Raw genomic sequence first — 144,179 nt, forward strand, 5'->3', positions numbered from 1 at the left:
CACGGATTGTTTCGTCCACCCGCGATTAGCGAACCGACTCAAATATTTCAGAGCCATGGAATATTAGCCTAGACTAACATATTCAACTAAGCAACCCCTCTGCCCCTGCACTCTCTCTGCTACTAGGGGATAGAGAGGGGGCATGGCAGGTTAACAAGTGCAATGAAAAATTACCTCCCTGCAGTGTGCTCATAAAGAATCTACATCATTATGTGTACAACGGGGAAAAAATAGTGTGTAGTTCCTCTTTATCTACTTTAGCTTTGTTTTTTGGCCCATGGCCGAAATTTTCACCAAATTTCATTGAAATTTGTAGACACACTATCCCGATGAACCAACATACAGCACATTAAACATAAAATGAATTCCAATGGTGTTATCATCACTGACATTCTAAGTGGGTTCATAATTACATGAGTATGAAACTTTGAAGATGGAGAAAAACGGTTCAATATCTTTGGATATGTTTAATGGCACAATATTTTGTTTGTTTTAAATTCAAGTCGTCCCAGAGAGATGTGAATAGGACCAGATGACAAAAGACTACACACTACTAATTTGACAAAATGATTTATAGTGATGATATAATGGATCCTCTTCGTTACAGCAGCCCTGCAGCCCTGCCCATCAACAGTGTCATGGGGAAATGTAGCAAGACACAACATTGTTGTTATTATTATGTCCACCAAGCAGATTGAGCAACTGATGCAGCATTTCTACTTGATTTGTTTTGTATGGTGACGATCACAAGCACCCAGAGGATTTCACACACACCAACATCCTGTGGGTCACTCTCAATGTATGAGGAGAGTGGGGAGGGTGAAGAGGTCAGTGGTCAGAGGCCCGATGTATAAACAATGTGTACGCACAAAACCATGCATATGCTGTTTCCCAGACATTGGGATGAAAAGAATGTGTATGTGTATTTCTGTCTTTGTGCGTACACAGAGTTGTAGTCATGAATCTATGAGTTTTATGCATCTGGCCCCTGGTTTAGGGGGAGCAGTAAGAAGCAGGCCATTATGCACTATAGGATGTACAAGCAGGCTTCGCTGTATTTCTCTCTGGAGGTGTTCTGGATGTTTGATATCTCCGTTGTGAGCTTATTCTCTTCTTCTTTTGAATTCATAGTGATTACCACAGCCAATATCTGTCAAGCAGAAACTCAAAGCTACAGTACGTGCAGACAGGTCATGAGGTGGAAAAATGAGACAGCTCACCCCATAACCAGAGGGCCATTAGTAAGCAGACCTACTCATTTGCCTGCTACTTGACTCACTACAGTTGATAGGCTTTACAACAGCCAAGCCCTGATTTTTGTGGCATTTCAAAAAGAATAAGCCCCGTAAAACACGATGTGGTTACGTGATGACTCTATGAACTGATTAAGACTTCCCGATGTACCACCAAACAAGTGACCAGCAAGAGATGGATTTTGGAATACTTAGGACCACAATTTTGTAGAAAAGGTTTCAGTCGTAGTCATCTGGACACTGTTTTCACTGTCCGAAAACAGTGTCCAGATGACTACGACTGAAACCTTTTCTACGATAGAACACTCCTGGACGAATGAGGGACGACACCGTCTAGGACCACAATGGTTGGTTGGTTAGTTGGTTATCTCCTCTGCATTCAGGCTAAAGCAAGTCACATTTCTCTGAATCTCTGGAATGGGACTGCCTTGTCAACCCACAATGACCTCTTCAGTCTTCAAATACAGACTTAGAAGGAGGCAACTCTGTGTCTGAAACACCATCTAAAGTGAATGTGAAAGCTACAACTCTACCATACTGGTTTTAAACAGTAGGTCCACACTAGATTTTTATAGAGGAAAAACATTGCTCTGTGGGCTGAAAGATAAAGGACTGCAAGATGCTACTGTCACAGACACGCCAGGCTCCACCTCATCTCAGCCACACCGCTCCTCCTCACCTGAATACTAATCACCTGCACCTGTGACTCAGCACACACCTGGTTGCAATTAGCCACTCCTCTCCACTATAAATCTCCACTCTTCACCTCAGTCAGTGTCCGGTCTCGTTCGCTAGAAGGACAGAGCTAGGCCTCCTACCTTCAGTTAACCTCGGACTCTCCTACGACGCTACTTCTTGATCACAGCCATCCAGCGCTACGAACCTCTAACTCGACTCCAGTTTTCTATGGGTAGCAGTTCTCACCCGGCTCCGGAGTGTCTTCTGTCTCCAGTGTGTGTGGCTCCCGTTCCCGTCGCCTCGTGCTCAGCTATCCAGCTCCTGCACTCCACCACCGTCAGTGATACAAGGGACGGTATCTTCTCTACTCCTATAGACTCTCTATTTATCTCTGTAATCAATAAACTCTCGAAATCTCCTTACCAGTGTCTCCGGGTTGGTCTGTCCGTAACAGAAGACCGGACCTCACAACAGGATTGCAGCATGAGTGCCACGGATCCATTCCAGGAGCTGGTGGAGATCCTACGCCGTGGCCTCAACGCTCCACCATCATCCACGTCCACCTCCACCACTTCCGCTTCCGCTCCGGTCACTCCAGCAGCATTGTTCCAGTCCCATGGCCAAACCAGCGCCCTTCTCTGGCTCGGCGGAGGACTGCAATGGATTCATTTTACAGTGTACCCTGGTCCTGGAAATGCAATCGCCCTTGTATCCCACTGAACGCTCCAAAATAGCCTTCGTTATCTCCCAGCTGCAAGGGAGAGCGTTACAGTGGGCCGAGTCCATCTGGTCACAAAGCGGACCCGTCACCCAGTCTCTGACGAGTTTCCTAGATCACTTCCGCGAGGTATTCGGACGACCCGCCGGTGACTCCTCAGCTGGTGAGAAATTATATCAGCTTAAGCAAGGTCAGCGGTCTATCCAGGACTACGCCCTGGAATTCCGAACCCTCGCGGCAGCCAGCGGTTGGAACGAGCAATCCCTCATCACCACCTTCCGTCAGGGATTGGAACCCCGCGTACGATTGCATCTTGCTGCATTCGAAGATACCATCGGCCTCGAAAGGTTTATCCAGTTAGCCATTAGGGTGGCTACTCGTATGCGGACGTGTTTGGTGGAACACCAGGACCAACCATCACACACTCACCATCCCCGTCAGCCAGAGAAACATCGCTCTCCAGAACCTGAACCCGAACCCATGCAGTTAGACTCCAACCATTTAACCCAGGCGGAGCGGCAGAGACGGCTGACCCACAGGTTGTGTTTGTACTGTGGAGCCTCAGGACATAACAGGGCCACCTGTCCCGTGAGACCACCTAAACCTATGGTGAGTGCAATAATTCATAGTCTCCCATGTAGTAAGCCCTTGTCTACAAGAATCATCCTGGTTACACCTACTCTATCCCTTCCAGTACAAGCCCTCATCGACTCCGGGTCAGCCGGCAATTTCATCTCGGGCTCCCTCTGCCGGCAACTAAATATCAAGACTTCCTTCACGTCTACCAGTTACCGAATTACTGCCATAACCGAGAAATCAATCAGCCGCCGTGGGGTTCAGAAGGCTACTGATCCCATCACCCTCCGGGTAGGTCTACTGCATGAAGAACAGTTGCATTTAATGGTTCTGGAGGGTTCGACTGCGGAGGTAATCTTGGGGCGGCCTTGGTTGGAGCAACATGACCCCATCATTTCCTGGGCTACAGGGGAAGTGCTGAAATGGGGCAAGTCCTGTTATCCCGGCTGTTTCCCGCGGCGACCACGACCGTCCTCGTATCACTTCCAGAGTCTTCCCGTGTGTGCCACGTCCATCGAGAGTCCTAAGGAGAAACAGTCAGTGGACATCCCGTCTTGCTATGCCGCCTATCAAGATGTTTTCTCCCCAAAGAGAGCCTCCCAGTTACCCCCGCATCAGCCATGGGACTGTGCAATAGACCTCCTACCGGGTGAACCAGTGCCCAATGGAAGAATCTATCCATTGTCCCTACCAGAACAGAAAGCCATGGGGGAGTATATTGAGGAGGCCCTAGCCCAGGGGTATATCAGACCATCCACTTCTCCAGCAGCCTCAAGCTTCTTTTTTGTGGCCAAGAAGGACGGAGGCTTGCGGCCCTGTATAGACTATAGAGCACTCAATCGGATTACAGTCAAGTTCCGTTACCCACTTCCTCTCGTCCCTGCTGCACTGGAACAACTTCGTGGTGCCACAGTCTACACCAAGTTGGACCTCCGCAGCGCATAAAACCTGATCCGGATACGGGAGGGAGACGAATGGAAAACAGCCTTCGTAACACCCACCGGCCACTATAAGTACCTAGTCATGCCCTACGGTCTGGCTAACGCCCCTTCCGTCTTCCAGGACTTCATCCATGAGGTGCTCCGGGAGTTCCTTCACAAATTCGTCATAGTTTACATCGATGACATCCTGATCTACTCCCGGAACGAGGAAGACCATCGCCAACACGTTGCGGAGGTCCTCGAACGCCTGCGAAGCCATCAGCTCTTCCTCAAGGCTGAGAAGTGCGAGTTCCATCGATCCTCCGTGCAGTTCCTTGGTTATGTCATCAGGAGCAGTGGCATCCAGATGGACGAGGGGAAAGTGGAGGCCATTAGGAATTGGCCCACTCCAACTACGATAAAGGAACTGCAACGATTCCTGGGGTTTGCTAACTTCTACCGCCGCTTCATTCAGGACTACAGCAGCATAGTCCACCCTTTGACCAGTCTCCTTCACAACAAGCCCAAGTCTCTGTCCTGGCCACAAGCGGCACAGGAAGCTTTCGACCTCCTCAAGAGAGCATTCACCAGTGCACCGCTCCTCACCCATCCAGACCCCGAGAAACCATTCACAGTCGAGGTGGCCCCCTTTACTACGGGGGTAGGAGCGGTGCTATCACAACTACAGGGAGACCCAGCCAAACTCCACCCATGTGCTTTCTTCTCTCGGAAACTCAGCCCGGCGGAGAGAAACTACGACATCGGTGACTGTGAACTGCTGGCTGTGAAGTTGGCACTAGAGGAATGGAGACATTGGTTGGAGGGTGCCCAACACCCATTCACCGTGTTAACAGATCATAAGAACCTAGAGTATCTCAAGAGAGCCAAACGTCTCAACCCACGCCAGGCACGCTGGGCCTTGTTCTTTACTAGATTCCATTTCAACATCTCATATCGCCCTGGATCCAAGAACCTGAAAGCCGATGCACTTTCCCGTCTACACGCTCCAGAAAGCACCACGGAAGACCCAGAACCCATTCTACCCCGGCAAGTATTCGTTAATCCCATACAATGGTCAGAGGATTCTGTTCCCTCCTCCAATGTCTCCACTAACACTCCACCTGGCTGTCCCCCCAATCTTCAGTATGTTCCGAGAATCCAGAGAACTCAACTCAACTCATCCATACTTCTCACACGTCACTAGGCACTGGTCACCCAGGGGCCAATGAAACCCTCTCGCTGCTACGAGAACGCTTCTGGTGGCCAAGCATGGCAAGGGACGTGAGAAGGTACGTGCAGGATTGTACAGAATGTGCCATGTCTAAATCTCCGCGTCATCTTCCTGCAGGCAAACTATGTCCCCTACCGACGCCCAATAGACCCTGGTCACACCTAGGAGTGGACTTCATCACCGACCTCCCTCCATCAAACAACAACACCTGTGTCCTGGTAATCGTGGACCGTTTTTCGAAGTCCTGCCGTCTCATCCCTCTTCGAGGACTACCTACGGCCATGGAGATGGCAGAATGTCTCTTCAACCATGTCTTTAGATACTATGGGATACCTGAAGACATAGTTTCAGATAGAGGTCCACAATTCATCTCCCGGATTTGGAAAGCCTTCTTCTCGCTCCTGGGTGTGACCATCAGCCTCTCCTCTGGTTACCATCCCCAAAGCAACGGCCAGACGGAGAGGAAGATTCAGGATATTGGGCGTTTTCTACGTACCTTCTGCCATGGCCATCAGAACTCTTGGAACCAGTTCCTGGGCTGGGCCGAGTACGCACAAAACTCGCTACGTCAACCATCTACTGGACTCACTCCCTTCCAGTGCGTGCTCGGTTACCAGCCTCCTCTCTTCCCATGGTCTGGGGAGCCTTTGGAGGTTCCTTCCGTGGACTACTGGTTCCGAGAGAGCGAGAGGGTCTGGGACGCAGCTCATCGGCAACTCAGAAGAGCACTCTGCAGGCGCAGGCTGACGGCCGACCGTAGGAGATCCACCACTCCGATGTACCAACCTGGCCAGAAGGTCTGGCTATCCACCCGTGATATCAGGATGCGCCTGCCCTGCAAGAAGCTAAGTCCCAGATTCATTGGTCCCTTTACCATAACAGAACAAATCAATCCTGTTACATATAAGCTTCAGTTACCACCACAATACAAGATTCATCCTACCTTCCACGTATCACTGCTTAAACCTTTCTATCCCTCTGTCTCCGTCTCTACAGAGCCTGGCGATTCGGCAGATCCCCCCTTACCGCTAATCGTAGACGATGGAGCCGCTTACCAGGTCAGTGAGATCTTGGACTCCCGACGCGGTGGTGGTCTTCTGGAGTATCTGGTGGACTGGGAGGGTTACGGTCCGGAAGAAAGGTCATGGGTTCCCCGACATGACATCCTCGATCCCTCCTTGTTGACTGAATTCCACGCTAACCATCCGGACCGACCTGCCCCCCGAGGAAGGGGAAGACCGCCGCGACGTCGGGGTCCTCGGTCCTCAGGAGCGGACAGTGAAGGGGGGGGTACTGTCACAGACACGCCAGGCTCCACCTCATCTCAGCCACACCGCTCCTCCTCACCTGAATACTAATCACCTGCACCTGTGACTCAGCACACACCTGGTTGCAATTAGCCACTCCTCTCCACTATAAATCTCCACTCTTCACCTCAGTCAGTGTCCGGTCTCGTTCGCTAGAAGGACAGAGCTAGGCCTCCTACCTTCAGTTAACCTCGGACTCTCCTACGACGCTACTTCTTGATCACAGCCATCCAGCGCTACGAACCTCTAACTCGACTCCAGTTTTCTATGGGTAGCAGTTCTCACCCGGCTCCGGAGTGTCTTCTGTCTCCAGTGTGTGTGGCTCCCGTTCCCGTCGCCTCGTGTTCAGCTATCCAGCTCCTGCACTCCACCACCGTCAGTGATACAAGGGACGGTATCTTCTCTACTCCTATAGACTCTCTATTTATCTCTGTAATCAATAAACTCTCGAAATCTCCTTACCAGTGTCTCCGGGTTGGTCTGTCCGTAACAGCTACAAGCATGTGAAGGTTTTTCAGAGCACACTGGGGCACATCTGATTAACAAAGCCATCCTGTCACTAATGCAAATTAAAGTACGTGGCTCAGATGCTTTGTTGGTTTTATTTAATTTTTACATTAATAACAAAATTAACAAGGCTATTAAATCAACTTATCTAGAAATATGTCAGCATAAAATTCAACATTATGAATGGTTTCTGTATGGTAAAATGTTTAGGTAAGGAATGTATTACTCAAATGTATTAATATAAGAATTTGAATAAAACAATATCAATGTCAATATCACTAAGAACAGAATTAAATAACCATCTGTGGATGTTCCATGTGTAAGGCTTGGACATGTCTAATAATATTCAGGCTGAATCCAACATGTCATAAACTGCAACCTCTTCATGTATGTTGATTATTGTCTGTGGTAAAACCAGCTTGTAGGTGCATTATCGCCAACAACAGGACTGGTTTTGCGGTAGACCATGATTAATTGTGGGACAAATTGAACTCTTAGGATAAGTGTCATCAAGTGTTAAGTTGGCATTTTTTAGACATTTGCCTATCAGGTGTACCCAAGACCACACGTGTGCATACCGGAGCCATTTTGATGACACCCATGATCAAAGGTGGGTGTTTTCAGAATAGCTTTGATCAGTGCGTGTTATTGTGAAAATATATGGGATAAGTGTCTCAGCCATGGTTGAACCTGGACACGTTAGTTTCTTGAAGGACATGATTCAGTTGTAAAGGAAACACAATTATGTCCAGTGTCTATAAGCCAACATGGTCCTACCGTTTGGATGTTGGTGCAATAGTTATCAGACATGGAAATGTGTGGATGCTGAATAGTTAGTTGTTTGCTTGTAATGCACTTTCGAAGACGTATGTAGGCAATTAGGAGATGTTCTTTATAGATAGTGTTTGGAGTCTGCCTCAAAACAGAAGACTGTAGATTAGCACTCAGACCTGGCCTTATAACTGACCCAAAAGCAGACCATGTTAAAATATATGATCATGCCTTCAAATATTCCAGGAAAACTGACAATAATATACTTTAAAGGTCCAGTGTGGAGGATTTAGTGGCATCTGGCGGTGAAATTGCAATTTACAACCATTTGAATACTGCTCGCCTCAGCCTCCCCTTCCAAGCGTGTAGGAGAAACTATGGTGGCTGTGAAATTCGCAAAAAAGGCGAAATGCCCTATCTAGAGCCAGTGATTGGTTTGTCCATTCTGGGCTACAGTAGAAACATGGCGGTGCAACATGGCGGCCTCCGTTGAAGGTGCAGAGCCAACTGAGACAAATAGCTTCATGCAACCACTGTTGTGGCCACATCTGACTTTTTTTTAGGAAACAGTTGCCTATTTACACATTCAGCAGACACAGAGCAACATTATCATTGATTTTGAATCGTCTTTGTGTCACTTGATGACTGTAAGTCCAATATTCTCTCTCCTTTTAGCTCTGTGTTTGGTCTCCACCGGCTCCTGAGGGAAATATCTGGCTCTTTAGCTGCTAAATGCTTCACTGTGTTCACCAGCTAGTCTCTAACTGTGTCAGCCTGCTGTTTGCTGCTGAGCAGGTCGTGTGCAGTGGATTTATCAGAGCTTTTGGACTGACGACGGCTGCCTGCTGCTGAAAATGAGGATGATGAGAGCAGAATTTGTGGGCCAGAAAACCAAAACAGTGAGCTAAAGTAGGCTAAACAGCTCTGTAGACCTTTGTTCAACTGCAGAGTTGGTGATAATTCTCTCTGCACCTTTCCATTCATCTATTTTTAACATAAACATATTGATTAGTGTAACTTAACTGTGTGACTGAAACTAAAATTCTCATCTAGACCAATAAAAATTAATTGACCCTGAGTGACCAGCTTCTGGTATGTTTTCTGTGATATATGGCTTATGTAATAAACGGTAAATGGACTGTACTTGTATAGCACCTTTCTAGTCTTTCTGACTACTCAAAGCTCTTCAGCTACATATCTCATTCACCCCATTCACACAGCGATGACAGAACTGCTCATTAAAGTAACTAAGCATTCACACCGAAGGCACAGCTCTTGGGAGCAATTTGGGGTTCAGTGTCTTGTCCAAGGACACCTCGACATTGGGGCTGGGGGAAGCCGGGATCGAACCGCCGACCTTCCGCTCTACCGATAAGCCACAGTCGCCCCAATAAGCTGTTGATATCACAAAGTTCGCTTATGCTGTGTGTTACTGAGGCAGCCTTTCCAGAGTACTCCAGACTATGTACAAGGTGATATAGTCATGTAGACAATTTGTGGTTTTCTGGGAATTCCATGCAGTTATGCTGAATCACAGTTACTGGATATTTCCATTAAAATTGAAAGACTATACCCAGAGGTGGAAGAAGTTTTCAGATCCTTTACTTAAGTCACACTGTGAAAATACTCCACTACAAGTAAAGGTCCTGCATTCAAAATCTTACTTAAGTAAAAGTATGTAAGTATTATCAGCTAAATGCACTTAAAGTGTGACAGTAATAGTCGTCCCTGTGCAGTAAAACGCTCCTGTCAGTGTTTATTATATCTGATGTTTCTGGATTCATATTCCTGCTGCATTAATGTGTGTGTTGCATTTTACTGCTGCAGATGTTTCAGGTTGAGTTAATTTTAACTGCTTTATATACTGTTGGGTAGTTTCATCTACAGCAATGCATCATGGTCTATAAGATCATCACGTGTTTGTAGCGCAGCTGTCCTGTGAGAACCACGTATCTCTAAAAAGTCTTCCTGAGCTCAGAGAAACAGCCTGTTTTCAGCTCTGTGACGACGCGTTTTCCAGCTGATCCGAGGGGGGGTTAAAGAGTTTATTCAGCTTCAGGAGGAGGAGAGTTTTCTCAGCACATGAAGGAAACGCTTCATCCTTCAGTTTATCTTGAAAATTCAAAATCACCACATTTGGAGATACATGGTTTTGTACTGGACAGGAATGGGGTGAAAAATTGTAATCTGAAAAGTAACTAAAGCTGTCAGATAAGTGTAGTGAAGAAAAAAGTACAATATTTCCCTCTGAGATGTAGCAGAGTACAAGTAGAAAGTACTTAAGTACGGTACTTAGTAACGTTCCACCGCTGACTATACCCAACCTTCACTATAAGACAACAAGTTTCCTTGCACCCAAGCCTCAACCTGCTTAGGTTCTGCGCTGTGTGTATGTGCTGCGGAGGGGTTTTTAGTTGTAAGTAAACACCCACAGAGTTGCTGCTTTTCACAGGATCTGTTCCCAGATTAGCAGTTTGACAGAGGGACCGTTTCCTCTGTGCACACTTGTTTCCTGTGGGGAACAACTCCGTCAGCATACATCCAGTATTCTGAAATAGAGAAAGCTTTTGCATTCCATGCATTTCTAAATGGTGCTAATAAATGTTTGGGCTACAGGTGTTGCCATGACGTGCTTTTCAACACGCCTGAGCTGTGGTGAAGAGCATTCACATAGTTACACTAACTTAGACAATGTAATGATAAATGCACACAATAGTAAATCTGAGTAAAAAATCTTCTCTTGGTTTGTTTCTTTTTCAAAAGCTTTCACAAGCAACACAGTAAAATGAGTTTCTTGGGAGTAATTTGATTCCACAAAGTGTTCTTCATTGTCTGGCGCTAATATAAAAAGAAATACACTTTATTTACAATGCCACACACACCTGCTGGGAAGACGTCAGGACAGCTCTGGAGATGAGATTAATTTCCATGGTGAAAAAAGGTGATAAAATATTTTTGCTTGTAAGCCTAAAAATTAGATGAATGATGAATTTTGCACCAATAGGGACCAATTTCCTACTCTGAGATACTAAATACAGGCCCAAATCAGTGAGTGAACACACACTCTTTATAAAATGTCAAAGAAAAAAAACACACAGTAAAATGTTTTGGTGTGTGGCTCCAAGTTCAAAATGCTAGTCTAGTCTTCACTAGAGCTAATCGGCCTTTGCACATTTTGCTGACTTGTCTTCAAAAAAGGAACAATCCACGTTCCAAACCTGCCCCTCTGGCTGTTAATGCTGTTACAGAGTAAACTATAAACATAAATAAAATCTCAAGCCATCCCAATTATTACTAAGCATTTTCCAACCAACTAAGCACACGCACACACACACACACACACACACGCACACAAACAAGGGGTTACAAATATCTGACCTTGAGAAAAGCCAAACCATGAGTAGGTGTCAGCCAGCAGAACTATGGGACTGTTGGTAGCTAATGTGCCATGTTGTCAAGCTTTTGACGTCAGCTGAAATGAATAAACTGAGTCTAGACTCCATTGATCTGGTATTATTTCCCTGTGGCAGAATGGAATTTTCCAAACCAAATAGTGGGTGAATGAAGCCAACAGCTTTCAGTCACGATGGCCAGAGGCCGCTTTACTGAAAGGGAGAATTACTGTTCAACCATAACTTAAGGTTGCATAAATGCTTTTTATTAAAGCGGAGTGCAGCCAGGTATTTTCCAATGTGGAGGAAAGTTTGATGGTGGAGTTATTGGTGTTAAAAAGGCCCGACATTAAATTTGGTGCATACTTTTTACACGTCATTTAGATCATAGTAAAAACATTTCCTCTGTACTGCAGCTGACACATCATGGCACCATCAGTACTAGTCCTGCTTATCTTCCGTGACTTTAAGACCTATTATCTGATGGGATTTGGAATAAGATGTAATACAGCAATTATAGCTAAAGGTTCTACAACAGGAAATATTATTTTGTTTGTCTTGGATGAATTCAAAATGTTTTCCCTTTTTTCCATGTCTGCTGACTGTAGGTTGTGGCAGTGAGACAGAGGAATGTTGGAGCAGCTCTGCAACATTTCCTGGTCACCAGAACCACTGATGGTCTGCTGTGTCATTTAACACGCAGCTGCCCACACCAGAGCTACTAATAGAAAGAGTCAAACAAAGATTGTATAGACTCTGGGTGATCCAAGAGCTGAGTGCCATTGTTTAACTTCACTAGATAGTACAAAAGTAAAGGTCTTGACTGTCCCCAAAGTCTGTACTGAACTGGGAAAAAGGGCGTTTAAGTATGCTGCTCCCTCGGCTTGGAATCAGTTGCAAAATCACTTGAATCTTCGGGAGCTGGTCTCATTAGACACGCTTAAAGCGATTCCAAATGCCTGGGAAGCAGATACATCTGGCTGTAGATGTTTTGAATCTTTAAGATTGTATATCTTATAATTCAGTAATTTGTTCTTTGTTTTCATTGTAAAGTGTTTTATGTTGGTGCTGCTGCCTGTCTTGGCCAGGACACTCTTGAAAAAGAGATTTTTAATCTCAATTAATCTTTTCTTCCTGGTTAAATATAGGTTAAATCTACACATTGTTGGTTTCAAAACAAATCCCTTTGTTCAAATCCATTTTGTTTTAATGACCTCATGACTGGGTGGGATTTGTTTTTGGTACAGCATGGTATCAAGGCGCACACTAAGTTGCAATTCAAAGTATTTCTGGGTGAATCTTTACTAATATGGCAGTTTCTATATGGAGTACTAACGTCACTGAGATAAAACTGCTTTTATTTAAATTCACTTAAATATCACAATCATTTGTAACCAGATAAACAAACGCAAATAACACACAACACATTACACAGACCAATGACCAATGACTTATTTGTATTATTACAGTATAATTGTTCCTATATTAACAAAAGAAACAATAAAAATGAACAAACTACTGTGTGCTATGGGGGTCAAATAAGACTTGGCAAATGGCACAACACTATGCCAAGGTCCACACCCCCAAAAACTATAGCCATATCTGGAAGCCAGAGCCAAACCCATTGGGTCGTCCAGTTACTCTCAATAGTCCAGGGAACACACTGTCAACATTTCATAAGGACTATGTCTTCAGTAAAGAGTAGTTCCTGCACATTCTTCAGAGTTTAGGTTGAGGAGCACAATTGGGATCTTTTTATATTCACTTGTGTGGAATCAAAAAAATATGGGTGCTTAAATTTCGCCTTTTGATTGGTCTTCCAATCAGTTCTGTCCTCCACTGCCTAATCCTTCACCAACCCATGAGCTCAGAGCACTTCTGTTTGCAGTTTCTATGTTAACAAAAAAAAAAACTCAGACAATTACTCAAAACACTGATCACTCCAGAGGAGCACAACCCTCACAAACACACATTCACTTACTGAGAGTGGACTCTCAAGTCATTTCAGTATGCCCTCTGTTCAAGTCACCTGCCTCTTGTCATAACATGTGACTACAAAGGCCCTTGCCTGACAGCCAATTAGGACAATCAAAAAGGGACATTAGTGTGCTGTGATATTAATGACTCTGACTCACTGATGGTATTGGGTGTGTGCTTTGGTTTTTGTTTGAAGTTGTACTTTGAAGACATTGTCTCACACATGCTGGCACTCCCTCTGCAGTGATGTCGACAACACAGTCCATCCAAAACTAACAGTCCACAGTGAAACTCACAGCACTGACTCCATCGCAGCCAGGCACTGATGACACGCTGTAAATGCCACTGTGGGCTCTACCAAACTGCTTCTGGCTTCTCGGCTGTCATCATGCTGGACAGCAGGGCAGCCACAGCTCAAGTAAAAGCTCTTTACAAATCAGCCACCCCTGGTCAACCTCCCAGCTCCCAAGTAGGTGTTTTATTTTACATATCATTACACTTCCCACCCTTAATAAGTATACTAATGACAGAAAAAACCTTAAATAACTGACCACACGAAACCAGGGAAATTTGAAAATGATGTTTACGTGTAAACATTTCCCTAGCATTTTCAGATCCTCTTCGAAAAGATTTCCACCAACACTAAAATGCCCGAACATTAGGAAAATGGAAAAATCTCTTCCTCCTCCTCCTCTTTCTGTCAGCAAAAAACAAAACCATGCATGTCTGCCAACATCTGGTGAGGACTGGGACAGACACGGCTCAGTTACTCTGCCAAGTCTCAGCTGGTTAAACCTCTGTTCTGTCCCCTCCTGCTCTCCATCACCTATACGGTGCTTTGATATAGCCAAACTCAAAATTGATTTTGTTCTCTTTTACATATTTTTCTGTTTCTGTTGTCAGACACTAGAACCTGCAATAGTGATCACGGCTCAGAAATACTACCAGTTAATCAGCACAGAAACCTGAGTGAGAGTAGGTCAACTCCCTATTTAAAGTCATCTGATAAAAAATAATCATAAATACAGGTGACTAACAACAGCTCTACCGTGGATCGGCTATACTGGCATTTAAAATGATTGATCACAGAGAAAGTGAGCTGTGGAATCATGCAGTATGAACAGAATTCCCAGGATACTGGGCTAATTTAACTTAAAATACTGAAAATTGCAATAGCACCAAAAAGAGCCTTCAACTCTAAATATTACCAATATTCACACTGCAGCAGGGTGTCCTTTTAGGTTCAGTTTCAGTTCATGCTGAGAATCGGGAGAACTACCAACACTACTACTGTATGTCAGCAGTGAGGTAATCCGCCTCAGATAGTCAAAGTGTCGGCAGTTGCTCCTGTCACAGGCCCGTCACCTGCACCTGTAGGTTTGTGTCCTGTAGCTCACCCTGTGTTGTCTCATGGGTGCACAGTCACACCCAGATAGAATGTTTAAATCTGCCCATCGTTGTTACATCTCCTTCGTGACCAATCTGGCTGGTTATAGTATGTAAACATGCATATACTGTTAAGATGGTTGGCTGTCCGAAAGGTGATTCACAGTTCCAGTGTAAAAGCAGGTGAAAAGAAGCAAATACTTCCTGTAGTTCTGTCATCCACTGATGTCAGAATACATCAATGAAATTTACTGTCCTGCTTCAACCAGCTAAACTGAGCAGAAAGCACTGACCACTGTTGTAGATAGTTTAGACATGAGTATCACTACACTGTAAAAAAAATCAGTGTTTCTGTTACTTTCAGAGCTGCTGTGGATGGTCATTAAGGTGCTAAAAACAAAAGGCTCTGGAACACATCACATCCTGGGATGTACTGTTTATGGCCTTATATGCACATACCTTTTTTTGCTGCAGTGGAAAGATCACGTTTGGTAGGCCTGCAAACTCCTGTAGGATGCATAAGTAGTTAAAGACTAACCACACACAATTTTTTTCACTGTACAAATGACAAAGGTTCTTGTTGGAATATGATATGTTATGTTAAGTAATACAGGTGACTTTTCCAACAAAATTCATATTGTGTGTAGAAAAACTGCTTTTTCTGCTCAAAATTATTATATTTTTATGTGTCTGCTTGGATTTGAAAGTTTTGTTCAGAATTTTCTGGCCCTTCTCTAACTGTGATGAAATTGGCAAGGAGGTCTGTTAAAATGTTGATCTGCAGTGGCAGTAAACACAAGACATGGGCCCACCGATAACTGTGCTATATACAGAGCTTAGCAAGATATTTAGCGCCTACGAACAGTAATGTTGAGTCGGTGTGCACATATGCAAAGACAGTGTCGGACTCTGTAGTTTTCTCTGGGCCAGTGCCAAACCTGACCAGTGATGACATGTTTAGCTGTATGTCTGAATGTATGTATGAAGACTTGGTCTGATTAGGAGAGACAGCATTCATCCCACTTTGGATGGAGCGGCTCTCATATCTAGGAATCTGGCCGAGTTTATTAGTAGACCTAAACCATGACAACTCAGAGTTGAGAGTCCTACACGCTTCTCTGTGCTTCCAGAGCAGTTACCCACCCAAAACTCCTTAGTGACGGTGTCTGCCCCCTGACCTCTTAAATTAATAAAACCAAAAGTTACAGAAGAGGAGTTATACATACAAACCTAAACAAAAACGCTGAAATAGCACAACAAAATAGGAGAATTAAATGTGGACTCTTAAACATCAGATCTCTGTCATCTAAAGCTGTACTGGTGAACGATTTAATATCAGATTATCATATTGACTTATTTTGTCTTACTGAAATGTGGCTGGGTCATGAAGGTCAACCTTTGCCCTTCTGGAATTCATCCTGTTCTTCACAGAGTTTGCTGCCAATGACTCTTCTAATTCTGTCCAGGATAATCTACCAAAGACTTTGCTGGGGATGGAAAGAATCGTGATCCCATGCCAGGTGTCAATTGATTTCAGTTATGTAAAAAGAAAAGTTTAAATTTTCATAACCACAGTGGACTGTGCAAATGTGGTCAGTGTTGACACAAAAACAGCAATGCATTACTGAATGGAAAACACTACTTCATATTATTTATATATATTATATATATAGTGTATTTGCTAACCTGTAGTGATTTCACAGTTCATTAAACATCAAGTTCAACAGCTTTATTGCCAAGTAGGTTAACACATACAAGGACTTTGCTTTGATGCAAAACAATAAACATAGTAGAAATATAAAGAAAGTACTGCAGGTCAAGAATCATAAATAGAAAATAGAAAATTAACAATAAGATATTAAAGAATCTGAAATATATTATAAAAAAATAAAGAAGATGTACAATATGACTTATTTAAATGACAGTTTGTGCAATGTGCTAAAAATATTTACATGGTAATGTGCAAAAGTTTACAGTAGGAGTATACTGTACTATGGAGGAGGGGGTATGAGAGTCATTGTCAGTGGGGGTCTCGGGCCTTGTTGATGAGGCTGGCTGCAGACGTAAAGAAACTGTTTTTGTGGCGTGAGGTTTTGGTCCTGATGGACCGCAGCCTCCTGGGGAGTTTCTGAAACAATGTTTCACATTTGTGTCCAGGTTGGAAGGGGTCAGCCAGATAAAGCCATATTAAATTCACATTTCTTTTCCCCATTACAACCCTCCTTGTGACTTGTGTAAATACCCTCTGTGCTATTGTTACGCTTGCATATGCAATAAGGAGAGAAAGACACACCTTGCAAACACTCGCTGAAATGACACATGGACTGCGACTCCAGCCTGGTGTCATGAAGAATATGCCTAAATGAATCCACTCCACCCAGTCATATTAATACTCACATTCCTTGAGGCACTGGCCGAGGAGGTGGAGTTGCAGTCATCCTCAACTTAAGCCTATTAATCAACCCTAATCTTAAACTAAATTATAACTCATTTGAAAGCCTTGTTCTTAATCTTTCACTCCCAACCTTGAAAACACGACAGCCAATTCTACTTGTTATAGTGTACCGTGCTCCTGGTCCTTATTCTAACGTTTTTATCTGAATTCTCAGAGTTTTTATCAAGTTTAGTCCTTAAAACAGATAAAGTGGTTATTGTAGGTGTTTTCAATATTCATGTGGACGTTGAAAATGATAGCCTTAGTACTGCGTTTATCTCATTATTAGATTCGATTGGCTTTTGTCAGAGTGTACATGAAGCCACTCACTGGTTTAACCACACCCTCGACCTTGTTCTGATATATGGCATTGAAATTGAACATTTAATAGTCTTTCCACCGAATCCTTCTTTATTGGACCATTATTTAATAACTATTACTGGACTACACGCCATTAGGCAAAAACTCTTACTCTAGATGTCTATCTGATAGTGCTGTGGCTAGATTCAAGGAAGCGATCCCATCTGCATTTAATTCAGTGTTATGTCGCAATATAACAGAGGACTCCTATATTCAGCCCCTCCCAAATTGACCATCCTGTTGATAGTGCTGCAGGCTCACTGCGAACGACACTCGATTCTATCGCCCCTCTAAAAAGAACATAATAAAACAAAGAAGGTTAGCTCCATGGTATAACCCCCAAACTCGCAAATTAAAGCAACCATCACGAAAACTTTACAGGAAATGGCGTTCTAACAACCTGGAAGAATCTCGTTTAGTCTGGCAAGATAGTCTTAAAACATACAGGAAGGCCCTCCGTAATGCCAGAGACGCTTACTACTCATCATTAATGGAAGAAAATAAAAACAACCCTGGGTTTCTTTTCAGCACTGGAGCCAGGCTGACAGAGAATCACAGCTCTATTGAACCATGTATTCCTATAGCTCTCAGTAGCAACGACTTCATGAGCTTCTTTAATGATAAAATTTTAACTATTAGAGAAAAAATTCATCCAGTCCTGCCCTGCCTACCGGTGCCGACTTGACTTAAAACACAGGAACCTTAGAAACAACTGTAAAACCTGATATATATTTTGAATGCTTTTCTCCTTTCAACCTTCTTCAGCTGACTTCGACAGATAATTAACCTAAGCCATCAACCTGTCTCTTAGACCCCATTGCAACTAGGCTGCTTAAAGACATTTTACCCTTAATTAGCACTTCTTTACTTGATATGATCAATCTGTCTTTATTAACAGGCTATGTACCACAATCTTTTAAAGTAGCTGTAATTAAACCGCTTCTTAAAAAGCCCACTCTTGATCCTGGGGTTTTAGCCAACTATAGACCTATATCTAACCTTCCCTTTCTTTCTAAGATACTTGAGAAAGCAGTCGCCAATCAGTTGTGTGACTTTCTAAATAACAATAGTTTATTTGAGGATTTTCAGTCAGGATTTAGTGCCTCATAGCACAGAGACAGCACTGGTGAAAAATACATATGACCTTTTAATTGCATCAGACAATGGACTTGTCTCTGTACTTGTCTTGTTAGATCTTAGTGCTGCAATCGATACCATTGACCACCACATCCTATTGCAGAGACTGGAACATGTAATTGGCATTAAAGGAACCGCACTAAGCTGGTTTAAATCCTATCTATCAGATTGATCTCAGTTTGTACATGTTAACAGTGAGTCCTCTATGCACACCAAAGTTAGTCATGGAGTTCCACAAGGTTCTGTGCTTGGACTGATTCTGTTCACTATATATATATGCTATGTAATATTGCAAAAATCAGGCACATCCTGTCTCAAAATGATGCCGAAAAATTAGTGCATGCATTTATTACTTCCAGGCTGGACTACTGCAATTCCTTATTATCAGGCTGCCTGAATAAGTCCCTTAAGACTCTCCAGTTGATCCAGAATGCTGTACTACAAAAACTAGGAAAAGAGATCATATCTCTCCAATATTAGCTTCTCTGCACTGGCTCCCTGTAAAATTTAGAATAGAATTTAAAATCCTTCTCCTCACCTACAAAGCTCTTAATGGTCTGGCACCATTGTATCTTAAAGATCTCATAATACCATATTATCCAACTAGAACACTGTGCTCCCAGGATGCAGGGTTACTTGTGGTTCCTAGAGTCTCCAAAAGTAGAATGGGAGCCAGAGCCTTCAGTTATCAAGCTCCTCTCCTGTGGAACCAGGTCCCAGTTTGGGTTCGGGAGGCAGACACCATCTCCACATTTAAGAGTAGGCTTAAGACTTTCCTCTTTGATAAAGCTTATAGTTAGGGCTGGCTTGAGTGAGTCCCTTAGCTATGCCGTTATAGGCCTAGACTGCCGGTAGACTTCCCATGATGCACCTCTGTCCTCTCTCCTCCTCTCCCTCTCCATCTTTATGCATTTTTATCCCATTACTGCATGTTACTAACTCTTCATCTTCTCTCTCCCGTAGTTTATCGTTTCTCTCCTTCTGTCGCTTTCAGCAGGTATTTCTGCCTCCAGAGCTGCAGAGACTGGATCTATGGTTGTGGGCCACCTGCTGCCCCTGTGTTCCTGCTTGACAACTGCTACTACAGTTGTTGTTATTGGCTCTGTTACTGATGCTGACATTATTCTTCCTATAGCTGTCAATCCTATTATTACTAATTGAATAATATTAACACTACAATTACTATTCTACTATATAAAAAAAAAATCACGTGGTCTTTTGCATTGTGCTTCCCTCTCCCCAAATGAATTGAATTGAATTAATGTGAATCTTAATAAACAGCAGGTACACACAGGTACCCACAGTCACTCTCAAAGGGCCATAATTGTGCTTCTAGTGATGGTCAAAGCTCCAGCAGGCTTCCTGTCTTTCCAGCTGAGAAACTGAGAGTCTGAAAACAGCTTCTCGTGGCTGGCTAGCTCTGACTGCCAGCTCTTTGCCGCTGTCTGTGCTACTGAGCGGTGGTCAGTGTCCTCTGTGTCTCCTGACCCTCCGTATCCAGCCCGTTCTCACTCCCAACGTGTCAAATACGGCAGCTTGGTCAGTGGCCGTACGCTACAAACTATGACGCTCTAAGTACCCCTCTACAGTCATTTCTGATGTGCCGTCAAAGTCAGCAAGAAAAGTAAGTATAGGGAGGAGGTATGGGGTGGCTGAATGGGTCATACACAGGGCTTTCACCCAGGAGACCAGTGTTCATTTCCCATGTGAAAGCAATAGTCAAAGTTGACTTCTTAACTAATGTACTTGTAAAACGTACTTATCTTAATACAAACCATGATCTTTTCCTAAACCTAACCAAGTTTTGGTGCTTAAACCTAAACAAACTGCGACGGTTTCACAAGGTTTAACCACATGTTTATTATTATTACAAGCTTTACGTTGCATATTTATTATTGCTAACTTGACCGCAGAGCACTGCACATGCACATTGTGCATTTATCTTAATCCATAAAACTGTTTTCCCAGAAAAGACAAAATACATTAGGAGAGCACTGTATGTAATATAAATTTAAAACTGGAAATTACAAATTAGTAAAACATATAGGTCTAATAGCTGGTCATTTATCTAATCATACCAGAAAACACCTTTTACCCATAAAACAAAAAAGTGTGTGTTTTCTGTACGGGCTGCTGGTTTAGAGTACTTGCACCCGTTTTTATTCCAGTTCCAATGTGCCAAAATGTAATTAAGTGTACAGTGTATCATAAGGCTGTGGTGTGGTTATTCAAACTCTCCATTTTTTATGATTTCTCAAAGGAAATTCCTACATACTGACTAACACTTTGATTAGTATGACACTGTTAGAACCATGAGTATTGGAGTGTGTGACTCTGACACATGCTACTTTATAGCAGTGAAAAACAAAAACAACAGACCTCAGAGGAAACTGAGTTCAGAAGTTGTTTTGGAAGGACGGACTTGTCAGGCACGTTGGCAGTCAACTCCTATGTATTCAGTCTTTTCATATAAAATAGCATCCTGGCAAATCCAGCCTTTATTCATTCCTGCATCCATACCACAGGGCCAGACTTTATATGTACATGGTGGGGCAGAGAACACACAAAGTCTCTATATTTCATTTGCTACACTGGGTATAAAGAACGGGTTTACAGTGGAGCTAACAATGCTATTTTCAAGCTATTACAGCATACACTCATAGTTGTGTGTGTGGTACGTGTGTTGAGTGAGGGAGAAGGTTTGATAGTGTGTGTGTGCGTGTGTGTATATCTGTGTCTATATGAGGCAGTTGAAAAGGCAGGAAGCAGGGGAACAGGGCTGTTTTCAATTAGCATGCCAGTCTGAAAGTCGTTTTCGGGTGGGAGGACTTTACAAGCGGCCACACTGCATACTAGATGAATGAGAGGAGAGGGCGAGAGACATATACTACCTCTACGTGGGAGAGACAGCAGCACTTACTTGTTTGTACACTTTCTTCTGCTACTATGTAACATATTGTAATGTTTTTCCTGTGTGAGTGTGTATAAGCGAGAGACAGAACTTGTAGGATGTGATAAATGTCAGTTCACTCTCTGAGTCTGAGAAGCTGGGTGTGTCTACAGTCAGCTGAAGGTAACGTGTGTGTGCGTGTGAGCGTGTGTTCGGTCTGTGTGAAATCTTTTCATTTATTCCAAAGGGCATGTGAGGACACACACCACCGAGCTGTCAGCAGATCTAATCTATTTTATAAGACGGTGTAGTCCCTCATTCGTCCAAGAGTGTTCTATCGTAGAAAAGGTTTCAGTCGTAGTCATCTGGACACTGTTTTCAGAATCAAGACATTTCGGCTCCCATCCGGAAGTCATGGACCGGGAACTCAGAAATTTAAGCTACTCTGTGTTACTTAAGCCCTGCCCTCAGGAAGAAGTCTTCCTGAGTATCTGCTGATTACTCTGCCAGTTTAACTACAAAGGATCTTTAGACAGCACGATGTTCCTGTTTTCTTTAAACCAGGCAACACTTTAAGACAGAAACTCGTTCACCCTAAGGACAAGATGCCCACACAGAAACAGAGAAATGTAGTCTACTCCATTCAGTGCAGTGAGGAAAACTGCAAAGAACGGTACATAGGTGAGACCAAACAGCCACTTCACAAAAGACTTTATCAGCACAGACGACACGCTAACTCGGGATTGCAGAGCGCCGTGCATTTGCATCTAAAAGCTACAAACCACACATTTGAAGACAGTGAGGTGAAGATTCTAAGTAGAGAGAAGAGTTGGTTTGAAAGAAGAGTCAAAGAAGCCATTTTTGTGAAAAAAGAAAACCCCTGTTTGACCAGAAATGGTGGTCTGAGATTCAATCTGCCCAACGTTTACCACAGTGTATTAGCACCTTGGTCACGCCAATCATATGCTAATCAGGTACTTAACAGTGATGAGGGAGGTGCAGCCAGAAAACAATAGGCCTGATTACTGATTACTGGGCCATCATGGAAACAATTAGGTCAGTTTCAGGTGAAACTAGGCAGAGTAATCAGCAGATACTCAGGGAGACTCCTTCCTGAGGGCAGGGCTTAAGCAACACAGAGTAGCTTAAATTTCTGAGTTCTCAGACCATTTTCACAATTGAGAATGACTTCCGGATGGGAGCTGAAACGTCTTGATTCTGAAATAAATTCCTCTTGTGCTTTATTGGCCTCCTATGTGCAAAACAAAAATAATAATAAATCAGCTCATTTGAACCTGTGTTCTGGTTGACTGGATAAGATAGAACACAAACACATACAATCCAGGTGTAGATACAACCGAGATGCACAAAAGATGCTGTGACCACCCAAACTGATTGACCAAGCAGCCAAAATACAGGACCAACCAGTCATTCATTACATAAATTACAGGAAGGAATATAAGCAATACAATAAGTACTGATGTGAAGAAACCTATAATAAACCATTAAACAGAAATTAATTATAACTTACATTTTGATGTTGTCTATTGTGTAAAAGATCTGTCAGTCCCATCCCTATCACCAGACAAGAACGCTGATATTGGACAATTCTGTTAAATACCAGATTATGTTCAATGACAACATATTTAGAGCTTTTTCTTTCTACAATATTCTGCACATGGTAATAGTTTTTTAAAAAGAACATTAATAATGATTGAACTGAATGACTGAACTGGTCTCTGTCATGACAGTGAGACATGCTACACACCCATCCACCACCCTGACCTCCATGCCCTCACCTTGTGCCCCGCTACATAAAGGAGACAGTACTTCCTGTTTTAGGACTGGACTGGAATCATGAGGTGCAGAATCATTTATACTGGGCTGGTCAAACTATAGAGCTGAAGTCCTGACCTCACTTAATATCCAACCTCGCCTTCTTCTAATGTCATCTTTCCAACTTTTAAAATGCAATCTAATAAATGTCCATTTGACCCTACCCATTTCCCTTCTCCCTTTGTCAGCAACGTGGAGCAGCAGCTCGCAGCTGGCCTCAGTCTGTCGTACTGGTGACATTTAACCCACAACAGTCATGGGCTCGATTTGTAGGAAATGGTGTTCTAATCTTCAGTCAGGCCCTCGTTAACCACTCAAAAAACACATTTAACATTGTTTTATCATGATGTTTAAAGCAGCTATATTTTTTATATATTTTATAAATTTATATTATATTTTTAAAACAATGTATCAAAAGACGATGTGAAAACAATGTAAAACGGGTTGATGAATCTCCAGAGAATTATCAGCTGAATCTGCAGCTCCCCTTGGCTTTACGGAGCTTTATAATGAGTTTCAGCTCATTGTTTATCTGTCCGGCTGCAACTTCACTGTTCTGGTTCCCTCTCACTGCTCCTATAGCGTCGTTTTCAGCAGACAGCTGCTCTTGGTAAAGAAGCTGTAAAAACCCACGGTACACTGGGTTCAGCACCAAAAGGCATGCGAACACAGTTAGCGACTAGAGAGAGTGAATATTGGACTTACATTCGGGTGGCCAATTGGATGGTTAAATAAGCAACTGTTTGCCAACATATTTGCCATATCAACTTAAAAGGTAACAATATGTCAATTTGTATTAAAAACTTGTTTCTGCTGCCCCAAGTGGCCAAAAAAATCAGTAATTGCAGGTTCAATGACTTTTCTTACAAAATTAATTTTTGAGCTCATGACACGTTTCAGAAGTCCTCTTAAGAAGATGATGCATTACTCCTGTTTGGGTTTCACCATAGATGTAAAACGTAATTAAATACAATGGATTTTCAGCTGCTCTATATCTGTGATTGATAGTGAAAGCACTTTTTACACAGTGCAGCCCCTCTCAAATAAATCCATTTGGAATTCTGTTATTGGTGTTTTACAACGGTTTGTTCATAAGAGGTCTAACATTTTGTCACCTTCATCAATCAATGTGTAAGCTCAGTTTGTGGCAAAGGGAGGGGTTATCATTTCAATAATTTGCTACATACTGGGTTTTAATAAGGTCAGAAAAAAACATTTTTAAAGGAAAAAATGCATTGATTTTGAAATGATTGTATAATTTACACACACTGTAGTTGGGTCTGTGGGAACCCATACAATGAGGAAATAAAGCCAGTTTCAACAAAACAGAAGGAAACAGAAATGTAAAATAAACAATGATTACATTTGCGCATGTAACATCAGTTCATTCTTGACCTTTGGGAACAGTACTGTATGTGTTACAAAGTAATCTAAACTCTCCAGTGTTCATTCAGTCTCTTGGTACGGTACAAGGTAATAAGGCATATTTATTTATTTATTTTGTAGGCTATGCTAGGGAGGAAGAAGAATCCAGCATGACATTATTTTGTCTCCACTGGTTACACTGGTTGCCCCAAGTTTTCATGAAACATTTGAAGGGCAATGATCTTATCTGTAAGGCTGAGTTCACCTGGGGAAGCAGGGCATTTGCCAGATACCAGAACCACTGGATGTGAACCTTACTGCTGTAACACACTATTGCTCTCAGCAGCTTGCTGTCTAAATAATAAAAGCATTACACCGTAAGCCAAACAGGTCCACACAGTGTTCAAAGCATATTGCCTTTTCATAAAACAGAGCTCTAGGATTGAGAGGAGACTGTGGAGGGGTTTCTGGGTACTTTGCTGTTCAGAGGAACAGGCAAAATGAGCTTTTCATTCCAACTTTGGCACAGTCTCTATCAAAGTGGGGCTTAAAAGAGGCAGTATGGAGGTTGGGCTTCTCAGTGTGCTTTTCACGTTTTCCCAGGCACATCCAAAATAAAAGTCCCACGGTGCTTTTGTTGCTGATGGTTGCACAACTTCAGCAGGACTACCCTGTGTTTTTTCATGGACCTGCACAGCTGAGGGACTTGAGTTAACTCCTAGATGGCATAGATACATTACACAAGACACAATACAGAAGGTTTCTTCTTTAAGTCTTCCTTCATGGCTGTAGACAAAAGACCCAATGACATGAAGCAAAACAAATCCTTCATCAAGTGCTACTACATTTTAACTTGATCAGCAGCTCATCAAATGGCTTCATGTGATTTTCAGTAGGACACATTTGCGACATTGTTATGTGGTTTTTTAATACAGCATAACAAATGTAGGATTCAATGCGCCAACGTGCATGCTGCTTGTTGCTGTAGCTCCGCCTCGTTGTCTTTTGTATTACCGTATAATCATTAACCTGTAAACTCACTTTGTACTTTACACTTATTTTAATTTTATACTTATACCCACTTGGTACTTCATTTATATTTTTTGCTTAGTACTTCTATTCCTGTGTGCACTGACGTGACAGTGACCTGCTGTAACAAAAGCGTTTCCCCTCGTGGATCAATAAAGTATTTCTGATTCTGAATACATTGGCTGATAGTGTATACAGCAGAGTGCATGTTTTGTTTAATCCTGTTTCTGTACAAAAATGCATTACGGGGAAAGAATATTAAAAAAGCCTGTCAAATGTGATACATTCCAATATAACATCTCCACTAACTACACCCTCAAAAATGACCATCAAGTTGAAAAAGCACCACTGACCCACACTGACACACACACATTCATAAATGTAGGATTCATTGCAAGGCTGTTGTATTGTACAGGTGCAGCTGAGACACTCTTGGCTCAGTGTATTCTCACCTGATATGAAAATACAAAATATACATGGACATCCTGTCCAGATATGTCCATGTTTGCGGCAACTAACCAATACGCTATTTGGCCCTGTTGTCAGGGAATATGAGTCATTTACAATCCCCTAAAACAAACAGGAGAACTTGAAAAGTTCATGGCATGATCTGCTGGTTTTTTCTTGACTATGACAACATAATGTTACATTAAACTAAAGTTTGATGTAACATTATCTAAAAGACTTTAATTTTACCTCTATTATACTTTTCATTATTGTAGCGTTGATTATCCTGATAAAACAGAAGACTGGAGGCTATAGGGCCAATTGTTTTTCTTCTCGCTCATATTCAGTTATATACATTACTATACTATACACACACACACCGACACACACACTGATTCATTTCCCCCTCCAGGCTTACCGTAGCTGAGTAACCTACTACAAACCTGTATGCGACTCGCATGCAGCTGATACCAGCTTTCATACATACTCGCTGCCCTCCACACTTTCCATATATGCCAAAGAGACTGCCTAGGGGTTTCAGGGCTCGCCACATTTGTTCATGTACAGAATCAGAGACAGCAGACTCAGTGCTTGTTAGCCTGTGGATATTATTCCTGCCGTCCTGCAGACTTTGTGGAGACTTGCTGCTGTAGTTTGGTTGATAGCTAGAAAACGTTTAGTGTCTGTTAGTGTTTATAATTGTTTTGCATGTTGATTTAAATACTTTGCACCAAATCCTTAAAAACTCAAAATACTCGATATATAATATAATAGTAATATAATTGACTAATATAATAGTATATTTAGAGTTCCAGACTCGGGAATACTGAGGCAAAATAACACTCAAACTTCCCAGCACTACTCAAATGAGGAAAGTACCTCAATTTCCCCTCAGTATGTGAGGGGAGACGGAAGCAATGGATCTCAGTCAAGCAGATCAAGTCAACTTTGCAGATCACTTAACACTATTACAGCTTAAATTAAACAATAAAGAATAAAATGAACAATGTGAAGCACAAGACTCCGGCAAGATGAGGAGGGGGACTCTGTGTTTACAGCGATGATGCTTGGTGCTCAAACGCAGGCAAAGTGGACGGACACTGTCTCACAAATGTCGAGCTTTTTATGTGAAAATGGAAACCATATTATCATCACCGTCTCTATCTGCTGTTTATATTCCACCAGAATGCAGAATTATTTCCTGGGTAAATACGTGTATGTATATATATAACTGTATATATTGTTTTATTTTATTTATTTTATATGTTACCCTATTTTTATATGAATTTAATTATCTGTTATGTTCTATGTGTGTAGCATGAAGGGACTACAAACTTTCATTTCATTGTACAATCTTGTGTTGTAAAATGATAAATAAATTACCTTGTACCGTGAATGATGTTTTCAACCTTATCACAGAATGTTTTTTAACTTATAACAGACTATTAGTGTATTTTAACTTATCACAGATTTTTGTCTTATGAACAAGATCATCATCTAATAATGCAGCATTTTGCTGTCTTTTTTAGTACATATTTCTATTAACATCATGCATGTTGCATGTCTTGCATTATGTGTTTCTGTGTTGCATGTTTTAATTGGTACCTGACCATATAGTATAATGGTCATAATGTCCTGTATAATGATACTCTACTCTATTTTTACATTGATACAATTATTATACTTTTTTAATATTGCTCTGTATACTTATAAATGATTTCAATAACTTTAGTAATTTTAATCCTATATTCTTTTTTGTAACATCTGTCTAGTGACTACAAATGAAAATAGCCTTTTGCTAATTCTGATGCATTTACAGCAATGTTTATTAATGTGCACAGTCCCTTTTAAATAAACCAATAACAAAATAAATAAATAAATAAATAATAAAAATCTAATCAATCAGTCGATTTCTTTGGCCACTTGGAGGCTGCGCAAAGCTACAAAGCAGTGACATTTTATCACCTTATGACATTGGTGAACATGTTAGCAAACAGTACAGTAGCCTACTTAAATCATCCATGTAATGAGAGAGCTGATTACAGTGTGTGCTGAACCAGCCATGCTGTTAATTTGTCCCAGTGGTCAGCCATGGTGCTGCAACAAAAAAAATCCCCAGCAGCCCAAAAAGCATTTTCCTTAGGGGAGGCAGTTTACAGTGGGTTTATTAGAGTTTTTTCACAAAAGCTGCCTGCAGCTGAGAGCGAACCAGAAGGTTTAAAAACAAAACAATGAGCTGCAAAAGAGACTGACAAGCTCCATAGAGCTGAGGGGCACGGCAGAGTTGGTGATAATTCTCTGTGGGTTTATCCCGGCATCCCCAAGCCCACGTGTCGAAGTTCAGTATGTTGCCCAAGGACAAGACACTGAACCCCAAATTGCTCCCAAGGGCTGTCCCTTCAGCGTGTGTGAATGATTAATCAGTTCTTTGTAAGACGGTGTAGTCCCTCTATTCTACGATAGTTTCTTTGTACTTATGAGCAGTTCTGCCATCAGGGTGTGAATGGGGTGAATGTGATATGTAATGTGTGAAACACTTTGAGCTGTCGGAAGATTAGAAAGGTGCTATACAAGTACAGTCCATTTAAAAAATAAAAAAAGGAGTTGTGTCTTTTGTTGTGGCATATTTAGCAGCCAACACTGCATACTCTTTCTTTTCCCCCAGAAGGAGGGGTAATTTCTCCCTTTCTGTCAGATTTCTGAATTTGGGGCAATTTTGTTGAATTTCTCCCTAATATTTCTGTATTTTTGACATTTTGTTAGAAAATGTAATTCTGTCTCTACAGCTCCCTCATCACAATCACAGCACAGCCTGACCTCTCTGGGCAACCAGGTCTGCCCATGTCTGCCTGCATGTATTGCCAGACTGTGGTCACTGTCAATGTCTTTCTCAGGTTCTCATCAATTACTGTGGTTATGTAGTCTGCCACAGTATACTGTCTGTTTAGGACCAACTATGTTTCTAGTTTGTGTTGTGAGTGTGTAATAGCCTTCCAATAGGTGATACTCTTCTGAGTGAAAGTGTACCTGCCCTGAAGCTGGCTGGTGTTTGTGATGTCAGAAGGTGAAAGGTCATAATAACAAGACTAAGAGTCTACAGCCATGCTAGTGGCTCTGTGAGGCTATACTTTGGCATAGCAGCACTTTGAGTTACATGGTAATGTCAGTATGCTAACATGCTCACAATAACAACACTAACATGAAGAGGTAACAGGTATTTGGCCATAAACTAAAGTATTGGGCAAATTATGAAGATGGCACTAAATGAAAAGTCAAAGAATCACCAAAGACATTACAAATGATCCTGAGAAGAACATGAATATCTGTACCAATTTCCATGGCAATCTATCCATTACTTCTTTAGATGTCAGGATTTAGAGTGCATCATAGCACAGAGACAGCACTGGTGAAAATTACAAATGACAAAATTGCATCAGACAATGGACTTGAAGCTGTAGAAAGGTCTTGTTAGATCTTAGTGCTGTATTCGACACCATTGACCATCACATCCTATTACAGAGACTGGAAAATTTAATTGCCATTAAAGGAACTGCACTAAGCTGGTTTAAATCCTATCTATCAGATCGATCTCAGTTTGTACATGTTAACGGTGAGAACTCTGTGGACGCGGGGGATGGTCACGGAGTTCCACAAGGTTCTGTGCTTGGACCGATTCTGTTCACCTTATATATGCTTCCTTTAGGCAATATTATTAGGAAACACCCCATAAACTTTCATTGTTATGCGGATGATACACAATTATATCCATCGATCAAGCCAGATGAAACTAATCAGTTAGCTAAACTTTAGTCCATGCATTTGTTAATTCTAGGCTGGATTATTGCAATTCCTTATTATCAGGCTGCCTGAATAAGTCCCTTAAGACTCTCCAGTTGATCCAGAATGCTGCAGCATGTGTACTGACAAGAACTAGGAAAAGAGATCATATTTCTCCAATATTAGCTTCTCTGCACTGGCTTCCTGTAAAATCCAGAATAGAATTTAAAATCCTTCTCCTCACCTACAAAGCGCTTAATGGTCAGGCACCATTGTGTCTTAAAGAGCTCATAATACCTTATCACTCCACTAGATCACTGCGCTCTCAGAATGCAGGGTTACTTGTTGTTCCTAGAGTCTCCAAAAGTACAGTGGGAGCCAGAGCCTTCAGTTATCAAGCTCCTCTCCTGTGGAATCAGGTTCCAGTTTGGGTTCGGGAGGCAGACGCCATCTCCACATTCCAGAGTAGGCACAAGACTTTCCTCTTTGATAAAGCTTATAGTTTGGCCTTGCTTGGGTGAGTCTTGAACCATCCCTTAGTTATGCTGCTATAGGCCTAGACTGCCAGGAGACTTCCCATGATGCACTGAGCTCATCTCTCCTCCCCTCTCTCTCCATTTTTATCCCATTACTGCATGTTACTAACTCGACATCTTCTCTCTCCTGTAGTTTTGTGCTTTCTCGTTTCTCTCCTCTCTCCTTCTGTCACTTTCAGCAGGTATTTCAGCCTCCGGAGCTGCAAAGTCTGGATCTGTGGTTGTGGGGCACCTGCTGCCCCGTGTTCCGGCGTGACCACTGCTACTACAATTGTTATTATTAGTCTTATTACTATTATTATCATTATTATTCCTATCACTATCATTCTGATTTGTTTGCCTGTCTTGGACTCCCTCCCGATTTGGACCTTTGCCTGCCTGACTACCTGTATAAGCCTTTCCCTGTAATACATCTATGAACTGCATCTGAGTCTGCATTTGGGTCCCAGTCTTTGTGTTCCCTGCTCGCTTGCGTGACATCCACTACAACAGCTTTAGTTGTCCAAACTAAGCTGACTAAATCTAAAAATACATCTTTTCCTCTTTTTGACCTTTCATCTACACCATTACTTCCCCAACGTTTTGACTTGTGACCTTTTAAAGCAAACCAGTCCACTTGCAAAGCCTTGTTGCAGGTTGCATTTGTCTGTGAGTTGTGAGCAGTTCAACCACAGAGATGTTCCCTTCTCAGATTGTTTCAGTTGAATAGTCCTGAAGAGTTATATCTATCAAGTATTGACTATCCAAACTGTGGGAATATTATCTGCCAATAATACTGATAACACAATACAGCACCTTGGTCAACAGGTACCATTTATGGGCCATGATTGAATTACTGTACTATACTACAATAGATTAATATACTTGTTCATTTGTCTGACAATAAAATCAGAGATACTTGTCATGGAGAACAAATAGTGTAGATTGTCAGTTTGACTATGATACATGTACTGTACTGTTGATCATGGAAAGCAGGAGGTGACACACCGCAAAAAGAGGACACTGTGGCTGGAAAACATTTTGTAAACAACCATAAAATGCTAAAGCAGAGGCATGTGGTTTCCACACATAAATTGTTGTTCATGAGTCGGCTCGAATGAAACGAACCGTCCCCCCGTTAGAAATTAACAAATCGCCTATTGACCATCAGTCACAGCATGTATTGATGTGTCGGCATAGCAGTCGAAGTGCATTGAGCATACTGTTACAATTAGAATTCAAGGAGTATGGAAACAGCACAGATGTAGTTTTAGACGAGGATGGCCACAAGTGTAGAATGTAGAACACAATGTAACCTCAGGAAGTTACACTGAGTAGAATCAACAGTATGAAATACATTTGTTGATGTTGATATATGCTAGATGTGTTACTTAATATGTGTTACTTAATATGTTAGATATGTTACTTAAATTGAAATATTTGTAAACGGAATAGCATGCATGAAAAGGGAGCAATGTACTAAAAGGAGCAGTATACTGTGTCCAAGTCTTTAAAGTCCCATGAGAGTAGAAGATCACAGTGGAAGACTGATATCATCTGTAAGGCTTGTGTCTGGCGCCTGTTGAAGACACCATTATCTTGATGACCCAATGTGCATTGTAATCAGAGAGCACAGTTCTTTAGATATTGAAAAAACGCATCATTCTCCAATAGGTGTAATCAGGTTCTAGTTTATTTCCAGTATCAATTCCAAGAATCCACCAAAGGCAGCTGTCCTCATTTTCATCAGGCCTGCATGAGCCTTGATCTGGTCTTATCTTGTCCTATTTCCTTTGAACCTTAACATTATGCTCCTTCATCTCAATATGAACAGTTAGAGGAAAATACTCTAGTCATGATCACACAGCAGAGGCGCTGCTCACAGTATGCCCTTTGACTGGCTGACACAAAGCCATGTCAGTAGTTTTATTTTGACCGAGCATGTTCAACATTTATAATGCATATACGTAGATACAAAAGAAGATTGTTGTCTCATTGCCTGGTGTTGGGACCTCACCACATGGGAAACAAAAGAAGGGCCTACATGTAAAAAGCTAAGTTTTAACAAACAAACAGTGCCAAATCCTCCCAGGTTCGTTAAATCACACCTGAGTGTGAGATTTAAGTTGAATTTAAATCCTGCTGTGGGCCTTTACTTGTGTTAGTTTTCTGCCACCGCGTGCAGAGCCAATACCTGCTGCTTTATCAAGACCAAAGTCTAGATAAAGTGCTAAAGTTAAATATACTCTATAGTACCTTTTAAAGAGGATTTGCCTGTGGTTTTTTGTGTATGTGTTGCAATAACAGCTGGTTGTGATGGTCAGGGCTTGGATTATCCCTTCACTGTAAAATTTATTAAATTAATATTGTAATTTCTAAGTGGATAACCACTTTTGAGACTGTTTTCACGTTTTGGTTATTGGTCCCTAATCCCAGGGTGGTGCCCCGTAATTATTAATCCATATGAATCATTTTAGTGATATTAATAATTTTATGAATACATATCTTTGATATTTGCTAATAACCAAACCTGCCCTACCAGATTCCCAAAACTGGGCTGTAGTGATCAAATTTAAAATCAGCAGACTTGATACCAATCACTGTCATACATCCTGCATAAGAATTTTAGCAATTAATATGTAACTCTAAATTTCATTTGTTGTTAATAAATAGGCCAGAGCCAAAGAGGTATTCTATATCTATAGTCATTGAAGCAAACTGTGAGAATACGCTACTCTATAGTAATCTTCCTCTATAATATGAATATAGAGTTTTTGTCTATATCAGTATCTTGTGAGAACAAGGACTACATTGTTCCAGGGAGCTGATTGGTGAGGGGGCGGCTAAAATAAGGTTTTTAGCCAACTGATAAGGATATTGCTGAGCTAAATTATGAGCAACCATTCAAGCCATGGCATGCTCTAAGGCATTGCTTACCTCGATGATCCTGTAGTAACAGCATGTCACCTGCAGCTCTTCATCCAACAGCTCATTGTGACTTGAAGTGATTCTCCCAGCAATATTTAAAATTGATCAGCTGACCATGTAGCACAGAATATATCCATATCTTGTGTAGACCAATTTTTATACTAATATAATCGTTAACAATATGCCACTAATTCTGTGACAATTACATTGCATTTCCTATTGTTGCTTCACAATAAAAGCCTGCTTGTTCATAGGTGGATTTTTAATGTAAACCCGCAGCAGCAGGAAATGTTTGGTTTGTATCATCAGTAACTTAACGCAGCTCAAATACGGCTAAGCGATCAGTTAACAGTAAAATTAAGGCTGATATCCTAAAGTGCAACTAGAAACTAAACTCCAAACCACAGAGATTCAGTTAAAAAAAAAAGACTTTGATAAACTGAGCTTTCTCTCTGCTACATACATACGCCACATACAGTATGTTGAGGCAGTGAATTTAGCTTTGGTTTGAGGGAGGAGACAGCCACGGGTTGGCTGCAGTCGGCCCTGCTACCGAGCAGGACCACAACAGCACGACACAGCGCAGTTATCCCCTGCTGTGAAGCGGAAACACGTGTCATCATGGCTTGGCATGGCTTGTCATGGATTGGCGCGATAAAAGCAGGTGAAACAGTGCCAGTGGAAAAAACTACCTAACAACATTTCATGAGGCAATGTATTTTTATTCTTTATGTAGCGCCAATTCATAACAGAAGTTCAATTCAATTTTATTTATATAGCACCAATTCATAACAGAACACTGTTGTGTTACACGTCACGCCTCTTTTGCTCCCCGAAGGCCTGCATGCTCTCTAAATCACACACTGGGGCAGCATTATACCAGCGTTGTTTGGTTCAGTGTAAAAAAGCAAAGCTGCCCTAATGATGGGTCTTCTTTAAGGCAGTATCGCGTGTCTATGTTTAAAAAGGGCTCAAGAAGCAGGTTTACTGAATCATCTGGATTATTGTTGAGTAACTCCTTCAGACCTGGAAGAGTGACTGATGCAAACAGAGCTTCCAGATAACCCAGTAATCCTCATTTTTTGAACAGGCCCCTGTATGCACAGATGTTCACACATGGGCGCACACACTTTCAATTCAATTCAATTCCATTTTATTTATAAAGCGCCAATTCATAACAGAAGTTATGGCGACAGTGGCAAGGAAAAACTTCCTTTAATTGTCAGAAACCTTGGACAGAACCACACTCAATGGTGGGTGGCCATCCGCCACTGCCGTGTTGTTAAGTTATGTCATTGCACTTGTCCTATAGAGCAGGTCTATCAGAATCAGAAATACTTTATTGATCCCCGAGAGGAAACTCTTTCGTTACAGCTGCTCACTATCACGTGAAAGCACACTTGAGAATAGAAGGAATAGAAGTACTAAGCAAATCAAAATATAATACACTATAATTAAGTGTATTAAGTACAAGTGGATATAAAGTATAAAAGCTAAAATAAGTGTAAGTACCAAAGTGCATTTAGAGGTTGAAGTATATACGGTATAATACAATGTAATAATATAAGTAATAAGTAATAGTGCAATAAGGAGTACCGTCAAGTTAAGTATAGCTTATTAGATGTTTATGAGATGGTGGATATTGCACAGTAGTAATAGAAGTATGAATAAATATCAAGAAATTAAACTGAAAACAGAGTATATTGCACCAGAGTATTAAACAGAGAATATTTCACAATTATTTCAAGTTTTACAGTGATGTTAATGATCCAATGTCCAGTTTAGTGACCTAGGGTCAATTATTGTCATTATTATTCCTATGACTATCATATCATATTAGACCAAACTCTTTATAATATTATTTACAGAGACCCAACAAATCCCACCACGAGCAAGCACTTGGTGACAGTGGCAAGGAAAAATTTGCTTTTAACAGGTAGAAACCTCAAGCAGAACCAGATTCAGTGGTGGGTGGGCAGCCATCCACCACTGCCATGATGGATTGAGAGAGAGAGAGCGAGAGAGAGAAAGAGAGAGAGAGAGAGGAAGGAGAGAGGAGTGGCAAATTCCACCTAGAATTTTAAAATAGTAATAATGTAATGGCTGTGGTAATATTAATATTAATACAGTAATAATGATAGGAATGATAGTCATAGAAATAATAATGACAATAATAGTAACAAGGCCAATAACAACAACTGTAGTCGAGCAAATGCAACCGCAAGGGGGCACAAGCCAGTGTCTTCTTGTGCCAGTCCCAAGTCTGGATAAATGCAGAGGGTTGTGTCAGGAAGGGCATCTGACGTAAAACACATGCCAAATTAAAAATGCGAATCATGACAATGACTTCCATACTGGATCGGTCGGGGTCCGGGTTAACAACGACCGCCACCAGAGCTGTTGACCTACAGGGTACCGGTGGAAATTGGACTACTGTTGGTCGAAGACGAAGAAGGAGAGGAGGAAGGTGTGTTCGTAGGCAGAGAGAGAGAAGAGGAAAAGCTAAGAATGTAGGACTGACAGTAGGGACTTTGAATGTTGGGACTATGACAGGGAAGGCTAGAGAGTTGATTGACATGATGCAGAGAAGGAAGGTGGACATACTGTGTGTCCAGGAGACCAGGTGGAAAGGCAGCAAGGCTAGAAGCTTAGGAGCAGGGTTCAAGTTGTTCTACCATGGGTCAGATAGGAAGAGAAACGGAGTAGGAGTTATCCTGAAAGAGGAGTTTGTGAGGAATGTTCTAGAGGTGAAAAGAGTATCAGACAGGTTGATGAGTCCGAAGCTGGAAATTGAAGGGGTGATGTTCAATGTTGTGAGTGGCTATGCCCCACAGGTAGGATGTGAGTTAGAAGAGAAGGAGAAATTCTGGAGTGAGTTAGATGAAGTGATGCAGAGCATCCCCAGAGGTGAGAGAGTGGTGATTGGTGCAAATTTCAATGGGCATGTAGGTGAAGGGAACAGAGGTGATGAGAATGTGATGGGCAGGTTTGGTCTTCAGGACAGGAACGCAGAAGGACAGATGGTGGTAGACTTTGCAAAGAGGATGGAAATGGCTGTAGTGAATACTTTCTTCCAGAAGAGGCAGGAACATAGGGTGACATATAAGAGCGGAGGTAGAAGCACTCAGGTGGACTACATCTTGTGTAGACGTTGTAATCTGAAAGAGACCAGTGACTGTAAAGTAGTGGTAGGGGAGAGTGTAGCCAGACAACACAGGATGGTAGTGTGTAAAATGACTCTGGTGGTGAGGAAGATGAAGAGGACAAAGGCAGAGCAGAGGATGAAGTGGTGGAAGTTGAAAAAGGAAGAATGTTGTGTAGTTTTCAGGGAGGAGCTGAGACAGACTCTTGATGGTCAGGAAGTGCTCCCAGATGACTGGACCACTACAGCCAATGTGATCAGGGAGACAGGTAGGTGGGTACTCGGTGTGTCATCTGGAAAGATGAAAGTGGACAAGGAGACTTGGTGGTGGAACGAGGAAGTTCAGGAGTGTATACAGAGAAAGAGGTTAGCTAAGAAGAAGTGGGACACTGAGAGGACTGAAGAGAGTAGACAGGAGTACAGGGAGATGCAGCGTAACGTGAAGGTTGAGGTGGCAAAGGCCAAACAAAGAGCATATGAGGACTTGCATGCTAGGCTGGACACTAAAGAGGGAGAGGTGGATTTGTACAGGTTGGCCAGACAAAGAGATAGAGATGGGAAGGATGTGCAGCAGGTTAGGGTGATTAAAGATAAGGATGGAAATGTATTGACAGGTGCCAGGAGTGTGATGGGAAGATGGAAGGAGTTCTTTGAAGAGTTGATGAATGAGGAAAATGAAAGGGAACGAAGAGTAGAAGAGGTGACTGGTGTGGAGCAGGAAGTAGCAAAGATTAGCAAGAGTGAAGTGAGGAGGACGTTGAAGAGGATGAAGAGTGGAAAGGCAGTTGGTCCTGATGACATACCTGTGGAGGTATGGAAGTGTCTAGGAGAGGTGGCAGTAGAGTTTCTGACTACTTTAATTAACAAGATCTTGGAGAGTGAGAGGATGCCCGAGGAATGGAGTGTGTACTGGTGCCAATTTTTAAGAACAAGGGAGATGTGCAGAGCTGTGGCAACTACAGAGGAATAAAGCTGATGAGCCATACAATGAAGTTGTGGGAAAGAGTAGTGGAAGCTAGGCTAAGGGCAGAGGTGAGCATTTGTGAGCAGCAATATGGTTTCATGCCTAGAAAGAGTACAACAGATGCAGTATTTGCTTTGAGGATGCTGATGGAGAAGTACAGAGAAGGTCATAGGGAGTTGCTTTGTGTCTTCGTAGATTTAGAGAAAGCGTATGACAGGGTGCCGAGAGAGGAGCTGTGGTATTGTATGAGGAAGTCTGGAGTGGCAGAGAAGTATGTTAGAGTGGTGCAGGACATGTATGAGAGCTGTAAGACCGTGGTGAGGTGTGCTGTAGGTGTGACAGAGGAGTTCAAGGTGGAGGTGGGTCTGCATCAAGGATCGGCTCTGAGCCCCTTCTTGTTTGCTCTGGTGATGGACAGGCTGACAGATGAGGTTAGACAGGAATCTCCATGGACTATGATGTTTGCGGATGACATTGTGATTTGTAGTGAGAGCAGGGAGCAGGTGGAGGAAAATCTAGAGAGATGGAGGTCTGCTCTGGAAAACAGAGGAATGAAGCTTAGCTGCAGTAAGACAGAATACATGTGTGTCAATGAGAGGGACCCAGGTGGAACTGTGAGGTTACAGGGAGCAGAGATGAAGAAGGTGCAGGACATTAAGAACTTAGGGTCAACTGTTCAGAGCAATGGAGACTGTGGAAAAGAGGTGAAGAGGCGAGTGCAAGCAGGTTGGAATGGGTGGAGAAAAGTGTCAGGTGTGTTGTGTGACAAAAGAGTATCAGCAAGAATGATGCCAAGTTAGTAACATGCATTAATGGGATAAAAATGCATACAGAGGGAGAGGAGGGGAGAGGTGCATCATGGGAAGTCTCCCGGCATTCTAGGCCTAGAGCAGCATAACTAAGGGATGGTTCAGGATTCACCCAAGCCAGCCCTAGCTATAATCTTTATCAAGTGGAAAGTCTTAAATGTGGAGATGGCTTTTCAAGATGAAAGAAATCTGTAACTATTTACATACATCAGTGTCTCAAGACAGACGGTGTGGACTCACTATTCTATCCATTGAAAATACTGTTGCATCCAAGATGAATTAGGCCTACACAGATCTTACTGCTGAGTTTGTTGCCAAGAAAGCAAGAAACATGACTTTCAGGTAATTCATCCATATATGGTGTGTCCATCTCATGTAAGCCACACAACAGGATTTGTCATACTGCTGCTACACTAAAATGTGCCATTGTGTGTGACTTGGATGTGATGAAATGTGACTACCATAAATATTGCTGTTAGGTCTGCGTAATACTCTTTAAAAGTTGCTGCGTAATGTTGCTGGGTGTGTAATGCCATTTCAAAGTTACATAATTTTGCAGTTTGAATTTAGTGTGAAGTTGCATCATGCTATTGCGCTAATTGGATGTGCTTACTGCTATTTAAGGTGAGCACACGGCTGTTATAGTTTGTGCCGTATAGTGCATTAACACTAAAGTAAAACACACATACAAAATCTAACCTGATTTTTGAAAGATGACTCCATCCCCCCAATTTTTCATCAGATGAAACAAACAAAAATCTGTCAAAACAGTACTTCAGAGAATGAGTTCCCCTGAAATAAGTGCGCATGCACGAATGTGCATGCTGCCTGTTGCCGTTGCTGTGTCTTGTCATCTTACTTTTTCCAACTTTTAGCTTTCCTTTTTCTTTAAAACTTGAGTAACTTTTGTGTAAGTGTAATTTAAACTATGCTCTTCATGAAAATGAGAGTAGAGAGTGTTTTGGTATATTTTTTTGGCCCTGAAACTTCTTCTCCTGCTACTCAGTCAGGGCACCGCTGCAGAACAGCTGTTTGGCCACATTGTTTACATCAGGGAACAGCAGCAGCTTTCAGAGTGTTCGGGCCGACAGGGATCACACCGGGAGGAGTAAGTGGAAAGGCAGCGGCCTTGCTGTTCTGGTCAACAACAGATGGTGTAACCATGGTCACGTTACTATCAAGCGGAGGAGCAGGAGGTGAGGGCAATTGGGGCTGACCTGAAGGTGAAGATCAGGGAGGCCAAGGAGAAGTATACGAGAAAGCTGGAGTGGAAACTCCAGCAGAACAACATGAGAGAGGTCTGGAGTGGCATGAAGAGCATCACTGGCGTCAGACCGACTGGCAGCAGAAGAGTTGAAGGCAGCTTGGACAGGGCCAACGAACTTAATCTGTTCTTTAACAGATCTGATACACCGGCTCCTGCTCATCCCCCCTCTAACTCAGCTGCTGTCTGCTCTCAGACTCCTCTGACTCCACTGCTCCCCCCTCCTCGATCTTCCTGGGAGAGTCCTACTCCCCCCTCAACTGGCTCTCAGGCTAACGGCCCTCTCCAGACTGACAACTACCCCCCTCCCCCGACTGCAACCTCCGCTGCATGCCTGACTGCTGACCAGGTGAGAGGACAGCTGATGAAACTCCACTCTAACAATGGACAAAACCAAGGGAGAAGCAGGCAAATGTATCCAAAAATGAAGGCAAAAAACTAAATGCCAGTAAAAACAAGTAGAAAGTCCAACAACTGAGGTAGAAAGTCCAAAAATCCAAAATCCAATGAAACAGGGAGAGTCCAAAATGAAGAATAAATCCAAACACAAGTTGGACTGACACAGAGGGCGTGACGACACAGACTAAATACACAGGTGAGGGGAGGATAACTAGACACAGGTGAAACTAATTAAGGTGGGGCAAACAATCAAAACTGGAGGGAAAAAATAAACAAAGACAGGAAGTAAAGCTATGATACTATTATTCAACTTTATAGTAATACATTAATTTTGTTCTTCCCTTAATGCTTAAGGGGGCAGGGTTTGCGGTGGTCACTTCCCACCCCTAGAAACCCCACGCTTTTAAAATCGTTGCTCCACCCCTGATGTCCAGGTCCACTGACACATACATGCAACACAAATGAAATGCATTTCTAAGAAATTGTGCTGCACAATTTAACTTGAACTAGAATGGCTATGTGCATTGTACTGTGGTTTGTGCGTATGCATGTCGGTGATGCCAAGATCGCACAGGGCCTTGCACCCCTCCCTCAAGGGCTCTGTATGCCCTACATCGGAATCAGAATGTGCAATATGCAAACCACAGTATTCATTTTCTAACCTGGTTTCCCCATTACCTCTATTAGTTTCTTAGAGAAATACTTCAGAGATGATTAAATTAACATCATCATAACTTCTGCCTTCTGTAAATACTGAAAAGCCATTGAACATGTGATGTGGAGGTCAGCATATTTGGGGATCAAAGTTCAATTTAGTTCATCTTTGGCTGCAAAATCTGTTTACATAGTCTCTATTTGAAATAATCATCTCTCCCTAAGCAATGTTGCCCTTGTGTGAAGTCATTTTTCCACTCACAAGCTTTTTGAGAAAACATTCACTTGAAAATGCTGGTCTGATGTTGTGTTTTGTTTTTTGCTTTTAATTTATACTGTAGAGATAAACAGGAAATTTGGGGACAGAAAGGGGTGTATTACATACAAAGGTCCCCAGCTGGAATAGAACTGGGCTGAACTGGAACTGGACATTGCAGTTGTATGGTGTGCACCTTAACCATTAGGCTACCGAGGCAGAGCAGGAATGTGACTACCCTAACAAACAGGGTTGAGTTACAATGTTCAGTTTTGGAGATTAGTTGCATTCCTGGTTAGCAAAGTTGCATTCTTAACTTTGCTAACTTCAATGTGTCTCCCATAAATGCCTATATGAAATGGAAAATTTGACATTAGCAATTTAATCACTAACCGTGTCTTACAAATTTGCCCTCTGACCTCTGCAACCACTAAGCAAACACAAACACAGGTATTGATTGACAAAGAAATCGAACATTGTTGCATTTGAAACTGTTGTAGTAACTACTCAGCCATTGTCTCAGTCATATGGAACATTTTCTCATGCTTTTTCTGCAGTCCTGCTGATGGGTAGTGTGATGCCCAATCTTACATTCTTGGGGGCTTTTAGAGCTTTTGATGAAACAGTAGGGGAGAGGGGCTGGCGGTCTGGGCTGACATGTTGGGGAAGGTAATTAGTGCAGAAATCCCACAGAAATATCTCTCATTAAACTCCAGTCAGACCGCCATCCCAGCTTACATCTGGAGGCCTTTCCCTCACTTTCTTTTATTGACAAATGTTTATGACACTTTTCTTTTTTTTAACAGTATCCACCAGAAAACCATCTGGCTGTATTAATTCAAACGTACATTAAAAAAGTCTGTTGAGATGTACAGTGTAGAGCCCAAAGACATATACAATATACATTTACATATGCCATGTACATATACATATACATTTTTTAGTTAGTTGTGATTTTTTTCTTGCCATGTACTTCCAACACCTTTATCCCTGTGTAGTTTATATTTAATGAACCAAAGGTTTTAGTAATACAGAACTATATAAGCAATGTGTAAAAAATGGGGCTGGGCAAGTTAACGCGTTTTATCGCGTTAACGCATTAATTAATCAACGCCGACAATTAGTTTATCGCGCGTTAACGTACTTTTTATTTTGAAAGTCCGTTGCTCACTGCGTTTGAATACACATAGATAGACTGTAATAATAAAACCGAATACAACACAAACCATGGGCCACAGGAGGGGTGGGATGTTTATCAGTAGGCTACTGGCTGCTTGGGATGAGCGTCATCACGCGTCTCAACCAATGAAAGCATTTGTTGTGTGCCTAAGAGCTACAGCGCGAAACAGAAAATATCTTAAATGGACATTTTTATTTTAAACCTCTTCCACACGGTGGAGTTGATAGAACTAAAGCTATTTGTAACCACTGCAAAGCTGAACTGTCTTATCATTGGAGTACTTCGAGTCTGAAGTATCACTTAAATGCAATGCACAGCGTTGATGCCAGCAAATCACCCACCCAAACAAACAGTGGAGGAAGGCTTCGGCAGACTGCATTGGATGCAGCATGTGGGACAACTATGGATAAACAAAAGAAAGACAAGCTAACAAATGCCATTGCGAAGTGGGTAGCTACAAACTGCAGGCCGATTAGTATTGTGGAAGATGTCGGTCTGAAGAATGTTATTAGGATCGCAACGAATGAGCCTCCGCCAAGACGCACCATCGCAAGAAAAATACATGAACTGTATGAAAAGGAGAGGACTATAAAGGCGAGGGCGTTACAACGTGCACCAACTGTTGGCCTCACCGGAGACTACTGGACATCGCTGGGTAACCATAATTACCTCGGAGCTACAGCGCATTACATTGATGAACAACGGCAACTGCATTCACATGCTCTGACTGTAATGAAGACACAAGAGAGACATTTTGCTGAAACGTGCGCTGAACATTTTATTCATGTTGCACAGCAGTGGGACGTTTCAAGTAAAGTCAGCACACTTAGCACAGATAGTGCAAGAAATATGATCGCTGCTGCGACACATCTGCCTTTTGAACACGTCCCTGCGTCGCGCACAGTCTCCAGCCAGCCAGTTATAATGTTATGATCGAGGTTTTGGACATAATTTTTTATTTATTTTTTTTACAAACTAAACAAAACGTTAATATTTATTTATACGTTAATGTTATATTTAATTAGATTACATTAATGTTTAAGTTAAGATTTACAAGAAATGTTAACTGCTACTAACTTTTAACTGCTGTAAAAAAGCACTTTATTTGTTTAAAGTTTTGACAAACCAAATGTTATTGCACTTTTGTTCATACAGCAGTACTTTGAAAGAATAAAATTACACAATACACTACTTTTGATTTCATTATTGAATTTTGCTCATGCTGCGATTAATCACGATTAATCACAGAAAATCATGCGATTAATCGCGATTAAAATATTTTATCGTTGCCCAGCACTAGTAAAAAATATATTAATAAGTAAAACCTGCATCAGTGCTTTCATGACAAAACAAGTGAGTGACCTTTGTGCTCTTTGGAGTGGAATTCATAGGGCATTTTATAGCTTTTTGTCACAAAAAGTTTCTCAGATGTATGGCTGTAATTGGGTACACAGACATCCAAACCTAAGGCTGTTGATCAATATTGGTTTGGATCTGGATGTCAGATTATTTCCATTGTGTCCATATGCTGAGTGTGACATTCACATGATGTTTTATCAGAAAATGGACCAGCTCCAGGAGGGTATATATTTAATTCTAAGTTGTTGAATTGGGAACACTTTATAACAGCAACATTTATAAATCATTGATAAGCAACTAGTTCATGATTAAGTATTCAATATAGCCTATGTAATGAAAAAGCAATATCAGAATTACCAAATTGCATATTACAAGTAATAAAGAAAATATTCAAGTAAATGTCACATCTAGGACCATGAAATTGTTACACAGCAGACCTTTTCAACACTGGCATGTGAAGTGCCCTACTTTCACACATTATGGGATTGCGGCTACTAAAGGAATGCCTCCTTACTTAATCTAACAGTTAAGATAACTGTCTCTTCGAATTTGAATTTGAAATTTGATGTATATTTGTTGAAATTCTCTTTACATACAAAATGAAAAAAATCCAGGCCTGTAATAAGCCCATCCAGTCATTTCATTCGGCCCGAATAAAATGATTCACTGGCATACCTGCCTGTCTACCTATCTGTCTACCTGCATGCACTCTGCCCATGCACTCATTGCGCATGACAATGTGTTTTGGAGGAATGGCTTTGGAGGGAGCCCTGAAGGGAGGGGGTGGGATTTTTTCGGTTGGATACTTTCAAAATGTAGGAGTCTCTTGCTAGTTTCTCCAATGTTACCTACCCTAGCTTTAAGCTGAAACTGTCAGTTACTCCTCACATAAGGAAGACGAGAGGTGATAGTTTTGTGGTGAGACTGGAGGCCATCATCAGTGTGACCTTTCCTCTTCCATCAGCTGTTGCATGTATCAGTCTTTTCACTGGTGCCATGAAGACACCTGGTCCGGTGAAAGTCCTGCTCCACAAAGTGTTGGCTGTACACATCAGTATCCAATTGTTCCATGTTATGATACACATCACTGCCTCAACATGGCTCAATCACCTAATGAAACAAAAAAGATTTTACAATCAGATTTACATGCAAACATTAAAAGTTCAAAATTACAAATCATCATACTCATGCTGAAATGTTGTTAATGTAGCTTTGTTGCCCACCTGTCTGGATTGTATTACAGTTACAGTATCTTACTTTGTATAAATACAATAGCTTTACAACCTTTGGAGTTCAAAATAATAATTTTTTATTTCATTACTGTTTATTCCTAAAACAGAAGTCCAACCCAGAATGAGGAGGAGAGCAACTTGCGCGTGAACTGTCAATCATTGCCCACACTGCAGACATCAAAGCCTTCTATAAGCCTTCAAATGTTGTGGTGTGTCAAGCAGGATGGGTGGAAGACCTCAGGTGAACGACCCGGGGGCAGGACAGAAACAGGACTGGGAACCTCAGGCAGATGGCCCAAGGACTGGACAGAAACGGGGCTGGGAACCTCAGAAGGATGGTCCGAGGGCTGGACAGGTGCAGGGCAGAAAACCTCAGGCAGACAACCTGAGAGCAGGACAGAAGGGCAGAGCAGGTCAGGGGGGTGCCCAGGAGGCAGGGCTGAATGGCTGATCAGGTCCGGGTGATGACCAGATGCACTGAGCAACTCAGGAGGCCGGTGGCGAGGATAGAAGGTCTCTGTAGTTCTGACGGGATGCTGGCGGCGAAGACCAAAGCTCTCTGGAGGCCGGCAACGAAGGCGGGGACCCTCCAGAAGTCTGACGGGATGCTGGTGGCGAAGGAAGAAGGTCACTGGAGGTTGGCGGCGAAGGTGGAAACCCTCTGGAGGCCGGCGGCATGGCTGGAGATCAGAACAGGAGGCTGGCGACAGGTCAGCAGGACAGGAGGCTGGCGACGGAGAGACTGGCAGAAGCACCGGTGGGACTTGTGATGCCAGGGAACCAGGAGGCTGCTGCTCAGGTCGATCAGGAGATTGCTGCTGCGATCCGGCAGCAGCAGGAAGTGGCGGCTGCGATCCAGCAGCGGCAGGATTGTGCTGCAGTTCAGGGGACTGTTGCAGCCCAGCAGGGACAGGAGAGTGGTATGCTATAGTGAGCCTGGGCACTGGCCCCAGGTTCAAAATGACATTTGAACAGCTTACTCACAAAGGGTGAACCTCCTTCTGAAATGAGGAAGGTTGGGCACCATGTCTGGCAAACACCTCACTAACAAACTTGCCAGCTGCAACTTGAGTAGTAGCTTCTCTCACTGCACACACTTAAATCCAATAGTGGCATTAGTCAACAACAACTAGCAAGTAGACATTTCCGGATGGAGTGTGGGGCAGTGGACAGACAAAATCAACTCCTTTGTACTCCCAGGGTTTCTGAGGCAAGATAAGAACCATAAGACCAGCTGGTTTCCTTTGACTTGATTTGGTGAGCTGACAGACTGAACAGGAAGTGATGTACCACTTGACATCTGTTGCCATTTGCCAATTGCAGCCTTGCTAGTGTTTTTGTAACACCCAAATGAATTGCAGTGGGGTGGTCATGATAATAGTTGAGTAAGGTGCCATGGATTGATGTGGGGGTGTAGAGTTGGATCTTTGTATTAAAGCAGGTCATCATAAACAGTATACTATGGGGGGTTGTTTTCGTCTTTTTTCCCTTTGAGTTTATCTCAAGACCTCTGAGCAGCTGGACTGTGACTGGGACATCCAGCTGTAGCTGTTTCACATGTCAGCGATCTGCCAAAATCACTTGGGGCAGAGCAAGGACATCCAAACTGCCTATGACAGCGTACTCTGGCAGGAGATCTGTGGGTGTGCGACCGGAGAGCGGTAGGGGTTTAGGGATAGTGCGTCAGGTACTTCTTGGGCATGCAAGGCTTGTGCACTGTGGTGGTCAAAATCTCAAAGAGACCATCAGACCATCTGGCCGGATGGGTTAGGGCGAGACATTTAACCACCTTAGGCTGCTGTGGTCTGTGACGATAGTCATGTGAAGGCCCTCAACATAAGGTCTAAAGTGTTCAAGAGCCCAAATTACTGATAAACACTCAGGGGTTAAGTATGCCTTTTCAGCTTTGTCTGCATCAAGGCTGCGCCACGGCTGAGGTCACGAGCATCAATGTTAATGAAGGAATGGCGAGTGAAATCAAGAAACCTCAGGACAGGTGCTGATGTGATGCACTTTTTCAGAAAACCCATCAAGGCTTTGCATCTGTCGTCCTGGTAGAATGGTGTGTATATTCTGTTGAGTGCATGGAGGGGCTGAGCATGGTGGACATAGTCCTGGACAAAACAGCGAATGAGGAATTGTCTGACTTGTTTCACAGTGGATGGCGTTTTGAACTCCATCACAGCTTTGATTTTGTCTTCAGATTTTATGCCTGAAGGTGTGATGCGGTAGCTGATGAAGGTGAGTTCGCTGCGGATTCATTTCTGAAATGAAGAGCTTTGTTTTTTGTGCCACGGTGCGGGACAGGGAAGCAGTGAGAGTCCATGCTGAGGCTGGATGGGAAGGTATGCCACACAGGTCACAGTCCATGGAGGGGTAGGATGCAAAGATGAGGCAATACAGCTCTGGATCAAGAGTACCACAGAAAGTCCCCTCTTTGTATTGCTGCAGAGAAATGAGACACAGGTGGAGCTGATAAAGGGTTAGGTACAACCTGGCCCTCTGGGAGTGCTGATGTGGAGGCGTGAGCTTTGTTGGCTGTCTGGCCTCTTTGACGTCATTGATGTTGCAGCGGACGCTGCACTGGGAACCTGGAAGTGCTTGCGAGTCCGTAAGCCGTTGGAACAGTTTGGCTTTTTTGTGGTGAAAAGTGATGTTTTGCTGTGCGCTGGCTTCAGGTTGGATGGATGGTCAGTGTGATAGCGGGGTGAATGCGGGTTGCGGTGGCTCAAGTGGCGTCTGGAAGCAGCTACGTCCCTCGAACACCAAAGCCAGGATCTTCCCCAGAAGATGCTTGGAGGTGAAGGCCCGACAAATTTGTTGGAATTATCGGAGGATGAAAACCAGGAGCGTCATGGAACATGGATTGTCGATCACAGCCAGGGTTGCTGGAGAGGTTGGATGGTGGGAGATGGGAAGGTCTCCGACACTTCGGGGAGTGGTTCGTCCTCATAGCGGGTTATTGTCAGATGGGTTAAGAGGGAGCTTGTGGTCCATGTTTCAAGGTAAGCGTTTAGTTTGGTGGCTATTCTGAGGCAGGTCATGTGGCGGGAAGTGAACTGATGAGTTCTAGGCGTGGTCTTTGTTCCCGAATCTAGTTATAAAACATAATTAGGAGAACCACATATGTTTAGGCTAAAGGTTCCTAACCTTGTAAGAGAAACATGGTAGACACTATATGGCCAGTAAGAGGATAAATATTGTGGAACAGGAAGAGATCTTCAGACTTGGTTTCGGCACTGCACTGGGTTTCACCTTGTACTGCTGATATCACTGTCTCCTCAGCCAAGCTTCATTAAACATTGCTGTGTAAGACATCCAGAGTCTCCTGAAGTCTTCTTCATCTGAGTAGACCTGTCATGGTATGGCTGTACCATTCCTAGTGTTTCTGTCTGTTTGTCCCCTGTTGGTTCTCCTCCTGTATGTATGTGTGTGTGTGAGTGTGTGCTATCAGCGACTGACACAGCTGCTACCCATCTGCTGCTGCTCACCTGCTCTCCATCCACAATCACACCTGACAGTATATCTAACCGGCTCTTCTCACCAGTCTTCGCCAGATTGTTCGTTTACCTGGTATAACTCCTCAGCTCTTGACTACTTAGAGATATTACCTGCATGTTATCGGAACACCTGACTAACTCTTTGACTCCCTGTGCCCAGGTTCGCTCATGTCACCTGCCTCCAAGTTGCCCTCCTGCTTTCCAGGAGGACCTCACCACAGATCCCATCTGCTTCCCCTCAGACCACTGTTCCTGCCTCCGCCTGCCTGCTCTCCCCTGCTTCGAGTCGGTCCACTGTCTGCCTCCAGTCTACTGGCTTCCAGCATTACATCCACACTCCTGGTTCCTCATTGTGTTTCCTATAAATAAACAGAACCTACTACTTCACTTCCACTGTCCTAGTTGTGCTTTTGGGTCCAGCCCTGGTATACCATAACAAGACCAGCTCACATCAATTTTTCCATCACAAATGGCGTCATGAACAGGATCCCAATAAATCAACAAGTGCTAAGTGCAAATAATTCATTTATTTTTCCTTATCATGTGTGATTGACGGGATCAAAAAGAATAGAGGAAAAATTGTATAATCTCTGATTTGGCTGTAAGCAGCTAAGACCTGCCACAGGGTCACTGCTGAGTGTCTAGGGATCTTCCCTGACTGAGCTGAGCTCACATCAATTTATAGGCATACCATAAAGTGCAACGCAAGTTCACTCAGCATGAGAGCCATAAATGTAGGGTGCTTTAACACAGTCAAGGACATGATCCTGGCTGTCAGAATACAAAAAAGCAGTTCTGAGAAGCTGGCAGAATTGTGTCCATGCAACACACATGGACCATGTGTCACATGGGGTGGTTTCAGACTCATTCTACCCAGATGTTGAATAGCTAGATTCTAGCCAGATGTTGAAAAGGTGTGAATGCATCCCTTTCTCCAAGACCTATACGTAATCTTTACTCCTCCCATGTAACTTTATGCAATGTCAGTCTGCAAGTCCACATGGGATGTCATTAGAATGCATATAATTTTCTTACACAGCTGAACAGCTTTGTTACACAGCTCTTAGTCTTGTGTTTTCTTTGGTAAGTGCACTTTTTTTTAAATGGCCAATCTTTATAGAAAAAAGTTCACCAAGACTGACCTGTGTCCGATCCACAGTCTCTCACTGACCCATTCAGCTCAATTCAGATCCTAAATTTCTAAAATCAATGGCCGTTTTGTTCCTTCCAACTGTTTGCTTCAGTCCCTCCTCTTTTAGTTTTCATTCTCACCCCCAACACACACACACACACACACACACACACTGTTAGCCTTCCATACCATGAAAGCCTCCTACACACTAATCCCTGCTGTTGGCGGCCTCTTTATTTTCAGCGTCATCTAACTTCTTTACAGGTGACTGAGTGACCCCTGCCTGGAGATTAACTAATTTCTTTAACAACTCTGAGCAGCGTGTCACATTTACTACTGTCTCTCCCTTCAGACATGACTGGAAAGCTAGGGAACTGAGCTCATACAGACTGTGTGTGTGTATTTGTGTCATGGAAACCTGTGTTGTCATGTGGCTTTGATGGGCCACTATCAGCTAAAATCATCTTAGAACAGATTATTTTCAAAGGGCAGGTAGACACTGTAATAAGCTACTTGATGAGTCAAGAAGGAGTCATGATAGAATATGAGAGTCTTAGTGATCAGAGGAGATTGCAGCTAATTTTATCAGTACTGTGACTTGGCAGGCAGCATCTGTATCATTCAGGCTTAGAATTTTTTGCTTTTACCAGGTGACTGTCGATCTTGTCAAGTGAATTGAGAACTGTCGCTGATAAATGTAATCAGTTATAGCTAATTAATGTTAATTCTGTAAATTAACAGATTACTTAGTAAGTCTGTGTTGTTTTAGTTCTACTGCCCCTGGTCACAATATCTTGTTTGAGGAACTGGCAGTGGCTTTCAGTAGATTTATCCAGCTCAATCAGTATTAAATAAACCTTCCAAGACCCATGCCAGTGGAAAACTAGAATATTGTTTTGTGCTCAAGTATGAAGGTGAGCTCACCTTATCCTTAATGTAGAAACTCATGATATGAATGTAATAAAAAACACAAAATCTAATTGAGGTTACCTGCTTATAATGTAAAAAAATAAGTTGATATGTCAAATTTCCTCAAATAAATTCTACAGCATAAGCTGATGAATAGATAATAGTGTGCTTCAAACTTTGTGACCATGTAGTGTATCACCACCTAGCTTACTTATCAGATCTATCTATCCATATGTTACTAAGCCATTTCTCATCATCTGTGCATCCCATTTATCTGCGTTCTAATCAATCTATTTAAACCAGTTCAGCTCTTTCCTCTGTATCTCTCTCAGTTTACCTGAGTAGTTTTGGGTCATACTTGATGAAGGAAGGCACTGATGCAGAACATGCTCAACTTTTTTGAAGTCTTAAGGTTAGGGTGATACTCAAAAAAAGAGTGCCTTGTCTTCCTTAAAGTCTATGTACAAATGTAAATTGCAATTCAATTTCTGCAACATTTGTACATTCACCAGTCACCATCAGATATCTTCAACATTACAAAAAGACAAAGACAACAACTTTTAACCTTTCCTGTAGTCACTTTTCACACATTATGCATCATTGAAATATCAAACCATAAAGAGTGATTACTGTCAAATGTTGTGTCTGCTCTACCCTATTAGAATGAAAACATTCAGTGTCCAGATGCCCAGTGAGTAAGAGCTTAGCTGGAAGCCAGCACAGAGAAAGCTGAACTGCATGAAGTGGGGAACTTGTCACTAACCTAAATACATGCGGTGTGAAGATCTACTGTCATTGCATATTTGTGAGTAATGTGTCTTTATTAAGTGCTGCTCCTATTTTAAAAGCAGCTCTGTACGTCCCCCTCATATAATGACCTATTTTGGCTAGATAGCTCACGTTCCTGCTTTGTCAAAGCTTGAATTCAAGAGGTCAGATGGAAACATTTGCAGCTGTCGACTATGTATAATCTGAAGTGTTGTTTTACTTCAACAGGAGCCTGAATGATGTATTCACAATGAAGGGAACCACAAAAATCCATCGGGATCACTTGTACTGTTTACATGCTAAAATGTATTCATTTATCCCATTAAGTCTATCCATAAATTGATGAATTGCATTGTGATTGCATTACATGAAATGTAATTATACTCTTTTCAGTTAAAATAAACTTTGTGCGTGTGTGTGTGTGTGTGTTTTTTGTATTTCCTGTTGAGAAAATACACATTCCAAGTAGTGGCAACACTTATCTGTCTACACTGTCTGAACAAATACACCTATAAGATAATTTCATTCTGTCAAAGCAGACAATAAATGTAGTATGAGAGTCAATACCAACAGGCAAACAGAGTAAACTACACACAAGTACAGGGATATGGTGGATAGTTTGGATCAAATTGGGGGAAGCACCGCAGAGATGTGAGCCTCTTCCTGTTTGTGTCATCTTAGCCAAACTGCCCCTTACAATGACACACAGAAGCATTCTCTGTTCTGACGTCCCTATCAAGAGGATGACATCATTTGTCTGTGCCTTCCAAAACTGTTACAAATCACTGTTGAAAAATAAATATATTTCATTATGTGAAAAAGCTGTGGTTAAGGTTTGGTTAAGTTTGGGCACAAAAACAACATGGTCAGGTTTAGGGAAAGATCATGGTCTGGGTTAAAATAGGGTTAGGGTTAGTTTAGGATTTAGTTAAGGTTCGGGGACCGTCATCATCATAGTTACACTAATAACAATATGGTCAGGGAACAATCGTGTTCATGATTAAAAGTCCAACGTTGAAGGAAATGGGAAACAAACAGTGGTCTTGAATGGGGGAAGTAAAGTATTGCAGTCTATGTTTCTTGGAGAGGTGAGTGAAATTGAAATGTAGATCCATTGTAGCAAAATCCAAAAATAAGACATCAGCTGATAGTGATGGGATCGACATGATTATAGTGAAAAAGACTATTGACTGTATAATCAAACCTCTAAGCTATATTTTCAATCTTTCTTTTCATACAGGTATTTTTCCAGACAAAATGAAAACAGCAAAGCTTATTCCACTTTTTAAAACTACAGACCAGTGTCCTTGCTTTCACATTTTTCCAAAGTGTTTGAATAACTGTTTGTACAAAAGTTTGATAATGTTATTAAAAGAATAAATTGTTGAGTGAGAGTCAGTATGGCTTTCGAACTAATCAATATACAGCTTTAGCATTAATGAAAATAATGGAAGAAGTTACAACAGCAATAGAAAGTAAGAAATACACAATAGGCATATTTATTGATTTAAAAAAAGCATTTGATACTATAGATCATATCATCTTAATTTCTAAATTACATACAGTACATATTGTGTGAGAGGAGTAGTTCTAAACTGCTTAAGCAGCTACTAGACAACAGACAACAATTCGTACAGTTTGCTAATAATATATGTGAGTGTAAGAAGATTGAATGTGGAGTCCCACAAGCCTCAGTTTTGGGGCCTAAACTTTTTATTTAGTATATCAATGACATATGTGAAGTGTCAAAGATAGTGCAGTTTGTGTTGTTTGCAGATGACACACATTTTTATTAGTTCAGTAAAAGCTTTAGCAGAAAACATTGTAAATGAAATGGTCAAACTTAAAAGATGGTTTGATAAAAATCAGTTATCCTAAAATTTGAACAAAACTAAGTTTATGGTTTTTGCTAATCAAAAAAGGATGAAAAAGTTTCACTATCTATAGATGGAGTTTATATTTAAAGAGTGTTTGAATTTACATTTTTGGGCGTGATAGTGGACGGTAATGATAAACTGACATGGAATTCTCATCAAGCACATGTAAACAAACAAAAGGTGTCTAATAATATTTCTGTTTTGAACAAAGCAAAGGCCCGTGTTAGATTACAAGGCAATGCAAATTCTGTACTCTTCACTTATTTTGCCATATTTTATCTACTGTGTGGAAGTGTGGGGCAACACGTACATGGGCAACATAAAGCCATTGTTTATATTACAGAAAAGAACAGTAAGGATTATTCATAAAGTGGATTCAAGAGAATACACCAACAGACTGCTTATTAAGTGAGGACTATTGAAACTTAAAGATTTAGTTACATTATTAGTTATGTACAGGGCAAAAAGCAGAGTATTACCAGAAAATTTACAAAAGTAGTTTGTTTTTAGTTCAGAGGACGAGGACCGTAGAAGGAAATCTCATTTTAAGCATCAGTATGCACATACTACTTTAAAGCAGATGTGTACTTCAGTGGTTGGTGTCAAACTGTGGGAGTGTCTACAGAATGATTTAAAGGATTGTATAACAAGGAACAAAATCAGATGTTTATCGGTGTATTTCAAAACGACCCACATGACCATTATGAAAATGTAGTATGTAATATGATCTGCAACTAAAACTTGGTTAGGGTTAGAGAAAGATGATAGCCATGGTTAAAAGAAACCAGTGCTGACTGTAGGTAGGAGATCAGATGTGAAACGTGATCTTTGGTTTAAAAGACACTTTGTAGGCCAACTATCCACCCCGACTTTCTTCCTAAGAGTTTTTGTGGTGCTACAACAATGTCATGCTACATCCACCTTTGCTTCTAACAGATGCCAATCATTATTCACACAACCACATAAGGTTGCTTGTCAGGAAAAGTAACCATAGATCATTTTAAGTATTTGAACAACTGACCTATAGTGAGTTTTACTTTTTTTTTATAAAGACAGTGTCCTTAAAGTAAAGTAAACCTTTATGTAGGAGGACATTTGACTGAATATCTGACAGATTATCAGCAAACTCAGATGTTAAAGTGAAGCTCCACCAATTTCACACACGAAGACCAGTTTACTCACCTACTCAGCCTGTGAAAGCAGTTATACATTATACATTTCAACATTACAAGTCTGAGAAAGGGACTCTGATGTCATCAGCTTGGACTTGGAGGTGTGTCGTTTGTAAGACATTGGTATTTGCCAGGCGGAGAGGGTATAATGAAAAGATCTCATTGATTGCATTATGGGAAATGTAGGATTCAGCATGTCTAGGGTTTGACTGATACTATGAATAAAAACTCAGGATATCTCATCTTCTTCATCTCAACTTTATGTAAGTGCAATAATAAACCACTGGAGTAGTTATTTTAAAATCAACAAGGCTGATAAGTTAGTAACCCTATATTCTCATGCAGCTAATATTATCTGAGCTCATTCATGAAAAGCTTAATGTTATTCATTTATCAACAAATAGCACAGGAATTTGTTCAGGGAATGATGAATAAGTTCTACAAAACACACCAGGCTGTGAACTGAGATGAACTGAACTGACTTGTCATCAATGATCCGTGTACCAGATGCGCATGTTGTCTTTCTCACTCTACAGCTGAAGTAAAAACTGAATCCCTGCAGTCCTTAACAGAAGCTGCCATTGTTTTTTAAACATCTTATTACTGAATAGGAATAATTCTCTTGTCTGGAAAGCTCAAGTGTTGTTGTTTGAAGAAAAATATGTATCTACCAAAGTACATTTCAGTAAAGAAAGAGAAAACAATTTTAATTTCCCTTTTATTGCCATGTTTCATGGCCATGTACCTTTTTTCTGACATTCTAAATTGCTTCTAAGGCTGCAATGTTTAGTGGAAATGTCCGCTAAACATTCACAGATCGTATTTGAACACATGTTTTTTTCAGGAGGGGAAACGCTGCACGGTTAGAGACATGGCAGGCTCAGCATGATGCTAATTACGCCCAAACGACTTCTTTACTGTGGCTTGAGAATAAATCTGGGACAAATTAAACCTTCAAATGACACGTACCAATTACAAAGTTACAAAGTAAAAATCTGTTCACATAGTTATAATCCAATGCCAATGAGGTGGGTATTTTAATTGATGCCAGTTTGACTCCATCACTGATTGTTTTCATTTATAGCATGTTTATGCTGTGTGTGTGTGTGTGTGTGTGAAGGGGTTGTTCAGGCCTCTATAAATGCAGAGGTCATGGAGACACATAGATACTTCCATGTCAGATGACTGAGGGAGTTAATTTGAGGGTAAGTGGGGGAAAGATGGGGAGTGGGGGGGGGACTTGTATTTTGCAGAGGGACAGTTTTAGTGTTGGAAGCTGTAAAAGTGAAACTTGTCAGAGACAGAGAGATGCAATTCATCTCATGTTGAAGGAGACCGTCCTCACAGGAAAGAAAATGTGCATTCAGATCATAAACAGCACTGGCTTGAAAAACATGCAAGGAGCTGTGTTAATCCACTCCTTGTATATCAGATGCCAGTTTATCAGATGCCAAAACAATGCACAGCAGTTTATAATGAGAAAGAGTTTTACATCTCTGGAAAGTTATCAAAGTCACTTTCATTATTTGCAGTGTGTTGCTGGGTATAGAAGAGTTAAAATGCCTAAATTCAAACAAATCAAACAAAGAAATAAAGTGAAATACAATACACATTGTAATATGAATTTCCTTTTATGTATGCATTTACTGTGTAAACATTATGAAAAGCAGAAAACAATGTTAAAATAGTCTATTTTTCACTCATTGCTGCCAGCAAATACCAGGCTTCCACTTAAAGCTGCCACCAAGTCACGTTGTGTTTGACACAATTTGGAGAAAATGTGTTTGGAAGGTTAGCAGAAAACTACAGTTAGGTGTACTATTAAATGTCACCTTTGCTGCTTGTGCTCAAACTAGTAAAATGATATACAGTATGTCATTCTGTATACTTTTATATGCTAATCTAAGAGATACAAAAGTATGGTTGTCTATCAAAAGTAAATAAAAGATTTACTGCTTTCTACATAACTTGTTAATAAGGCCAAGCAAAATGAATTGTAAGTGACATTGAATGTTTCACAATATTGTATTGTGAAGAGCTGTGTTTGGTGCAAGAATCCACCACAGGCCAGTACCACACCTTATGGTCCCCCACAATCTGCAAGAAATGGTATGTCATGGGCATAGACCATATGTATATCTTTATCTTTATATGCAGTGATGAAAGACTGCATGTTACGTGAGTTTGTACATCAATAAATTATGACTACTATGCCACCCAGGTGTTGATTCAATTCAGGACATACTGCATACTGCATTTTCAGGACATACTTTGTATAGTTCTTAGCTCTATAGTTTTTGTTGTCTTTTTTTCAGCCATATTACATAATTTTTGCCTTGTTGTGAATGATGGACCGGCAATCCAGGCAGTGAATATTGTACATTGCAAATGCACAGGCAGCTACACAAATGGGACATATCTTACCTTTCTGTTAATTTAATTGCCCCCTATAAGCCTCACTAAGATATCTAAACAGATTAATTATACGTAATCTGGTCTCAGCTTTGTTAGCAGAAGGACATCATTCACATTGTTTTCAATTTAACACCTGCATAGTGACTGTATACAGTAACCTGAATGGTGACCTGTGTGTTGACCATCACAAATTGATGATTTCTTGTCTTGAAATATTGACCTGCCCTGGCCTTAAAGGTATATAAAAAATAAAATAAAAACAAAACAGTTGGAAAATAAAAATGAGTATAAAAGATAATCTTAGTTCATATATAATTAGAGTGGAAACATTTTCAGATTTATTAATGGGCAGCTGAGTGTCTGAGGCACTGGGCAGCAGGACCTCCACGGCGCAGGGAGTGGTGCGGACGAGCAGCTGGGCAGCGGTGAGGATGGGCAGCTGGGCCGCGGTGAGGACGGGCAGCTGGGCAGCAGTGAAGATGGGCAGTTGGCGTCAGCAGGAGCCAAGTTTCACATTAAGTTATGTTCTTCCCTCTAGTTTAAGATGAAGTTAACGTTTTTTATTTATTCATCACTCATTCTAAAATATGTTTATTTTAGGTCTGCGCAATACAACAAGATATTGCAGCTGCCCTTAAGCGATTCAGAGAAGAAGTGCACTAGAGAGCGAAAGGGTGAAACAAAGAGGATAGAAGGAAAGGAACAACTTCAACAAAGAGCTGGAGGAGACTGGTTTCATTTGGGATACATCGAAAGTGGGGTGGACTCTCATGGACCGGGGGAGTCTTAGTCTGACCGCAGAAAGATTAATGATGCGTTCAATAATGAATGGACCAATGTAACGGGGAGAGTTTCCTAGATTCAGTTCTTAGCAGAATGTTCTTGGAAGAAAGCCAAACCTTCTGACCTGGTTTATAGGGTGGTGCTGGAATCTGTGGCCGATCCGTGATGTGTCGGTTCTTTTCAGCAGACCGGAGAAGTGCTGCCCGGGTCTCAATGCAGATTTTACGGCAATGTTGAAGATGGTATTGAAAGGAGGGGACTGCGAGTTCACTCTCTTGCAATGGAAACAGTGGAGGCTGGTACCCTAATGAGAACTCAAAAGGAGACAGACCAGAGGCAGCACTGATTAATGAATTGTGTGCATACTCAACCCAGGGAAGCTCCAGGAGGAAGAGTTGGTGGCTGCCACACATTGAAGCGCTGCCTCAAGGTCCTGGTTGGCTCTTTCCGTCTGGCCATTGGTCTGGGGATGTAATCCGGAGGAGAGGCTGATGGTAGCTCCAAAGGCTTGGCAGAATACTTTCCAGACTTGGGGACCCCGGTCAGAAACAATGTCGAGGCGGAAAACCTGTTAGTCTAGGAGATCCACCATCTCTTGTGCTGAGGGTAGTTTGGTTAATGCCAGAAAATGAACAGCCTTAGAAAAAAGATCTACGATAGTGAGAATGGTGGTGTTACCTTGAGATGGGGACAACCCTGTGATAAAATCCAATGCAATGTGTGACCAATGGCGACTCGGAATGGGAAGTGGTCGTAGTAGACCAGCCGCTGGCTGGTGAGAGGACTTTCCTCTAGCGCAGATGGAGCAGGCTGCCACGAAGGCCCGAGTATGCGCTTCCATGGTCCTCCACCAAAAGTGACGCTTGAGTAGGGAGAGAATCTGGGTCATGCTGGGGTGAATTATGTGCCCACTGGAGCACCTGGTAACAAACAGTTAGGGGCAAACAGACGATTAGGAGGGCCATTCCTGGGGTCCGGCTGGTCCCGGTGGGCCTCTCTGATTATGGATTTGATCTCTCGGGTTATGGTGGCCACCAAGCAGGTGGACGGGAGGATGGTATCGGGTCCAGAGGTGCCGTCCTGGGAGAGAGACTGACAAGATAGAGCATAAGGCTTAATGTTCTTGGACCCGGGACGGTGGGTGAGGGTGAAGTTGAAGCGACCGAAGAACAGGGCCCAACGTGCTTGCCGGGAGTTGAGTCTTTTGGCTGTCTGGATGTATTCAAGGTTTTTATGATCTGTCCATACCATGGACGGTTGTTCCGCTCCCTCCAGCCAGTGTCCACTGTCCTCCAATGCTAGTTTGACTGCCAGGAGTTCCCTATTTCCAACCATTATTATCCAACACTATTTCCATAATTTTGCACCGACAAGGAAAGGTGACGAGAGAAGAAGGCACATGGGTGGAGCTTCTGGTCGGTAGTCGAACGTTGGGAGAGAACCTCTCCCACCCCTATGTCTGATGCATCTACTTCCACCATGAACTGATGTGAGGGATCGGGTTGGATCAGGATGGGAGCTGAGGTAAATATACCCTTGAGTCTGGCTAGAGCCGAGTTGGCCTACAGGAGAAGGGAAGGTTGGTAGAGGTACGTTTTGTGAGGGGTGCTGCTACTTGACTGTAGTCCCGGATGAACTGTCAGTAGAAGTTGGCAAAACCTAAAAAACACTGTAGTTGTTTGTGGATAGAAGGAGCGGGCCACTCCATCACTGCTTTGATCTTTTCTGGATCCGTCTTCACCTGCCCACTCTCAATGATGAAGCTGAGGAAACCCACTGAACTGGCATGAAATTCACACTTCTCTGCCTTGACAAACAATTTGTTTCCTAGGAGCCTCTGGAGAACTTGGCAGATGTGAAACACGTGACTGGCTTGGTCCTTGGAAAAAATGAGGATATCATCCAGGTAAACAAAGATGAAGCGGTTCAGTAAATCTCTCAGAATATCATTGACGAGTGCCTGGAACATGGCAGGGGCGTTCGTTAATCCGAAGGGCATGATCAGATATTCAAAGTGTCCTAATGTGGTATTAAAGGTTGTCTTCCACTGATCCCCTTCCCGAATACGGAGTAAGTGGTAGGCGTTCCGGAGGTCCAGCTTGGTGAAGATGGTGGCTCCCTGAAGGGGTTCAAAAGCGTTGATTAGTGGCAAAGGATTTGTTCTTAATAGTGAAATGGTTGAGACCTCGAAAATCAGTGCAACGGTGTAGTGTCTTGTCCTTCTTTGCCACAAAGAAGAATCCTGACCCTACTGGAGAAGATGAAAGGCGGATTAGTCCAGCCTGCAAAGAGTCATTGATATACCTCTCCATGGCTTCTCTTTCAGGTCGGGACAGATTGAACAATCGGTTAGATGGGAGAGGGGCCCCAGGGAGAAGGTCAATGGTACAGTCGTAAGGGCGGTGAGGAGGTAGTGATAGCGCTAGATTTCCTGAACATGTCACCTAGATCATGGTATTCTACTGGTATATTAGCTAAGTTGGGTGGTTCGGGACAGAGGGGTAGAACAATGACCTCTGCAGGGGATAAGGCAGACTGCAAACAGGTGGATAAACAAAAAGGGCTCCAATTCACAATTCTTCCCTTGGCCCAGTCAATGTGTGGGTTGTGTTGTCGTAACCAGGACTAGTGGGGTTGTAGGAGATGAAATGAGTTGGAATTGAATGTCTTCTCTATGATTTCCTGATAATACCAATGATACAGGAGTTGTGCGGTGGATTACCTGTGCTAGAAGTCTACCATCCAATTCCCTCGCCTTCCGTGGGATGTCCAGAGTCTCAATGAGGATGCCCGCCTGTCGAGCCAGCTCGGTGACCAAAATGTTGCCTTCTTCCACAGAGTCAATGAGAGCCAATAATGGGAGTGACACCTGTTGGTTGCAGAGAGTGGCCTGGATCTGTAACCTTGAGCTCTGGTTTGGGGGGTTATTTCGGCTCACAAGAACCCCCACTGTGACTGGTGAGCCTATTCTTTTGGTCGCACCGGACAAGCTGCCAAAAAGTGACCCCTGTGTCCACAGTACAAACATTCCCCAGCCATTCTTCTACGGAGACACGTGAGATGGGCTCAGTCAAGTTGCATGGGTTCCACCTCCAGAGCGACCTGAGGCTGCAGACACGTCTCAGCGATCGGGATTAGTGTACCAGGTCTCGTGGGTGTAGTGGGAGATATGTTGCGTGGGGAGTGAGCAATGGGATGTCTGGCCCGTTCCTTCAGACAGTTCTCCATCTTAATACACAGAGAAATTAGTTGTAGTTTGCTGGGGACAGGCGTGCAGTCAACCAACACAGTCTGTAGAGCACCGGCTGGGTTCCAAGGGCGTAAGCGCTGAGCGGGGCTTCTGGATATGGCTTGGGTAGCGAGGCTGGTAGAGCAGGAAACAGCTGGCTTATGTAGTGTGGCAGGCAGAACAGGGAAGACGCGTTGCAGAGATCAGGGAACACACGGTGGCTGCGGTCACCGGCAGGGAGTGACTCTGTGTCAGAGACAGACAGGGTTATACGAAATATAACAATAACGGGTAACAATAAACTTTGAGAAGAGAGCCGTGGCAAAGGTGTGGTACGGTAGTACGGAGACAATCTGGTGCTGGTTGTGAGGTAGAGCCAGATAGATGTACTATGGAGACTGATTGGATGATGAACTTCAGGTGTGCCGATGATCTGCAGCAGGAGGGAAAACCAGGGAACCCCGTCCAGGCTGGTACACACACACACACACACACATACACAGTGACGAACAGAGGACTGACAAGGAACACCAGGATAGAGAGAGATGTGGCTATGACACTGATATTATATTTCACTTCTTACATTTTAAGTTACATTTTTACAAAAATGTTCAGAACAATATAAAGGTACACAAATAAAGAAAATTTCATGAAAAGGTCTGGTTTCTTATTGTTAATTAGTGTAACATTGTTCTAGTGTACCAAAATCAATGGCATTCAATACTAGACACCCTTTAGATGATGGGTGAATCAGTGATGATTCAGTGTCAGTGTTTATTAAACATAACAAGCGCTTTCAATTTTTTTCTGTGTCAGACATTAATGTAAGCCCCTTATATGCCTTAGGCTCTCCCTGACAATTAGCATCCTCGCCCATATACCCGTTAGGGAACCAAAGCCCAGATTTTGGGGCATCCGCCATGCCCAGATGGGGACACAACGCAATCCGCATTAACTTTTGCCCGGGACCCCGTGAAAAAATCGGCATCCCCGCACGACCCAACGGGCCCGAGCTATGATTTTTCAAAGTTTTGATGAGGTGTTCCCAATTGGCACCCAAAGCGGCCACCAGGTGGCACCAGACACAATGACAGATGAGAACCCTTTTTGACAAATGGTTTGACATTCAGGAACATTTTTGACAAATGGTATGACATTCAGGAACATTTTTGACACGGCCAAAATTGCATCCGAAACATCAAAAATGTTCCGCTTCGTCCAAAAAGTTCCCGTTTGTCGGGCCCGGTGTCAAAATCGGCCCCTTTTGTCAGAGCCTGCGTCAGAAGCCGTGTCAAAAACATTCCCGTTCATCAGAGTGCCATTTGGGAACCCTCGAAGCTCCATTCCAAGGTGTGGCAAATGTCAAAATGTAAGTTGCTGTGACAAATGGGAACATTTTTGACACGTCATCCCGTGCTGTCCAAAGGGAAACACTGAGGGCTCCATTCTGAGGTATGGCAAATGTTAAAATATAAGTCAGAATGACAAACAGGAACGTTTTTAACAAATGCTGTGACATTCTGGAACATTTTTGACACGGAATGTCATCCAAAGGGGAACTCTGAGGGCTCCATTCTGAGGTATGGCAAGTGTCAAAATACAAGGCCATTTCTTAAATTTTGACATTTGGCACACTTTAGAATGGGGTTTTCGGGATGGCAAATGTTGGTGTGACAAACGGGAACATATTTGACAAATTCTGTGACATTCTGGAACATTTTTGACACGCTGCAATGTCCAAATGGGAACATTTTTGACATGGCATCCCGTGCTGTCCAAAAGGAAACACTGAGGGCTCCGATCTGAGGTATGCCAAATGTCAAAATATAAGGTTCATTCCTCATATTTTGACATTTGGCATACCTCAGATTGGAGTAGTCAGATTTCCCAAATGTCAGCTTTTCATCTGGCCATATTTTCACAAAAATTGGACAACTGACTTCAAAGTTGCACCAATCACCTTGTCTCGGGTCATTCTTTTAGCATTTTGAGTGCCAATTTTGCAGACACTTTGGTTAGCTAACTTCTTTCCAGAACATTCTTCAGTGTTGCAACCAAGTCAGACTTAAAGAGCATCCAATACTGTGTAACATATGTCAATGTCATAACATTACCTCTGTCACAAGTCTTTATTTTAGGACTTAATCAAAAGCTTGTTTCCTTCACAGGCTAAATTTCACCTTTTCAACCACAGTGTAAGCCCCATCCCCCCACCCAGTGACACCCAGGAACATTTTAGACACAGCAATTGTCCAAATGGCAACCAGGACCACCACATTGAAATGTGTGCCAACTGTGAAAATATAAAGGTATTACTTACATTTTGACATTTGGCACAATTTTAAATGGGTAGTTCAGGGTTGCCAAATGTCAGTGTGACAATCGGGAACATTTTTGACAAATGCCTTGACATTCAAGAACATTTTTGACATGCTGCAATGTCCAAAGGGGAACACTGACTGCTCCATTCCAAATTATGGCAAATGTCAAAATATAAGTCAGTGTGACAAAGGGGAACATTTTTGACATGCCCTTTTCCTTCAAAGGCCTATTTTCATGGGATGTCCGAACAGTGATTGCTCTATACTGAGTGGTGCCAAATGTCAAAATATAAGGAATATACCCTTATATTTTGACCTTTCGCACCCCTTTGAATAAAGTGTTTGGGGTTTCCAATTGTCATTCGGATAAACGGGAACATTTTTGGGAACAGCATCACTGTACACCCAGAATATTCCCAAGTGGACCCAGACATAAGGGAGCCCTTGCCCTCGGACGGCCACGGTGAGTGCATTTCACCGGATTTTGACTCTTTATACTCGAGCTAGAACTTTGCAACCTTTTCCAGATGAAAATTGGTGGTACTGGGTGCATGGTGAAGTGCCTAAAAGACCTGCACAAAGGTCAGGAGGTCGCCAGGTGTCCCTTGTGTCAATTTTGACATTTGGGACAATCCACTAAAATTTACTATATTAGCATTAGGCTAGAAAGTTGCAACCTTTTCCAGATGAAAGTTGGGGTTGCAGTGATGAGCTGATATGAATTTGGTGGTCCTGGGTGCATGCTAAGGTGCCCAAAGACCTGCACACAGGTCAAGAGGTCACCAGGTTCCCTAATGTTATTTTATTATTCAATTTATTATTTCAAAAATTCACATTTTCTCACAGAAACATCCCAGAGACCCCATATTTGGCACAGACAGTGTGGGCGGGGCCTAGAACAATCCCACATGACCAAATCCCCCCACGGCATCTGGGGAAAAAAATCTGGTACATTTGAACAGTCAAGAGTGGACAGAGTGAGAAACGATGGAACTCAGACCCTCTGTAACTTTTGGACAGCTCGGAGAGATTTTTTTTCTAAACGAGCCAGAACTCTGATTTTTCAGTATGTTGTTTATGGGCCCGAGCGGGCCACGCCCACTTTCCTCTGGCCCCTCTAGCGCATGGTGTAGCGGCATGGGACAGCATGACACTTCCCATACATTTGACTGGAAAATTTGGAAAGAACAAATGAATGGAAGGTTATACCTGAACGTCAACCCGAACATCAGGAATGTTCCCAGGTGTCAATTTTCCAAGGGGCCGCTCTGAGAAACGGGAACATTTTTGACACGGCGCCCGCCAAACGGGTCGCTCGACCGCCCCAGTAATGGGCGTGCCGAACATCAACTTTGGAGTAAGTTCGACCCGAGTGTCGACAATGTTCCCATACGTCAGTACATATTTCCATACAGACACCCGTGACTGTAATATTCAATGACGTTCCCGTCTGTCAGCGCGGTTTCCCGAACGGCGGGTCAGTTTTCAGTGACCGGAACGTCAAAAATGTCCTTGTTTGTCAACCAACTGTACATATGTGCATCCATAACAGCAATGATCCCCTTTGTCAAATTTGCTTCCCCAAATGCCATTGACAAAACTTGGACACAAGCGCCCCCCTCAGGATTTGACACGTCCCCGCACTTGTGTTCCCATATGTCAGGAATGTTACCGATTGTCACCATTCAATGTATGGCAAACGTCGGCCACATTGACACCATGTCACATTTTTGCCAATGGCAATACCTTGCCATTCATTTTCAATGACAAACGGGAACATTTCCCTTCATACATGCACCCCTTTACGTTAATCTGATGGCAATTTTACACGTTGGTCACATGTCTGAATTGAATGCCGTCAAGTTAACGTAAAGGCTGCAGCACAAGATGACCATATTTTTAATTGTCATTCATGACAAATGCGTGGACAAATAAATGAATGTTTAGCAAAAGGCCTTTACCAAATAGGAATTAAATGAGAGTCCCAACTTAAAGTTCTGTCATTCAATGCTTTTGCACTGTCAGATAAAACTGTCAGCAGAATTTGCTCTCTTATAACATTAAATGATGAAAATGATGTGGAAATGTATTAGTGGATTTATTATGAGAAGTGGATGACACTCAAGACAGTCATTATTAAGGCACCAATGGCAAAATAAGTTTTAAGTTCCATCAGTGATGCAGCCTGTGAGAGATCAAAAAACACTTCGTCCTTGCAGTCATAATGTCTTTAACTCACCACTCTCTCTCTATCGCACTAGGTGCCAAGTATCGTGTTAGCACACTGCACTTTCCATAAAAGTCCTGTCATGTTTAAATGAACCCATAAGGAACATTAATGTGAATGATCTCACTGGCTAAATGCATGAACACATTAAATCATCTGTTGTAAGGTTTTGACTTTTTGGGAAGCAAATCAAATGATGGCAATGTTGCACCCTGGGATTATTATTATCTATATATAATTATCGCCACTTTCCTAAACAGCAACATTTCTGTGAAAATGGGGAAATATGTGCAGTGTTTGATGAAGTACTCATATCCTTTATGTAAGTAAAAGTTCCAATATATTAATGTAGAAATGCTCTATTACAAGTAAAAGTCTTGCATTCAAAATCAGCAAACTGTACTTAAAGTACTCATTCTGCAGAAAAGCCTTCTCCAGCTCTTCTCTGAGCCCTTGGTATTTCTCTAGTTTCTCATGTTCCTTTTTCCTGATGTTGCCATCACTCGGTATTGCCACATCAACCACAATGGCTTTCCTCTGCTGTTTGTCCACCACCACGATGTCTGGTTGGTTCGCCATTACCATTCTGTCAGTCTGAATCTGGAAGTCCCACAGGATCTTGGCTTGGTCATTCTCTACCACCTTTGGAGGTGTTTCCCACTTTGACCTCGGGGTTTCCAGTCCATACTCCGTGCAGATGTTCCTGTACACTATGCCAGCCACTTGGTTATGGCGCTCCATGTATGTTTTCCCTGCCAGCATCTTACACCCTGCAGTTATGTGCTTGATTGTGTCAGGGGCCTCTTTACACAGCCTACACCTTGGGTCTTGTCTGGTGTGGTAGATCTGGGCCTCTATTGCTCTGGTGCTCAGGGCCTGCTCCTGTGCAGCCACGATGAGTGCCTCTGTTCTGTCCTTCAGTCCAGCCCGCTCTAGCCATTGGTAGGATTTCTTAATATCAGCCACTTCAGTTATGTTCCGGTGGTACATCCCATGTAGGGGTTTGTCCTCTCATGATGGTCCCTCCTCCAGCACCTCTTCCTCTGTTCCCCATTGCCTGAGACATTCACTGAGCACATCATCTGTTGGGGCCTTATCTCTGATGTACTTGTGGATCTTGGATGTTTCATCCTGGATAGTGGCTCTCACACTCACTAGTCCACCTGGCCCCCTTCCTTACGGCTAGCAGTCTCAGGGTGCTGGATTTAGGATGGAACCCTCCATGCATGGTGAGGAGCTTTCGTGTCTTAACGTCTGTGGTCTGTATCTCTTCCTTTGGCCACCTTATTATTCCCACAGGGTATCTGATCACTGGCAGGGAGTAGCTGTTTATTGCCTGGGCCTTGTTCTTGCCATTGAGCTGACTTCTTAGGACTTGCCTTACTTGTTGGAGGTATTTGGCCAAATAATCAACAAGGCAAACACTTTTTCACACCACTGTATATCTATCTATCTATCTATCTATCTATCTATCTATCTATATATATATATATATATATATATATATATATATATATATATATTACAGTGGTGTGCAGAAGTGTTTGCCCCCTTCCTGATTTCTTATTTTTTGCATGTTTGTCACACTTAAAAGTTTCAGATCATCAAACAAATTTAAATATTAGTCAAAGATAACACAAGTAAACACAAAATGCAGTTTGAAAATGAAGGTTGTTATTATTAAAGGGGGGGAAAAATCCAAACCTACACGGCCCCATTACATCTGCCGTAAAAGTAACACCGCTTTCAGAAAAAGAACATCATACCAACAGTAAAATATGGTGGTGGTAGTGTGATGGGCTGGGGCTGTTTTGCTGCTTCAGGACCTGGAAGACTTGCTGTGATAAATGGAACCATGAATTCTGCTGTCTACCAAAAACTCCTGAAGGAGAATGTCCGGCCATCTGCTCGTGACCTCAAGCTAAAGCAAACATGGGTTCTGCAGCAGGACAATGATCCAAAACACACCAGCAAGTTCACCTCTGAATGGCTGCAGAAGAACAAAATTAAGACTTTGGAGTGGCCTAGTCAAAGTCCTGACCTGAATCCTATTGAGATGCTGTGGCATGACCTTAAAAAGGCAGTTCATGCTCGAAAACCCTCCAATGTGGCTGAATTACAACAATTCTGCAAAGATGAGTGGGCCAAAATTCCTCCACGGCGCTGTAAAAGACTCATTGCAAGTTATCGCAAACGCTTGATTGCAGTTGTTGCTGCTAAGGGTGGCCCAACCAGTTATTAGGTTTAGGGGCCAATCACTTTTTCACACAGGGCCATGTAGGTTTGGATTTTGTTTTCCCCTTAAAAATAACAACCTTCATTTAAAAACTGCATTTTGTGTTTACTTGTGTTATCTTTGACTAATATTTTATTTGTTTGATGATCTGAAACATTTAAGTGTGACAAACGTGCAAAAAAAATAAGAAATCAGGAAGGGGGCAAACACTTGCACACCACTGTATATTATAATATATAACACAGTTTAAGTCTGTGAAACGTTGTTTTGCCACTGTAATGTGAATACGCCTTTACACCGGACCTGACAGCAATTCTCCAGTCCAGGGCCCAGCATCACCGTTTCAATTAGGAGTGATGGTTGAGTGAAATTTAATAGTGATAAAATCATCTTACTACAAATTCAAGTGTTCAGCACAAAGTGCCTAAAACTCACTCATTAAGATAGTCTATTAAATTAAATGGTGTATTTTTACTATAGGGTTATTTATATCTTTCCTGTTATAAGGCCAATGGTCACTGGCATTGATGCTCAGTCTGTAATTAATTGAAAATCTGTCAGAATTGACTATATTGATATGGTTGAAAATGGGTAGAGGAATAATTTAATTTTGTTATACTTACACTGATAATGACTTAACTCTGATAATGAGTGTCAGCAGTGTTGATTTGTTTTTGTCTACCGTTGGATTATTGTCTTTATCAGGTCAAAGTTACATTTTTAGTATTCATAGTGGTTGTACTAAAGTATTCATACAGTAATTGCCAGGCTGGGTGTGTTTGTGCCCAAGTCAGGTCAAAACTGGTAGCTTGGGTATGCCAATGGGCCTGACAGGCCTCCCCCAGGCTCTCTCTAATAGGTGCTAATTGCATTCCATCTTCGCTGGTCAGTAGCCAGAGGGAATGTGGCTGTTATTATGGTGGAGCCCTGGAGCCACGGGCCATCAGCACATTCTTCTGGACTCAGTCAAAACACATCTCCTACAACCACAAAGGTGTGAGGCAGGCTGCTGAGAGAGCAGCCCCAAGGAAAGGTTTTCTGATCCGTGTATGAGTGGAAATGGACGTTTGTGTATTCAGGATGATCTTAAATAAGGAGTAACACAACTACGAATAATAATCATTTAAAAAAACAGCCCTCCTATTTTACACCAATGTTTGATTCTTTTCTTAACAACAAAGGCTGGTGAAGTTGGTTGTATGTTAAAGTGTCTGAAATTTAAAAATTCTAGTTTCCTACTATGGATAAACACAAGTCTTCAGTTTTAACTGTAGAAAGTAGCAGTCACTGACAGTTGTAAAACTAATGGAATTCTAAACCTGTCATCAAGGTGTACTTGTAAATTGACTGTATTTGTAGTTTAATTTGTAAGATTGTATAGTTAGGTTCATGCCTACAAAAACTGTGCAAGTTTAGTTAATCAGGGTTGTGCTTGCTGCTGGAAATGAAGGCATGAATGAGTTTCTCTAAATCTTGTCTTGATGTGAGACCTCTATTTCTTACTATTTGTTTGAGATAAAATGATTTACTTATTACTAAATCCCACCATGAGCAAGCATTTGGCGAAAGTGGCAAGGAAAAACTTCCTTTAAGAGGGCATAAACCTTGGACAGAACCAGGCTCAATGGTGAGCAGCCATCCAAGGTTTCTGCCTCTCAAAGGAAGTTTTTCATGAATTGAATAGATGACAGATCTGATGTTTAAGAGTCCAAATTTAATGGACAAATTTTGTTGTGCTATTTCAGCGTTTTTCTTTAGGTTTTTATGTATAACTACTGAGTGTCGTGTCAGTGTGTACAGGTTGAATCGAACCCTGAGGGACTCCACATGTCATGGTGATCCTCTCAGATTTATGGTCACCAATGGCAACAACATATCCTCTGCCTTCAAGATATGATCTGAACCAACTGAAGACTGTGCCAGATAATCCCACCCACTGCTCCAGTCTGTCAAGAAGTATTTTATGGTCCACTGTATCAAAGGCTGCATTAAGATCAAGCAGCACTAAAATAGATCAGTATTCAGACGAATATCATTTAACACCTTATCAGTGTGGTGTCAGTGCTGTCATGTTGCCTGAAGCCAGATTGAAATCTGTCCAAAATGCTATTTACATTTAAAAATTGAGTTGAATAAAAGCAGCTTTCGCAATAATTACATAAATGGAAGATTAGATGTGTGTCTGTAATTATTCAAAATTAAAGGATCCAGGTCGCCTTTCTTGAGAAGGGGCTTAACAACTACAGTGATTTTGAAAAAAATGCCTCATAGGAGTGAGTTTTAGTATTGATAGCATTGAATGTTGATAATCAGGCCAAATTGTTTCTGTGCGGTTGCAGCAGTGGTCTGGTTCCATTGTTTGACATGGAGGAATTTATGGCCACTCTGATATTTTGCACGCACATGCTGTTAGGAGCTTCTCAATGTCAGCTGTCCCTTATACTGAAGATGATGCTGAATCCTCTTTAAAGTAACTGCATATTTTAGTGTCTGTAAGCGGTGCTATATATTAAAAATACATACATCACAAAGCGTAAGTGTTGTAAACGACAAGAAAGTTCAGTATGAAAACAAAGCTCAATGTTCTGTGAACAGTCTTCAGCTTTCAGCTTGCTGCCCTATTCAGCTACCGCATTTTCATGCGCAATGAGTGAGATAGGCAGGTGGACAGGCAGGTAGGCAGGTGGGCTTGGCTTAGGGCTTATTACAGGCCTGTGACAGCCACATTTGATTTATTGATTGAAATTCAACAATTATAACAAAAAATGCTTCTGAAAATACCTACCCTAGCTTTACAAAGGTTTGTAAGATGGATTTCGCAATCATCTTAGATGCTTTTGGGAAACAAGGCCCTGACCTTTCAAAAATTGAAAAGTTTTTACTAAGACTTAAAACAGACACAGGTACTTGCTGTTGCGATGTACAGTGATCAATGGCACTCAACCTAAACCTGTGATAAGTGAGTCTGTATTGGTAAAAGAGTGTCTGGATCAAATGTGCTTTATGGTTGAGTTCAGTGCTTGTTTAAATATCTTCTGTCAAATGTATCTATCTGAGTGTGTGTGTGTGTGTGGGCCAGTGTGTGTATATGTATATATATTAATCTTAATAAGTATTTTTTTTCCCGCTTTGGTATTGATTTGACTTGGTCAGTGGTAGTTATTACTTCTTATCTGGTGATGAAGGTGGTTGTTCTTACTAATAAACTGATTGATCAAATATAATATTTTGATGTGACAGTCTAGGTGTAGGCTTTATGGAACCTATTGGAAAAACATGAAAAGGGAACGTCATACTAAAAAGACTGCAGCTTTGGATGATAACCACTTGATTTGTCCAACTCAGAATGCTGAAGCCTCACATTATCTTCAGCTGAAGAAGAATTCATTAGAATTCATTTTTGCACAGAACGGGGACTGTGGATTTTGTTCCCCATTGAAATTGCTTTAGGAAGGAATCTCTTTATGGCAAGTATGGACAGGAGAAACAATTACAACGACCAAAAACTATTTCAATGCACATATGAGCATGTCAGTATTGCATTAAGAAAGACTTCAAAAATGTAGAATTATGACCTACATGACAACTGAGCAAACTCCATCTGCTGATTAAAGACTGAAAAATCTGAAGTGGACCTTGAGTTAATATTATTCTGTCAAACTGCTATTTCCAGGTCAGGAACAACTTCCAGTCTTTTTTAACCCCAGCCATAATTTCCCCCTAACCTTAACCAAGTAGTTTTTGTGCCTAAACATAACCAAAGCTTAACCACAGAAAACATACATTAAAAACAGTCCTGTTAATCATTTTTGTAATGACTTTGGAAGATACTGACAAATGATTTTGTCCTGCTACCTTGGCAATGACAAACAACATATTTTGTTGTTTAGTTTAAGGACTTGTTGCTCTGTGAAGACGTAGTCAGGTAAATGACTATTTATTTATTTCAATATGTAAATCTGTTTAAAACCTCTCTGACTAAACTGAAAGGTCCATCACTGTAATTGCAGAAACACCCAGACTGCAGTTTGGTTTTCCAAGTGCATTTATTAATGTATAAATTCTCTAAACAATACTGAACAAGTAAAAAATTGTGACATGTAATGTTTTAACAGCATTTGTAATGGTATATCTGGTCAATGAGCTTGAGTGTTTATTGTTGACCTTTGAAGCAGTTTGACATACCATTCTCATCAAAAGGTATACTTACTTGCTTGCTTTTTCAAAAGCTTTCAGCCACATGTCATGGCCTTCTTTGGTGGGTGGAGTTGCTCACTTACCATGCTGATGATTTAGTTGGTTCCTTCACATCTGACATTTGCTCCCTTTAACCAGCACTTGTTATCATGTGAAAGTTCCATAGTTCGGTCTTGTTATAAGAACTAAATGAACAAAATTTTCCTTTGTTATAAATGTTTGATTTCTTAGTCAAAGGACTGGTTCCAGTGAATGACAGAGCAAAGTAAACAGTAATGCAAGATAGAGGCATGGAAGGGGAGGATCTTTCTGGTCAATCTGTCTCATGTTCTCTGTCAGCTTTTCCCCTCGCTGGACCACCGGCCATTGTGTGAGAGCTGGAACCCCGCCAGCTGGAGACAGCCGAGGATACAGTACAGTAAAGTAAGACACCAAATCCCACACAATATGGATGAAGAACAATGCTTTCATCGAGTGAAATTTTAGCAGTGGTAACACTGCTGGGGAACTGCTCTCCTACCTGTGGTCATTTCGTAACTTATCTATGGTCAGTGGGATACTTGGAGGGCCTCTCACTGTGTGTGTGTGTGTGTGTGTGTGTGTGTGTGTGTGTGTGTGTGTGTGTGTGTGTGTGTGTACATGTGTGATGAAGTTATAGCAGAAATGTGGAGTCCCCCTATGAAAACACTGAAAGGAAGCTGGCTATGTTGGTGCCCGTCTCTCTCTCTCTTTGTGTGTCTTTCTCTCTGTCTCTCTCTCTTTCTCTCTCTCTCTCTGTCTCTCTCTCTCTCTCTCTCTCTCTCTCTCTGACTCTCTCTCTCTCTCTGTGTCTCTCTCTCTCTGTCTTTCTTTCTCTCTGTGTGTGTGTCTTTCTCTCTCTCTCTCTCTCTCTGTCCCTCTCTTTGTGTCTCTCTCTCTCTCTCTCTCTTCTCTGTCTCTCTCTCTCTCTGTGTCTCTCTCTCTCTCTCTGTCTCTCTCTCTCTCTGACTCTCTCTCTCTCTCTGTGTCTCTCTCTCTCTGTCTTTCTTTCTCTGTGTGTGTGTGTGTCTTTCTCTCTCTCTCTCTCTCTCTCTGTCCCTCTCTTTGTGTCTCTCTCTCTCTCTCTGTCTCTCTCTTTGTGTCTTTCTCTCTGTCTCTCTCTTCTCTGTCTCTCTCTTCTCTGTCTCTCTCTCTCTCTCTGTCTCTCTCTTTGTGTCTTTCTCTCTGTCTCTCTCTCTCTGTGTTACTCTCTGTCTGTCTTCCCACCAGGTCATTGTGAGCCAGCGACCACAGAGGAAGAAAATTAACTCTTTTATCCTTCCTGCCTCTCCTCAGGTCCTCTATCTGCTTCCCAGAATTGTTTGCTGCCATACAGCAGATGAGTACCACACGCACACACGAAATATGGGTGTAGCCATTCTGTTGTGGCGCATTGGACAGAAGGTTTATTTAAAGGTTATATGACTATGTAAAAGGGCTTGGTTATTTAATGGAAGTGACACTGAGTGACTCATGTTGGACTGGTGTGATGTCAAGTCCTGTTTGCCAGCCAGAGGCTGATGAACTCTGAATTTTCACTTTTAATTTTAGATTTTCTAAAGACCCACGAAAACATGACCTTGAGAACAATGTGAAACTATGGGCTCTGACACAGATTAAATTGTATTATATAATATTTAGGATATTTATATTGAGTTCAATGGCTTTTAATTTTATTTTTATTCTTAAAATCTCCAAACAAGTGAGTCAGAAGCCTCCAAAAAATGCCTCCTTCACCATTTCTTTCTTTGAACAGCTTTTTATGTTTCACTCGATATGATGCTATGTTACTGCTTTTCCCCTTGTGTTGGGCTTCGTGAAAATGGGCTGCTGTGCTGCTAGCTGAGATTTCAGTTCTTGAATTTTTTTTGTAGCTCACTCTTGGCTGGGAAATTCCTCTTGTAGGTTTTGTGCATGGTTTTAAAATTTCATTCTAAGTTAACCTTCTTTGCTAGGGCAATGCTATATGGAAGTACACAAAAGATTGGATAGAGCACAAAACAAACTGAACGCTACTCAGTCTCCAAATCAACCTTTGAGAGTGCACAGGCATAGATTTGTAAGAGCAGAATTAGATTTGTGTGCGAGGCAGAACAGAATCACGAGGGTAATTTGAGCATGCAAGATAAATTGTGTAACTACATTTGAGCCAGCAAAAGGAATTCTCACGATCGTAATGATCACAGCTACTTGCGCTTACTTTTGGCAGTCTGAATCCCATGAGTGCAAACTCAAACTGAGAGCAGAGCGTCACTTGTTCTGTTAGACCCTTCCTACTACTTTATATCCCTTTCTTTTACTAAATCTAATAAAGTCCTGTGTTTGTTTGACCCATCCATCCATCCATCCACCCACCCCGACCACATCCTAGACTTGGTCGCTCTTTATACTACATCACCTGACATTTTTTTCTCTATGACATTTGCTCGTAAAATGACACGCTGTCTCTGCACAATTTAAGTCCAGCCTGGTATTGGCATATCACCTGCATGCAAAATTGGACTTTGGCGTATGTACTGCATGCAATTTGAAAATGTAAAGTTGTGTCATTTGTAGGCAGACTGAAGAGACCGGGCTAGGTATGAATAAACTAGGCAAAGGTAAGGAGATCAGTTGGATCGACAGAATCTGACTGTACTTCGATCCACAGTGCAGATCTACACGGCCACAATAAATGAAATTGTACGCTCAGCGATAAGGCATGTAGGCATACAATACATGAATCACATGCTGTCCTAAATAATCATATGGTCGCCCATCGCTTCTTACAGAGAAGCAATATATTTAAAAACTGACTTTTTCACTATCATTGCTGTTTTATTGTTTTTGTGTTTTGTTGTTGTTTTGTGTTCACCCTATGTTGTATGTTTTGTACTCCTAATAAAAAATTTAAATTTAAATTTAAATAAAAAATTAACTTTGAAAATGACTTGACCCTGACGTCTGGATGTAGGTTTGTCCTATTGCAGCTTGCTAGTCAACAATGGCTGGCAAGCAACCTATTGCAATCTCAAGTGCTCAGAAGCTACCAAAACACTTGGGGAGCAGACTCAGAAATGTGCACAAATGATTGAGATTGCAGCCTCAAATCTCATTCTGCTCTTACGAATCCGTGCCTGTGTGCTCTTGCAGGTTGAGTAGCACTCAGAATTAGTTCTGTGCTCTCTCAAATATTTTGTTAATATACTTTAATATCACTAGCTTGGCATATCAGCCATATATACTCATATATGAGTTTGACATAACAAAAGAAAAAATCCTCTTCCCATTCCGTCTGAAAATGTCTTCCATTTCTTATCCGTTCCGCTAGCCATAATTTGTTTTGTGATACTTTATCTAAAAACAAATGCCAGCACAAATGCTAATACCGCAGTCAGTGCTCAATCAGCGCTGTCTTTTGCATATTTAATGAGAAGCCTCTCTCGGTACTTGTGTAAGGTTTAGAAGATAACACTTAAACATAAACATATTTATGTTTATGTTTAAATATTTTCATCAGCATCTGTAAAACTTTTATATAACAATAATCTGCTGAATCTACCGCTGTGTTTTTTGTCAAATTTAAGTCCTCCTAGCTTCTGATTGGTTTATTCAGTCACATGTGAGTTAAGAACAAGGGAGTGTTGTTGCTGTGAAGCTGATCAAGTGTGGAGAACAGTAAGGTGCTGCTTAAGAAAGTCTTCATCCTGCTGTTCCTTCTCATTGAGAGTGATACAACCACCACATATCAAACACTCATGTCACATTTGCATTCAATTGATGTTACATCTTCAGCTAACGTAGCCAACCAGTAGGTGGTGGTATGTGACAACTAAATAAATGTGCAGGGACTGACAGGTTGCAAAGTTTGCACTGCAAACACTTTGCACTGCAAAGTTTGGTGTCAGAGGGAGGTTGTTAGTGATAATAGATAAATTCATTACCAAAATAAAATTCAAGCTTTAAGCAATCGACTGGTCGATCACGATAGACTAGTGCGCCCTTGATCTAGCCTGTCTTGAAGTCATAAGGAGTTGCACTTACCACAAACCATTCAAACCCCCCAATTCAATTAAATTTTATTTATATAGCGACAATTCATAACAACAGTTATCTCATTGCACTTTTTCTATAGAGCAGGTCTAGACCGTACTCTTTATAACACTATTTACAGAGACCCGACAAATCCCACAATGAGTACGCACGAACCAGACTCAGTGGTGAGCGGCCATCCGCCAGGGGGAGAGAGAGAGAGAGAGAGAAAGGGGGTGGAGGAGAGAGAAGGTCATCCAGGTTTTTAATAATAATGAATAATGAAAATTTATGGAGTGTTTCCTAATAATATTGCCTAAAGGAAGCTTATATAAGGTGAATAGAATTGGTCCAAGCACAGAACCCTGTGGAACTCCATGACCAACCCTGGGATGCACAGAGGACTCACAACGGTCATTTTGACCGTTTTGAAATTTATTTATTTATTATTTAATTTTTTTTGTGCAATAACTTTGGTGAATAAAAAATACAATCTCGCTGGTACCTGACTTTTCCTAAAAGTATTTGTATTTTTAATTTCAATAGGTTTTATATAAATTAAACAAAAGGCAAAGAAAACATGATCATTTTTACCTATTTCGGCTATACACGGTCACATTGACCGCAGTGACTTTTGCGCTATTCTATTGTTCTATTGTGCTGGCCCCACAGCACACACGGCTCACGGCCTTCTTGTGTGTGTTTGACGATGGCATGCTGAAACACATCAGGGACTGCACTGTGGCTGAGGCACATCAGCACCGTGGTGACAGCTCATGACCTGACAATTTTGGCTGGCTGCGGATGTCAATTCAAAATACATGCTGAACAGGGCTCGGTTTCTGGGAAAAGAGGAGATGCGGAGCTGAAACTGGGGAGCCATTCCTGGGGAAGGGAAGAAATATTACCACAGATAATTTCTTCACTTCTCTGAAACTGGTCACTGCCTTACAGGCCAAGAAGACCAGCCTGGTTGGCACCCTGGGGAAAACTAAGCGTGACTTGCCCCCCTCCGCAAAAGAGTAAGCGGAGCTATTCAGCACAAAAGGTGTTAAATGTGTAGATGCAACGCTCACCATCTACCAGGGAAAGCCGAGGAATAATGTATGTTTGCTGAGCTCCGTGCACACAAGCGTGGGCATCACCGATGGGCTGAAGGCAAAGCGGGAGTCGGTGACACTGGTGTGAATATAGCGTATGCAATAATTACGGTTTACTATATGCGATGATATGAATATTGATAAATGTATATTTTCGTGTTATTTGTTTTTTAAAAGATATTCTAATACAATAGATGCATTAATCTCCCATTTAGGTAATTTATCATCAGAGATTATAGAGTTTGGAATCTAGCGGTCAAAATTACTGCTTACGGCAATTCTAGTAAGTTTGTAATTCTGGCACTTCTAGTGTTAACATGTACAAATTTTCACCAGTGCTGTCTCTATGCTATGATGCACTCTAAATCCTGACTGAAAATCCTCAAATAAACTATTGTTATTTTGAAAGTCACACAACTGATTGAGGCTGAAACCCCAGGATCAAGAGTGGGCTTTTTAAGAAGAGGTTTAATTACAGCTACTTTAAAGGATTGTGGTACATAGCTTGTTAATAAAGACAGATTGATCATATCCAGTAAAGAGGTGCTAACTAAGGGTAAAACGTCTTTAAGCAGCCTAGTTGGAATGGGGTCTAAGAGACAGGTTGATGGCTTAGATGAATTAATCATTGAAGTTAGTTGAAGAAGATCGATAGGAGCAAAGCAGTCAAAATATATATCAGGTTTTACAGCTGTTTCTAAGGTTCCTGTGTTTGAAGATAAATCGGTACCGGTTGAGGGCAGGACGTGATGAATTTTTTCTGTAATAGTTAAAATTTTGTTATTAAAGAAGCTCATAAAGTCGTTATTGTTGAGGGCTATAGGAATACATGGCTCAATAGAGCTGTGATTCTCTATCAGCCTGGCTCCAGTGCTGAAAAGAAACCCGGGGATGTTTTAATTTTCCTCTATTAATGATGAGTAGTAAGCTGCTCTGGCATTACGGAGGGCTTTCCTATATGTTTTAAGACTATCTTGCCAGGCTAAACGAGATTCTTCCAGGTTGTTGGAACCATTTCCTTTCAAGTTTTCACGATGTTTGCTTTAATTTGCAGGTTTGGGGGTTATACCATGGAGCTAACCTTCTTTGTTTTATTATGTTCTTTTTAGAGGGGCGATAGAATCGAGTGTCGTTCGCAGTGAGCCTGCAGCACTATCAACAAGATGGTCAATTTGGGAGGGGCTGAAATTAGCATAGTCCTCTGTTATATTGAGACACAGCACCGAATTAAATGCAGATGGGATCGCTTCCTTAAATTTAGCTACAGCACTATCCGATAGACATCTAGAGTAGGAGTTTTTGCCTAATAGCGTGTGGTCCAGTAATAGGAGTTCAAAAGTTATTAAATAATGGTCCAATAATGAAGGATTCTGTGGGAATACTATTAAATGTTCAATGTCAATGCCGTATACCAGAACAAGGTCGAATGTGTGGTTAAAACAGTGAGTGGGTTTATGTACACACTGACAAAAGCCAATCAAATCTAATAATGAGATAAATGCAGTACTAAGGCTATCATTTTCAACGTCCACATGAATATTGAAATCACCTACAATAATTATTTTATCTGTTTTAAGGACTAAACTTTGTGTCATGTTTTCAAGGTTGGGTGTGAAAGACTAAGAACAAGACTTTCGAATGAGTGTAGGCCCATTTTGCTCTTGCTGACGTGAGGTTTGCCTCATCCTCTGAAGGCAGCATCTCGGGTTCTTAGCGCCTGCTGGATTTCTGCTGTTATTGTGTGGTGATGGATTTTATGACAGTGACATCCTTAATGCACTTCTCTATATATCCCGTCACAAATTGTATGTACTCCTCAATATCATTGTGTAGGTTGTGGGTGGCTGCTTCTTTTAACATGTTCCAGGATGTGCATCTGAAGCAGTCCTGGAATGATGAGATTACTCCTTCTGGCCAGACTCAGATCAGTTTTTTAAATGCTTTGTGGTGTTTTAGTCTGTATGGCGGGATGAGAAAAACAGATATGTGATCAGAGTGGCCAAGGTGCCTCACGGATATTTCTGTAAACCAAAGCCAGTGTGTTCTCTACTCTGGTTGGACAGTCAGCATGCTGGTGGAACTTAGATAGCAAAGTCTTTAGTTTGCGTGATTGAAATCCCTAGCAACAACAAGAAACACGGCTGCCAACTTTTCAATTTAGTTTGGAGTGAGATTCAGTATTGGTGAAGTCGGTGCATTTGATGACTGGGCCTTCATCTAGGAACGGGGGTCATCACTCCTTAATCCCCAGGAATTTTGTTTAAAAAGTTCAGCAGCCAAATTCACAATTTTAAAGCATGTATAGATGAAAAGCCAAGTCAATAATCATGGTCAATGATGAATAAATATGGTTGATCAGCCAACCTCCAGATATCATCGGGAGTCCAAACCTAACTAGGGTATCTGGGGATTTTCCCCCAGAAAATTGTTAATTACAGAAACTGCATTCTAGTGAATATATGGAGTCATTTTGTTGCCGAAGTGTGGAGTCGGGAGGACGGGGGAAGAGGGGGCGTAAAACTGGGACTGTAAAGGTTAAATGTATGAGTGGATATGATTGAATTTTGTTCACATGTACAGTGGTGTGAAAAAGTGTTTGCCCCCTTCCTGATTTCTTATTTTTTGGCATGTTTGTCACACTTAAATGTTTCAAATCATCAAAAAAATTTAAATATCAGTCAAAGATAACAAAAGTAAACACAAAATGCAGTTTTTAAATGAAGGTTGTTATTATTAAGGGAAAACAAAATCCAAACCTACATGGCCCTGTGTGAAACAGTGCTGGCCCCCTAAACCTAATAACTGGTTGCTCCACCCTTAGCAGCAACAACTGCAATCAAGCGTTTGCAAAAACTTGCAATGAGTCTTTTACAGCGCTGTGGAGGAATTTTGGCCCACTCATCTTTGCAGAATTGTTGTATTTCAGCCACATTGGAGGGTTTCGAGCATGAACTGCCTTTTTAAGGTCATGCCACAGCATCTCAATAGGATTCAGGTCAGGACTTTGTTTGCCCCATGTTTGCTTTAGCTTGAGGTCACGAGCAGATGGCCGGACATTCTCCTTCAGGAGTTTTTGGTAGACAGCAGAATTCAGGGTTCAGTCCCTCATTCGTCCAGGAGTGTTCTATCGTAGAAAAGGTTTCAGTCGTAGTCATCTGGACACTGTTGCAAGTCTTCTAGGTCCTGAAGCAGAAAAAACAGCCCCAGACCATCACACAACTACCACCATATTTTACTGTTGGTATGATGTTCTTTTTCTGAAATGCGGTGTTACATTTATGCCAGATGTAATGGGACACACACCTTCCAAAAAGTAAAACTTTTGTCTCGTCAGTCCACAGACTGATGCTGTGGCATGACCTTAAAAAGGCAGTTCATGCTCAAAAACCCTCCAATGTGGCTGAATTACAACAATTCCGCAAAGACCACTGTATATTTAAGGATTGTTTTTGGTGATTTGATTTTCAAATTTGTAGTACTCATCTCAAAGGTGTAACATTGGTTTGAAAAGTGAGGGGATAGTGGGGGTCCTACTCAGGGAAAAAAAGGATTTGAATACAATTTTCTGCATTTCTACATGCTTTTATCATATTTTTTAAATAAAAATAAAGAAACATGGTATAGCTACCATCTCATTGTCTTAAATTGAATGGCTTATAGAGAAACATAATCCTTCTTACCTTCATGTATCCATACTTAACAAAAGACATCAATTAACCAATGACTGAGGTCAGTTCATCAAACTTGCTGTTGTTTGCGACACTTCAGTTTTCAATTTTTATATTGCAAAACTCTACCAGTAACGTTACCACTCTGCGTGAGAAAATGAACTTGTGGTGTGAGAGCGTGTGAAAGGTGTCTAATGCGTGAGTCTCACAGTCAATGCGTGAGAGTTGGCAGCTCTGAGAAAACTGTCAAGGTTGGCTGTCTGGAGCTTAGTATTAGCACTGGGAGGGACATACACAACCACCACTACAGTGGCAGTGCATTCCCTTGAAAGGTAGAATGGATGACATTTCACAATTAGAAAATCCACGAACTGTGAACAACGGCAACTACCAAAGCATTAGTACACCAGGTTCTATTGATGTAGACACACAGTCCTCCTCCACCAGTCGTACCTGAACACATAGCATTTCTGTCCACACGGAAGGATGTTAGCCTGTCCAGCTGGATAGCTGTGTCCGGAATTATGTCATGAAGCCACGTTTCTGTAAGAATAAAAACACAGTAGTCTCTCTTTTCTTTGTGTGTGTTTAGTTGCAAACATAGGTAGTCCAGTTTGTTTTCCAAAGATTGGACATTGGACAGTAGAATCGAGGAGACAGTCGGCCTCTTGGGGTTAGCCTTTAGCCTTGCATGGATTCCAGCCCTCTTTCCACGAATCTGTTTCCTAGCTCACCGCCTCTTGTGCTTCTTTCCTTGGGTGGCTGCAGCAGGTAACGGAGGGAGGGTGCATCTATTTCAGTTCAGCTGTGAATAACAGTGTCTGCTGTTATTCTCCTCTACATCTCAGCACCTGCTGGTTCAGTGGGGTGCAGCAGCATGGAGCCAGAGCTCAGTGGTGACTGCACTGTTATTCAAGTCAAAGTAAAAGGATTCACCTTACTGTTATTATTGTCATGTCAGAGGCCCCTCTGAAAGCTGCTGGGAGGGAGATAACAAAGATCATAGGCAGGGCAGATGGCGCTCTCTGTCAATAAGCAATCTCTGAGCTTTGTTGAACATAGCTATTTGAGCAGATGTGTCAAGTCAAATAAATAGAAGGGAGAGTCCATTAAATCCAGATATTCTCTGTGAGTGAAAGAGCAGCAACAGATGCTAAAGGAATAAAATAGGAAACATGTTTTTTGTCATGTTTGAATGGTGTTAACAGAGGTGGGAAGTACTTAACTCAAGTACTATACCAAAGTACATTTTTGAAGTAGCTGGGTATTTCCATTCCCATTATCGTACTTTCCATGTAATAAATGAGTTCATTGCACAGGAAAACTGTGTGTGCACACTTATTAAGTACAGTAGGTCTCTTCCAAATACATTTGTCTAACCTGGAAGTTTAATTCCAATCTTTCTGATTATCTGACAGCTCATGTTTCTTGACCCCTCAGACTTCTTTTTAGTGATCACAGTGTTTCGAGATATGTAGACAGTAGGCACAGCTGTTGTTTGTACTAAACGTTAACATCAGCATGCTGACACTGGAGGAAAACTCAGGGGATTGCCAAATGCAGTAGGATACATCCTCCGGGGTACCATGAATGTCTGCACAAAATTCCATCTTAATTCGCCCAATAGTTCTTGAGATATTTCAGTCTGGACCAAATGGTGGACAAATTGACAGCCACATTACCATCCATAAAGCTGTGCCACTAGCATGGCTAATAATAATAATAATAATAAACTTTATTTATAGAGTACTTATCAAAACAGAGTGCAAAGTGCTTCACAGCGAGATAAATGAAATATAATAAATAATAATAATAATAAAACAACAGTGAATGATCAAATACATAAAAACCAATAAAATAAACAGACAGCTCAGGTAACATCAAATATGCTTTCTGATAGAAATGCGTTTTGAACCGAGACTTAAAAGAAGACTCTGACTCAGACAATCTCATTTCTTCGGGCAAGTTGTTCCAGAGCCTCAGGGCCCTGATGGCAAAAGCTCTGTCCCCCGTAGTTTTCATCCTGGACTCAGGAACAGACAAAAGACTCCTGCCCGAAGATCTCAAACTACGTGAAGGTTCATAAGGGATTACAAGGTCTAAAATATAGTCTGGAGCCATGAAGAGCCTTAAAAGTAATCAATAAGATCTTAAAATCAATCCTAAAACCAACAGGGAGCCAATGTAAAGAGACTGAAACAGGTGTGATGTGATCGTACCTCTTGGTCCTGGTTAACAGCCTAGCAGCTGAGTTTTGTACAGTCTGCAGTCGTGTCAAAGTTTTTGTTTTTGTTTTACAACAGTTTCTGCATCACTAAGATTTAGAATAGATCGGATTTTTGCAATGTTTCTGAGGTGATAGAAACATGATTGGACAAGCTTAGTGATATGTTGCTCAAAACATAAATTGCTATCAAACAGGACACCAAGATTTCTCGCAACAGGCTTGATATGTTGTGACAGGTAACCAGTAGATGGCAGTATTTGTTTAGTGATGTGTTGGGGCCCAATAACAAGGATTTCAGTTTTATTTGAGCTGAAGAAAATTTATCGACATCAGTTTTTTATGTCAGACAGGCAGTCCTGCAGAGAACTCAGCGTACTAAGGTCAGTGGGCTTGACAGGGGAGGTCTGTGGATGACATCAAGGAAGCAAATATAAGGAGAACAGTATTGGTCCCCGTATTGAACCTTGGGGCACACCGTACTTGATATGGGAGAAGGATGACATGAAGTTATTAATGCTGACACAGAATTTTCTATTGGACAGATAAGATGAGAACCAGTCTAGTGCAGTGCCAGATATGCCCACCCAGTGCCTCAGTCTATCTAAAAGAATGCCATGATCAATCAATCAATAGAGTCAAAGGCAGCACTTAAGTCCAACAGCACAAGAACTGAACACATGCCTGCGTCTGCAGTCATTAAAAGCTCATTGGTGACTTTGAGAAGGGCTGTCTCAGTGCTGTGGTGCTGACGAAAGCCAGACTGGAACTTTTCAAAGGTATTATTGTTTTCCACAGCAGCAAAAAGCTGCTTAAATGAAAGTTTTTCGAGAATCTTCGAAATAAAAGGCAATTTGGAGATCGGACGATAGTTATCCGGGAGGGTGGGATCAAGCCCAGGTTTTTTTAGGACTGGCTGGACACAAGCAGTTTTAAAGTAATCTGGGACGCAGCCAGTAGACAGCGAGCTGTTAAAAATAATTAGTAAAAGGGGCGCAATACAATCCATAACTTCCAATAAAAACCTAGTTGGGATTTTGTCCAGAGGGCTGGAGGACACTCTCATAAGAGACATGATGTCTGTGAGTTCAGGCAGCATAACAGCAGAAAAATTGCTCACAGAATCCCTGAGTGGGTGATCCACATCTAAAAAGGCAGGGTTGGGTGTGATACCAGATCTTATTAACTCCACCTTTCCAGCAAAGTGCAAAAGAAACTTTTCACAATCAGCATCACAATCAGCAGAGGCACAAGGAGAGGCTGGGTTAGCTAACTGATCCACAGTCTTAAATAGGAATCTGGGGTTGTGCTGATGGGCAGAAATATGTGGCTAAAGCAGTCATAATCTGGAGGGCACAATTCAGCAAGCTGAAAAAAAAACAATCCTTTTAGATATGATTGCATACCTCTGAATCCTGTATAAATCAAAGGCTAATCTTCCTCTGCAGTGATGACAAAGCTGAGAGTTGGACTGTTTCAAGTGGAGATAAAATCTGTATTGTGTGTGTGACAAACAGAAGCAGATGGCTGTGCTGTGAGCTTGCAGTGAACTGTGGTGTGCAGACATCCCTAATCAAGTTTAGAAAATGTTTCTAGATCTTACAGGAGGAGCCATGCGGTCACACATGTATGCACGCAAATGCATCCAAATGCAAACCACATCTCTCAGCCTGTCTACTTTTAGTTTGGTGTCCTGATAGACACGATCCCAGAAAGTGTGTGTGTGTGTGTGTGTGTGTGTGTGTGTGTGGTTTTGTGTAGCTTGTTTAATGACATGCAGAATGAAGAGAACAGTGAGTGCAGAACAGTGTCATTTACAGTGGGTACGGAAAGTATTCAGACCCCTTTAAAATTTTCACTCTTTGTTTCATTGCAGCCATTTGCTAAAATCAAAAAAGTTCATTTTATTTCTCATTAATGTACACTCAGCACCCAATCTTGAAAAAAAAACAGAAATGTAGAAATTTATGCAAATGTATTAAAAAAGAAAAACTGAAATATCACATGGTCAAAAGTATTCAGACCCTTTGCTCAGTGTTGAGTAGAAGCACCCTTTTGAGCTAGTACAGCCATGAGTCTTCTTGGGAATGATGCAACAAGTTTTTCACACCTGGATTTGGGGATCCTCTGCCATTCTTCCTTGCAGATCCTTTCCAGTTCTGTCAGGTTGGATGGTGAACGTTGGTGGACAGCCATTTTCAGTCTCTCCAGAGATGCTGAATTGGGTTTAGGTCAGGGCTCTGGCTGGGCCAGTCAAGAATGGTCACAGAGTAGTTCCGAAGCCACTCGAAGTTATTTTAGCTGTGGGCTTAGGGTGATCTTGTCTTGTTGGAAGGTGAACCTTCGGCCCAATCTGAGGTCCTGAGCACTCTGGAGGAGGTTTACAGTGTTATCATAAATGATAGAAATGATAGCCAAAGCTACTTAAATGAGACCCAAGATATAGTAATCTAGATCTGTAATACTATTTTAAATGTTTCTTAGATCACTACTTTATCCCATTATAATGTTTGATGCTGTCTGCAGTATACAGAGTGGAATTCAAACTGGAAAGTCTCAGCAGACATGGGTGAAGAATGTCACCTCCAGGTTTCTTTGTAGTTTGACTGAAACAGATGTGACAGATGTGTCTGAGCAGATGTGCTTGAAACAGAAACTTGTCAGAGGGCGTCGCTATCAAACAGAGTTCAGTGTTAGCACAGTGTCATGTCCATCCTGGTATTATTGTCAGTGTTGAGTGTAGGGATGGAGGGGAGCTTGGGAACCGCTGACTAGCTTTGTTCTCTGCCATTGTTCGTCTTCAGGATGTCCTTCAGGAATGTTACACAGGAGGTCAGAGGAGCAGCTCTGTATTACCGTCTGGAGGGAAGCAAACAGGACCCAACTCCTCTGATGTCCGTGGATGACTAACAACAAAACAGGCTACTTTTGTTCCACAGGGACACAAACTGTTGTTTAACATGTATTAAATCTACCCCGGCCAGTACAAACTACAGTTTGAGTGTTATTTTATATTGATAGATTTTACTTTTTTAAAGTGATGCTTTCACATGTCAGCTTTACATTGTTATACTTTTCTCCTCAGAGTGAGGCAAACACTCTACCAAAGAAACTCATTTTGGCAGCTTGAATCTGTAATCTCATTCTCTCGGTTTCTATCCAAAGCTCATAACTATAGGTTAGGGTTGGAATGTAGACACACCATGGTAAAGTACCTGAATTACTGCTAGGACTATTCAGTCCACCTGTAGATCTCATGTTCCATCATACCCCTAAATTGAACTTGAACTCCTTTACTTGGGGTAGCAACTCACTCACAACTTGTGGTGAGAAAATCCACAGTTTTCCGGCCTCAGACTTCGAGTTGCATCCATGCTGCTACACACCCGGCTGCTAGATGTACATGACACAAGCTGACACACTTTCTGTGCCTTGTTTTCCACTAAAGAAAATTAAATATAGAGATGTAGCATGGTAGAGATGTAGATGGTGTTGATTCTCTGGCTGTCAAATTAAGTGTGCATGGGCAGTTTTAACTCCACAGTCTTAGCATTTCAACTGTCAAGAAGGTGTTGGACAGCTAATGGAAATATGCTATTGGTCCCAACACAAGCATTTCATATGTGACACAGTGTGCTATAGATTATTTTCTCTAAAAACTCTACAAATAAAACTGTTAAAAAAAACAAATATGCATAAATGACTTGTCTAAAAACCAATGAACAAGGTTCAAGGTTTGTCAAGTCTGTCACTCATAGACCCCGCAGATGTTGATTTATTTGTAGCAAAGAGTTTTATGAGAACAGCAATTGTTTTTATGGATTTCCTGAGTGGATTAGCATCAGACAATAGGCTCCCCCTTAGAGTTTAGAGTTCAAATTACAACCAGTGATGGTTGGAAACATCTGTCCTCAGTGTGGTTTCCTCTGCTCTCTGTTCCCTGGTAATGAAGCCTGTCTACATTGTTATTTGTACTCAGCAATGGTGGGGTACACTGATGGAGCAAGGAGGGCACGATTTGATCATTTGGATTTGTGTGTGTGTGTGTGTGTGTGTGTGCAAAGGGAGTAGGGAAGGCAATTACATGAAGAAGCAACCCATGACGGCATTTAGTGTTCTCATAAGCAAGGCATAAAGGAGTACTGAATGTGACTGGGCAACCTGAAGAATGTCAACACACACACATACAGGCATGCTTGCTTTGTAAGCACACACACTTCCATCAATGTGTATGCAGTTGTGTGTCCAGGCTAGACAGTCTTCTTTCTCATCTATCTGTATTTTTCAGTCTGCAGCGAGACAGTGCGATTAGCTCTGTGCTGTATCATCATCCAGCCTGAGAGCAGTAATTATCTCAGTGCGTGGATGTGAGTACAAACATCAAACCCTCATTTAGTGCCTGGCTGGCTGCTGAGATCACACTGTAAATAATGATATCCACACTCGCTCATGTTGTGGCCAAATCTCTATTCTTCAGTCATAAGTGGCACTCAAATCATTGAGATAATTACTATCATCTTCTGCAGACTTTACACTGTATTTAAGAGCTGGGACTACAATAACAGACATTGTGACAAAGCTGAGGTTCTGTTTTTCACGTCAAGTCTGAAACTTTGAAAGTACCACATACTGCATTTTTTGTCATCACTTCAAGATTGCATCATTTTATTTACAGTGATATGGCAAAGTAAGTTAAGAGCCTTGTAGGTTATTTCTTTTAGGATTACAGTAGTTGCATTTTTTGTTCCAGTCTTACTTGATAATTTACAGTCAAGAGAAACAGGATTGATATTCTGACTTTGCACAACATTGTTTTTGCTTACTTACCTTGACTATACCATGATTACACTCACAATATGTGATTCTAATTGCTTTATTTTTCAGATAACAGCCTTGTCAGCTTCTAAAAGAATACTTAGCTGCTGGTCTCAGTTGATAAGGCTGCTTCTTGTTCTGATGGTACAGTAACATTCATTCCAAGGCTGACAAAGATCCAGCAGTTTAAAAACAAAGTTTCCATTTAAAGATCATTAAAAATGTGAATGTGAATAAAGAATACTTACAAGTTATAAAAAAGTTATATAAGCATGGTACTCCACTCCAACCCATGCAGTTGTATAACATCTACTTTGGGCCTATCACAGGGCTGACCTAAGGTGCCTTCCATTCAGCGGTTATGCTTCACCCCTCCATCCTCCAGCCTGTGACCTGATCAAGGTCCGCCATTATCCGGGATGCTCCAAATCCTTAAATGTGTCTCAGAGACAAGAAGCAAGGAGAGAGGAGGCTACCAGAGGAGCTTACAGCGAGGAATCACTGGCGTATCTGAAGACATTTTTTACTGGACTGGACTAAACAGCTGTACTGTAAAACTAATATTATTGCATGATTGCAATAGGTAGGTTAGACAAACTACCCATGGAGGCAGGAACAGCAGAATCAATGGCAACTCTAACATTATTCATGTTTATTCATTAAATAAAAATGATGGGATGGGATTGATTTGTGTTTAATCTAAATAGGGAATGAATCATAAAAAAAACAAAGTTAAAAGGCTTTTCATTTCTTCTTCTTCTTTTCTTTTCCAAGCTCATTGCTCATTCAGGGGGAAAAATTGGGAAGCCTCTGTAAACATTTGTCCAAAGTTATAATTAGTCCCATAATATCCAGCCTGAGCCCTTCTTGCTTCTCTTTGTCGCATCTCCATTGGGAGGATCTAAAACACAAGGACGGGAAAAAAGTGAGGGAAGCAAGAAGCCATGTTAGCCCCGTCGATAGCACCCATATAGCCAACAAATCACTCACACCTACAGATAATTTAGAGTAGCCAGTTAATCTAACTTCAGTGTCTTTGGACCGAACTTCTCTTAAAGGATAATTCCAGGTTTATTATTTATATAGGATCTTATTTTTTTGTCTTGTTTTTTTGTAGCCATCATTTTTATCTGTAATGATAACACAAGAGAAAACAAAGAATGGTAAAAATATTACCCAGACTCTCTGTTGTAAACATCATCACAGTTTACAGACCCACTTCCTGCTTCAACTTTACTGTACTAACTGTTGTTGTGCGCACACAGTTTCTCTGTACCATGAGGGATTATTAGCGACATTTTAGGTGCACTCACTTTCAGTTTGACCTCCAAATAAAGTGGTTTAGATATTCTGGATAAACGGTTGGCTTGTTTCAGTCTGTCTGATCGTCGGACTGCTCATCTCATCTCAGCAATTACCTTGGTGAAATTTATTGAAATTTAGTAACATTTTATGACTGCTAGAAGTGATGGGGAAAAGCTACGGATCCCACTTTAAAGGGGTACCACAATAATTTAGTATGTCACAAGTCGGAGGACTTATGAGAGACAGAGTGAAAAGCGAATGATCCAAATCTATGCAGCAGAGGCAGAGAGATCCTGACTTGTGGACACTTGTATGGGTCAAGCTTCCTCTTTGTTACTCAGGCTTTCTGATTAAAATTTGACTCCAAGCCAAAACTGAGATAACCATGATGACATCATCAGTGTTATTTTCTCTGACTTGAGCTCCTCCAGAGCTACAGAAGACATTATCATCTGTTTTCACTGAGGTTTTTAAACCGTACATATAACTACAACATACACTCAGTTGCCAGTTTATTAGGTACACCTAGCTAAAGTGATACAGTCTAATACAACAGTCTTATAATAAATCATGAAGGTTATAAGTCACTAAACTGGACATTGGACCATTAACATCACTGCAATACTTGACATAATTGTGCAATATCCTGTTATATACTCCTGTGCAATATAATCTGTTTTCAATTTAATTTATTGATATTTATTCATACTTCTATTACTGCTGTGCAATATCCACCATCTCATAATCATCTTAATAGGCTACACTTAACTTGACAGTACTCATTTTTGCACTATTACTTATTACTTATATTATTACATTGTATTATACTGTACATACTTTGTACTTTACACTTATTTTAATTTTATAATTATATCCACTGTGTACTTCATTTATCTGACCTGTATTATAGTGTATTATATTTTTTGCTTAGTGCTTCTCTTCCTGTGTGACTGACGTGACAGTGAGCTGCTGTAACAAGAGTTTCCCCTCGGTGATCAATAAAGTATTTCTGATTCTGATTCTGATAGTGTTCAGTTTTTGGTGAATTTTTATTGAGGTGTTGATTCAACTGTCTGGTCATTTTGAAGGATGCAGTTTGTGACTATTTTATGCTTACCTTTCCATTCATTACTTACAACCTCTTCGAGGAGCCATGACCTCTAGGTTGTTTCAAAGTGGAGACTGACAGCCACTGGATTCACTTACTATGAAACAAAGTGCACATATTACATTCAACTTACAGCAAAGATGTCTGTAGGAAACCCTATAAATGATATATCTTCGCACCATATCAGTCATTTTGAGAGTGTGAGGACGTGCACAAATAATAGAGCAGACACCCAAAAAGCTGCTGTTTATGACCTGAAGAAACAGACATTTCTAAAACGGCTGAACTCTCTCCACCCTCATCTACAGCAGCTCCCACCACACCTAGAGGTCAGGACCTCTCTCAGAAGACAGAGAATGGGCTCCACGTAGGCCTGACCCCCGCTGAACCTCTTATTACAACAACAATAAGAGGTGTTCACTGGAACAATGATCTGCCATGGGCAGATATTTGAATTTTTATCTGAGCTGCTCTCGTTCTCCACCGTCACCTGGCATAGAATAACACTGAGGAGCCTGCATCAACACCATGATTGTTGTCTCTGCACACACACACACACATTATTGTTTTGAAAAATCCAGGCAGTCCTGCCCCCCTGCATGTGGGGTTTTCCTGTGCGCTAAACTGCACCAGAGTGCAGGCAGCAGCTGTGGCTTCTGTCGGGCTTGAACACTGTAATAATTTTTCTCCAGCCCTACTTTCCAAATAATAGAACTTAATATGATTTTCATGTGATGGTTAGGTGTCTGACTATCCGTCATTATTAAAGGCTACGATTCAGAGTATATAACATGCAGGCACGTGTTTTTTGGAGCAGCAGCCGGAGACTGCTGAGGGAACTGTTTCCTCTAGATAGCTGAGCCAAACAGAGCACCGGCAAATATCAAAACACAAGTTAATCACTGTCAGGAAATGCTTAAAGTCCTCTGCTCACCAGTGCACAAGAGAGAGGGAGACAGCTGTGTATGGCACGCTGCGCCATCGGTAAGCTCTGCTGGTTCACCGAAAGAGTTCACCGAAAGAGTTTCCCCTCGGGGATCAATAAAGTATTTCTGATTCTGATTCTGTTTTATGAGCAAAGTGATACATGTAAATGAAGTAAGTGTGAAAGAACAGACGATAAAGTATATGTCCAGATCAATTTGTGGACTGCAGGAAACGCACAGGCAGAACTGATTACATTAGTAACGGTGAAAAACTGTAAACAGCCACAGTCAACATGTTTCATTTTACGGATCAGAAGAACAATTTAATAAACGTGTGAGGCTGAAGGTGCATCACATTATACTCTAACTTTATATGACACATCTGACTCCACTGTAGGTCAGCTTTCTGTTATGATGCACAATAAAAGAGCAGCTTTACAGGATAGTGAAAAAAGAAAGTAGAAACCACCAAGATCCACATGCATGTGCTGCTGTTTGATTGTGATGAAGAAAATAAAGTTAGGATTGTTGTCCTCTGCATTTGGCAACACACATCTCTGTGACCTGTGTAGCACATGAAAGCAATCTTTCTGATGTAACTATTTCAACTTCAGCAAAATAAAAAATTACAATACCTCCCCCCTTTTCCAACGCCTCCCCTACCCCCAGTAATATTCGTACAATCCTTAATAAAGAAGAAGACAGAATGCCTGATGCCTGGCACTGGCTGTTGTGTTCCGCATCACTCGTCCAGTACATGCATGTGTCGTTTCCTGTGAATCCCCTGTGCTTTGGACATCATTTGAATCTTGACTCTTCTCGTAACACAGAGGCAACTACAGAATTCAACTACATTAAATGTCTACTGCTGGAAAAAACGCCATAACAACCATAAATCATTTCAAAAACAGGGTTTGGTATACTGAAAAGGGTTAAGGATTACAACTTTATTTCATTGCATTACAGCTTGTTAATGAGGTTCGGGAGGTTTGAGAGGAAGTTCAAGGAGCAGGTCTGACACGTCTCTGGACTTGATGGATTCTCAGTGGACTCAGATATTTCAGTAAAACTCATGAGGCTGTGTATTTTTGTTGCTGGTAATGAGAGCAGGGTCTAGGCTGAAACAACTCAAAGACAGATCTTACAGTAACACAACTAGTGTACATATTCACTTATGACCCTTATTGAACTATTTTCACCTGGACCCAGGCAGAGTTAAATTATTGAGTACAGTTTACCCATAATAATCAAATTCTGTCTGACTGATGATTTTTTTCCAGTGATTAATTTGTTTATTCAGCTGCATTTGCTGAGGCTCACAATATTTGTTTTGAAAAGCAAAAGAAAGAAAAACGTACCCATTCCAGAGAAACACAAACCAGACAGTCACTTCTGACGTGTTCATGCAGAGCCTCTAAAATCATTTTTGGCAGCCTGAGATGTGACCTGATGTTCAGACAATAATTAAATATTGTCTTATGAATTACAAAAACAATATGTCATATATTATGTTAGCATTAAACTTGTTAGCAGCTACGTGACAACACTGTGGTTTAACTGATAAGTGAATGAGTGTCCCACTGTTCCTCACACAGGATGAGCAGACCCACTTGGTGATGGCTGAGAAATGATGTAATGTCACAAAAGGTTCATACTCAGTGCAAGAAGAAATGATCAGTAATTGTGATTTGAACCTTTTCTGATAGAATCATGTTGTAGAGTTGTTTGTCCAGCCTTATGTGTGAGGGTGTGTGTCTGACTGCATTATATTTCTGTGTTTGTGTTCCTTTATTTCTTCCCCCATTTCACTAAATGCCCTTCGAAGGACACAGGCAGAGCTGATATGGCCTCATTCAGTAGTGTATTGGAACACGTAATGTCATCTTTGACCACTTTCTATCTCTGCCTGTATTTCTCCACATCTCTGGTAGCGAGTCCTGAGCTGCAAGCAGTGCAGATGGATTCGTCTGCTTTCTGGTTTGGGATGATACTGTTGGCCATCATTGCTGTGAAGCTTGTCACTACTTCCGTCAACTCACTGATGTTATCAGAGCTGGATCGGAACATATCTCAGTCGATGTCACTCAGCACGTCCTGCGGCGTCGCTCTGATAGGACAGTCCAATGCCTGACCTCTCTCGTCATCACAGCTTCCCGTATAATACTTTGCCTTTGTATGTTCTGCTGTGAGGAGGATGGCGGCTTGCCAAATGTTTGGAGAGTATTAGCCCTGTGGCCCTCCTTGAATGGACAATATCAATGATCCAGAGTCTCACACACTAAAGATTATTATTATTGTCGCGGTCACACAGTTGTCATTGTCCTATTGATTGGTTGCCAAATGTCAAGAAGGTGGGATTTAACTATTATGAGCCTGTCAGATTGAGTCCCAGAGGGGAAATTTAGGTGCTGCAGCAGCACAAGGACAGAATAAACAGAGAAGGATCAAAATAAATAATTCTAATTCTATAAAAAAAGATAAGAATAGAGATAAAAATAGAAACTATACAAGAGCAGTTAAACTCAAAATACAAGGCAAGCAGTACACATACAGTTACGCTAGACCAGTGCTGTGCTAAAACTAATAATGAAGTACTGTATGTGGAAGAGTAATATGACACCATCTACTATAACAGCATATTTCAGAGTAATATATAACATGATCAAAAAATAATACTTAGTGGTTGTCTGTATTAATATAGAAATATAATATAGTATATATTGTAAGAAAATAGTATAACATAATATAGTATAATATAATATATTGTGGAATATAAAACATAATATAAAATGAAATGTAGTAATATATAGTACAGTACAGCAATCTAGCATATAATGTTTAAATGTAATAAAGTATAGTATGAGTATGGTATAGTATAATATATATAATATTATAGGATAATATATAACAAAACATAATAAATATGTCTTAGGTGTGCAGATGGCAAAAAAGGAGAGAAGGAAGAAGAAAAGAGAAACCCAAGAAAGTTAGTGTGCTGCAGAGATAGTCCTCCTCCTCCCCCGCCTTTGTTGAGCCTGTGATGGATAATGAATACTAGACCTGCTACCTGAAGTATTTAGGTTTTGTTTCTGTCTGTGTTTACATGTTAACCTAAATCAACGGCGAGCTGTGAGCCATCAAAGTATGGCTGGCAATACACCGGGGGACGCCTGGCCCTGCTACAGTACCACCACCCAGCTCGAGTGGTTAGAATTATTATTATTATTAGTTGTATTTGTAGTAGAATTTATCGAGTAATAATTTTACCATTCACCTTTGTTCTCTCCTCCGAATAAGTTTGTCTAACCTGGAGATTTGTTTCCAACCTTTCTGATAGTCTGACTGCTCGTGTTTCTTGACCTGTCAGACTTATTTTTAGTGATGTCACAGTGTTCCCACATCTCAGATATGAACTTGGTAAGTATGATGTAATTATTACTGATAGGAATGGTGGTCAAAACTATGCAAATAAGACCTAAGTTGTAATAAAGCCAAACCTTCAAGTATTACTTTTAGGCTAAGGGGGGTAAGGGTTAAGAGATGAATCTAGTCAATGTCCTTCAACGTTAATGAGTGCAAACTTGTCTCTGTATGTAATTGTGAGTCTGCATCTGGTTTTTCACCCTGGAAGGGCACAGACACTGATCTGTCTCGAGGGTTTTGTGTGCTGTAAGCACATGAGACTGTTTATTTCAATCTAATAATACATGGTAAAAGGGTTTATCAACTGCTGTTCACAGTTAAAGGGCTTTTTCTGTCTGGTTCATGTGATTCTCATTCTGAAGTACTTGCAGTCACAGAAGTCGACTATTTTACTCTAAGCATCAATAGAAGAGCCATGTTGTTGTAGTGGGTGACATGTTATTTTGTTTGTGTTTTTTAAAGATAATTTTTTGGGGCATTTTTTGCCTTTATTTTGATCGTGACAGGTGAAGAGGTAGACAGGAAATAGGGAGCGCCATAGAGGGCTGTGACCATGCAGCCATGTGGCATGCACTGTAATCATTCGGCTACCAAGGCACTCCGACACGTTTTTTCATCGCAATGACCACAGCCATTGCAGTTTATTTTGTCAAAGCTGTGCATCCGTGAGCATGCTCAGTGTGATCTGTCTGACACAGAACTGCTTGTCCAGAGAGCAAAACTGCTTTAACACAGTCGATACACAGATAATACTTGTTAGCATGATCAATTCATTGTTGGGTGGTCTTTTCATTGGAATTGTTAATAACTGTAAAAAGCTAAAATAATGCCAGTTTTATCCTTCAGCTTTTTTTACATGACTCTAGTGCCATGTAGGACCATGAGGCCTGGTGTTAAGCCAACATTTAGGCACAGCAGTTGTAGTTAAAGAGGAGTTTACTCATCATCATTCCTCAGCCTGTGAAAACAGCTGTATGTCTTCTGTGGTTCTGGATGTGATGATGACAGAACACCTGCGGTACAAAATGTGTGGAGTTTGAAAGACATGGGTGTTTATCAAGCAGGGTGGGGCTAATGGAAAGACTGCATGATGGAAATGGAAAGTTAGGATCCAGTGTTGTTGAAGCTTGACCCACACTACAGTTATTTAACAGAGAGCAAGATGACATTTGCCAGAAACTGCTTTACAGTCACACAAAGTGGGCTAATCTCTGACATCAGTTTTTTTAATTCTTCCTTTCTTTCATCTGATTTAAATTTATGGCTGCCAATAGAACCAAACTCTCACTTTTCATGAAATTTGGCACATTAAGTCCAACAATTGTAGGATAAAAATAACAATTGTTTTGGTGGCACCTCTTTCGTCACTTGTTGGCTGTAACATACTATACCATGAAAGTCCAGTCCAATAAATCAAGACTGGTCAAATTCATCCATTGAAATTAACAGCAACCGAACATGTTTCATCAAAATCCAATGTTTTGCTTCTTCAGCAAAGTTAATATTCACCATATATGAAATGTCTTTCCTTTATCATAACTCACCAAGAGCTTTTCCATTCTCCTAACTGTTTACCAATGTCTTTATGAAGTTGATCTCAGTTTTATGTTACACACACTACACTACATACAATCGAGCACAGCTCCAGAAATGTGTTGCTCAGCTGTTGCTCCACATGATGTTATGTGTATTATGTGGGAGCTCCTTTTTTACACAGCCCAGGTTGTCACTGCATGAAAATGTTACATCTCAGCCATGCATTTTTCAACAGCAGCCTTCTAATGATAGTTAGTGTATTGTAGGACAGATGAGTGTGTGGCTGTATCTGTAACATCAGTGTAAACACACAGCATGGTCATTTCCTGCCTCCCTGCTCAAGGCTGAATGCTGACATGGGTGACCTGTGTGTGTCTTCTGGGGATATACTCTATGTACAGAATGTTTATTTTGTGTGTGTGTGTGTGTGTGTGTGTGTGTGTGTGTGTGTGTGTGGTATGGAGGGTGTAAAGGGTCACAGAGGACATGACGCACGTACATACAGTCGTGTGATTATTTATTAAAAATCCCATATGTGTGTATGTATGTGCGTCTGTGTGTGATTAGTGCATCTCAGCCATGCACACGCGCGCACACACACACACACACACACACATGTGACTCTTAATCCAAGGGTCCTGATTCAGAAAGCAGGTCTAGTGAAAACTCTGAGGGAAACTCTGGGTTTTCAGTTCCAGAAAGAGAGGGAACTTAAACTCTGGATCAGTTACCATGGTAACCGACTGTGTGAGCCCAGGTTTTCTTCATCGAGCCCTGAGTTTCTCTGTCTCCTCCCTCTCACAGAGCCAGACACGCTGTTTCACTTCCTCACTCATTCATTAGTTAGCGGAGGTTTCCTGTCAGAATCTAAATCCTGGCTGGACATTGGTTTGTTACTCAGGACTGTCTCAAGTTATTTCAGTCATTTCTTTGAACAGTGGTTTTTGCCCTCTCGTTCAAATATTCCACAGCATCAAGTCACTCAGAATAAAACCTCTGCATGTCCTTCTGTTTTTATAACGCTGACTTAACGAAACATATAAGTGAACAGCTCAACGGTACTCACGTTAATATAAAAATCAGAAAATACTTATATGATCATACAGTTGTCCTTTCTCCATGTAGCCATCGTTGCTGTGTGCAAATTTTGATGTTTCGCCATGAAACAGGAAGTGGTGTATAACACGACTGTACATGGTCCAGTCTCAACCAAACTTCATATGTATGATAAGGGTCCCGCCCTGAACACATCTATATGACAATATTCAGTTATTGTCACAGCGCAACCCAAAGGCAACAGGAAATGGCATGTTTCACAAATTGATTTACTCCAGACAACAGGTTGAGTGCATCCACTTCAAATGGACTTAAGACCTTGGTGATGCTTCATTGTAAAGATTGGGAGTTTTCGGCAAACGGCCTTGGCGTGGGAGCGGGGCAAATTTCGATGCTTCGCCATGTCACAGAAAGCTGTTGTAACTTAATTTTACATTGTCCCAGCTGCCCCAAATTTCACATGCTGGATAAGAGTCCAGGCCTGGACACATCCACATCCCCAAACTGAGTCATAGTCATAGCGCCACAAGGAAATAACATTTAACTCCTACGTGCTGTGACCAAAACAAATCACAATTCAGAGCCGTGTCGAACAGCAGTTGCTAAAGTACGCCCCGACGTGCGTGGAGGTGCGAGGGCCCGATCATCACTGCTTGCAGCTTTAATTAATTTTATTTTTGTTTGTTTGTTTTGAATATGGGATTCATGCTCTGTACATTTATGTGTAATAAAAATATGGCAAGAGTTGTATTTCACTTAACGTCAGAGGAATTAATTTTCCAAATAACAGCAATAAAGTCTTAACATATCTAAAGAATGAGGGACTACACCGTCTTATATCTAAAGAAACAATCCATCGGTATTGCTTCCGTCCAAGACGAGAGCGAAGAGGAGTAGATGGGTTAGGTAGGTAAGTGGCATGTTTGGGGTGTGGTCCTGCTCCTGAAACTCTGCTAGTTCCAAATTATGAAGCTTGCTACAATTGAAGGCCAGTGCATTGTTGGAGGTGATTTTAACCTGGCTTTAAATCCATCAATGGACTGTTCCTCACTTAAATCACTCTCATTGTCCAAATCAGCGATAGCCCTAAATCAAGAAATGAAAGAATTGGGATTAAGTGATGCATAGGGATAACACCATCCAAATCAAAAAGATTACTAATTTTACTCTAGTGTTCACATTGCGTACTCACGTTTTTTTCTAGAACCTGCTGGAAAGATCCAGAATGTATTACTTTTATGAACACTCATATTGATACATATCTGGAAGCCAACTTTAATTCCTCTTCTCACTCAAGTATTTGGGAAGCCACTAAGGCTTATATGAGAGGGCACATCATGTCACATAAAAATAAAGAAAGGAGAGAAACATTATCCCAACTAGAAAATGATATTAGAATATTGGAACAGGACCGTAACAAAAAACCTGGGTCTCTTAACACTCTAACTGAAAAGCGGGTCTTATACGACAACTTATGCACCAGTTAAGCTGAAGCAGCTATGGCTAGAACAAAATATCACTCTTATGAATTTGGCAACAAAACAAGCAAGCTACTTGCATGGCAGATTAAAAAGGAAGATTCGGAAAAATATATTGCCTCTGAAGAACCAAAAGATATTTCTTTGGAATTCAAAACATATTATCAAGCACTGAAACCAAACATGACACTGAAAATACTGAAATAATGCAGTTTCTGGATAAATGACCTATTCCCAAGATTGATACAATAGACAAAGACTTTCTTGACGCTGGAATATCTGAGGAGGAGGTAGTTTATGCTATCAGTTAAGTACAGAATAGGCACCGGGACTAGATGGATTCTCGATTGAATACTGCAAAACATTTTCCAGAAAACCACTGGCCCCTCTTACCAACATCAAGTATTGCCGAATTCATTGGAGGTTGCAACAATAACATTGTGTCCTAAACCAGGCAAAGATAACCAAAGGTGTGGCTCCTATAGGCCCCTCAGCTTGCTGAATGTCATCCCTAAAATTATCCATACACACCAAAGCGGATTTGTTAAAAACAGGCAGGGAGCAGATTTTTCCATATAATTGATGCTACACAGAAACGAGAACCTGTGTACTTATACTTCTAGTGACTTTGCATATTTTATACTTTGTATAATTCCAATAAATATTTCTATTCCAAAAAAATGTTTTTCCTGCCAAAAACCTGACATTTAAGCATTATCTGCCCAAGTATTTTTGCGACAGGCTGTGGCTGTCCTATCAAGACAGGAATTGAGAAAGCTACTGGCTTCCCATCTTGTCCTGAAAAGAATCATTAATGCCATTAGCCTTGTAGCCTGGACCCAGCAGATATCAATTAGAGTTAGTTTATCTGCAGGGGAAATCTATAATTGGGAATTTCTATAGGTTAGTTAGCTCTAGTGCTCTTATTAAACTGCCCTTGCCAACCTGTCTCACTGTAAAAAACTGTTACTTAGATATACTGTAACAGCCACTTTTTGAGTTAGGAATAGTCAATAATATACAGTAACTGTAAGACTGTAAAAAATTCAGTAGAGCCTACACGAGAAAGTCAACCATGATCAGCACATGAATTACAGCAGACTTGATTAAACAGTACAAGAGTACAATTTAAGAGAATTGCTGTGAAAACTCTACAATAATAGTCCATTTTTAACATTTAACTCTTGTTTTTGTGTTTATTGCTTCAAATCTACATTTAATAATTAGCTTGTATTAACACAATTCAGATTTTAACAAATATAATGCTAACATTCAATCATTCATGTTTAGTAACCAAATACATTAACAAACTAATTCTTGTTAGTATCACTAACTTCCTGCAACACAGCACAGTACATTTTTCATAGTTTAAACTTTAACATGTAAACATTGAAAACCAAATCAGAGGTAAACAATTTCTGAGTTATTAGAAGAAAAATCCTGGTTGTTCCCTCCACAAAAATTACAATTTGACCCTGTAATGTGTTTTATATCAGTTTCCAAAATACTCAACCTCCATAAAATTTTAGTTTAACCTTCACAGCTCCTACACAGCACTCTTTCTGGAACATACTAAGCTAAGCTTAACTAGGCTGTACTTACAGACAGTATAGTGTTAGAGCCACGCATGTGCAGCTTGTTTTGTTCTCTCTCTCTGTTGCTCTCTATCTCTCCTCTACCTGCTTCTTGTCTAGAAGTGGAGCACCTGAGAGGAGTTCATGATCAAGGAGAGGTGAAAAGGAAGGGGAGGAGCGGCGTGTGGGAGTTGACTTACACACACTTACTTGCTGCACTGCAGAGGACACAGCCCTCCTGGGATTTTTCTCCAGTTGTTTTTCCCCAGCATGTTTTACAGTGTTGGGTGTTGTTATTTTAGTTTGGGCTGGAGATCAGCAGTAGTCTAGTTATCGGTTTGATTCACTTTTAGATATTTTTTTCTTTAGGTAGGTTAGGGGTAGAGCATCCTGGGTACGACGGCCCACTGCATGGCTGGCTCAGTGATTTCCCCACCTTTTGTTCTTTTTGGCTAGGATCTCCAACCCCTTTTGGTTTCTTCTTTTGAACTTTGAGTAGGGAGGCCATAACATATGTGAGGGCTCGTCCAGGCATTTTTCCCACACTGAAGTTCTTGTAGGCTTGCTTTAAATGCAGAATGCGGATGAGTGCTGATGGATTCTTGGTTTTTTGAATAAGTGTTATAGCTGTGTGTTTTGTTACTTGTGATTGCAAACTGTGTCATAGTAACATTTTTTCTCTCTCCAGGGTTTAATTGATGTGTAGATTGTCACTGCAGTGGTGCTGTAATACTTTGTGTAGTTTTCTTTTTGTTTGCAGAGTGCCTATGTCTTGTGTGCGTTTGGTAAAGTTGTTGTGTGTTGGGCACCACTGATTTTGTGCTGCTGTGTTGTTGGGCAGGGATTTATTTTTTTGCGTGCTGTGTCATCTTTTGGGGCTCTGTTTATATCCAGCTGTCTTGCAGGTTTTTGTGGTTGATATTTGTTTGATATTTGTTCTCTCAGCGCAATAGTGATATGAAATACTTTTTAAAAGAATTTTTTTTTGCAAATAATACAATCTAAGAGAAGCATATACAAAGCAAATAATATAGTAGCCAACAAAAAACAAAAATGTGTATTTTTGTAAACAAAAATAAATGTAGGTGTTAGCAAACAGCAACAATCTACAGAATGTATTTATAGGACCCTGTTCGAACGTTCGCCTCACCTGAATGCGTTTCATTAACACACTGTTGCTACACTGACCACTTCTTCTTGGAGTTCGGTCTGCCCCGTCACAACTTTTACAATAAATCCTCAACCAGGTGGTTTGACTCTTCATTAACTGAAGTCATGTACATATTCATTCTCTGCCAACATTAACTGCGTTCACATGGCTGCATTTGCTTTACCTCTGACTAGCCTGCAGCTCACCCTGTTGTGTTACCTCTACAACTTGGATAAAACTTCAATTAAAACAATGCAAAAGACTACTTGTGTGTTTTTTAAGTATAGTACAATTCCTCCATAGGAGACTCCATGCACAACTGACACAGCAAATAAACTGCACTGCCAGCAAAACGAGTTCAAACTGGTTCTGTCAGCAGTCATTATAGGAACTTTTGATTTAAACAGTTTCATGGAGTTTTGTGAACTCAACTTATTAGAAAGTTTTAAGAAACACAATGTAATTTCAGAAAATGACTTGCTGAAATCTTGACACTTTTAAATTAGTAGTGGCCTAAACAAACAAATAAAAGGATAATTGATTAATTTAGCTATTCTACATTTTCATGTTTTCATTTTCATGAAGTTTGAAAGATGTGGTCATTGAATGCATTTTTGTGTCAAAGCAATAAAAAGTGATCCACACTGACTTCTGCCGTGCTGACTGTGTGAAGAGTTTTGAAAAAGTGAACTCCTATAGAGAAATGTGACTTAGCAATAGTAAAACACTGTAACATGCTTTTTGCAATCATTTATTTTAACACTGAAACAAACATGATCTGTATATATTTAATTTATAGGCTGTTCTAACCTTGGAAATGGCAGACTGGGTCAAACTGTATTTACATTATTGATATCCTCTGACCTATGGACCCACGCTGAGATGAAGAAGTGTTACGATAGAACTTCGGAGACAGGTTGTGTTGTGTTTCAGTCTGGACTGAAGATTGTACCACTGGTTAAATCCCACGGTTGGAATAGGAGTCTGGGAAAACTGGCCTGGGACTAGGGGTTAAGTTAACCTGCCATAAAATACAGGCCTGTACGATGAGGCAAGATTAGTGTGTGAGCCAGCTATCTTTTGGCTCAGCTCACAAAGCTGGATCACTTTTAGCTGGGGTAGATTACGCAGTAACCTATGCTGCACGGCAGGGAATGACCAATCAGATCACTAAAAAAGTCAAGCCATCATTCGGGATCACAAAGGATCCTGGCATGAACAAAACTGTTTTCACAATCGAGTCACAATTGACAAAGAGCACAGAGCTTAATTTTTATAGATCATTTTCTTTCATTTCTGATATTCCTTACAGGATTCTTTACAGTGATTACATGTAATACATTTTGTTTCAACAGATCTGTTGACTTGGTAGTTCCCCTTTCTGGAATTCCTTCTACTTGTTTTGTTGTTTTTATGGTTGTTGCTGTTGTTATTACAAGGAATTGTAGAATTGACAGCAAATGTAGGATTTTTAGTACAACTCTCAGTACTACTACTGCTACATCTGGTTCTGCTACTACAACCACCACTCCACTTGTAGGCTGATAGCTTGTACAACAATACTCTCTGTCCAATGAGGCTGTGGAGAACTAGTTCATCCTAATGACCCATCACCTCCCTGTGGCCTGTGTGTAGACATTCCTGTAATAGGAATGTCTACATGTTAGTGTGACATGGCTATGATATCCTTCTACACTCTGATGACAGATGACAGTATCTGTCTAAATGCCTGCAATGATTATCAGGACACTCCTTTGACAGTCCTCAACTACAATCAAAGCTGAACTAGTTAACTAGCCCAGACTTCACTTTCTTCACATTCTGCTTTTACAGCTGTTTAGCTGTAAAACCTGATATATATTTAGACTGCTTTTCTCCTATCGACCTTCTTCACCTAACTTCAATGATTTCTTCATCTAAGCCATCAACCTGTCTCTTAGACCCCATTCCAACTAGGCTGCTTAAAGACGTTTTACCCTTAGTTATCACTTCTTTACTAGATATGATCAATCTGTCTTTATTAACAGGCTATGTACCATAGTCTTTTAAAGTAGCTGTAATTAAACCTCTTCTTAAAAATCCCACTCTTGATCCAGAGGCCAACTATAGACCTATATCTAACCTTCCCTTTCTTTCTAAGATCCTTGAGAAAGCAGTCGCCAATCAGTTCTGTGACTCTTTACATAATAATAGTTTATTTTCAGTCAGGGTTTAGAGTGCATCATAGCACAGAGACAGCACTGGATGCAATGTAAATACCACCTAGAATTTTTATTTTTTATTTATTTATTTTTTTAAATAGTAGAATAGTAATTGTAGTGTTAATGTTAATAAATTTATAATAATAGGAATGACAGCTATAGTAAAGTCTTATCAGATCTTAATGCTGCGTTCAACACCATTGACCATCACATCCTATTACAGAGACTGGAACATGTAATTTCCATTACAGGAACCGCACTAAGCTGGTTTAAATCCTATCTATCACATCAATCTCAGTTTGTACATGTTAACGGTGAGTCCTTCAAAGTTGCACACCAAAGTTAGTCATGGAGTTCCACAAGGTTCTGTGCTTGGACCGATTCTGTTCACCTTACACTGTAAATGCTTCTTCTAGGCAATATTATTAGGACACACTCATAAATAAATTTTCATTGTTATGCGGATGATACCCAATTATATCTATTGATCAAGCCAGATGAAACTAATTAGTTAGCTAAACTTCAAGCATGCCTTAAGGACAAAAAACCTGGATGACCTGCAATTTTCTGATGTTAAACTCTGACAAAACTGAAGTTACTGTACTTGGCCTCCAAGCACATTATCTTAAGATATAATTACTCTAGATGGCATTACCCTGGCCTCCAGCTCCACCGTAAGGAACCTCGGAGTTATCTTTGATCAGGATTTATCCTTTAACTCCCACATGACACAAACTTCAAGGACTGCCTTTTTGCATCTACGTAACATAGCAAAAATCAGGCACATCCTGTCTCAAAATTATTCTGAAAAACTAGTCCATCCATTTGTTACTTCTAGGCTGGATTATTGCAATTCCTTATTATCCGGCTGACTGAATAAGTCCCTTCAGACACCTCCAGTTGATCCAGAATGCTGCGGCACATGTACTGACAAGAACTAGGAAAATAGATCATATTTCTCTAATATTAGCTTCTCTGCACTGGCTCCCTGTAAAATCCAGAATAGGATTTATAATCCTTCTCCTCACCTAGAAAGCTCTTAATGGTCTGGCACCATCGTATCTTAAAGAGCTCATAATACCTTATAACCCCACTAAAACACTGTGCTCCCAGGATGCAGGGTTACTTGTGGTTCCTAGAATCTCCAAAAGTAGAATGGGAGCCAGAGCCTTCAGTCATCAAGCTCCTCTCCTGTGGAATCAGATCCCAGTTTTGGGTATTGTATTGTATTATACACAGATAAGTAAGATCACTCCCTCACTGTCTCACTCTCACTCTCTCACTCACAAACACAAACCAAGCGGCAGATGGCAGCCCACCCTGAGGCTGTTTCTGCCTCTTAAAGGAAGTTTTTCCTTGCTACTGTCGTCATGTGCTTGCTCATGGTGGGAATTGTTGGGTCTCTGTAAATAATATTGTAAGAGTTCGGTCTAGACCTGCTCTATAGGACAAGTGCAATGAGATAACTTCTGTTATGAAATGGCGCTATATAAATTTAAAAAACTGACTCACGACCATCATTTTCCTGCAACAACTCACCTCTCATGAGATTTCAGACCGAGACTTCTCCTTGAGTGAGACTTCTGTTTCTGGTTAAACAAAAAGGATCTTACTCTTTAACAAAAAGGACAATCTCTGTAGGGATCCTTTCCATAATGTTGTCAGACACTTAGAATACCAATATGAGCCTGTTAGTGGCAAAAACAAGCACTTTTAGTGGACGTACTTTTGATGGAGCAATACCCCACAAGGATTACTTTGCAGCCCATTTTGTTTCTGCTGGCTGAGGTGCTCTGCTGGACCAATTCCAAAACTTTTTGTACCTATTATTCATTTAGACTCCAAAATATGTAAAAATAGGGCCCAGGTTTAGAAATTACCCTTTAAACCACTGCACACTACAAGATAACTAATTGTTCCTTTACAGAGCACTGCAGACTCTCCCAGATCTTCAAAATCAGCAGTTTAATGTTTAATGTAGTAAGTAATACATTTTTACCATTTCCATATAACCCACTGTTTTACTCCCCTACATGACAACCTACACACTTCAGTATGACTTCACATTTATTCTGAACAGCCAATGTCTGGAAGTATTTCCAGGGAAAAACAAAAGACAGAAGAAAGAAGCTGGATCTTCTTTTTAGGAAGAGACAAATTGTTTAGTCTTGACCTGACTTTACATAACTGTTTCTATGACTTTCACTACTTTTATATATACAAATGCATATTCTGAAGGAAAGAGTACTATTACTAATATCAGTTCTGGCAGAATAAGGCCATAATCTCACAGTCAGCACCTCACAGTATCATTATATATTAAAGCAACCAGAGTACTGAGGGATTAGAAAGGACTGTGATGTTTGTTCCAAATGTCCTGCAGCCCGAGCAGCCAACCTTCCCAGCAATTAACTCTGAGTCTCACACACGACAAAGTAAGCAACATTTACTGTGGGTGTTTACTTTTGTCTGTGCATGACTTATACATGTGAGTTGTATGATTTCTCCTCCTTTCATTAGACAGTGTATGATACAGTATAATCAGGGTGTATGACACTGCTCATACTGAGACTATTAGCTCAGCAAAATTTGTTGCCTTTTTTAAAAACAGCAGTGCTTTATTTTATTTTTTAGGTGAAATTTGGGCTTAGATTGTTTGTTGTACTATTGTCTTTTTGTTTACATCTTGCACAGTGCTTTGGTAGAATGTGCTGTCACTTTAAAATGTAAAATCAAGTTGACTTCACTAAATGCTGTTTATTAAACCTTGTACTTTTTTTAACTTTATGATATTGTTTCATAAATGTTGAAATGATGGCAAGGATTAATGTGATGGACACATGATGTAGAGTTTATTTACTATGTAAACATATCTCATGGCGTTCTCTGCCCCGTTTGTGTATTCAGCTGAGTGTCGCTGAATAGAGGAATTCCATTGGCCCTCTCCCTGTTTCAAACATTCCAGAGGCGAGTGGAGGTCATGCTGGTAGCAGAGCTTCAGCTCCAACACGTTACTCCACATGGCAGGTGCAGATTTCATTGCACCTAAAATTGTGTATATTTTCACCTCACGCCCACACTACCACAGTCAGAGGGTCTTGTTAGAGCTATGTTTTTCTGGAGAAGCATCGTCGTTCCCTCAAGTATTTCCACAGCTTCTCTTCTTCGTGATTTTGCAAACTGGACTGGACAGGATATCTGGATTTGGGAGGATCCAGACCAAACTCACCACAGTACACATTCCCCACAGCGTTTTCCTGCTGTGGGACTGATGTAGACCTCTGCTGCACTTGATCTAGTGTTCCAGTTCTTGCCCTTTTATCATTTGTCCTTCAGAACAGACTTTTCCAGCCCCTGGTAGTATTTTCTTTGCTGCACCCTGTGTAATGAGTCTGCATGGTTTAATAACTGCATATCATGTCATTTAAAACATAATAAAACTCATAATGTAATAACTTGCCTCTAATGTATGACAAATTTAAGGAAATAATGCAATAACCAGTAATTGCATTAGTTCCTTAAAATTACTTGCATATAATGTATTACATTCTTCGTTGTTTTATTGATGTGTGATTTTGGTGCTCATGCTGTTATTAAAAAATGCAAATTTAGAGTTTCATGGATAAAGTTAGTCATACATTGTTATTGTAAACACACAATCACACATCACAACTTGAACTATGAACCACGCATCCCATGCTTTGAAATATTAAACAAGTCATTAAACATTTTCCATGGAATTTATGTATTCTAATAGTGACATGATAAAGAGTATGAAAACATCCTAAGAAATCCACTCCTGAAGCATAATCCTCTTCTTCTGCACTTCTGAATAACACTCAAGTTCCAGCAGAATATAGCTACATGCACTGCTTCTCATTCAGACAGTCATTCACCACCCTGCTGGCTGAACAATCTTTAGCACGGTGCAAAATCTTTAATATTACTTTGAATCTGTGGGCTTGGGATGGTTATTTAGTCAAAAAGATCCGTCCAATGGAAGTTATAAGTCAGTGCTGTTTTAAATCAAATCCAAATCTTTTTAGATTTTTTCATCAAAATATTTGTGACTCGAGTTTGACTCCAAATACGTGACACGACTCCACACGTCTGGTCACAGCCAGCTGGAAGAAGCAGAACATGCATCTTAAATCTGCAGCCTCTAATTAGAGGGATGTGATGTATATTTTGAAAACTGTCTCCACCAGGAAAACAACAACATTAATTGCCAATGTGAAAAGTAACTCAGTACATTTACTCAATTATTGTAAAATTTTGAGGTTACTTGTATTATTATACTTGAGCATTTCTATTTCTTGCGACTTTATATTTTTACTGTACTACATTTAAGAGTGAAAAATTGTACTTCTTACTACTTATTTAACAGCTATAGTTACTATAGTCACTAGTTACTTTGAAATTAATTTTACAAACAAAACAATGATCACTTTACAAACTTTTTGAACTAAAGGTGGCATTTGCATGCATTATGCCTTTTATGGTTGAGAATAGTTATAGCAACTTCAGGAGAGTCACTGAGATCGGGTCTGGTTGTGCTTTCTCTGACACACTACCAAACAGATTCACTGAGATCAAAAATAAGTTAAATAACTTTTATCAATCAAAAAAAGATCAACTTATTATAAAGCGCACAAACACCCTTAGCAGCAACAACTGCAATCAAGCGTTTGCAGTTGTTGCTGCTAAGGGTGTCTTTTCCAGCGCTGTGGAGGAGTTTTGGCCCACTCATCTCTGCAGAATTGTTGTAATTCAGCCACATTGGAGGGTTTTCGAGCATGAACTGCCTTTTTAAGGTCATGCCACAGCATCTCAATAGGATCCAGGTCAGGACTTTGACTAGGCCACTCCAAAGTCTTCATTTTGTTATTCTTCAACCATTAACTACTGGTGTCAAAAATAAGGATGCTAGAAAAGAGTGCAGAAATAAATATATTAGTAAAAAAGAGTGCAAAAATAACTATAATGGCTCATAACTATAACACAAACAGCCCACAAATTCACAGTCTTACATTTACAGGTCTGGTAATGTTACAATGAATGTGTAAAATGTGAGTACATACTAACTAGTGCATCTGTCCCGAAGCACAAAGTGGTAGCATAACACTACACCAATTACAGGTTCTTCTCAAGACTACTCTCTAGACACTGTCTGAATATCTGTCAACATCCAACAAATACAAACACATTAGTGTACCACATTTCTGTTACTTTTACATGTTTATCACTTGATATTTTGTGCCAATAGTCACATTTTACAAGATATTTACCTTCAGAAACAGCCCTGGAATATAATGGAATATAATACCTGGAAAAATTGCGTGTCCACGTCGCGGTAAAAACAAGATGACTTCCCCCTTCTGGGTCTTTCCCTGAGCCAGTTCCCAATATCATCTGCAAATTGAGAAAGTGTCATCTGGTGGCGTTGATAATTACATTCACAATTTCCCAACCGGCTACACAAATATGGGATAAAAATTCAGAGAATTCAGATATGAAGTATGCATTGTTACAATGCTGGAGTATCGTTTGGCCTTTGCAGTGATACAGCTACATATTCAAAGGAGGTAGACCAAGGTCAGCCTTGGAGCAAAGAAAATGATTTGAAAAATAGTAGCAACACCACCCCCCTTGCTTACTAAGAAGAAGAAATTTGGGGAGCCATTTGATGCTATAACAAAATCAGGATGTGTAATAGTAAGTGGCTCTTTTTGTTATTCCAAAAATACATCAGTGTTTTTGTCAAAAAGATCTAACAGATTCAGTCAGACTTTTTACTAAGCAGTTAATACATCACTGATTAAGAGTTTCTTCCAGTGCTCATTTTCAACAAGACAAATGTCTCTCTACCTGCTCTGTCCATCCCAATCCCTGACAGGCTTCCAGAAAAGCTTTGAGTTCAGCTAAAACTGAGACTGGGCTGTATGCATGACTGAGCCATTTATTGTGTAAGAGCCATAAAGTGTAAAATTTACTACAAAAACTGCACCTCCGGAATGGCAACCCCAAATCGCTCAGAAAAAATAATACAGGATTAGCTTGCCTCAGCACAGGGGTAGATCTGACTTCTGATCAGCTATTTCTCTCTTCATTTTAGTCATATGAAAATAAGTTAATTAAATATTTAAAATATTATTTTTGTACTTTATATATTTACACTTTCTATCAAACGTAAACAGAACAGATTCAAAGGGGTAATTTAGTGTTAGTTAAGTTTAAAAAAATGGAAGCAGCAGGGGCCAAGCCATCCAGTCTTTTGGTCCATAGTATGGTGCAAGCTCCAAACACACGGGATCCTACATTTCCCAAAATGCAATTTGAAGAATCTCTCATCAGACGTTCAAGGCCTGGTGAATACACACCCAATTTGTTAAGCAGGCTATCTATGATAAATGTGTAGACTTCATGGCATCATCAGGGTAATTTCTCAGACACAGAGCTCCTCTAGAGACACATTATACAACTGTTTCCACTGGCTGCAGAGTACTAATCATGACTAGTAAACTGACATCAATGTGTGAAATTAAGATATTAACATTTAATTATAGTTCATTTTTGACTATATGTGTGCAAACAACAAAGTAAGTTTTACAGTTAATTTGTTTGAGAGAGACGAATCACTGCAGTGGTTTCACAGAGATCAGACAGAAAATCTTGGCTGTGCTTAAGAGGACCAACAAGAACAAACGCCAGTCTGTTCTGTACTTTCAAAGATACCTTATTTTAACTACACACACAGAGAACGGCACCTCCCTAAAAGCCCACACACTCTCAGAGTGGCAGCAATGAAAAGGTGGGAAGACTTTAGATGTTTCACAGCACAGACTGGATGTTTCAGCTGCCTTTTGCACCAACAGGAAGAAGCTTTCAGGATTATATGTCGCAGACAAAAAGCACAGGCAAGAGAAGTGTGGGCTTCACTCTATGTATTTATGCAGACAGGCCTATCATCTACATCTACATTAAGATTGCATGTAAATTGAACAAGCTTGAGTTGGAGTTGTAGTGGTCAGTATTACTCCCCAGACACAGCATCCATCCAGTCCAGCCAGTCAGTTTACTGCCATTGCGATTTGCTGACTCAGTCTTGTTAGGGAGAGTCAAGCCAGGCCACAAACAGAAAGAGCTGCAACTTTCTCAAGTAAAACGACTGGATACTGTACACGGTGTGTGTGTGTGTGTGTGTGTGTGTGTGTGTGTGTGTGTGTGTGTGTGTGTGTGTGTGTGTGTGTGTGAGAGAGAGAGAGAGAGAGAGAGAGAGAGAGAGAGAGAGAGAGAGAGAGAGAGGGGTTTTACATATGGCATAGCTTTTTCTGCCGAGTCAGTGCTGTTCTCGAGCATGTAATTGATTGTGCTGCGGCTTTGCCAGCCAAAAGCAGTTAAAAATACCCAGCCCAACCAAATGAGGTGCAATTTGTTTGTTTCTCTTCAAGCCTGTAAAGTGGAACCATGTGAAGCAAAGACTTATATCTCCTGAAGGCTGCTTTCTTTCTTGTCTTCTTTGAAAATAATTGGAAATCTCAATATTCTAGTTACCACATTTCAAACATAATTACAAGCTGTGGGCATTGTTTTCTTGTCTGATGTGGTCCCATGTCTTTTTTCCCCTCTGGTATAGAAAGGCTAAACAAGCATGAATAGTTTCTTTTTTCTTTCTTTGTCCTAATTTGTTTCAAAACTGCCCTTTTATTAAAGTACTGTAGGCCAGGAAATGTTGAAGCAAGCTCAAAATTCAGCTGAGTTTTAGAATGCAGAAGTTGAATGACTAATACCAGAAAGAGACAACAATGTCCCTTCTTCTTTTAGTGTTCATGATTCTGTCTGTTGGAGTGTACAGTAACTGCTGGCTCAACAGAAAATCATTTTTGCCTCATACCACATGCTCTTCTTCTCCAGAACAAAAGTGATGGACTGGACTCCAGTGCAGGACAGATCCTGGCTGCGCTTTGGACAACGCCCCTGCAGTCACAGTGTGGTGAGGTGGCTGAGATGAAACCCTGCAGTAACTCTATTGAAAACTATAATCATCAAAAACTGTAATCACAGGCTGAGGTTTGGAGCGAGGTATCTTCTCTCCTCTGTCAGCCTCAGAGCATTTTCTCCATGGGGAGAGACAGGAGAGCTGGCTGGTGTTTAGGGCGTGGTTCCATTTTCAACAGTGACACAAAGGTTGAAGTTCGCTTATCTGATAAAATAATTTATCACATTTGATAAAATCATCACACAAATATCTACAGTATGTTTGCAACCTATCTCATTTGTCAAAGAACTGAATGAGGGGTGAGAATCTCTGAGTTGCTTTTCATTAGTTATGAATGTAGAATAACTAAAAACAGTTATCTTCAACAGGGAAAGGTAGCAGTGTATGAAAATGTTATGTGTTTGTTTGTATGTGGATCTTGTCCTTTAGCCACGTTTGGGTTTTCTTAGTTTGATTAATATACAGTATATAAGCCATTTTATTACTTAGTTACTGTAGTTGTCCAAGTTCAACTCCATAATCGCTGACATTAGTGTAAATTTTTATTTGTATGTGTGACAAAATAATCTCAACACAAAGGTCCACAATTGTTTATAAATGTGTGAATACTTAAAACACCACAATATAGATTAAAGGATTTAGTTTAGAAATTAATAAATGAAAAGATTTTTATACATCCATCCATCTCTTTTGTAAACCACATGTACTTTTCAGGTCATTGAGGGCTGGAGCCCATCCCAGAATGCCTTGCGTGAGAGGCTTGGTACACCCTGGATAGGCCTGACTGAACCTGCATGTCTTCAGACTGTGGGGGTGAAATCCACACAAACACAGGGAGAACATGTAAACTTCACACAGAAAAGCCCAGCCCCCCAGGGTAGCAATTATTAACTGTTGATACACAAATACTGTTCCTCAATACTGCGACTGATATGTTTTAAACAACATAACCTTTTATGTGTTTGGAACTAGGTCATAATGTGTTATCAAGCATTTATTAAATGGTTATACACCAGGTATGGTGCTTCAGAGTAGAAGTCAACATCAACACAACTGTTTACATAGCACACATCAACAGGTTTCTCAGTGAGTATATTATTATGTGCTTTTATAGGTGTTTATTTGTTCATGTGTATTGTGTATACAGTCACGCGTCTGTGCATCAGGACAGACCTAAAAACAGGCATATATTCACAGACCAAACTCACACTGTGGGAATGAAATAAAAGGTGAAAAACAACAAATACACCAACACAGGTTCACAGGGTCTTGGGAGTCTGCTAATCCTGTCTGTTGTTTGTGGTTTGGAGAAGGTCTATGACATGATGATGTTTCCTTAATGATTCTGTTGAGAGAGCTGTTGTAATATGGAGGCCTGAAGCTACTGGTGAAAGCTATTTGGCCCCTATATACTCAGCAACTTCATATACCTTTTGTTAATAAGCACAAAATGGCTACAGTTATATAACGTTTTTATCCAAAGCGCTTAGCGAGGTTTTTGCCGCTCATTCACGCACACACTCATAAACAGAGGTCAGCAAGCTCCCACACAAGGTGCTGACCAACCACTGTCACCCTGATTATGTGTCTCTTAAGCATATTACTCAACTGATTTCTAAACACATCAGGGAGAATGCTCATGTGCACATATCTTGACTAGACTGCGTTCAAATCCAACATTTTGCGTAGTAAATTAAGACTGGTTATGGTTAGGCAACTAACTTGGTTAAGGTTAGTGAAATATCATGTTTATGGTTAAATAATTTAAATGCTGACTACTGTAATTGGGCAGGGGTGAACCCTGAACCACCATTTATTTCTGATTGGCTGGCAGGTGTCTCAACTCAAGGTCCACTTACTCACATGTTGTTGAGCTTTCAACCATATCAGAATCAGACTCAGTTTTATTGCCGATTAGGTTTAACATACAAGGAATTTGCTTTGGTATTTTGGTGCAAAACAATAAACATAGCAGAAATATAAAGAAAGATAAAGCAAGTACTGCAGGTCAAGAATCATAAATATAAAATATAAAATTGACAATAAGATATTAAAGAACATTTTAAAAATATAAGAAAATAATAAAGAATATGTACAATATGGCTGTCAGTGTCAGTGGGGGTTCTGGGCCTTCCGGATGAGGTCAGCTGCAGACAGAAAGAAACAGTTTTTGTGGCATGAGGTTGTGGTCCTGATGGACCACAGACCTGTGAGGGTGACAGGTCTGTGGTCATTAAGTCTTGTGGTCCTAGGTTTTTTGGGACGGAGATGATGGTGGAGGATTTGAAGCAGGCTAGCAGGTGGCATGTCTCCAGTGACATGTTAAAGATGTCCGTGAACACCGGACACAGCTGATCGACACAGTGCTTCAGTGGGTGGATGGAGAGACAGAGTCTGGCCCAGCTGCTTTGTGGGGGTTCTGCCTCTTGAACTGTCTGTTAACGTCCCTCTCCAGGATGTAGAGAGTCATTGTTGCTGTAGGGGAGGGGGTTGCATTTGTGATGGGCAGTTGTGGAGAGGCCCAGGTCCCTGCTGAGGTGGGGGAGATGGAGCTGGTGGGCTGGAGCTGGTGGATGGAGTCACGGGTGATGGAGTCAGGTCTGTCCTATTGTCCCTCAAAGCGACAGTAGTACTCATTTAGTTCGTTGGCCAGGCGCAAGTCATTAATGGAGTGGGAGGCTTTAGGTTTGTAGTTGGTGATCTGCCTGAGCTCCCTCCAGACAGAAACAGTGTCGTTGGCTGAGAACTGGTGTTGCAGTCTCTCTGTGTACAGTCGTTTGGCTTCTCTCACCTTGTTCCTGTCCTTACTCCTGAACGCTTCTTCCCTTTCCAACCTTAGCTGTCAGAGTTTAGCTGTGAACCAGGGTATTAGTGATCCAGGATATTCTCCTCTCTGATCGGCCATTTGATAAATGGTCTGTATTTGGGGACTTCATGGCAGAGATTACAGATTTGTTAAAGTTGCAGAGGACAATAGCTAAGGAGTCCAGGTTTGTCCGCTCCACACACAGTATGTGGTCGGCGAGCATGCGTGTTGGCCTGTGGTGGAATGTAAACACCGACCAGTATGAATGAAACAAACTCACGGGGGGAGTAGAAGGGTTTACAGTTTATGAATAAATATTAATCAGGAGAACAGTGCTGTTGAATCACTGTCACATCGTTACACCAGCCACTGTTAATTTAAAACCTCCACCTTTCGTTTTGCCGGAAAATTCTGTGTCGTGATCCACTCTAACGAGTTGGAAGCCTGCCAGCTGCAGTGCAGAGTCTGGTATCGAACCACACAGCCACGTCTTCGTAAAGCATAAAACGGAAGATGAATAAAAGTTGTTTTAGTCTTGTTTTTTCTCACCAGTAGCTGACGTTTATCCAGTTCATTACACAGTGAGAGCACGTTGGAGAGAAATGTTCCTGGTAACAGTCTGCGAAGATCGCGGAGGCACACAAGCACACCAGAACATTACATGGTCTTCAGCAGCTAATGTTGTTTGCTCAGTTTTCATGGAACTGTAAATGTTGAAACAATCAGTGATTCTGAGCACATCTAGGACTCCTCACCCCTGTGTCCTTATTCATGTCCACACGATTCAGCTGATACAAGTGCTGTTTCCAAGGTCAAGGATGAATTGTCCAGTGGCAAAATGTAACTAAGTATATTAACTCAAGTACTGAACACATTTGAGGTATCAGTACTTTACTTAAGTATTTCCATTTTATGGCACTTATACTACTACTCGCACATGTCAGAGGGATTTTACATATGAAGGCCTTTAAATATATGATGCATTGTAAAAAGTTTAAATTCAACCAACCAACAGTATATACAATTTGAACTTAAACTATTAGTTGATTAATCACTTAACAAAAATTAATCAGTGACTGTTTTGATAACTGACTAATCGTTTAAGGCATTTTTCATGCAAAAATATAACATTTCATGGTTTCAGCTTCTCATATTTCTGCTTTTCCTCAACTCATTTTGAGGTTTGGACTGTTGGTAAGAAAAAAAAAGACAACTTGAAGCCGTCACTTTGAGCTCTTGGTAATTGTGATGGGCATTTCTCACTATTTTCTTACATTTTACAAACCAAAATCAACCAAAGAAAATAACCAGCAGGTTAATCCATTATGAGAATAATCATTAGTTACAACCCTATATAAAATTGTTATAAATTAGCTCCACCTCAACCAGCGACAATAGTTAAATGCTGCTTACACATTAATGCATGGGTAATAATAATCTAATGATATACTATATACCATGCCAACCACAGAAACAGAACTGATGGAAACAGCTAATTTTACTGGAATCTGAGTTCACCTCTTCACCTGCAGTGAACAGACAGATCAGTGAAGAGAAATGATCTTGGAGCAACATCAGCTTCAAAGTCTGATTATCTAGTCTGGACCAATAAACAATGTTTAAATTAGCTAAATTTGTTATATTATCATGTAATATTGCTAACCATTCCCCTACTTTAAACTACAACCCCCCTGTGTGGTACAGGATGTCAGTAGGATTGGAGGACGCTGGGAGCCTGCCGCGGTGCTGTTGCGCCCTGCTGCCGCCCATTCGAAATGTCAGAAAGCACCTTAAGAGCAGTAGGTTAAACTTCAAGCAATTAATTAAATTATTGCTTGAAGTTTAGATTAGATTAGAACAAATATTTAGGGTTATCATTTTAATGTTTGCCTCAGTTTTCTCCTCATAACCAGTAGTTTAGATAAACTGCTGAGACTGTGGACTTGTTTAAAACTTGTCTGAAGGCTCGTGCTGCAGTGGGAGAGTCCTTTGAACAAGAGAGGGAAAGAGAGAAAGGGAGAGGAACATAAAATGTGTGTGTGTGTGTGGGGGGGGAGGGACAACAGGGGAGTCAACAGCCAAAAACACTTAGCTATAAAAGGGATAATTTCTTTGTTTCTGCTTCATGCTGACTGCACTGCCTGGAAACCCCAAAGAATTTCACAAGGCATTTAAGACCCAGGAACATGATAACTAGAAAACTAAATAAATTGCCTCAGCTCCAAACAATCGCTTTTCAAGACTTTCAGACTTTCTAATGACTTTACCTCTCAACCCTTTCAAAGCACACACATTTTCTTTAGTGAATTTCATCTTTATTATTATCCTGTGTATATTTTTGGACTCTTACAACTACTGTTGATACCACTGCTACTGTTTCTAGCTGGTGCTATTGTTAATGTGGAGAGAGCTTTCGAGATTTAAAGATCATTTCAAAAGGACTTCAACCATCATGGATAGAGCTGTTTAAGCATGTTCACTTAAAAGAAGTTACCAGCAGCGACCTCACAGCTGACCCTCTCCATGGTGTTTCATAATGTGGTAACTGTATAAGACCATGTTCAGACATCAGTGCTGCATGAAAAAGTCTCTGTTAAGTGGTGACATCACATGGATAACTAGGAGTGGAGCAAGATGGAGAAGTAAAGAGAGAAAAAATGTAAAGGTGGTGCTGAAAAGCTGAGAGAGAAGATGCTGAAGTCCCTTGAGGCGATTGCAGCCAAATGTTTTTAAATAACAAATTATTCATTTGGCGCCGTTACCTGTCAGTCATCTCAGCCTAGTGAGCCTGAGCAGCAGAGAGAGCAGCCCATTCAGCCCAGTGAGCCCAGTGATACCAGTACAACTGTTGGTGGAGGTTCTGCAGCTGGAGCAGTAAGACAGGGGACAACAGGGATCAGAAAAGCACGGTTTGGGTTCGGCTAGCTGGCTATTTAGCTGTATGGGGTGCCTTTTGTTGAAACATGTTCAACTTTTCATAAAGTCAGTGTCACTTTTTGTGAACCGACCAATCACATTAAAAAAGGTTGACATGCTACAGTAAACTTTCAAACTCATTGTTATGCATGAATGGTTATGGTTATTGACCAATTAGGACTTAGCATTAACAAATTAGAGACCAACCATTTTTCTGCACAAGGATTTAATGAAGGAACAAAACCTACAAAAATTAAACAGCTGTATTGACCAGTTGGAATTAATATATACTAGTGGTATTGTGTGAGTCAAAAAGTCCAGAGCCATTTTTCATTCCAAGTACAGCCCTGGTGCTAGCTTCCCACGAGAGGAACAGTGGTTGTTCACCTTACTTTCACCTTCTTTGTTGGTACATCTGGTGTATGTTAGGTTAAGTTGCTCTTGTGAGAAAAAACAAGGTACTTGTCAGAAGTAGGAGTGTAAACGAAATCAAATACATTATTCTAATTTCATTTCTTGATATATATGAAAGCCAGGTGAGGAAAGGGGGCAGGTGAGGCAGAATCCAAAACATTTTGTAACTGTATGGGACAATGTGGTGATGATAGTGGTCGAAACACCACATCATCCCAGGATGGTGTCACTTCTCCTTCCACCTTACTCTCTATCCCTCAACCCCACAGAGGAAATATTTCCTCATGGAGGTGGACAGTTTATCACCACCAGCCACATGATCAGATGTCCCTCTGTGACACAATGAATGCTGGCTGTCTGGACACATCTGCAGCAGATTACCAGGGATGGATCAGAAGGAACAAAAAGATCCTTTCCCAGGTGGATTAGAGAAGACATAAGGTGTGATGTGGATGAAAACTTGTGGCCAAATGCAGAAGACAGGGTTGACTAGCACTGTTGTATTTCTGTATCTGTAGATCTCCTATACAGTGGCATGCAAAACAGTTTTGCATGCCACTGTACATGTATGTATAGTGAATATGTGTAGTTTTGTGTTGCATTACTGGGATTACTTTAGTTTCATTTGCACTTGGAGTTAATATGAAAAAATGGCAATAACAAAAAAAGCCTACTGAAGCATATTGCAGTGTTTCTGATTCATTTCTGGGACATAAACTGTGAGGCAGCACAGTCCCTGCAATGAAGAAGTGACCTTGTTTTTGTTGTAATGGCATATGCTTGGTTTATGCTAAATAAATAAATGAACAATACTTTCACAAAGACAATAGTGACACTAATTGTAATGTTACCTGTTGTTGGTGATTTTTATGGTCATTATATAATGAGTGACAAAGTGTTACTGGTGGCAGACAACTGTTGTCAGTGTTCTGGTACAAGAGTTGATCCTGAGATGTGTATCAAGTGTTTTGGTGCATTAGTGTATTTTGGATGTGAGATCAACTGTTGTGCTGAGCTGCATGTCGGTAAAGAGAACTGTGTGAACATTTTTGAAAAAATTTACTCGAAGAAAGAAAATCATGCAATGTGGCCCAATTAATTTCTCATATTTTTCTACTAATCTCCCGTTCTATTTCCATCATGGATTTCCACCAGGACCAACAGTTACACAGCTTTTATCTAGACTCAGTTTAGGCATTTCTCTGTTTTTTAAAATGTGGGGTTCAAATACAAATCATGTTTTATTATTTGAATAATCTTCAAGTCTTTGGCTGAACATGAATCTCTCATTATTGAATCATCAGCATAAAAGATGAACAACTGTGTTGGAAACTTTAAGGACATATGACTTCCATAGAGCATTCTGGTACAAAACATCCAATTACAAAGCTTAAATTTCTGTTCAGTTTAAATCAGAGTATTACATAGATCATTTATAAAGAAATGTAGAACTTCATTACAGGTTGTGTAAAAAGCCTCAACAAGATTGCATCTGTGTCACTTCTTATAAATTAGTATGTAGGTAGGTAGGGTTTTCTTTTTACTTACTTCAGTGATGTTCCTGAAGTGACTGGAATAAATCTTTGAGAAAGATTAAACACACATTAGCATTGGTAGGTTTCCATCAACATTCATTCTCTCACTTGTATTTTTGGACACAAATGTTCTCCAGGGATAACAGCACTTATGGAGGGCTAGAAAAGTGTTCCTGTGCTTTTGTCCCCCTCTCATGTAAAGTGTTCAGCTGGCAGTTCACCTCTTGTGATCATTTCAGAGAAACTCAGGCTCCAATTACTGCCAATCACAGTGTGACAGCCAGTGTTTGAATTATGGGGGGGGGCTTAGCTCCCCCAAAACAGACTTGTGATTCCCCAGAAGCAACACAATTTAGAGTTTGGGGGGAGCGTCTGGAAAAACTGATAAATTCCAATTAGCATTTCTAATGATATAAGAAATACATAAAATCAAATCTAAATCTAATGTCCTGTTACCTGTAATTTTAAATGTGTGCATGCAACTCTGCCCTGGTCAGTGCATCTAACTTTATCTCCTGTTAATAATGTGTGTAACATGATTGGTGTTTTTATGTATCATGGCTTCATGGGCTGCGTTCATCCTGTATGGATTCAGGATGTATTTGTATGCCTATGTGTAATTATTGTGTGTGGATTTGGTGTCAGACCGGCGATTCTCAACGGCCGGCTACTGGAGCGCACCTCCTGCCAGCTCATTCAATTCAGCAGCCTCTCTCTAATAATTTCTGCTGTGCATTAAAGTTGAGTATCCACTCCGTCTATGAGCATGCAGTGAGGACTTAACTTTACTTCCCCATTACACACCTTTGTTTCTCCTTTATGTCAGCCACAAAAACAAGATTTCTTCTCAGCGACCTTTCCACGCAATGACAAATTTATTTAAGTTATGAAACATCTTAGTTGTTGTGAAGTTGTGAAACTAGAAACAGGCCTAAAGTTGTGAGCTTTTTATTTTTCCTTGTAATATTTGGTATTAGAGGTGGCAGAAAAGTAAGAAAGTACTTAGAAAGTACTTCTACTTAAAAGTAGAAAAGTCTCTCTCTCTCCTCTTGAAGCTGTCCTAGGGTTCTGACAAGTTTTTTGTCCAGACCCAGTGCTATGTGTAGAGGTAAGCACAACTGTATCTAGTCTGGTCCTGCCAGAGAGGTGACGTTCCACGTCCCTAGAACTAGTCTGCGATCCCAGGGGTCAGCATGCCTAGATCCCCACCTTTGCCTGCCGCCAAGCTGACAATGCACCCAACTCCTATGCCTATCCCTGCAGGTGGGCCCACAGGCTGGTGGCTATGTAGTTCTTTTGGGCTGTGCCTGACCGGGCCCCATGGGTCAAGGCCCGACCATCCCACATTCCAAAGGTTAACTGGAAACTCTTAATGTTTATCTGACCCTGCAAAGGATAAGTGGGTATATATGATGGATGGATTTTTTTGTTGAATTATATTAGAATTGTATTGAACTATAATTATATTTATCTTCATGAAATTTACATTTTGTTGTTCCAAATTCTGAAACTATTTAAATATAAATAAACCTCTACATTGGGCATTATTTTCTGATAAGCAAACTGCTGATCATGGATTATTCTTTATATATGAGAAGCTAACAGCAATGTTAAATGAAAACATATCTTGTTCTTTCCCCTGCCAGTGCTGCTGCATTAATTGTTTCCAGGGCTGTAGGTTCCATTGAGAACTCTGAGGTCACGTCCCCCGAGTTTTTTTTCTGGGGATTTGGAGGTTTTAGCAACCCGACGTGCGGGTTACAGTTTCTCATAGCAGGCCATGTTGCACAGTTGCAGTACATGCAAAGTGTAATTTTCCAGTTCTATGTATGTGCTGACAGAATGAGATCATGGGCTGGTAGCTGTTAAATGGGTTTATTTTATTTTGATCAAACATAGTTGCACAAACTGCGTAAACAGGCTCTAGTCTATCTTGCCCTGAATACAGAAAGTGTGTTCAGTGTTGGTTAGTGACACAAAGACCTCTAATTGCCTGAAAGTAGTGTAAGCACAATCCTGGCACAGAGCAGTACAAACTGGATGGATGCATTGGAGGAATACTGGAGGCAATGTTGGAGTGGGCTTCAGTATCGGTCAATCACATCCACTCGTCTCATCCTCACCAGAGAAAATGCTGTTTTTAGCTCTGTTTTTAGCTCTGGATGCATGTTGAAGACACCTGCCACTGTATACTACCAAATCTTTAATTGTATGAGCCTGTGTGGAGTAGCTAGCAGTCTGGTGTTTAGAGTACAGAAGAAAGCATACCTGTTTTGTATATCCTGGTGCTGCATTAGAAGTTTTAAATAATTAATAAAGGTTCCAATGCTGTGTGACCTATGTGCAAATTATGCGCAATACCTCCCTCAAATTAGAGACTGATAATGTAATGCATGTATTATGCCTGCTGCTGTATGATGGCTACAGGTAATTACCTGAAAAGAAGGGATTGTACACATTCTACAAGCAGTTATGGATGACATTCAACTTACAAACTCCAACATGCATAAAAAGGGGTCTCCAACTAAAACCACAGCTTTGTGCTTATGTTTGCGATTTGTTGGTCTGAGCAGACAGAAGTCCAAGCACAATGTCATACCAAAATTGCACTGTGCTGCCTGATCTACATAAACACAGCCTCAGCAAAACCACATTACCCAGCTTGGCACAAATGGGTGTATATCAATAACCACAAAATGACCAATCAGGCACAAAAAATGGCCCAGACGAAAACAGGATCAAGGCTACATTGGCGATAACACTGAATGTTTGGAGGTGGTAACTGAGGAGGCAATATGCAGGAAGCCTCCGGGCCTCCGAATGCCCACCGTTCTGTCTCTGATTGATGTTTGAGCCTCTTGCTGAGTGCAGCACTGTATTTCATGAGGAGCGGGTTAGTTTGCTTTATTGAAACAGCAGCACTCACTGATTTAAAGCCACATAAATATTTCACCAGAGACTTAATAAAGCTCAGCTTCAAAACACAAGACAAGGTTGGAGGTCTCTGTCTCTCTCTCTGTTCTTTACACCCATAGAGTGATTTAGGTTTTCCAGCATGTTTTCATGTGTGTGTGTGTGTGTGTGTGGTGGGGGGGGGGCAGTTGGGGTCAGAGTCTCTGGGAATGACAGATAGTAGCAGGTATAAAAAGGCCCATGAAAAAGTCACTTTCACTTTTGTTTTTTGTAATAAGTGAAGGAAACATAGGATGTGTTAATTTAAAAATCACTGATGTGTAAGAGAAATACAAATGATGTCCAACATTCTCCCATTAGTTAATGTTAATGTTTCATAATTATTTGGACAAAGATATGTTGATGATTAAAGTGTCTCTGTATTTGGTGTTAAGTGGCCTCTTTTTTTGCTGCTCTCTGGGTTTCAGCACTGAAGCTGAAATCTTTGCAAAGTGCCACAGAGCTGAACATAATCATAACTGAGTTCAAAGCCAGGCCTGGCTGGTGTAAACAAATCAAGAGCCGAAATGGACTTCCTGTCGCAGGACTCGTCTCTGCCACCTGACCTAAGAATTTCAGAGAGAAGCTCTCTCAGACTTTTCATTCTCTTTGAGATGGAAAAATGCAACTAGTTGACTTACATACTGTACGTATCTCTATAGTTAATAAAGTCAACAAGCACAAAGCAAAAGCAACACTACCTATAACTGTCACAGACACGCCAGGCTCCACAACCCCACAAACACAACGCACCCCCTCACCAGAATACTAATCAGAAACACCTGTCACTAATCACACACCTGATATCCATCTGCAACACTCCAGCCCCAGTACAAAAGCACACCACTCACCTCAGTCAGTGTCCAGCCTCGTTTGTAACAAGGACAGTTTGCAGTATCCTGCACTACAATGTCTCGGACTCCTAACCAAGGAGTCCCTTCTCCTGCCCTGTGTGTCTCCTGTCTCCAGTGTGTGTGTCTTCTACCTCGGATCTCCAACCTCGCTAGCTAAAGGACGGTATCAGTAATCAGTATCCATTCATCTACTCACTGTCTGTATGTATCGTTTGAAATAAATCCTTCTGTGTCTCCATCTTGGTGTCTCTGGCCTACTCTGTCCGTAACAATAAGTCAAGTCAGGTTCATATGCTGTTTGTGCCACAATAAATTGTTTTTGGAACTTTCGTAGATCCCAATGTTAAAGTTTTCTGAGTAACATATTTTCACTTAAGAAGGGCTTGTCTAGTCTCGAGATATTTGTTACATTTCAATAGTGTAACCCAATTTGGTGCTGTAAATATTTTTACTGTTTGAAACAAATTTGCTACCAAACTAAGAACAGTGACGGGACTTTTCTAAGCAATGCATTTTATGAACAGCTGGTGGAACTCAATCCTGGTGTTTAGAAGAGCAAAATGTAAAAGCTTTGAAGTGACTTTAGGAATAACTGATGACTCACTCGTATTGATCAGCCATTGCGATTGGCAAAATGACCTTGATTTTTATATGAGAATATTTGAAAGAACTTTTCAATATTAGAAGCACAGACCTGAAAACAGTAACAAACTACATACGTACTGCACTTGGATACAATTTGGAGGTACTTTTACTTAGTTTCCAATTAATGCTAAACTATAATTCTCTTCCACTACATTTCAGAAGGAAATATTGTACTTTTTACTACATTTATCTGACAGCTATTGTCATTGTTTACAGATTAAGATTTTTACTCTAGACATATGATGGTTTCTAAACTTTGATGCAATGTTATGGGTTAAAGTACTCAACATTGTATAAAGTATAAAATCAGCTCCACCTTGCAAACTACGACATTAACTGGTGCTTTCACAGTAATTCATCTGTAATAATAACCCAGTAGTATAATATATACATTTGTTTTTTGTTTAAAAAGGAGCCATTCTGCTGAATGTGTACATTTATCATTGATGGTATAATCATATTTTGCTGATGTGTCTGTAAATTTACTCAAATATAATGTCATGTATTTTTACAGTGTGTACCTGCCCTTTTACTTAAGTTAAAGATATGGATACTTCTTCCACCACTGCAGAAAAGTAAGGCAACAGTCAAACACAAACAGTTGGACATTCAGAAATCATGGAACCATGAAGAGCTCATGAATTATATCACCCTGTTTAACAGTGTGAGCTCACTGGCTTCTTGTGTGCACACTAACAGGCTGCTTCATAATGAGGAACATTAATAATGAACTGTAATTGCTGTATTAATAGGAAACAACAAAGCAAATGGAATACGTACTTCTGGGCTGGGAGGGTGTTTGTTTTAGAACCTTCATAAAAGCATCCAGCATTTGGCATGCAGTTTAAGTATGTGTCAAAGTCTTTGTTGTTTCAAACACAGAGGCCAGCAGGCCAAAAGGAGGGTGGAGACAGGAGAGATGTAAGGAGGAGGAACCTTACTTGAAAATAAAATATCAATTTTTTCTACACATTATAGAAATGTCATGTTGCCAATGGATTGCTGACAAAGCTTGTCATTGCTAATTCCTGAGTAAAGTACACAGATATGCTAAAGTGCTAACCCTACCCAAATAATGAATAAATGCACATGTGGATTTAACAAGTACTCCTAACACTGTAAATAATGAACAGGGTAATGAATACGTTAGATTAATAAATTCCAGATACATGACAACATACAAGTGTATGCTGTATACATTAGTCCTTTTTCTACAACTAATCTGAAGCTGGGTCAATCAAGGTAGCCCAGACCTTCTGTTCGTCTTTCCTTTCTGCACTTCCTGGGGGTTTGAAAGATGTTTCCAATCCAGATGGAATCTCACAGTCTCTCTCCGTCTCCTCACAGTTGGACATGCCTGGAGAACCTTCACAGGGAGGCGTCCAGGAGACATCCCTATCAGATGCCCAAACTACCTCTACTTTTAACTTTCAGTCTGAAGGAGCAGCAGTTCTACTCAAACTCCTTCAGCATGTCTGAGCTCCTCACCCTCTGTCTAAGGGTGAGCCCAGCCACCCTGCGAAGGAAACTCATTTCGGACACTTGTATCAATGATCTCAGTCTTTCGGTCCTTACCCAATGCTCATGAGTATAGGTTAGGCCTGGAACATAGATTGACTGGTAGATGGAGAGCTTCATCTTCACGCTCAGCTCCCTCTTTACCATGACAGTCTCGTACAATGCCCTCATTGCTGAACCCTGATTCAATGTGTTATTGTGAATGGGAATGTGAGTGGGGAAAACAGGGATTGGGAAGCATTTAGTGTTTTGATGATTTTTTCATATGTTCCATATAGCCAACCAAACCTGCAAACTAAGAGTTGCTAAGCCACACTCACACTTCCAATAATTCCAACAGGCACCTGAAAGGAAACTCCAAACACTGAGCAAACACAGTTGTTTGCTGTCAAACCCACAGTCAGATGAAATGACACACAGTTGTTGTTGCATGTGTATCCAGTATAGAGATACACATAGATAGTAGGTTTGGCACATTATCCTAGCATAGAAGAGGAAGCATAGACTAGAAGCAGGGGAAACTGATAGCCTGATAGAAAATCACCTTCAAAGCTACTCTTTTGCTAGGTGGCCCGGTAGCCTAATAGTTCTCTACACCATCAACTATCAAATAAAGAAAAGAAAAAAATGAAAACAACATGTACTCCTAACTGACCCTAAAGCTGGATTTATACTTGACGAAGGGGTGAACGGGAGTCCCGTTGTATGGTAAATGGACTGTACTTGTATAGCACCTTTCTAGTCTTCTGACCGCTCAAAGCACTTCACACATCACATTCACCCCATTCACCCTATTCAAACACTGATGGCAGGTGCCAACTGCTCATCAGAACAAAGAAACTAACTCACAGCCCTCTGGAGCAGTTTGGGGTTCAGTGTCTTGCCCAAGGACACTTCGACACGTGGGCTGGGGGAAGCCAAGATCAAACCGACCTTCTGATTGGTAGACGACCCGCTCTACCACCAAGCCACGGCCGCTCCAAACTGCAGCATAGGCTTAGATTTATAGTTCAGCGTCAGATTTCTCCCACTGATAGATGTATCATACTTGATCAACCGTATTGTGCTTTGATTGCATTATCCTCAGTAACTGTGTTTAATTTGTTTCATTCACTTCATAATACGAACATCGGTGGGAAGGTATGCTTTGTTTGTGGGCACCTTATTTACATTGTTTCATTCTCTGTGATAGAGAGCAGGGGTTGCGGCGAGGTTCGCAGTGCAGATGTCTTTCCTGGATGTGTGTTACTGAAAAGTAGACGATAACCTTTTACAGCGTCTCCACTCAGAACAATCTCTACAGGTCTTGTGTTGAGGGGTTAGGGGTTTGCCACTGGCAAAAACTTGTAGAAGCAAACAACATCAGCCCATGCTGAAACATCACAGTTCTTGCGGTCCCAGTGTGGTATCTCCATAGACGCCAAAGCCCCAAAGTGTAGTTATGGCACGCCCTACACACATAGCTGGCATAGCCCCTTAACTATAACCCCTGACCGATTTGATGGAGCACAGGACAGAGGCCTGAGGACAGCCATGTTACTCCAAATGATTTTACTGTTAAACTTGGAATCTGTGAGTAAAAGCTTTCCAGTCTGACGTTTAAAGACACAGAGCATTAACCTTGTCCTATTTCTGAAGACAAGGCTGAAAATGACATACCCAAAATAAAATGGTTACTGTTCTTGAACCCCTATGACTACAGGCAAAAGCTTGATCATTCCTGAAAGCTGAGCATTGGAAGTTTCTTCTCCAGTCGTCAGAATGTGAAAGTGTTTTTGACACTGAGTAACACCAGCGCACACACAGCTGAAATGAAAAACCCTTTTGAGTGTAGACCCTTACCTGTGGCTGTGGTATTTCAACCTATAAGCTCAATGGAGCCACAGCCACAGGCCTGACCAAAAAATAAATAGTATTTAGCTATGTTTTTTGCAGAGTAATATCCAGGCGGATTTCCAAATGGCCATTTCCAAATGGCCATTTAACAGGTTTGGTACACGTGGTAACCAAATGACATTATGGGTAACAATAATAATTTAGATGAACAGATTCAAACCAAACAACTGTGAACATTGTAAATTCATGAATACAAAGGAATACAGTGGCAGGCTGGAAAATCGTTTATAGTACTATATAAATCATTTTATTGAATTTTATAAATTGGCATAATGAAGGTAAGTACCAAACTATGATATCTGCATTACATCAGCTTTCAGACACATCACTTTCTCGGGTAATAAGCTCCAAGGCTTCTTCCACGGTATACCGAGAATTTCTTTTGCGTTTTCGGCATCATAAAATAACTACAAATAAATAAATTGCTGGTCAGCAATTGAAATTGTGCAATTGAAAACCACTGAAACTCTCTTTCTGTTTACGCAGACACAGTAAAACAGGCCCTTTCACTGAACCCTAACATCCCATACATCATTAGAATCGGAATCTCACTGGTTGTAAGACTTGTCAGTCAGAATACTAATCATCTGCTATTGGCTTGATGTGTATGAATCAGAATCAGAAATACTTTATTGATCCACGAGGGGAAACCCACAGAAAATTGCATAAAAACTGCATTTGCCTTAGCATGGGCTTTGCGTCTGTAGGTAAATGGAGTCCTAATGCCGTGTCTACACAAGGTGTTTCAGCCGCATTTTTCAGTCGTCTCATGGGCGTCTGATGAAACAGATATGCCGATTGTGTGTTGGGCTCTCAGCACTGTCAAAGTGCAGGTGACCTACACTCAATACTGTGCCTGACGGAGAAGTGAAGCCGCTGCTCAGCTAGCATGCTGCTCACACTATGCCTCCTGTGTGAAAGTGAATAACCATGCTAGCAGCTCTGTAATACTGCACTTAGGCACAGTAGTGATATGAGCTAAATGCATACATATAATGCTCACAATAACAATGCTAATATGCTGATGTTTAGCAGGTATAATGTTTACCATCTTAGTTTAGTGTGCTAAAATGCTAACATTTGATAGCACTAGACACAAAACACAGCTGATTCTGATGGGAATGTCACTAGTGCAGCAGGTATTTGGTCATAAACCAAAGTATTGGACAAATTGAAATTTTGACCTGACGATGGAGCTAGATGAGAAGTCAGAGGATCACAAAAGTTATTACACTTCATCCTGAGGGGAACATGAATGTCTGAACCTGGAGTCACACTACTGGCTTGGCTAAAATAAGTTTGCCTGATGCTCACTTAAGTTGTGGAAAAACAAAACTACATGGCACACCATGGGTAGTTGTGGAAGCCTGGGGGATTAGAACATGAAACACAAAAACAGGACTGGCTCAGCAGCCATTACAGAACCAAAGGAGTGACTAGAAACTAACAGAAAAACTCACAAGCCCTTGGTCATAAATCATGATCATTTTGTACAAAGAGCCAGTAAAACATTAGTGATTGTACTGTTAAGAATTTACCAGTCGTAAGTAAGCCAAAGACAGGTGAGGGTCCAGATATTTTGTTTGCAATAAATTGTAACTGTCAGTGTGGGACAGTTGTCCACAAAAACAACAAGGCAGTTGTTTTGTATGTGTATGAGCTGGTTTGGTGACCCTGAAACCTGGGATTGAACCTCATCTAACCAAATCTGTGCCTGTTTCCATCTGCCTCTTTTCTCCTCCTTTACAAATGGTCTTGTGTTTGGTCTTAAATGTCATAATCGTGTGGTTTAGCCTCTTAATGCACTTTAAGCCATTTTCCGACACAGTACATTGACACACATGCACATACACACACTCCCACACAGACATACACACACCTTGTAGATGTTTTACTGTGTACTAACAAACAGTATGTGTTTCATTAAGGCTGTATAACCAGTAACTGTCAGTTGGACAGCCTTAAGGTGCAGATGATGAGGACTGACTGAACTCCTGATTCAGCTTTTCGAGGGCAGATGGAAACTCACCTGAAGAAAATAACAGAGAGTGGAAAGAACACAAATGATGAACTCACAATGAAAATCATTGAAAACCAGGAAAATAGCATTTGAATGATGTTTTTAATATCCTAAAAAAATAAAGTGTCAATTTGTTTACTTTATGCAAATGAGGGCAACATTTTCCTGTCAGCTCCACAGTAATTTGCTAATTAAACTAACAAAGAAAATGTGATGTGGTGGCCAGGAAGTTTATTCTTTTACCTGCTGTGAATAAATGTCTATGGAGGAGAAGATTATTATAGTTTCTTCAAGTTCTCTTCTATATATCCTTTGCATCCAAGATCACAGATACAAAGCAAACTGGATTGTTGCTTGGCACAAAGTCATGTAAATTGGTGGAGAAAGTTGTTCATTGCTCATTTATAGCTTGTGAGCACTGAAATGCCCGCAGAAACAAGCAAGCAGTAGTGGATGGGGTGTTGCGCAATTGGTCCACTTCAAGTGGGTCTTCACCATTATAGTACTGCTATACTAAAACATACCAACATGAGCTGACTGTCAGAAAGGTGTTGTTTTAGAGTTGTTGTTGACTTTGACTTTAACATCAAGTGAAGAAATGACACAATGTACATATATTGCTGAGCATATGTATTGTTAGGTGTGCATAATGCAGTCCAGTATCTCTAGAATTTATTATTTTTTAAATTTCATTCATTCATTCATTCATTCATATTCTGCAGAGCATGTTTTGTGTCCAATGCCTATGTATAGCAAGGGTGAGGTCAGGGTGGTGGATGGGCATTTTTATACCATGACTATGATATCTTCCCAACCGTAATCAAGTGTTTTAGTTGCCTAACCATTGTATAAGTAAATAATATAGTGACACTGGCAATGAATGTCAAAAAGATTGTTAACATCACATAATCAAAATTATCCAACATCAATGTTCTAGGAAGTTCTAGGAAGTCTCCCGGCAGTCTAGGCCTATAGCAGCATAACTAAGGGATGGTTCAGGGCTCACCCAAGCCAGCCCTAACTATAAGCTTTATCAAAGAGGAAAGTCTTAAGCCTACTCTTAAATGTGGAGATGGTGTCTGCCTCCCGAACCCAAACTGGGACCTGATTCCACAGGAGAGGAGCTTGATAACTGAAGGCTCTGGCTCCCATTTTACTTTTGGAGACTCTAGGAACCACAAGTAACCCTGCATCCTGGGAGCACAGTGTTCTTGTTGGGTAATACGGTATTATGAGCTCTTTAAGATATGATGGTGCCTGATGGTGCCTGAGAGCTTTGTTGGTGAGAAGGATTTTAAATTCTATCCTGAATTTAACAGGGAGCCAGTGCAGAGAAGCTAATATTAGAGAAATATGATCTCTTTTCCTAGTTCTTGTCAGTACACGGGCCACAGCATTCTGGATCAACTGGAGAGTCTTAAGGGACTTATTGGGGCAGCTGGATAATAAGGAATTGCAGTAGCCCAACCTAGTAGTAACAAATGCATGGACTAATGTTTCGGCATCATTTTGAGACAGGATGTGCCTGATTTTTGTAATGTTACGTAGGTGAAAAAAGGCAGTCCTTGAAGTTTGTTTCAAGTGGGAGTTAAAGGGTAATTCCTGATCAAATATAACTCCGAGGTTGTTGGTGCTGGAGGCCAGGGAAATGCTATCTAGAGTAACTATATCTTTAGATAATGTGTCTCAGAGTTATTTGGGGCCAAGTACAATAACTTCAGTTTTGTCAGAGTTTAAAATTGCAGGCCATCCAGGTTTTTATGTCCTTAAGGCATGCTTGAAGTTTAGCTAACTGATTAGTTTTATCTGGCTTGATTGATGGATATAATTGGGTATCATACAGTGTTATTGTATCACTTCATCTCCGTTTTGTTTCCCATGAACATGTTTATTGCTTCCTGATGTATTGATAATTGTATAATTAATAAATGCTAAAGATTATATCTTATACAATAGTATTATTTTGATCAATTTTTCTCAGGTGGAGTTGGCCAATGTAAATATTTTTTATCAAGATCACTACACTATGATTTATTTTCGGAGCTTAGTGATCTCATAGAAACCCCACCACTGAACTGTGGCTACTAAGCTCTCCCTCACTCGCTGTGTGCGTCCTGGAGGTTCAGTACCAGGCATATTCCAGGAGCTGACTGAGTAATGAGCTGCTGTCTTAGTAAATCAGGTGCTGAATACACACAGATTCCTTACCGCAAACTCAATTAAAACCACAGCGCACATTTGCAAGTTCAGAATTCATAGTCAAAAGAGCACAGAGCAAAACTAATCCTACATGTCCTTTAAATGGGGCTTTAAAAGGTCTATTAGATGGGTTTATATTCCTGGTATGACTGCACAGAGGCTTGTGAATGGCATTTTGTGATGGTGTCTGAGGCTGGCTTATTGGGGCTTCATGAGGAGAGGCAGGGAACAGGGATGGATGTATGAAGAGGCAGAGTGAGAGATGGAGAGGTTGGAGAGAATTTAGAGGCTGAAAGTTAACTGTAATCATGTAAAAGGAGAGATGGACGAAGAGCTGGAGAGAACAACAGGAGACGGAGGAAAACAGGATAAAGACAGAACATACAAAGTAAGCTGTGGCTACTCTATAAATAGCATTAACCTCAAAACACAAGTTTTTTTTGTGTGAGAGCATTTCCACAAGTTTAATATCCTGAGTCACACTTTCCAGATATATCACCATTTCCACTCACAGTACACACACACTGGCTTTGTTGGTGGGACACTTAAATTTAAGTCCCCACATTTAAAGGTAGGCAGATTTATGCTGTTTTAGTTGTTTTTACAGTTTCTACTGTCTTAGGTTTTGATGCATGCATTGTGCTTTTTGTGTATGTTTTTAAGGTTGCTAACCATGTATGGAGCCCATTTCAGAAAATACAACATTTTCTAACACACAATGAGTGATGAGTCACTTAGTTGCATGTTTGTTATTGTACTTTCACAAAAGTCTTAATATAATATTCAATTCAATTCAATTTTGTTTATATTGCGCCACTTCATAACAGAAGTTATCTCATTGCACTTGTCATATAGAGCAGGTCTAGACCGTACTCTTTATAATATTATTTACAGAGACCCAACAAATCCCACCATGAACTAGCACTTGGTGACAGTGGCAAGAAAAAACTTCCTTTAAGAGGCAGAAACCTCGAGCAGAACCAGACTCAATGGTGGGTGGCCATCTGCCGCTGCCGTGTTAGGTTTTGAGAGAGAGAGGAAGAGAGAGAGAGAGAAAGGGGGTGTGGGAGAGAGATGGTCATCCAGGTTTTTATGTCCTTAAGGCATGCTTGAAGTTTAGCTAACTAGTTAGTTTCATCTGGCTTTATCCATAGCTATAATTGGGTATCATCCGCATAACAATGAAAGTTTATGGAGTGTTTCCTAATAATATTGCTTAGAGGAAGCATATATAAGGTGAATAGAATCGGTCCAAGCACAGAACCTTGTGGTTCCTTTAATGCCAATTACATGTTCCAGTCTCTGTAATAGGATGTGATGGTCAATGGTGTCAAACGCAGCACTAAGATCTAACAAGACCAGTACAGAGACAAGTCCATTGTCTGATGAAATTAAAAGGTCATTTGTAATTTTCACCAGTGCTGTCTCTGTGCTATGATGCACTCTAAATCCTGACTGAAAATCCTCAAATAAACTATTGTTATTTAGAAAGTCACACAACTGATTGGCGACTGCTTTCTCAAGGATCTTAGAAAGAAAGAGAAGGTTAGATATAGGTCTATAGTTGGCTAAAACCGCTGGATCAAGAGTGGGTTTTTTAAGAAGAGGTTTAATTACAGCTACTTTAAAGGATTGTGGTACATAGCCTGTTAATAAAGACGTGCTAACTAAGGGTAAAACTTCTTTAAGCAGCCTAGTTGGGATGGGGTCTAAGAGACAGGTTGATGACTGAGTTAGAAGAAGGTCGATAGGAGAAAGTTTACTTCCAAGAACAATTTACAGGAAGATAGAAATCAACATATAGCTAAAAACAAGGACAACAAAGCTGAACTGTGTGTAACATTGAGAGCAATGAAAAACCGAGTCAAATTCCTTGTATACAACATTGCTTGGTGAATAAAGCTGATTCTGGTTCTGATTTATTGTGAAAATCAATTATATCTAAATTTTAGTAATTTTAGTCTGATTTATGTTAATTAATGTATGTAAAAATCTATGTTACAAGTCCTATTTTAGGCAAATAAACAAATACATAGTGATCAGTTTGAGTCTCAGCCCTACAGGCACTGATGACAGCACTCATAGATGGGTAACTAAAGTTTGAGCTGCTGTTAGTTAACAAGCATTTGTTGAGAATAGCTGGGGTATCGATAAAGACATTTAATAGAGGAAATATTTTTCCAACAGTGATAGACAGTGATGCTGCTTTAACTCCTTCTGCTTATTTTTCCTCAATAAAATGTGAGTAGACCAAAATACCTCATGATTCATCATAGGTGGGAAACTGCTCTGAAATGCCACCATGTAACAGTTAATGGCATTCTTTTAATGTAAAATTTGTGATGTATGTACATTTTAATGTAACCTTGTTATGGTCTCTTAAGAAAATTCACCTAGCACTAGTTGATAGACAGACCTAATTTGTATTTTCTTTAGCTGATTTTTTGGAAATTTACATAACATTTGGATAGACACACATGTACAGTATGTCCTCAGTCCTGAGTATGATTAATGATTAATGTTAGCTGTAGTGAGCATGGTTGATGATGCTTGTTTATGAGCAATGATAATATGGCAATGTTCATTGTTTTATGTGATCTTTCACAACTGCACACAAAGTGGCCATTGTATGGTCATTGTGTATTAAAGTGGTACATGCAGTGACTATTGTGATTGTGAGTTTGTCAGACATGCAGAAATGTAACCTTTCAGTAGATGGACGTGATAAGGAGCTCAGGCTGACAGCCATGTAAATAGTTCCCGTTCATTCTCCAAACTACAAGGGATGTTAATACACACTGATATGTAGGCACTGTGAGCCTACTGTGCAAGAAAGAGTCTGATACAACATTCACACACAGGATTACACTGTTCAACCTGTGTTTGACCCATTCATACCAGACTGCTGACACTGGTTAATTCCTGGTCAAGACCTGGGTGTGCAACTGTAGATCAATTCACATCACTGGTAAACGGAAGAATTATACAAGAGCTTGCATTAAAACAGGCCTGACTGCTAAACAGAAAACACTCCACAAGTGAACAAGAATTATGATTTGACAGAATCATAACTCAAGGTCCAGTTACAAGCTTTCTATGGTGCTATCGACTACATCTTACGCTAATTGGAGGATTGGGGGATGGAGAAAACATCATCATCATCAGCCAAAGACCATATTTGAACGGAGCCAGGAATTACACCCCCACCCTAAGGCAACATTCCTGTTATGTACTGAAAACACTTGACCCTGTCTGCCAGTCTGTCCTGATATTTGCTTCTGCATATGCCTCTGTAAAAATTGAATGTGTTTGTCTGACAATTGATCTGTAGGATCTGAACAGTAGTTGTGTCCTAAATTTAACAGAACATGACTCACCTCCGCATGAATCTTGTTCTGATTGGATCTACTCTTTTCTACCTGGGAAAAAAAACATGACAGATTTAAGACAAAACAATCCCAACCCAACTCTCCTTACTAGCATACAGCCATATCAGATGACCTTCATGAGCAGTTGGAGTTTGCACAGTTGTCATGGAGATGGATCTTTTGACATGAGAGCTCAGTAGCTGTTATGATTTCATCCATAGCTCTGATATAGAACATGTAATATGGTTAAAAGCTCTGGGAAAAAAGTTATTAAGTAGACCTTGAGTTGGGATTGTTTTGTCAAAAAGCTCCAATTTGTTTCAGTTGTTATAACAAAAGTATACGCTGTAAATGCACATGGTATTAAGTGTTTTGACTTAAAGGCCATGATGACCCAATATTCACTATAGTTGACTAGCTAAATATATTTCTAGGCCTATAGGTCAATATAAGCACAAGTTGACAGCCCCTCTCTAGAGGTTGCTGAATGACATTCTGGGAAACATAGTGAAGCAGAAAGGAAGCAGAAGCAGGAAGACCGGTTCTTCATAAAAGTAAGGTGCAGCAGTTTCATAACTAAATAACTCCATATCACAGATATCCAGTGAATAGGCTATTTTATTCTTTTAAAGGAATACTCCCTACTACCTAAAATCTGTCTCAGTTGGCCTTTGTTCATCTCATTGTGTGACATCAAAGGCATGTGTGTGTTTTATTGTTGTTTTAATGGCTAATTTAACATCTGGCCAAGGGACAACAGTTGAAAATTAGCCTTTTGGCTAACTCTGCCACACTTACAGTGATGTTGATCAATGTGCTTTGTCCCTGAAAATAAATAAATAAAATTAAACGAAATGGGGCCTTCCTTTGCTGCCAGCTGGTTCTGGTTTGAACATGAGGTCACAATTCAAAGAGCTAGTTGAAGGGCCATTTTTAGAGAGCACAAACACACACACTACCTATGCATTTTTGCCAAGTAAGCCATAGTTCCACCCAAGCTCTGTGGTGTGTGGTTATAAGTCAGTCAGTGACGTCTTTGGATGTCTGAGAGCAGCAAACCAGCTGCAGTACAACAGCTGCCACAATCAATGTTCATTTACACACTAAAAATAAGCCCAGCAACCATAACATGCATGCACAGTGTCTAACCCAGTAAAATAACATTGCCCTTGGAAATGTAAGATAGTAAATGGGAAATAATATTGTGGGGTATGTTCTCTGTAACAGTGGCCTAGGCTGCTTGCCGTAGTTGGGAAATTGAAGAAATATGTAGAAGAGTTTTTTGGAAAACCAAGGGCTGTTGCTAGGTTGACATATTGTGTGTAAGTTGAGAGGAATGCTATTTAAAGTTCCATAAAAGCTTATCTCCGCATCCTATGGTATTCTGTGCAGTTGTTTAACAGAAGAGGAGTTAACCAAGAGCTAAGGAACATTGTTACTATTACCTGAAGTAATACCGCGAACAAGTTCGGTGTTACACTGGTTGCAGCAGTGCTTCTCCACACGCCAGAACAGCAACCCACCACCGGCATTTCAGGGGGATGGGGGTGAGTAGTTTGCCCCATTTCACCATGATAAATGCAGACTGCTGGCTGCTAAATTAGCAGGTCCAGCCTTCTCATACTGGTAGAGTCTCCTTGACACAATGAAGGTTGATTATGAGGAATAAAAACAGCCTCAGTGCTGTTTTTGGCCACACTCACTATCTGGCTGCCTTCCAGACTTTAATGCCTGCCCACGTAAACACAATGAACCACTTGAGGTCTACAGGACGGACCACGACCTCCACATTCCCCTGGCTATTCCCCTTCACTGCAGACCTCACCTCAGCCGTCCAGGAGCCAGCGGACGCTATTGCTTTTGCTGTGACATGTCGAAGGATATAAATTCCAGACCAGTTACTTCCCCCTCCTGTGGTTATTCACCATGCCACCCTTGTTCAGACAGTCTGGTGGCTATTGGGAGGAGAATGCCTCCAGGTAACACCGTGTGAATAGGTTCATCAGCTGACATGATGCCTCTTCACCCCACAGGGTGAGATTAGATTATTCTGATTACCAGCGCCAGGAGCAACAGTCTAGGAAATGCAAGGGAGTTTCGTGCAGCAAGTCTCCCCCATTGACATAACTTCTGTGTTGTCACAGCCACCAGTTGCCCTGTCATTCTGGGATTGGACTTTTTTACTCTGCACCACGCCCTTATTAACTTGTATGGGACATCTGTTTCTTGATGGGGTCCCTGTCCCTACGCTGTGTGCCACCCACACAGCGTTTTGTTGAACTCCTTGAACCATATAAGGAGAACGCCGATGCCCTGGTAAATGCAAGAACCCTTACCACTGTTCAGGATGGCCTGGTTACTGTGCATGTCATCAACCCTTTCACCCATCCTGTCTCTCTCAGCTACAGACCATCATGGATGGGACCATCAAGAGGAATACATTGAAGAGTCACGCAGCCCTTTGTCAGCCCCTGCTGTGCTGGTCACAAAAAAAGATGAAACATACAGGGTTTGTGTGGACTTCAGGAGGGTGAACTCTATAACGAGTACAGACTCACACCCACTGCTGCGGATAGTGTTCAACACTTTTGATTTGACATCTTGGTATTGGTAGATTCCCTTCAACCCAGCTGACAGAGAGAAAACTGCATTCTCAACGGGGGTGGGACTGTATCAGTTTTGTGTTCTTCACATGGGTATCTACAACGCAGTACCCTGTTTCCAGAGACTCATGGAGCTAGTACTCCAGGGATTAACTGGACTGTGTGCCTCATTTGTCTAGATGACATCATTGTCTACAGCTCAGATTTCCAACAACATTTGCTGCACCTACGTGGCATCTTCCTCCGTTTCCGGTCAGCAGGTCTCAAACTGAAGCCCTCCAAGGGTCACCTGGCCCAGCCATCTGTTACGTTTTTGGGTCATGTCATCTCCAAGGACAGTGTTAAACACTACAAAAGTATGTAACTGGCCGACACCACGCTCACCAACACTGGTGAGGGCTTTTCTTGGTTTGCGCTCTTAGTACTGGAGGTTTATTAAGGACAATGCCCACATTGCAGAGCTCCTACAATGTTTGACTCACAATAATGTCCCCTTTGAATGGTCAGTGGATTGTGACACTGCTTTGCAAACACTACGGGAAAAACTTGCCAAACCACCTGTCATGGCCTTCCCCGATATGAACCGCCCCTTCTGGCTCTTCACGGATGATTCTACTTGTGCTGTTGAAAGGTCACACACTAAGGAGCATGTCATCTCCTATGCCAGCCATGTGCTATCACAAGCAGAGTGCAAATGGTTTACTTTTGACAGGAAAATGTATGCCATTGTGTGGGCGGTGCGCCATATCCTTTCAAGATTGTGACTGATCACAAGCCTTTGGTAGGACTAAAACGGATGCCCCCGGATCACGACCCTACTGGTCGGCGGACAAGCTGGTCAATGGAGCTTGATGTCTATGATTGGTGCATTGTTCACTGTGAAGGTACTAGGCATCTGACTGCGGACGCCATGTCTAGACATCCTGAAGAAAACTCCATGGAAACTATTACCTAGGCAACAACATTCACTGTTTTAGCTCCCTCCAGCATGGTCGTTTGTGGGGTTTAAATATGGACTCCCTTGTCGGAAATTTCAACACAATTCTCATATAAGACGGTGTAGTCCCTCATTCGTCCAGGAGTGTTCTATCGTAGAAAAGGTTTCAGTCGTAGTCATCTGGACACTGTTTTCAGAATCAAGACGTTTCGGCTCCCATCCGGAAGTCATTCTCAATTGCGAAAAAATTGGACGGGAACTGGAAATTTAAGCTAATCTGAGTTACATAAGCCCTGCTCTCAGGAGGGAATCTGCCTGAGTATCTGTTAATAGCTAGTTTCACCTGAAACTGACCTGATAGTTTCAAGATGGCCCAGTGATCAGTAATCAGGCCTATTGTTCTCTGGCTGCATCTATTTCATCACTGTTAAGTGCCTGATTAGCATGTGATAGGCGTGACCAAGGTGATAATACACTCTGATAGACTTTGGGCAGATTAAATCTCAGACCACCATTTCTGTTCAAAGAGGGGTTCTCTTTCTTCACAAAAATGGCTTCCTTGACGCCCCATTCAAACCAACTCTTCTCTCTACTAAGAATCTTCACCTCGCTGTCTTCAAATGTGTGGTTTGTAGCTTTTAAATGCAAATGCACGGCGCTCTGTAATCCTGAGTTAGCGTGTCGTCTGTGCTGATAAAGTCTTTTGTGAAGTGGCTGTTTGGTTTCGCCTATGTACCGTTCTTTGCAGTTTTCCTCACTGCACTGAATGGAGTAGACAACATTGCTCTGTTTTTGTGTGGGTAACTTGTCCTTAGGGTGAACGAGTTTCTGTCTTAAAGTGTTGCCTGGTTTAAAGAAGACAGGAACATTGTGCTGTCTAAAGATCCTTTGTAGTTTTTCAGACAGTCCAGATACATAAGGAATGGAGACACCGTTCCTTCTCGGTTCAGTTACACTTTTGTCCTGTTTTTTGGCTCTTTTAACTTTGTTGATAGCCCATGTAGGATAACCACAGGCTGAGAGTGCATTCTGGACATGCCTTTCCTCTTTCTTCTTACCCTCTGAGCCTGTGGGCACTTCTTTGGCTCTGTGTTGTAATGTCCGGATTACACCCAGCTTGTGCTGTAGTGGATGGTATGAGTCAAAGAGCAGGTATTGATCCGTATGTGTTGGTTTCCTGTACACTTCTATCTGGAGCTTTCCGTCCTCTCCTCTGAGAGTAGAACAATCAAGAAAGGCCAAGCGGTTCTCTTTTTGCATCCTCACGCGTGAACTTGATGTTGGGGTCCACCGTATTGATATGCTCTGAGAACGCTTCCAAGTCTTGTTTCTTGATTTTCACAAAGGTGTCATCCACGTAACGGTACCAATGACTTGGTGGTGTGCCCGGAAACGAAGATAATGCCTTCTTCTCAAACTGTTCCATGTACAGGTTGGCCACAATGGGAGAGACCGGAGAGCCCATAGCACAGCCGTGAATCTGTCTGTAGAAGTGTCCCGGAATTGGAAGTAGGTTGTGTTGAGACAGATGTCTAATAGTTTACATATGTGTTCAGGTGTAAGCTTGGTCCTTTGCTGCAAGGTGGAGTCCTCCTGCAGTCTTCTCATCACCGCTGTCACTGCTTCTGAGGTTGGGATGCAAGTGAACAAGGACACTACATCATAAGAAACCATAACGTCATCTGGGTCCAACTGGAGATGTTTCACTTTGTCCACAAATTTCTGTGTGTTTTCCACATGATGTACTGTGTTCCCCACCAACGGAGCCAAGATTGTAGTCAAATGTTTGGCTATGTTGTATGTGATGGAATCTGTGCTGCACACGATGGGTCTGAGTGGAACATTCTCTTTGTGAATTTTGGGAAGGCCATAGATGCAGGGAATGGCTTCCCAGGGTATAGTCTGTAGTACAGAGGCCTGTCTATCACCTCCTCCTTCTCAAGCTTCTGTAGACAGTCTATAACCTTCTTCTTGTAGCCATTGGTTGGATCTCTTTTAAGTTTTTGATATGTGGTTGTGTCTTCAAGAAGGTTGTTGACCTTGGTTTCATAATCGGCTGTGTTCAGAATCACAGTGCAGCGACCCTTGTCTGCTGGTAGAATGTTTATGCTGTGATCCTTCTGCAGTGCTGAGAGTGCCCTCCTCTCTTCGGATGTAATGTTGGAAGGAGGTGGTTTGGCACTCTTTAATGTTGCAGTGACACGTAGCCTCAGGTCTGCAGCCTCTGCTTCAGTCATGTTGTTCTTCCTAATGGCTGTTTCTGTGGCTGTGATGTAGTCCACTGTAGGGATGTGGTTGGATATAACTGAAAAGTTGAGCCCTTTGGAGAGCACATCTTTTTCTGCCTGTGTCAGGATGCGGTCTGATAAGTTTTTGATCCAATTGTTTCTGTTGATACATGTCTCCCTTTGTTCAGTCCCTGATCTCCTGTTGTGCTGGTCCTTTCCTAGATTCCTCTTATTCAAAAGGATGTTAAATTTCTTAATTTGCCGCTCCTTGCTCTTCCTATGTTGTGCACCCTGCGCTACCTGTGTAAAGTCCAAGTTCCCGTCCAATTTTTTCACAATTGAGAATGACTTCCGGATGGGAGCCGAAACGTCTTGATTCTGAAAACAGTGTCCAGATGACTACGACTGAAACCTTTTCTACAATTCTCATATAAGTTCTTTGGTCCAGACTGCTATCCCAATATCGCTCGATCCTCGGGTCATGCAGGAGCAGTTTAATCGCATATAGTACCACAACTCATGCTGTAACTTGAACTGAAAAAGAAGCTCTCTGCTCTCAGCTTTCCAGTATGTGGCCAGATTAAATGCTAAGGCTAAACAGTCAAACAGTACTATGACAGACATCTGAAATACTGTCCTTATGAGGGATCTAGTTTGGATTAATAACCCTGCCCACGGCAATGTACATTAATCATTAACCATTTCATTAAGCTCCAACTGCACGTCCTCCTGTACTCCTTCCACATCACCAGAGAAAGGAAGTTAATGTCAAAATTAAGAATAAATTCTGTGATCACTGATGTGAGCATAGTCACATATTTCCCTATTTTCACACGATTTGGGACACGAGATAATTTCCAGTAGAGCTGTGAAGTGTGCAGCATTGCAGTCGCTGATTTGCTTCTCAAAATGATTCCCGACAAATTATTTAATGTCCTCATTCATTTGTGACACAAGCCCATCTTTTCCCTTGTACGCTTTTGTTGTTCAGATGGTCAGTGAGATCAACTAAAAAAGTGACGTCTGCTAACCACTCAGGGTTGCTCAGTTAAAAAAAACAGTCAATTTCAGATCTCAGAGAATATAACCACTTCAGAACTGTCTCAAGACTAAGCCAGCGCACATCTGAGTGCTAGATTACCTTCCTGTATTGTGCATCAATTTCTGTAAAAGTACGAAACTCCCGGCGACTAAGTGCTCTTGATCGGATGAGATTAATAGTTTTCACCATTTTACTCATCCCATTACCCAGCAGAGAGGCTCTGGCGCAAAGTACATCCTGTGATTGATATTTCCATATGGTGACAGTGACACCTAGCTTTCACAAAGGGAATTGCATTTTAATTAAGTCGGTAGGCCAAATATGATTTTAATTTTAAAATAACTCACAGGCCATATAAGTTAAGGTGTCAGGCCGCACATGGCCTGCTGGCCATAGTTTGGACAACCCTATTGTACAGTACGTGAAATATCTTATAGTATCTTCATTTTCTAGCATCTTAATATAGTAACTGTTCAAAACTATATGATATCATGCAATCACCAACTGAAAGCTGGATATGAAACCAGGTCCAAGGACGGACCTCAGAGTTGCAGTGTATGCACCTTTGACCACTGAGCTACCAGGATGCACCACCTGCAGAGCACTTCAGTGCTTTTCATTTGTTTAATACCTGAGTGAAACCAAAGTGTAAAAATGACACAATGTGGTTTTAAAGGGGGTTATCAGTGTTTGCCTGGGAACCTCATGGTGGTGACAATTAAACAAACAAGATATAATGTGTTAATTAGTGAGTTTTAGATGTGCTGGTAGACAGATTTTTTTTAACCTTTGTACAGAGCCAGGCTAGCAGTTTCCCCCTGTTTAGAGTCTTTATGCTAAGCTAAGCTAACTGTCTCCAATAATATATTTACTATACAGGCATGAGGGTGGTATTAATTTTCTCATCTCTGCAAAAAAGGGAATAAGCATTTTTTTAAGGACATGTAAAATCCTCCTACCTTCAAGGTAAAGGCTGGGTACCTTAATGCACTGATTTATGTTTTATCTTGTTAATTTTTGTACCTTTTTGTAACAAATTCATGTAACTGTTGTCTTTTGTCAATTGATTTATTGGGTGTTTAGGATACCTTCTACCTTGCATGCTTCTTAAAAATGGTTATTGTCTGATTTTATGATGCCACTTCCCAGTTTTTATTATTTTAAGTTTAGACTATTTCTTTGGTCAAAAGAAGGTCTTCATTCTGATAAAGGCTGGTGGACTGTGAAAACACCATGAACAATGACGTAAATAAGGCCAGGAGTGTATCTAATCTGATATGTTGTATTTTATAAATGTATTTGACTATTGTCAATAAACCAAACCAAAACCATTCACCACTCTCCCCTGTCTGTACTTCCCACATAACAATAGAATTTAAGAGTGCTTTTTATTCTAAAAGAAATAAAGGAATTATTTGACATCTCTAGCGCTGGTCTGTTTAAGATCAGTTTACTGAAATTATAATGAATAAGTCATTAATGAAAGTTTGACGTCCCCCCACACTCCTCTCCCTCTCTAACTCTGAGGTCTTCAAGCTGCAGCTCGACTCTCTGCACACGTGGTTTGATTTAGTGCTGTGGAAAGATTAAATAGGAAGCTTGGAGAAGCGAAAAAGAGCTGTGTCCTTTCATATTATGAAATTTAACTGCATCTCTCGGAAGCCTTTATCAAAGCTACAGTACACTTAAGGACTGAATACCTCCTGAGCCCTATCACTCTCCTTTATCTGGATCATGACTTGGTTTATGTGGTGTTCAGAAGGCCTTGCTAGTATTAGCTGGCTGGCAAGGCCTTCTGAACAACTGACCTGTTTTAAGCACATGATGAAATCCTCCAGAAATGTTACAATAGTTAAGCCAGAAAAACTCTCATCATAAAGTGAGAGAGATTATGTATGAATGCTATGGTTATATTTGGCAGTACAGGTAGAGCTCTGCAGGGTGCTCCACATGTGTATCCAAGCACACAGTAAAGGTTCAGCACAGAGGAATATACAGTTACATCTCGCTGAAGTATGTATTTTACATATTTGAATGGAAAATACATAGTGCACCAAATTTGATAAATAAATTATAAATATAAAAACCGCAGCAAGATGCTGATGATGCTGATGGTGGAGGGAGAAGCCAGCACAACTTGCAGCAACATGTGGCAGTTAGAGTAAGCACTGTAATGCTGATGTGAGTGAAAACCTCATATGTAGAACTTCAGCCTTGTTTTAAGTTTGATGAAAATACATTATTGACACAAGCCAGCAGGTCTTGAAATGGTTTTAATAGTGGTTGGAGTGTTTTTCCAACCACAAGAAGCATGAATTCTTCTGCAGTGTGTGGCAGGTAACCAGCACAGCAGTCAGCAGTGGCGTGTGGCAGCTGGCACGCCTAGAATGTGGTGCTCGCAGCCTAAAAACACTGGCCTGTGGAGATGTCAAACTTGATTGGAGATTGTTCAGATCGACCGTCAGCTGAAGTCTCCTGCCAGAGCTAACATGCTTTATTCTCTTTAGTGTGAAATATACTAAAGCACTGCTAAACTGAGCATATAAAGTGGCAGGGGTTTTTCTCCTTTCTCACCTGTAATACTGAGTCACCATGCTGTTATACTAGCTTTCCTGTTCAGAAATCCCTGGTCAGTATTTATTGGGAAGCTGGAACACAAGCTATAAGCTTATAAGCTGGAAAAGACCAGAATAATGTTGGGTCATAGATTTTTGTTTTTATAATTCATGTGATGTCAAAAAAGACAAAGCCACAGTTCTGTCCATTTTTACAACAGTGTTAATCAACAAAAACTACGACAAAAAAGATTTGCTGATTACCTTTTTTTTCCACAATGAAAAAGAGACGGAAAAAAATGACCTTTTAAGTTAGCTAAATTTTTAACTAACGTTACTGATTCTTGGAGTAATTTATATATATTATAATATTAGACAAGAAGCAGCAACACAACAGCTGGAACAAACCACGAAAACATGCAGGCCAGAACGCCTGAAAGTAACGTTACCGCCTTTAGGTGGTACTCCTGAAAAACCTCTCAGGGTTAATGTCGGCTGGCAATCATCTAAATCTTCCTCTAGATGTTTACTAAAGGAATTTAGTATCTCTACATTAAAGTCATCTGACGCTTTAGTTGCTCGCCTCAAGCTTAACCCAGACAATGGACAGAATATATAATAACAGTAGCAGGCAGCAGTT

The sequence above is a fragment of the Siniperca chuatsi genome, linkage group LG16 (assembly GCF_020085105.1).
Source record: "Siniperca chuatsi isolate FFG_IHB_CAS linkage group LG16, ASM2008510v1, whole genome shotgun sequence".
Taxonomy (NCBI): Eukaryota; Metazoa; Chordata; class Actinopteri; order Centrarchiformes; family Sinipercidae; genus Siniperca; species Siniperca chuatsi.